The sequence below is a fragment of the Vulpes lagopus genome, chromosome 21, assembly GCF_018345385.1.
Source record: "Vulpes lagopus strain Blue_001 chromosome 21, ASM1834538v1, whole genome shotgun sequence".
Taxonomy (NCBI): Eukaryota; Metazoa; Chordata; class Mammalia; order Carnivora; family Canidae; genus Vulpes; species Vulpes lagopus.
In genome coordinates, this window is record NC_054844.1 from 40,748,547 (window position 1) to 40,862,380 (window position 113,834).

General features: G+C 47.4%; 3 protein-coding genes and 1 long non-coding RNA gene across 13 annotated transcripts; 2 read left to right on the forward strand and 2 right to left on the reverse strand.

Moving 5' to 3' along the window:
* The first annotated feature begins 770 nt into the window (after window positions 1-770).
* Window positions 771-23,227, forward strand: TMBIM6 (transmembrane BAX inhibitor motif containing 6). Of its 2 annotated transcripts, none has more exons than XM_041736193.1 (10): window positions 771-880; window positions 12,954-13,041; window positions 13,628-13,736; window positions 16,511-16,631; window positions 17,882-17,930; window positions 18,039-18,136; window positions 18,539-18,618; window positions 18,920-19,020; window positions 19,826-19,901; window positions 21,163-23,227. In XM_041736193.1, the coding sequence occupies exons 2-10, from the start codon at window positions 12,986-12,988 to the stop codon at window positions 21,184-21,186; spliced, it is 714 nt and encodes a 237-aa protein (XP_041592127.1). In that variant the 5' UTR covers window positions 771-880; window positions 12,954-12,985; the 3' UTR covers window positions 21,187-23,227. The 2 variants fall into 2 exon arrangements, with proteins under 2 accessions (XP_041592127.1, XP_041592128.1); XM_041736194.1 differs by having other exon boundaries at window positions 826-888.
* An 18,458-nt stretch (window positions 23,228-41,685) lies between these two features.
* Window positions 41,686-71,408, reverse strand: NCKAP5L (NCK associated protein 5 like). 8 transcript variants are annotated; one of them, XM_041735961.1, is made up of 14 exons: window positions 57,300-57,781; window positions 55,758-56,754; window positions 54,724-54,785; window positions 53,600-53,758; window positions 52,760-52,828; window positions 52,597-52,635; window positions 51,750-51,869; window positions 48,618-48,731; window positions 44,913-47,536; window positions 43,844-44,006; window positions 43,531-43,612; window positions 42,915-43,223; window positions 42,696-42,838; window positions 41,686-42,264 (listed from the first exon to the last, which is right to left on the reverse strand). In XM_041735961.1, the coding sequence occupies exons 4-14, from the start codon at window positions 53,720-53,722 to the stop codon at window positions 42,049-42,051; spliced, it is 4,002 nt and encodes a 1,333-aa protein (XP_041591895.1). In that variant the 5' UTR covers window positions 53,723-53,758; window positions 54,724-54,785; window positions 55,758-56,754; window positions 57,300-57,781; the 3' UTR covers window positions 41,686-42,048. The 8 variants fall into 8 exon arrangements, with proteins under 8 accessions (XP_041591895.1, XP_041591897.1, XP_041591900.1 ...); XM_041735963.1 differs by lacking the exons at window positions 55,758-56,754; window positions 57,300-57,781 and adding an exon at window positions 71,305-71,408 and having other exon boundaries at window positions 53,600-53,728; XM_041735966.1 differs by lacking the exons at window positions 55,758-56,754; window positions 57,300-57,781 and adding an exon at window positions 71,305-71,408 and having other exon boundaries at window positions 42,696-42,768.
* Window positions 71,409-71,536: 128 nt separating this feature from the next.
* On the forward strand, window positions 71,537-90,114 carry LOC121479919. Of its 2 annotated transcripts, none has more exons than XR_005984837.1 (3): window positions 71,537-71,645; window positions 88,798-89,016; window positions 89,739-90,114. It is a non-coding gene; the product is annotated as an uncharacterized LOC121479919 (long non-coding RNA). The 2 variants fall into 2 exon arrangements; XR_005984836.1 differs by lacking the exon at window positions 71,537-71,645 and adding an exon at window positions 74,773-74,830.
* On the reverse strand, window positions 88,086-94,150 carry BCDIN3D (BCDIN3 domain containing RNA methyltransferase). The gene is made up of 2 exons (XM_041735968.1): window positions 93,444-94,150; window positions 88,086-89,391 (listed from the first exon to the last, which is right to left on the reverse strand). Exons 1-2 carry the CDS (start codon window positions 93,672-93,674, stop codon window positions 88,747-88,749), a joined length of 876 nt encoding a protein of 291 aa, XP_041591902.1. The 5' UTR covers window positions 93,675-94,150; the 3' UTR covers window positions 88,086-88,746.
* Between the last annotated feature and the right edge of the window lie 19,684 nt (window positions 94,151-113,834).

Genomic DNA, 113,834 nt, shown 5'->3' on the forward strand with positions numbered 1-113,834 from the left:
TAAAAAAAAAAAAAAAAGAGGAATTTAAAACACGGAGAGTGCAGCAACATTTTTTATGGGCTTCACAACTCCGTACCGTAAGCTCCCCCAGGGGTGGTGCTTCTTGCCCCGGCAAACCCTCGAGGAGTTCCAGCCCCTGATCTCCCGGGTTCGGTTCCGCCCGCGGCTGCCCGGGCGGCCCGGCCAGGTCGCCGCCCCCGACCCCCTCCCGTTCACCCCGCTGCCCCGGGCCAAGTGACTGTGAAGCTGCCGCCCAGCTCCCGCGAGCCGGCAAGGTGGTCCTGGAAGCCCGGCGGCCCCGCACGCGGCCCCAGGGCCGCCCCCTGGGCTGCGGCTGGAGGCCTGCGGCCACGTCCCCCTGCCTTCCCGGGCGAGCCTCGGAGCCGTCAGGAGGGCCCTGGAGGTAGCTCGGCCCCTGTGGAGCCCCTTTCACGTGTTATCCGAATCTCCTTTCCCCTTTAACACTCCACGAGAAGCGTGAAACCAGAATCCCCGGACTGGGGGCTCGGGGACCAGCCGGGCGGCTGGGGCGTGGCGGCTCCTCGCCTCAGTCTCCACCAGGGGCGGCTTTACACCGCGGGCCTACGGAGCTACGCGGAAGAGGCGGGACTTTGTGCGACGCCGCCGCTGGGCGGCCGGAGTCTTGATGGACAAGGGCATTAGCGAATAGCTCTGAAGTAAGCAGCCGTTGTTTACGCACGTAAAGCCAATGGGAAGGCAGAGGTGCGGCCGGCAGCCAATGAGGACGGGCCGTAGGCGGAACGCGGGGGCGGGGCTACCCTTGAGGGGCTGACGCTCGGGTGAAGAGGCTGGAGCGGACCCTGGGAGAGTCAGAAGCGCATCCGGTGGTAGGAGGCCTGTGTGGGTTCCTGAGAGGCGGGTAAGAACGTACGTCTGAAGCGGGGACCGCGTAAGCTGGGAATGAGAAGCGGAGGCGGGGTGGGCAATTCTTGTCTGAGCAAGAGTGGGAATGGTTTCGGGGTTCGGACGGACTGCGGCTTCCGGGAATGGGGCCCTGTTCCGCGACGGGACTCGGGAAAGCTGCGCGGGGGGTGGGGAGGGGTGGAGAAGCCCCGGAATTAGTCCTGCGCATGCGCGGCCGTGCCGTAGCGGGGGAGGGGCTGGGTCGCGTCGGCTGGGTTGCGGGGGGCGTCCAGGCTCCGGTTCTGAGCGCGGGTGCTCGCGAGGGGTCCTTGTTAGTCTTCCTTCCTTCCTTCCTTCCACTCTGCGTGCCTTCTCCCCACCGCCCCATCCCCCCGCCGACAGCAGGCGCAGGGGCCCTTCGGCCCACTCGAGTAGGTGAATTCAGGCCGCATCCCCCACCCTTTCCTTCCGAGGCTAATGAAAGCGAAACCTCACGGGGTTGCGGTCACCCTTCCTTCACCCGCCTGCTCGCTCGCGGCCCTGCTGTGGGCCCTCTGGCTGGGCCCCTTCTGGGTGAGCAGCCAGGGCCAGGACTCAGCCAGGCTGCCCTGTCACGGCCAGGCGGGTGATGTCACAGTCCTCTGTGACACCCGCGAGGCTCCTTAGTTACTTGGAAGCCGCAAGCAGAGGCGAGAAGTGAGAAGATCCTTACTGGCTTTCCAGCTGCACAGAACAGCCCCGTTCTGGTCTGATTGGTTACCTTTGGACAGGTGAGATGGCCTTGACTTTGCTTGGGCCCGAGCCTTGTGGGCGTCTTTCTCAAAGTCCGCTCAGGAAAGGCGTCGTTAGGTGGTTTTTGTTTTTGTTTTGTTTTTGACCTTGTACCTACTTGCTGGAGCTGTGGTAGTAAGTAGGCTTTGGTATTTTTGCAAGTTTATTAAGCGTGGAATTAATTCTCCGTGCCAGTCCAGACTGCATTGCCTACCCCCAATCAGCCTTTCGGTGACCAAACAATAGCAAAGATCTCTCTGAACTTGAGACTGTTCTAGCAATGGTTAATTTGTGAATGTGTAACTTAGAAGAGCAGAGCTGACTGTGCCTGAAACAAAGATTTTAAAGTTAAAAGTTAATGGCGAATAGGTTTTTCTGGTTATTTATTGATACTTAGTTTTAGTTTATCTTTTAGCTGAACGTGTAATTTAAGAATTCAGTTCGAGAAAGACTATTCACATTGCATAACCAAATTCTTAAGGCTTCTTCAAATACGTTTATTTCTGTGATTATTAGGCTTACTGTCATTGGTGGTTTCTCTTTGTTTACTTAGTTTTAGTTTATCTTTTGGTTGAACGTGTAATTTAAGAATTTCAGTTCGAGAAAGATTATTCACATTGCATAACCAAATTCTTAAGGCTTCTGCAAATACACTTATTTCTGTAATTATTAGGTTTACTGTCTTTGGTGGTTTCTCTTTGTCTGATATTTTTTGTTGTGGCTTCAAGAATGTGTTGATACCTAGGGCAGCCCGGGTGGCTCAGCGGTTTAGCGCCGCCTTCAGCCCAGGGCATGATCCTGGAGACCCAGGATGGAGTCCCACATCGGGTTCCCTGCATGGAGCCTGCTTCTCCCTCTGCCTGTGTCTCTGCTTCTCTCTCTCTCTGCCTCTCATGAATAAGTAAATAAAATCTTAAAAAAAAAAAAGTTGATACCTAGATTCTCTACCTTTCCAACAATAGGGACAAAGTGGTTAAATCCTTGAGAAACACTCTGATTTGTATTCAGAATTTCCTTTTGTTATTCATCTTGTTATGGAACCTGGCTTAGTAAACCTTATTTCATCCCTTCCCCACTATTGCTATGACTGAAGTCTTACTCTCCTAAGAATGGAAAAGATAAAATTAATCCAGATATTTAATCAGTATTTCTTTTTTTTTCTGGTTATGCATATAGTTCATGCTTATGGTAGAAGTGCTGAAAAATCCAGAAAAGCGTAGTAGGAATCAGCATGTGTTAATATTTTTAATTTTTTTCTTGACCTATGACTGGAGCTGTCTTAGAGAAAACTTACTTTTCTCCTGTGGGAAGAGCCCCAGGCATTAGAGGTCATAATGACTCTACTATTTAACTTTGTGGTGTTGGTCAAGTCAGTACTAGTGTTCATTTAGTACTTACACAGAGCCTTTCTACCTTTTTTTTTTTTTTTTGAAGTATAGTTGGCACACAATGTTTCATTACTTTTCAGATGTACAAGATAACTATTTAAAAGTCTATATGGAGGATTCCTGGGTGGCTCAGCGGTTTAGCGCCTGCCTTTGGTTCAGGGCGTGATCCTGGAGTCCTGGAATCAAGTTCCACATCAGGCTCCCTGCATGGAGCCTGCTTCTCCCTCTGCCTGTGTCTCTGCCTCTCATGAATAAATAAATAAAATCTTTTAAAAAATAAAAGTCTATATGTACATTATGCTGTGCTCACTGAAAACATAGATACCATCTCACCATATAGCACTATTACTCTATCACTGACTACGTTCCCTTGTGCTGTACTTTTTAATCTGTCACAAGGATTTTTTTTTACTGGCATTCAATAAACATGGTAGAGCAGGTGTTATTTAATTATCCTTATCTTACAGATAAGGAAGCCTAGATGACCTTAGGTAAAATGATTTTCCAAAGTTATGTAGTAGAATATGGCAGGATTCGTGACTCCAAAGCCAGTGTTAATGTCACTATTAGGCTGCCTTTAAAAAAAAAAGTTTGCCTTTTTAAAAGTTGTAAAATTAAAAAAAAATAAAAATAAAAGTTGTAAAATTTTATATAAATGTAGTCAGTGGTATTATAGAAGGTACTTCTGCTGGCCTGAAGTTTCACTTCATTTCATAAACTACCCAAGGGTATTAATGTCTTCTGGGAAAATACTGAATATTCTCTTGATGGTCTATCTGCTAGATTTTCCTTTGCTACTTTGACTTGACTGTAGAATCTGTTAGAAGTGTCTTCCACCTTACCCAGTTTTGTTCCTCCAGAGTTTTGTTTTTCTTTCTTTCTTTCTTTCTTTCTTTCTTTCTTTCTTTCTTTCTTTCTTTCTTTCTTTCTTTCTTTCTTTCTTTCTTTTTTCTAAGATTCTATTTATTAGAGCGAGAGAGCAAGGGAGCACAAGCAGGGGGAGCAGCAGAGAGAACGCTCCCCACTGACCAGGGAGCCTAATGTGAGGCTAGATCCCAGGACCCTGGGATTATGACCTGAACTGAAGGGGGATGCTTAACTGATTGAGCCACCCAATCCTCCCCCTCCCTTTTAAAAGATTATTTATTTATTTGAGAGAAAGGGAGAAGCAAACTCCCTGCTGAGCAGAGTCTCTAATGTTGGCTTGATCCCAGGACCTGAGCCACCCGGGCACCCCCCCCCCCCCCCCCCCCGCCAAGTTTCTAACCAAAGTTCATGGAGTAACACATTTTTGTTTTCTGAAGACAGTGTTCAAACCGAGGAGAAAAAGACTAGAGATTTGCTTTTAGGGCCACTCGAGTTACTCCTCGCAGTAGGTTCCCCTTTAAGTCAGCTGGGGAGCGTTGATTTGAGATTGAAAACACTCCTGTTGGGCAGCCCAGGTGGCTCAGCGGTTTAGCACCACCTTCAGCCCAGGGCGTGATCCTGGAGACCCGGGATGGTGTCCAGCGTTGGGCTCCCTGCGTGGAGCCTGCTTCTCCCTCTGCCTGTGTCTCTGCCTTTCTCGCTCTCTGTGTGTCTCTCATAAATAATAAAAAATAAAGTTAAAAAAAAAAAGAACTCCTGTTTAGACAATGGGGTCTGCATTCGCTCTCAGGTCTCTTGGTTGTGCTTAAATGTGGGGAATCGAAAGTCAAATCAGTTGCAAGCTCTGCTTACACCCGAGGTGCTCCCAGCCAAATGCATGAGAGCGTGAGAGTGGTTCTGTCACAATGAACTGGAATCCCAAACACTTCAAAAGAGCTTCCAGGATGAGAATTGAATGGGTGTGCTGTTTGTCCTTATCTGTGCCTGCTCTCATCTCATTTAGGCTAAAAATATGTTGTTTTGGGGGAGGGATTACTGATTTACACTGGAAGATGAGTATGTATTTAAGACATTGGGGCCTCCTTATGATTCAGTCTGTCAAAACACTTGTGGTTACAGAAAGAGGTTCAGTAGTGTCAAAGTTCAATACAAAAATTTTTTAGAAGGCAGTAGGCATTCCATCTCCAGTTCCTGGCTTGGTTCTCAGGCAGCACCCTAGAGAGATGGATCCAGTGTTAGCTAACGAGCTAGCCAGGAATTTGGGCCCAAGTTAAGGGAGGGGCTGGAACATCTAGGGCTAAAATCTAGGACCATCAGGGCCTAGCCCTGTCACAACAGTTCTTTGGATTTCCAGAAACCAAACTGACCTGTCTCCTAGGGTTAGTAAGGAAAGCATCAAGCTAATGACCATTTACTTCATCAAATTCTTTACCACATCGGATTATCACTTAATGGTTATTAGGCTGTCTCAAAACACCTTGTGGCCCTGTGGGACAGGAGTTCCAGTGTAAATGTGCCCAAGGAGAGGCATGCCATTTCAACAAAAGTAATTTTAGCCAGTAATAAGATTTATCATATTCCTTTAAATTCCAGTTTATAAATTTCTTAAACTCTTCCTTCTCCCCTCTATTTAATCTTATTCATTTGGGTAAATAGTAAGTCTTCAGGATACACAGTTAGCTATAAGTTAATGGTTGAATAATATTTTAAAAATTAATTTATAGGACACATGTAAATTAGATCTGTAATAAATGCTTTCTAAAACCAGGGGAAAATAATGGACTGAAGACATGAGAGTAATGAGTGTTTACACTGGTAACAACAATGATTAACATATGGAGTGGGTTCTATGAATGAAGCATATTCTTTTCTTTTTCTTTTTTTTTTTTAATTTTATTTATTTATTTATTTATGATAGTCACAGAGAGAGAGAGAGAGAGAGAGAGAGAGAGAGAGACATAGACATAGATGGAGGGAAAAGCAGGCTCCATGCACTGGGAGCCCGATGTGGGATTCGATCCCGGGTCTCCAGGATCACGCCCCCGGCCAAAGGCAGGCGCTAAACCGCTGCGCCACCCAGGGATCCCCTTTTCTTTTTTTAAAAAGCATGTATAGGAGAGCGTAGGTGGGAGGAAGAGGGGCAGAGGGAAAGGGAGAAAATCTTTTTTTTTTTTTTTTTTTAAGATTTTATTTATTCATAGAGAGGGGTGGGGGGCAGAGACACAGGCAGAGGGAGAAGCAGGCTCCATACAGGAAGCCGGACGTAGGACTCGATCCTGGGTCTCCAGAATCACATCCCAGGCTGCAGGTGGCGCTAAACCGCTGCGCCACTGGGGCTGCCCAGAAAGAGAATCTTAAGCAGGCTTCACACCTGGCGCAGAGCATGATACAGGGCTCAATCGCACGGCACTGAGATCATGACTCTAGCCGAAATCAAGAGTCAGATGCTTAACTGGCTGAGCCACCCAGGCACCCCTGTATGAAGCACTATTCTCAGCACTTTACTTGTATTATCTCATATAATCCTCAACCCTGTGAAATAGAGAATATTATATATTACTATAGACAAATCAAACTAAAGCACAATGAGGTTCAAATGCCAGAAACTTGCTGCGTATCACATAGCTAAGGAAATATCAGCTAGGATTCAAGTGCAGCAAGCCAAACTGTTAACCACTGTTCTAGATTGGTTTTACAGAATATGAAAGCTATTCAGTAAGAAGAACTGCTGGAAAAAAAAAATACAATTCTGCTGCCCATCTCCTCAGCTTTTTAACCACGTGGGGTTTTTCTTAATTATCAATTGATCCGGAAACCCTGGGTGGCTCAGCGGTTTAGCGCCTGCCTTTGGCCCAGGGCATGATCCTGGGGTCCTGGGATCAAGTCCCACGTAGAGCTCCTGGGATGGCACCTGCTTCTCCCTCTGCCTATGTCTATGTCTCTCTCTCTCTCTCTCTCTCCCCCCATGTCTATCATGAGTAAATAAATCTTAAAAAAAAAAAAAAAAGTATCAATTGATCCCTTCTGGATATGTGGGAAAGAGACTCAAAATGGTCCAATTAACAACAGGAATGGGGAACTATGTAATTCACAAACTAAATGTTTAAATGTGAAGAATGTTTCTTTGACTTACTATATTAAAATATACATATATATTTTTTTAAGTAGGCTTCACACTCAGTGTGGGCTTGAACTCAGGACCCTCAGATGAAGAGTTGGTTGCTGTACTGACTGAACCACCCAGGCACCCCTGACTTTCTGGTTTTATGTTGTTGAATTGTATACATCAGAGTGAAATGAGTCATATGGAGAAAAATTATCATATGGTTTTACTCATGTGGAATATAAGAAATAGTGAAAGGGACCATAAGGGAAAGGAGCGAAGCTGAGTGGGAAAACCTTAGAGAGGAAGACAAACCATGAGAGACTCCTAACTCTGGGAAAGAAACAAAGGGTTGTAGAAGGGGAGGTGGGTAGGGGGATGGTGTAACTGGGTGACAGGCATTAAGGAGGGCCTATGACGAAATGAGCACTGGATATTATACTATATATTGGCAAAATGAATTTAAATAAAATATTTTTAAAAATTACATATATCAAGGCAGCCTTCAAGGCAGGCTTCTGCCCAGTAGTCAGCAGGCTTTTATCTCTCAAAGACAAGGATTTAAAAATTTTTTTAATTATTATTATTATTTTTAAAATTTGGTTTCTTTTTTTTTTCTTCTGTTTTGCATAGTTTTTGGTCACTTGGCTGTGTTTCATATAGACCACTTAATAGGTATTGAAGTAAGATTGTAGATAATTTTACTTTTTTATTTTCAAGACTTGGCCTTTGATGATAATTATTCATTTTATTTTTTAAAGAGTTTATTTATTGGGATCCCTGGGTGGCGCAGCGGTTTGGTGCCTGCCTTTGGCCCACGGCGCGATCCTGGAGACCTGGGATCGAATCCCACGTCGGGCTCCCGGTGCATGGAGCCTGCTTCTCCCTCTGCCTATGTCTCTGCCTCTCTCTCTCTCTCTCTCTCTCTCTCTCTGTGACTATCATAAATAAAAAAAAATAAAGAGTTTATTTATTTATTTATTCATGAGAGACACAGAGAGGCAGAGAGGGAGAAGCAGGCTCCGTGGCTGAGAGCCCAATGTAGGACTCAATCCCAGGACCCTGGGATCACGACCTGAGCTGCAGACGCTCAACCACTGAATCACCCAGGTGCCCCGATAATAATTCATTTTAGGACAAGGGTAAGGAAGATACCTAGTATAAGAGATTTAACAAAACGGGGGGTTCCTGGGTTGCTCAGTGGTTTAGCGCCTGCCTTCGACCCAGGGTGTGATCCCAGAGTCTTGGGATCGAGTCTCATATCGGGCTCCCTGCATGGAGCCTGCTTCTCCCTCTTCTGTGTGTCTCTGCCTCTCTCAGTGCCTCTCATGAATAAATAAATAAAATCTTTAAAAAGAGAGAGAGATTTAAAACGACATAAGACATAGTTGTTAGTTGATGAGAATATCTGTCTTCTGCCTCCCCCAGTACCCTTCCCTCCCCAAGCAAAAACAGGGCTCAGGAATACTAACTCAAAACCGTGTGTTTACTGAATTTTTTTATTTCTTAGTAAAGCAGTGCAGTAAGTTTTGTTTTGGGGTGGCCGTGGCAAAGGAGGCTGACCACAGAATGCTGATACTTCCAACAAAACTTTAGCAGTATCTGTGTGACAGACACTGGCAAATTCTTTTTTTTTTTTTTTTTGACACTGGCAAATTCTAACAAGTTTGATATTCCTGCTCTCCTAAGGATGAAGGCATTAAATGAAGCTCTGAACAAAATTAAAGGAATTTGATTATAATTAACAACTGAACATGTACTTCTCAAATGTGACGTACACAAATTTCTCATGAGTCTAGGAGGCACTGTCCGCATTGTGTCTTTTTTTTTTTAAAGATTTATTTATTTATTCATGATAGACATAGAGAGAGAGAGGCAGAGACACAGGCAGAGGGAGAAGCAGGCTCCATGCCGGAAGCCCAACGCGGGACTTGATCCTGGGACTCCAGGATCGCGCCCTGGGCCAAAGGCAGGTGCCAAACTGCTGAGCCACCCAGGGATCCTCCACATTGTATTTTGAATAAATCATCCCACTTCCCTGTTTTACATTTGAGTATAGAACTAGGGGATGGGGAAGAGGATGCAATTTCTAGATTTTTGTGTGAGTTGATGTCCAGGGTGAGACAGACCAGTGCTGGGTATGGATTTCATGATGGGCTGATGGCTATTAGAGGAACTACTGTATTGAATAATTTTTGAGTAATTTGTAATATACTTTTTCCCTTTATTTTGGTAAAATATACATAGCATTAAACTTATTTTAATGTTTTTTTGAAAGCAAAGACTTATTTCACTGTGGGGCCCCTTTGAAATGTTAGCTGAGGTACTTGGTTAAGTTTTTGAATACTTTAAGCTCTGTTAGGTGCTGTTACCTGGGACCAAAAATACTTCTGGTGCAGAGCTGCTATTTTTTAAAGATGTATTTATATATAAGAGAGGGGGTATGGGGGGGAGGGGCAGAGGAGTAGAATCTCAAGCAGATTCCCTGCTGAGTTCAGGCCTGGCCCTGGATCTCATGACCCTGAGATCAGGACCTGAGCCAAAATTATGATTGGAATACTCAACTGACTGAGCCACCCAAGTGCCCTGGGAGCTGCTATTTTTGAGTTATGAATGCAACTGAATCTTGTTCAGCTGACTTTTGCACATTGACCATCGAAATGTAGATACGGTTTCTCTGCAGCTTCTGAGTAAAAGTCATTGAAGAAGCTAAGATAGAAATTTGGTTGGTTTAATCCATCTGACAAAACTTGTAAGAACCGTTTTTACTCTACTTGTCTGGACATGACTTCTTTCTATTTGTTATGCTAATAAGGTGATTGTTTTAATTTAAATTCAATTAATTAACCTATAATGTATTACCTGTTTCAGAGGTAGAGGTCCGTGATTCATCAGTCTTATAATACGCAGGGCTCATTACATCACGTGCCTTCCTTACTGTCCCACCACCCACTTACCCCATTCCCCCCACTCCCAGGTCTGTCTGTTCCAAACAGACAACAGCAAACTTCGTATTTCCTTGATTCCAAGATCTGACTTTTCCCACCTCATGTTTTTCCCCCCTCATGTTTTAACAGTTCTGAAATAAATTATGTCATATATACATCATGTCTTTTTTTTTTTTTTTTTAAGATTTTATTTATTCATGAGAGACAGAGAGAGAGAGACAGAGACAGAGACACAGGCAGAGAGAGAAGCAAGTTCCATGCAGGGAGCCCGACGTGGGACTCCATCCCGGGACTCCGGGATCACGCCCTGGACTGAAGGCGGCACTAAACCGCTGAGCTCCCCAGGCTGCCCCATCATGTCATTTATTAAATGTATACTGTATTTGTGTTTTTTCCCTACAACGCTATTCTAAAATTGCTGTGTACCTTGGGGAGCCTGAGAGGCTCAGTTAAGCATCTGACTCTTGATTTCATCTCAGGTCATGATCTCAGGGTTGTGGGATCGAGCCCTGCATCAGGCTCTGCTCTGAGCGTGGAGCCTGCTTAAGATTCTTTCTCTCCATCTGGCCCCCTCTCCCTATCCCCACTTCCACCTGTGTGTATGCTGTCATTCTCTCAAAATAAAATTGTCGTGTGCCTTTGCATCTAGAAAATTTGGGAATTACATATCTCACTTAAATTTAGAATAAGTAGTGGTGTTTAAAAACTGGTTTTATTTGACTTATTTTAAAATTATTTTAAACCACAAGGCACTTGTAAATCATGGAGAAATTCCTGCTTGTTACTTCCTGTCCTCAGCAACCTTTGCTAGTTTTGGTTTTTCCATCAGCAGTTGTAAGAGGCAGTCAGTACCCCCTGGGAAATGTCAAAGAGCAAACTGGAAAAGAGGAGTTTCTACCACCATTCGCTCCCACTGTTGCTACTCAGTGGGGTCTGGTTACAGGGAGTTGCCCCTTTCTGACTAATAATCCCCTGGGTATTTAAGGATTTACACTGGGAGGCCCACTTACCACCCCGTCTTCCTTTTTTTAACTCTTGAAATTGGAAGCAAGAGGTACTTTAGCGTTGTTGTTGTGAATACTGAGAAACTTGGCTCTGAAGGTTGCTTCAGAACTGTTGCAAGTTCTATCTAGGGATGTCATTAAGGGTGTTAATGGAAGCCTTAAACAAAGACACTTTCCAGGTGCTGGATTCTGGCATCCTGTAAGTGTGCTCTCTGGAGGCTGTGTTCATCATGGTTGTGAATGGCTGTCGTTGGCCCTGCAACAGCCTGCAATAATTGCACCATCTAGATCAAGAGGGCCCAGAGCCCCGTGACTTACAAGTGTGGGCAGCAGCTTTAGTAGGTTCTGCAGCTTCTCACAGTATCCATCCTTAAGAACAGAACTGACAGAAAGATTGAGGTGAGTAGGGATGTGGGTGAGAAGTGACGAGAGAGTTGAACAAGCTAGCCATTATAATTGTTTCATTAGTGAGAGAGCAAGCCTCACAAATGGTAGTGATGTGTGTGAACTAGAAGAATGGCATCTTTCCACTGGCCCAGGATTTCTCAGGAGTCAGGTTGTAACTTTTATTGCCCAGATTAATTTTGCTGAGTATTGTGCTAGGTGCTGACTAGAATAGGTGTGACTAGTTGGCTTGTCTTTCAAACTACTTACCTGTGTATTTTAATACAGCCCCCTCCTCCCTGGTTTTTGGTCAGTTTGAAATGAATAGGCATTATGGCTCTAATAAGAATCTAGATGATTGTGGAAGATTGATATTTAGGAAGATGAAAATTCTTGATTAGATTTTTTTTTTTTTTTTTTAGCTCTACAGATTGAATGTGTGTATTTAGGATTGCATGTGAGATAGGAGGGAACAAAATTTAAGAGCCTTACTTGATGGTGTTAATGGCATGTAGCTTGGGTACAGTTCATTAAAAATGTCCTTTCTGTGACATATTGGGACAGTTAGCAAGATCTGAATATCTAGATCAAATAATAGTATTGTGTCATTGTTAATTTCCTGGTTTTGGTCATTGTTTTCAGGATGTATACACAAGTATTTAGGGATAAAGAGGCATTGCGCTTGCATGGTTGGGAAAGAAATATTTTAAAGTTTCTCTATACTGCTAAATAGAGAGGGGATAAAGCAAATTCAGGCCCCAGTACCAGGCCCAGCTCCTCCTTTCCTTCCTCCCTCCCTCTTTGAGGTTCTTTGCCTTTGCTGAGAGAATTCTCTTGCATCTTGTAACCGTGACATAAAACTGTTTTATGTTCCAGGGGTGCCTAGGTGACTCAGTTGGTTAAGTGTTTGAGTCTTGATTTTGGCCCAGGTCATGATCTCAGGGTGGAGGCCAAACATGGAGCCTGCTTAAGATTCTCTCTCTCCTCCTTCTCCTCTGCCCCTGCCACCCTCAAAAATATAAAATAAAAGTAAAATTGCTTTATGCTCCAATGATTGGGTCCCTTGAGCTAGATTGCTGTTAATTTCTCAAAGAGAGAAACTAACTATTAAAGGGGCAGATTACCTTCTGAAAGAATAGAAATCGAATGTAGTAACAAAATAGTTTAGGGAAGAGAAGATGGCTTCATTTCCTGTCTCCTTTAAAATGGTTGAATATGGGGATCCCCGGGTGGCGCAGCGGTTTGGCGCCTGCCTTTGGCCCAGGGCGCAATCCTGGAGACCCGGGATTGAGTCCCACGTCAGGCTCCCAGTGCATGGAGCCTGCTTCTCCCTCTGCCTATGTCTCTGCCTCTCTCTCTCTCTCTCTCTCTCTGTGACTATCATAAATAAATAAAAAAAATATTAAAATAAAATAAAATAAAATAGTTGAATATGATTGCAAATGTATCCTAGAAGGAAATATGTAAAAATGAAAATGACTGTACTAAGACGGTGGGATTTTAGATAACTTTAATTTTTCCAAACTTGTATGTTGCTATTTTTCATGAGAAAGTGATTTATGTTATTATGTATGTCCTTGTATCTGTAAAATAACCTTTCTTCTTTTTGTCCTTGATTCTACAGAGTGGAGGCTGTGTCCCACAAACTCTGGCATCATGAACATATTTGATCGGAAGATCAACTTTGATGCACTCTTAAAATTTTCCCACATGTAAGTGTTTCAATATTGACTGTAGTTTCTTACTGCATTTCCTTTCATATCTTGTTTCTTTTCCTAGCTTATTAACTCTTGTATGTATAAATTAGCATATTAACTTTGCTAGAATCCAGAGGATATGGTAAAAACACCCAGATTCTAAAGGCTGCTGTGTTGTCACTGAAAAACCACTTAGTTATTTTAGTTTGAGTACTGTTTGTTCATAATTTGGGACCTTTGGCTCCTCCTCAGCATTTAAGATTCTGAGTTAATCTTATTTTATTTTATTTTACTTATTTTATTTTATTCACGAGAGACAGAGAGAGAGGCAGAGACACAGGAACACAGGCAGAGGGAAAAGCACACTCCATGCAGGGAGCCCGATGTGGGACTCAATCCCGAGACCCGGGATCATGCCCTGAGCCGAAGGCAGACACTCAGCCTTTGAGCCACCCAGGCGTCCCCAGTTAATCTATTTACAAAACATTATTATTATTATTTTAAATATACATATTCCCTGGGAAGAAGAGTGGGAAATGATTGTTAGCTTAGAAATGAAATTGGTCCTAGAATAATGGCTGTTACTAACCTTCTTTCCCAGAACCCCCTCTACACAGCAGCACCTGAAGAAGGTCTATGCCAGTTTTGCTCTCTGTATGTTCGTGGCAGCTGCAGGGGCCTATGTCCATGTGGTTACTCATTTCCTTCAGGTAAGAGCATTTCTCCTAGTTGCTATGGCACAGATTGCTGTAGGTCGAAAGCAACTCAGCAGGGTGGTATTAGCCTGTACCCCTCCTTAATCCTTTTCTATAGTTTGTGATCTGAACTCAGCCAGAAACAGCTTAGTTAGTTACCCAACTAAGGACAGGCAGAGCCATTTAAATTTTCTGGCAGCTTTGCCCTCTCAAGGTACTGAAAACTGTGTCTAAGCCTGGACACTGAATTCAGCTATACACTGAATGGTGTATAGCTGCCATGTAAGACCCCAACCTGCTGAATTGCGGCATGGCATGTTTGCTGGGGTTTGTGCAGTAACCTTTTTATCTTTTCCTCCATTCTTCCCCTGTTTTGCTTGTGACTATAGGGTTCTTACATACAAAACACTGATGGTATGATTGTCAGGAAAGGCAGGGTGAGACCTTCAAGGATTTGATCTGTTTTATTCTCTGATGTACTTATATCTGCATGGTTGAATGAAAATACTGAACTCACTTTCCTGTGTTGAAAGAGACCTTGGATTTGGTCAGTAGGAATTAAAGTTCTCACTAACCAAGACTTGTCCTTTCCAAGTGTCCTTTTTAGTATAAGTACAGGGTTGGAGGGGGGTTGGGGTGTTGTGTGTATCTGTGTTGACACTGGCAACTACTGAGAACTGTCCCTATGCTCAGGCATCTCCTGACAGAGGTTACATGAAAAATTACTCCAGGGATCCCTGGGTGGCGCAGTGGTTTGGCGCTTGCCTTTGGCCCAGGGCGCGATCCTGGAGACCCGGGATCGAATCCCACATCAGGCTCCCGGTGCATGGATCCTGCTTCTCCCTCTGCCTGTGTCTCTGCCTCTCTTTCTCTCTCTCTGTGACTATCATAAATAAATAAAAATTAAAAAAAAAAAAATTACTCCAGGGCAGTCCCGGTGGCTCAGCGGTTTAGCGCTGCCTGCAGCCCAGGGTGTGATCCTGGAGACCCGGGATCAAGTCCCACATCGGGCTCCCTACATGGAGCCTGCTTCTCCCTCTGCCTGTGTCTCTGCTTTTCTCTCTCTTCTTTGTGTATTCTTATGAATAAATAAATAAAATCTTTAAAAAAGAAAAATTACTCCGGATACTCAGAGGATAAGTAAGACTTTGATCATTGCAGTTTAGACTACAACATACTCCACCCTCGAAGCAAGAGTGACCATTTTGGTTTTTGATTGTGGGTTTTTTTTTTTTAAAGTAATTATAATAAAGTAAAATACAGTTATCCTCATTATTCGTGGATTCTGTATTTATGAATTTACTTATTTGCTAAAATGTATTTGTAACCCTAAAATCAGTATTCATGGTGCTTTTGCAGATATTTGCAGTCTGAAGCAGAATGAAAAAATTTGAGTTGTGCACAGCAGTACGTTTCACCTGGGGTCAAACAGAGCACCATGCTGCCCTACTTCAAGCTCTTATACTATATACTATAAGCAAGGGTCCTTTTCATGGTCTGTGTAATGCCACATTTTTTGCATTTTTGTGATTTTGGTGATGATGTCTGGTGTTTAAAATGGACCCCAAGCATAGTGCTAGAGTGCTGTTTAGTGTTCCTAAGTGCAAAAAAAAAAAAAAAGGTACACTAAGACTGTGATGTGTCTTATGGAGAAAATACGTCTGTTAGGTAAACTTTGTTCAGGCATGAGTTACAGTGCTGGCTATGAGTTCAACGTTAATGAGTCAACAATATATATCGAATAAAGTGTCCTTAAACATAAACATGCATAAAACATGTATTGTTCAGTTGAAGAAAATGTAGCCAGAGGTACGTGAGAATCTAACCCTCTATTTTTCTCAGGAGCAGTTATTCAGTATTCCTTAATTCATTATTCACAGTGAATAGTTACAGAGCATAACTAGAATCAGCTATACCTTTAAAGGAAGGAAGGAAGGAACTTCAGTGTCTGTATATATCCTTAATGATTTTCTTCCCTAATTGCATTAGCTTTACCCTTTTTTTTTAAGAATTTTTTTCTTATAAAAATAATGCGTGTTCATCGTAGAGAATTTGGAAAACAGACTGGTGATAAGGACGAAATAAAAACACCCACACGTAACTTAACATTTTGGTTCTTACTCTCTGTCTCCATCCATTCCAGCTGCTCTAACAGAATGCCATAGAGTAGCTCAAATAATAACCGTTTCTCACAGTTTGAGAGGCCGGAAGTCCAGGATCATGGCACCAGCAGATAATGTTGTGTGGTGAGGGCCTGCTTCCTGTGTAAATAAATGACCATTTTCTTGCTGTGTCTTCACATGACAGAAGGGGCAAAGGAGCACTCTGGAATCTCTGTTATAAGGGCACTAATGAAGGCTCCACCCTCATGACCTAATTTAAACATGAATTTGGGGGAGGATGTAAACATTCAGTCTGTAGCACCCTTTTAGTCTTTTTTCGCTATTTGGAGATAAATATTTGCGTGTGCATGTTTTAAAGGGATCATTTATATTTGTCCTGCAGATTGGAATGTGCTTCAAGCACTTGTCATTTTGATTCATCTTTTTCTTGGGCAAGACTCCTAGTTTGACTGGGGTAGCTGTGGCTGATGGACTACCTGGTCAGAAGAGCCTCTAGGATCCTCCACGGTCCTAGCCCTGTCCTGCAGGTCCCCTCTGCCTTCTCCACTGCCTCCAGGCTAGAAGGAAATATTAGGAAGTTCATATGAATATTTGATCCCAGTAAGATGTCCTGCAGAATAAATTTGATACTTTGAAGTATTTCATTATTCACTCTGGATCTGACAGGCTGGCCTGCTCTCTGCCTTGGGCTCCCTGGGGTTGATGATTTGGCTGATGGCAACACCTCATAGCCATGAAACTGAGCAAAAAAGACTGGGACTTCTTGCTGGATTTGCTTTCCTTACAGGTATGTTAGGAATTGGGCTACTTGGGGTGGGAGGGGGGTCCTATATCTAGTATCTCTTTAGACTAAGGCCTCAGATTTGTATGTATTCTGATTCACTCCAACTGATGCACTGTACCATTCAATCTTGTATTTGAGTGTATTTTTCCTTGTATTGCATTATTTCGTAGAAGTACATCTTGCTTTCCCATCCAGAGGATAAGCTCTTTATGATTAGTGACTGTGACTTCTACCTTTTTTTTTTTTTTGTGACTTCTACTTTTGTATCTAAAAGTAAGCATTTGTGTGTTTGAATGAATGAGCTTAGGTAGCATAACTTGTTAATGGTCGAAGTGGGACTACACTAGGCCTGAAACTTTAACTTGACTCACACTGGCAACAATCATTCCTACGACTGTTTATTCTGAACTTTGCAGACAGTTAATTAAAGCCATACATTGAGATCCATCCAACAGAGCACTTTGCTGATTCTCAAGAAAAGAATTAAAAACATAACTCTTGTAGAATTATCATTAAGGGAAAGAGGACTCGAGCTACATAGTAAAAATACTTGCAGAGAAGCATTTGACTTAGTACAACTTGTTTTGAGTCTATCTAATCTTAAGTAGTGTTGAAGTAGAAAGGAAGGGATTTAGAGATTTAAGATTTTTAACATAGAGAAGGCTTGCTTTTGAAGGCATTAAGGTGTGGAATTACCATAAGGAGGGAGAGTAGCAAGAGTGAGGAAATGTTGGGGCTGCAGCAGGTGGCCCCGGCACTCTCCTGTTGGCAGGTGTCCACCTGCAGAACCAGTCTGGCCTTTTCTACAAAGGGAGTCAGTCCTACAGGACTACAGGCTGCTGGCCGCAAGGCCCTGCTTTGCTCTTGGACCTTCTATCCTAATTTCCTTATCTGGCCCCTGTTATGTCTCACATCACTCCTCCTCAGAGTATTGCAGCCTTAGAACTTCGCTCAAAAATGTTTGACATGCTCATTTCCTTTTTCCTAATGTGTATTCATCTGGGGTCATCTGTGATTTTCTGCTAAGAGAACTGTTTTGTAGCTCTATGAGTAAATAAATAATTCAGTCAAGTATATGTTCTCTAGAAAACAAGGAGTATAGAGGAGAGAGAGAGTTAATTATTTTTAGTACACATGTTTTAGTTTTTTTAGGAACACGTGGGCATGCCTGTGCTTTTGATGGTCAGATTTTGGACAAGGGTCCTCTTCAGGAATTGATGGTAATACCATGTTTTGGGGCCTTTGTTTTCTAGGAGTTGGCCTGGGCCCTGCTCTGGAGCTGTGCATTGCCATCAACCCCAGGTAAGTATTTTAGTAGCATCTTAGGTGTTTTTATTATTGAGAATATGCCTCCTAAACAGAGGTTTGCAGACCTGTAGCCCTCAGTCTAATGATCTTTTCCTCTTACAGCATTCTTCCCACCGCCTTCATGGGCACAGCAATGATCTTTACCTGCTTCACCCTGAGTGCCCTCTATGCCAGGCGCCGGAGCTACCTCTTTCTGGGAGGTAAGTGTGGATTGGAAAACAGCCTCCGCTTTAGCCAGAATTCTCACTGGAACTCTTTTCCTATCTTCCAGCATCTTGTGCTTGTTGGGTTGAAATTGAAAGACTTAGGGCAGCCAGGGTGGCTCAGCGATTTAGCGCCACCTTCAGCCCAGGGTGTGATCCTGAAGACCCGGGATCGAGTCGCACGTCGGGCTCCCTGTGTGGAGCCTGCTTCTCCCTCTGCCTGTGTCTCTGCCTCTCTCTCTCCCTCTCTCTCTCTCTCTCTTTCTCTCTCTCTCATGAAGAAATAAAATCTTAAGAAAATCGAAGGCTTAATTTGGGAGGGAAAGTAAGGAAAGGCTTTATCGGGTTGCCTTACTTTGCTTTGGCTTTTCTTAGGATGGCTTTTTGTCATTCTTACAGGTGTCTTGATGTCAGCCATGAGTCTGATGCTCTTATCTTCCCTGGGGAACCTTTTCTTTGGATCCATTTGGCTTTTCCAGGTGAGACTTTGCATATAACTTTTCAGCAGCCATCTCCTTGCACTTCTTGTTCTTGCTTCACCTTAAAGCAAGGTAGACCAAAAATCCTTCAGAATGCTCACTTTTGTTGGGCAGTGCAGAATTGTACAAGGGAAGTAATGTGGTCTTTATTGTAGCTTCCGTGCCCAAGAATGTTAATGTCAGTAGGGTTAGCATTTTTTGTACTTTCAGATGGCCAAGAGCCAAAAAGAGGCACAGCTGGTTTTTCCCTCTGTGGCATCTGCTGCCTGGTGACCTCCTTCTTTCATTCTTCTTTTCTTAGGCAAACCTGTATGTGGGGCTGGTGGTCATGTGTGGCTTTGTCCTTTTTGATACTCAACTCATTATTGAAAAGGCTGAAAATGGAGATAAGGATTATATCTGGTGAGTGAAAACTGGTCTTTAATGTCTCCCTTTCAGTCGCCGTCAGTAGGGTAGAGTAGACCAGGTGGCACTGGCCAACTTAAGTGACCCACCTTCAGGAGCGTACATGGTAGGGTAGGGTACCTATGGTTTGGGAAAGGGCAGGGTCTCCCTCAATTCCCGAAAGACACCAGCTCTTTTAAAAATTCAACTAATAGGGCAGCCCGGGTGGCTCAGCAGTTTAGCGCCACCTTCAGCCCAAGGCATGATCCTGGAGACCCAGGATTGAATCCCACATCGGGCTCCCTGCATGGAGCCTGCTTCTCCCTCTGCCTGTATCTCTGCCTCTCTCCCCCCCGCCCCCCTCTGTCTCTCATGAATAAATAAATCTTTAAAAAAAATTGAACTAATATGCATTTAATTATCCTTTTAATAGGGGTTATTTCTAGGCATAGGAGAAAGGTCTCCCTTTCTTTTTACTCTATATTTTTATATTTTTTAAACCTTGAATGATGAGAAGATACAGTTTTTGTAACATACAACTTTAAAAAGATGTATAATTCTTAGAGTCTCTTAACTAATTGATGGTGGTCCGAGGTTCAGATGCAGGCCCCTGCGGTCTAAAGCCCAGTTTTCTTTTCCCTCTGCTGCATGGCTTTGTTGCTTTGAGAAGGCTCTCAGGCACTAGAGTTTTACTTAGTTGGTGGTACGGTGTTGGCGAAGCTCACTTATGAGTGGGCATGGGGTTTTTATGCTCTTGCCTCTGTAGGCTGTAGATAAAGGAAGGTGGGAAATGCCAACTGGTAATCTAGTTCTTCTGTTTCAGGCACTGCGTTGACCTCTTCTTAGATTTCGTTACCCTCTTCAGAAAACTCATGATGATCCTGGCTATGAATGAGAAGGTTAGTCCATCCACTCCTTGAAGATGAGAGAATGGCACCTGAACTCAACATCTGTGTAAACTTCAAATTTGAAAACTGACACACTGTATAGGTCCAGGCTAACTGTAAGGCCGCTGAGTAAGAGGTAAACCAGAAGTCTTTAGGCCAAGGAACAAGGGAAAAAAATCCTTAATAACAAACCAAAAAAAAAAAAAAAAAAAAAATTACACACACAATCCAAGAGGGGGTGCCTTGGCTGGCTCAGTTGGTGGACCGTGTGAGTTTTGACCTCAGGGTTGTGAGTTTAAGCCCCACATTGGGTGTAGAAATTACTTAAAAGTAAAAATATCTTAAAAAAAAAAAAAACAAATCCCTGAGATTAGTATCAAAAGAGAAAGAGATTTAAGTGGCAGCAAGAAACAGCCTACTATATGAATTTAAAGGCTGTAAAAATAGTTATGACTCAGAGAAAGATATTCTATGGGATTTAATATTAGCTTTTATAAACACGTGTCAGAAGTAGACCGGTTTTATTCGTTTGTTAGTCTTGTTTCTAGAGAAGCATTCTGTATGTGGTTAGTGTAAACAGTCTACTCCAGCAGGAGGGGAACAAATGAAACCATGAGATTTTTCTTACCTTAGTAGGGCACAAGGGGGGGCGGGGGCGGTGGTGGTGGTGGTGGTGGTGGTGGTGGAGGAGGAAGCAGGTGAGTAGGTGGGATTGGTGGCTCTCTGTCTTATCTGTGCCAGGACTAGACTGAGCTCCAAGCAGGTTTCAGCCAAAGCAACTCAACTTGCTCCTGTTTAATATACTGGGCTTCCACCTAGGATTGAATGAAGACTTCATTGGGGCTAGATTATTTCTGGGTGTTGGTTTGTGCTCAGGATTTATGCTTCTCGGACTAATGGAAAGTTGGTCTTGGCCTCTTGTGTAGTTATTTTAGGGTGGATACAGCCTTCAGTGGTTGGGATTTGAGCTGTGGTGGTAATGAGTGAGCCAAGAGTGGTCGGTCAGGCGGCCCAGCTGGGTACTCTTGGGGTGGAAGTAGGAACTGCTGCTTAACCTTTATTCTCGTCAGGTCTGTCAACAACTCAAGGGAACACCAGTGGAACAGGGTCAACATTCAGTTCATACCCTGCTGAGGGAGTATTTCTCCTTCCTTTTTATCATCCTCATCTCTTCCAGTCCCTAAACAAAGGCAGCCACTGTTGGCTGACTCAAAAGTTTTAGCTTGAATGTCAGATGCCAAAAATTAATTAGGCAATTTTTCTCCATTTCTAGGACAAGAAGAAAGAGAAGAAGTGAAATTGACCATCCAGCCTTTTTCCCATTTTGACCTCTCCTTCCACCCCTCATTTCCTCTTCGCACACATTGCAGGTGGTGTGTTCTGTGATAATGAAAAGCATCAGAAAAGCTTTTGTACTTTGTGGTTTTCTCTATTTTGAATTTTTTGATCAAAAAACTGATTAGCAGAATATAGTTTGGAGTTTGGCTTCGTATTCCTGGGGTTCTTCCCCACTCCCTTTTCTGAGCACCCCATCCCTAGCCTCTTCCTCTGCTCAGGCAGCCAGTCACCGTGACGAGGAGTGGGACCCACAGCAGAGCAAACTCCAGGAGTCCACTTTCCACCCGAGCCTCACCAGGTGCACATGAACTGTTTGGTCGAGCCACTTCGGCTCTTCTTCCCTCAGCGTCGTTTGGTTTGTGCACAGTTCCTGTGGGACTAGACAGTGAGTTTTCCATCGGAGAGGAGATTGATGGTCCTGTTGTCACTCAGGCTCATTACATCTGAGCTTCTGTCAACCCCTACAAAGAAAATGAAGAGCCTCTTCTGGTGGATGCTTTGCTTCCTCTGAGCTGCCCAAGCCGCTGCTGGTCTGGCAAACACAGCTTTCTGTCTTGCTATCCCAAAAGGAATGTAGATTTACATGTTCCCATTCCCTGTTCCTGGTCTGACCCTCAGGGAACCTGCTGGTTTTCCATCTGTGGGGAGGGAGGATTTCAGCATGAAGGAAAGACTGATTCTTGTCAGGACTTTATGAAAAGGCTGGTTATGTGTGGCCAGATAGAGTGTAGAATTCCCAAACTTCCCATCTTTAGTTGTTTTTTTGTTTTTTTTTTTTTTTATATATCACCTTAGTTGTTGAGTGGCCTCCCCCACGTGGCTTTGAATGAAGATCCCAGGAGAGGAAGGTTAGAGAAGGGGATTGAGTGAGCCTGGGGGTAATTGTAAACTAATCCTGCCTGACAGACCTATCTAGATAAGGACCTGTTGGGGCAGTGGGGCAGAAAATCGCTGCTAACTGAATGGTTCTTTGTTCAGATCAGCAGACCTGGGTTGTGGTGACTTGGGAGGCAGCATTCATAACAGTTTGGTGCATTCCTGCCTTCTCCCTTCTCCAGCCTGGATGCTGGTAGTGTCAGGCCAGAGATTTGGGGTGGTAGATTAATCTTCATTTTACAGGTGCACTTTAGTTTTTTGGTCTGTTCACCTGTTCCAGAAATCTGTAGCCTTCCAGCCAGGGACCAGGTGACCAAACCTGCAAGACCTGTGATTCCCCGCAGCTTTGTAGCTGTGAGTGCCGGGAGGCCCATACTAACGGGGATCAGCGTTCTCTGATCCACAGTCCTCTGGCACAGAAGGGCAGGCAGCCTCGAGAGCAACTGCAGCTCCGGCTATTCAAGGCTTCAGTGTAAGGGGCACTGAGCCCTCAAAAGCTCATCGCCAGTAGGCTACCATTTTCGGCTCTCCCTGTTCACAGGCAGCACCCAGTTTGACCCAGTGTCTACTGGTTTGCAGCACACCGTATCACTGTGCTGGCCCGTGAAGCAATTTGTTCCCGGGGTGTGTGTATTCCTGGAGTGGCGTGCTGCCCCGATGGCTTTCTTCTGCAGAGGATGCTGCCCTCTGACCTAGCTGCCGCCTCTAGCCTCTGGCTTGAGAACTTAATAAAGGGACTTCTTCCCATTAAACGCCCAATAGCACTCTCCATAAATTTGCTGATTCTCTGCAAGGCCTGAGAATCTGAGTTACATCTCTTGAAGCCAAACTCCACCTCTTGTGCTTTTTTGCTTGGGATAAAGGAGTTTTTCTTTAGAAACAGTGCCAAGAATGATAAGATTTAAAAAAAAAAAAAAAAAAAAAACGACTTTTAAAGAAAATGCCTAACAGGTTTTTAATACAGTAATCACTGTAATTATCACTTTCTTTTCTAGTTCCTTGGTTTTCAGCTCAGGCTGCATTCTCTAACTCATACTGTGAAGACAAAGGTGTTTTTGATTCAGAAATATATGAAATCTACATAGTCTTAATTTGTAAAAAATAAAGAAAATACCTTAACCTTTCCTGGTGTAACTGTGTGTTAAATTTGAGGCCACAAAAAAATAAAAATGAAAATAAAAAATAATTTGAGGCCGCAGCTGAACATGGGCTTGGGTACTATGTGAGTTGCTAGGTGGGACCTGGGAGTAGAACAAGATTGAGTTTGTTTGTTTTTTAATTTTATTTATTCGTGAGACAGAGAAAGGCAGAGACATAGGCAGAGGGAGAAGCAGGCTCCATGCAGAGAGCCTGATGTAGGTCTCAATCCCAGGACCCCAGGATCACAACCTGAGCTGAAGGCTCAAGCCCTGAACCACCCAGGTGTCCCAGGACTGAATTTCTGATCTAGACCTAGACCGGTGAACAGAAAGAAACCAGGACTCCCACCCTGAAGCCAGTTTGCCACGAATTGGGGATTTCTTCGTTGTGATATAGAGCCCAGGCCTCTTCCTGTCTTCCCCTGCCCCGGCCTTCAGGCCCTTGGTAGCAGCCTGCACCATTGGTTCCAGTGGATAGCCCAGCTTTGAAATTTGGGGATGTGTAATGAGAAAGGCCTCATAATCTACTCATTCTGCAAGTGGTTTTGGTCACCCACTGTGGCCAGGCTCTATTCTAGGTGATAAAAGTCATCTGTGAAAAATCAAAACTGCTTGTTCAGACTTTATGAGATTGAAACCAGTTTGCATTACAATGCAGTTACTCCATTTGGGCAGCCCTCTGGCTGCCGTGTTCACTGTGGACGCAGCGCTCCCTCTTAGGATTTGACTGTTAGCCTGACTGGTCCGGGTTACTCCCAGTAGAACTCTTGGATTCCACATAGCTCCTTCCCGGCTAACATTAGCCACTTTCCCCCCGACCTGGGAAGTGTGCCTTAAACTCTTAACCTTTTCTCTCGTGGTGGCTTTGAAAAAGTCCAGTCTTAGAGACTAAAGCCCTTCTGTTGGGGGGGTGTGGTCTTCATCTACCAGGCACAGCATAGCGCTTACAACAAATCAGGCACTGCAAGGTGCTTTCCGTGTTTTGTTTCATACTCCCTGTAGCCTGAGAGGGTGATGTAATCACTACATCCGATCTGTAACTTCTGAGGTCATGCCAGCAGGCGGTGGCAAATCTGTGTCCAGAAAACCCTAGCACACCGTCTCCGGAGCTCCTGTTCAGGGTTGCTCTGCGTAGGCTCCGTAATGTTGTGTTAGCACCTCCTGGCCGGTGACATCCTCGTCCTCCTGGTCAGGGCTCCAGCCGGCTGAGTGGGGAAGGAAAGGTGTGGTGGTCTGAGCAAAACCTCCCACACCCCAGATCTTAGTAACAGGGACAGTGGGCTCCCTTTTAGCCCTCCCTCAGCGAGCCTGCCAAATAGAAATTAAACAAGAGACTAACGCACAGCAGCTCAGTCTGTACCTAGCAGACATGCAGGCCTGAAGTAGGGTGAAGAAAGCCCTGGTAGGGACAGAAGTGGAAGGATCTTCTGCAATGGGAAGAGCTAGTCTGTCCTGCCTAACCAGGTGACCAGATGGGGGCATCCACTAGGCACCAGGCCATGCGCTCCGTACTGGGGGGAAAGACTGATAAGGCAATGACTGCCTTTTAGTCCTTCCTGGCGGAGCAGCGCAGGAGAGCTGCATGGAGACATTAAGGTGCTCACATGGGTGTAGGCACAGTGGCCATAGACGATAGTGGGAGACAGCCCTGCCTGGTGGTTTAGGACAAAGTGTTGTGGAGAGGACACCCAAGAGAGCTGAAGCTCCAAGATCAAGTTAAAGTGAGACACACGATGAGGTTAAGATAGGTGTGGGAGCATCAAAACATAGGTTTTGCTGGGTTTTAAAGTTTAAGGAGAGGGATCCCTGGGTGGCGCAGCGGTTTAGCACCTGCCTTTGGCCCAGGGCGCGATCCTGGAGACCCGGGATCGAATCCCACATCAGGCTCCCGGTGCATGGAGCCTGCTTCTCCCTCTGCCTGTGTCTCTGCCTCTCTCTCTCTCTGTGACTATCATAAATAAATAAAAAATTTAAAAAAAAATAAAAAATAAAGTTTAAGGAGAGCGGCAGGAAGTAGGAGGGAGTGGGAAATAGGGAAAAAGTAACAGGACCAGGCTTGTCCGTGCTTAGTAACTGGCTTTGTCCTGAGGGCAACCGAGCCCGGGGCAGGACTTTGAGTGAGGGAATGGTCATATTTGCATTTTTACATCTCAGATGACTGGAGGATGGACCAGGAAGGATGCCCCTGAAAGGCAGAGACACTCTAACATCCAGATTGTGGCCTTTCTCATTTGCCGCTAAAAAGAACCAGAGCTCCATTGGGAAATGGTGCCGAGAGGTGTGTGTAGATATGCTAGATGAACCTGGAACATGATGTTATTTATGGCAGAAAGTCAACAAGCTGTCAAGAATGGTGTAACTCATAAGGACGCAGGCTCCTGGCTGAAGATGGGATCATTTGAGCATCAACAGGAATTACAAGTATGATGCAATGAAAAATGTTTTAAATCTGTAAGGTCAGTATTTTATTGGTCACTTTGAAGGGTGCTAGTACTTGTTAACAAAGGGAAGGAAACAAGCATTTATCTTTCCTGTATTAACAGTACTTCAGGGTAATCAAAAAGTAAGTGGAAGTTTGTAGGAATATTCTAGCTGGTGGGTGGGAGGGGTGGGGTAACTGGGTGACGGGCACTGAGGAGGGCACTTGATGGGAGGAGCACTGGGTGTTACACTATATGTTGGCAAATTAAACTTCAATAAAAACAAAAAAAAATTCCAGCTAATAGATGATGGAATTATAGGGTTAATTTGTTCCTATTTTGTAAACCTCTAATGAAATAATGAAGCAAGGTAATGACAACAGTCACAATATCCTAAGAGACAACCTGACGTCATGTGCCCCCTGCTGGAAGTCAACAATACTTTCTTGCAAAAGAAAAAAAAAGTCCAAATCATATTAAGTTCTAGATCTAAGTACCAGTTTACAGGAAAGACATGAATCTGAGGACTGTGTTCAAATGACATCATGAGGATGCAAGCAGCAAAAACCAGTAAATGTAAAACTAAAGACAATCTGGATTCTTAAAAAAAAAAAAAAAAGACAAATGACAAAATGAAAAAACAAAAGAAAGGAACCTAGATATTAAGAGCCATATCAACAAAATGCAAGCATGGATCCTGATTCAAATAAGCCAGCTATCAAAAACAAACAAACAAACAAACAAAAAAAACAAATAAGCCAGCTATCAATGGAGACAACTGGGATAATTTGAACCTGTGGTTAACCATTCTCTAGGACGACCCTCTAAAATCCTAGCCTCCTGGTATTTACACCCTCTCACAATAAGGCGGGCTGGCATGTGTGTGACCCACACATGGGTCATGAAAGGTCTTGGAGCTTCCTCCTTGGATCCCTGGTTCGCTTGCCCTGGGGGAAGCCAGGCAAGGTTCTAGGGCCATTCAAGCTGCCGTGTGGAGAACCCTTGTGGAGAGGACTGGAGCCCCTTGCCAACAGCCAGCACCCACTTGCCAGCCAGTGTCGATGAGCCGCATGGAAAGCAGATCCTCCAGTACCTGTCGGACTTGCAGGTGACTGGCATCTCATGAGACTCCGATCCAGAACCAGCTAGATCATCTGCTCTCAGGTTTCCAACCCATAGAAAGTATGAGCAACAGGAGATGCCTGAGTGGCTCAGTGGTTGAGCAGCTGCCTTCAGCTCAGGCTGTGATCCCGGGATCTTGGGATCTTGGGATGGAGTCCCACATCGGGTTCCTCGTAGGGAGCTTGCTTCTTCCTCTGCCTATGTCTCTGCCTCTCTCTCTCTCTCTCTCTCGCTGTCTCTCATGAATAAATAAATAAAATCTTAAAAAACTATGAGCAACAATAAGTGTTTATTATTGTTTTAAACCACTAAATTACACAGCAGTGGATAACATACAAATAGTGATTAGTTGATGATTTAAAGAATATTTAGGGGATCCCTGAGTGGCTCAGCAGTTTAGCGCCTCCCTTTGGCCCAGGGCGCGATCCTGGAGTCCTGGGATCGAGTCCCGCATTGGGCTCCCGGCATGGAGCCTGCTTCTCCCTCCTGTGTCTCTGCCTCTCTCTCTCTCTATGTCTATCATAAATAATAAATAAATAAACAAACAAACAAATAAATCTTTAAAAAATAAAGAATATTTAATGCATAAGTGAAGAATGTTATTGTGATTGTTATTTGAGTGTTGTTTCAGAGCATACTGAAGTATTTACAGATGCATTAAGATGCTGAGATTTGCTTCAAAATAATGCAGTTAGGTGGCAGCAGGCAGGGGGCGGTATAGATGAAGTGAATGGTCATGAGTTTATACTGGTTGTAGCAATGGACATACTCATAGTCCTCTTGTCTACTTTTTGTATTGTTGAAATTTGCTATAATAAAACATTATTAAAAATAAAACATTATGAAAAAAAGGTACTTACGGTAGTCTTCACAAGAGAAAAGATGGCTGCAATAGAGCAGTAGTTATAAGGGTTGTAGAAAAGATGATGGAAGCAAAATATTCAGAAAGCAAATGTTTAGGCCTTAATGATTGAACAGACCTGGGGAGGTGAGAAAGGAGAATCAAGGGTGACTCTGGGATCTGGATAGACCTACTGGACGCTTGCCAGCTGTGCAAGCTTGGACGAGTTACTCAGCATCTCTATGCTCATTTTCCCTCTCCCTCTGCTTCTCCCCAACCCCTCAAATAAATAAAAAGTCAACAACAACAACAACAACCCAGTACTACCTAAAGGATTAAGTTAATTAAAATACATGAAGCACTTAGAACAGTATTGAGCACATAGTAAACCCTCTAAGTGTTAGCGCTTCCACTGGGGCGGCCCAGGACTCCCGTGGGATGGTGGTTTTGGCTTTGGACATATTGAGAGTACAGTGGTGAGGGACTTTCATGAAGCTGTCAACAGGCATTTGCATCCCAATCTGAAGTTCAGGAGGGAAGCTGGAGATAGAGATGTGGATGATTTGATACATCTTATTTTATCTTATTTTTTATTTTTTAAATTTTTATTTCAACTCAGTTAAAATATAATGTATTACTGGTTTCAGAGGTAGAGTTCAGTGATTCATCAGTCTTACATAACACCCAGTGCTCATTATATCACGTGCCCTCCATAACGTTCATCACCCTGTGTCACTCTGTCCCCCCGCCCCCCTCCCCTCCAGCAACCTTCAGTTTGTTTACTATGATTAAGAGTCTCTTATGATTTCTCTCCCTCTCTGATTTTATCTTATTTGTTTTCCCCTCCCTTCCCCCATGATCTTCTGTTTTGTTTTTTAAATTCCACATGAGTGAGGTCATATGATAACTGTCTTTCTCTGATTGACTTATTTTGCTTAGCATAATACCCTCTAGATCATCCAGGTCGTTGCAAATGGTAAGATTTCACTTTTTTTGATGGCTGAGTAGTAGTCCATGGTGTGTGTGTGTGTGTGTGTGTGTGTGTGTGTGTGTACATACATATACACCACATCTTCTTTATCCATTCATCTGTCAATGGACATCTGGGCTCTCTCCATGGTTTGACTATTGTGGACATTGCTGCTATAATAATCATTGGGGTGCAGGTGCCCCTTTGGATCACTACATTTGTATCTTTGGGGTAAATCCCTAGTAGTGCAATTGCTGGGTCATGGGGTAGCTCTATTTTCAACTTTTTGAGGAATCTCCATACTGCAACCTCCAGAGTGGCTGCACCAGCTTGCATTCCCACCAGCAGAGTAAGAGGGTTCCCCTTTCTCTGCATCCTCGCCAACATCTGTCATTTCCTGACTTGTTCATTTTATCCATTCTGGTTGTGGTGTGAAGTAGCATCTCATTGTGGTTTTGATTTGTATTTCCCTGATGATTTGGCACATTTTAAAACCTTAAGAGTGAGTCAGCCCTTTGGACAGACACTTCACCAAAGAAGATATACAAATGGCAATAAACACATGAAACAATGTTAAATATAATTAGATATTAGGCAAATAAGAACTAAAGCAACAATGAAATATACCTACTAGAATTGACTAAATTTTTTTTAAAAAATCGTGATAATACCAACTACTGGTAAAAATGTGGAGCAACTAGAGCCCTCATACTTTGCCAGTGGTAAAGTAAAATGGTACAACTCCTGGAAAACAATTTGGCAGTTTCATATAAAATTAAGTACCATCCAACCCAGCAATTGCACAGTTTATCCTAGAAAAGTAAAAATGTGTGTTCAAACAAAATCTTGTACATGAATGTTTGGAGAAGCATTATTGGTAATAACCAAAATCTGGAACAATCCAAATATTCTTCAACAGGCAAATGGATAAACTAACTGTGGTCCATCCAGACAATGGAATGCTCCTCTGCAGTAAAATGGACTAAGCCATAGCTATATACAGCCACCTGGATGGATCTCAAGGCATTATTTTATGAAGAATGATTGAGCCCAACAGAACCCCAGGAAACTCGTATTTTTTTTAAAGATTTTTATTTATTTATTCATGAGAGACACAGAGAGAGGCAGAGACACAGGCAGAGGGAGAAGCAGGCTCCATGCAGGGAGCCTGACGTGGGACTTGTTCCCGGGACTCCAGGATCATGCCCTGGGCCAAAGGCAGACGTTAAACCGCTGAGCCACCCAGGGATCCCCAGGAACCTCATATTTAAGGAGCATATGGAAACCTAGTCCCTTGCTCTCTAACACAACACGTGCTGCCTAGGTTTGGGCCCTACTGAATCTTGCCTGGGCTAGTGCTCCAGCCTCCTTACTGGCCTCAGCCCCTCGCCTTGGGTCTCTCCAGTCCACATTGCACACTATTTCTAGATGGATCTTCCTTTTATTTTTTTTTTAAAACATTTTTTAAAAATCTTTATTTATTTATGATAGTCACAGAGAGAGAGAGAGAGAGAGAGGCAGAGACACAGGCAGAGGGAGAAGCAGGCTCCATGCACCGGGAGCCCGACGTGGGATTCGATCCCGGGTCTCCAGGATCGCGCCCTGGGCCAAAGGCAGGCGCCAAACCGCTGCACCACCCAGGGATCCCTAGATGGATCTTCCTGATAGTAAACACTGAACTTCTGGTTGTTTTTTTTTTTAAGATTTTATTCATTTATTCATGAGAGACTCACAGAAAGAGGCAGAGACACAGGCAGAGGGAGAAGCAGGCTCCCTGTGGGGAGCTGATGCGGGTCTCAATCCCAGGACCCCCGGATCACGCCCTGAGCCGAAGGCAGATGTTCAACCTCTGAGCCACCCAGGTGTCCAACTCTGAATTTTTCAATAGCACATTTTTGCTATCAGGCTAGAATCCAAACTCCCCCTTTATACAGCTTACCTCTGTCCTCTCATTTTTCAATGCTCCAGCCATTATGAACTCATCTTTATGCTATAGAATGTTCCATTTGGTCCCTCACTGCGAGGCTTTGGAATTTAAATTTCTTTCTTTCTTTCTTTCTTTCTTTCTTTCTTTCTTTCTTTCTTTCTTTCTTTCGATTGTATTGATCTATTTGACAGAGAGTGAGAGCACAAGCAGGGGGAGAGGGAGAAGCAGGCTCCCCACTGAGCAGGGAACCTCATGCAGGGTTCGATCCCAAGACCCCCCGGAATCATGATCTGAGTTCAAGGCAGACGCTTCACCGACTGAGCCACCCAGGCACCCCGGCATTTCAATTTTTCGGCCTAGAGCTCTTACCCAACCCTCTGGGTGTGACTCAGTCACCGCCACCCTGCTGGTCTAGGTCTTGCTAGCACCTCATCTAGGAAGACTGGCCTAGAGCCCCTTCGGTGGCCTCGGGAGCGCAGGGGTGCCCCCCATCACAGCACTAGCCACGTTCCCCTGGGATCAGCCACGGACTGTTTGGCACCAACCACTAGCACTGAGTCCCGAGGGAAGGGACCTGTCATCACATTCGCCTCTGGGCCCCCGGAGTCTAGCTGGGTGCTTCACACCCACCGAGTGTCCAACAAATGTTTGTTGTCTAAACAACGGCGTGGGTGGATGAGGAAGGAGTGAGCGGGGAGGTCCAAGTGCCCACATTCATAATCTCTAGTCGGGTAACCCTGGGAGGGCACCCTGCATTCCCCCTTCTCTCCACTGGGTGACAGTTGAGGCCCGCAAACCTCTCAGATGGGTGCTGCTGCCGTTGCACCCCCTGGTGGCCACACATTTTCCAGCTGTTCTATTGGAAATGATTTTTTTTGTATCAAGAATCGCAAAGAAAAGATGTGGTAAATTTAAATTAGGGAAAAATGACTCCTTGGATGCTCCTAGCCTGTGGGCTTCTACATGAGTGGGTGACGGAAGCTAGATTTCCTGCTGGCTTTTGCCACCTTGGGTCCCCCTGGGTGGCCCTACTGCCCAGACTCTTCCCTGCCCTTCACTCTACCGCGAGGCCCTCCCTGCCTTCATCAGAGCTCTGTCTCCAGTTGTCCCTCCCTGCACACCCATGTCACCTCGGGTACTTCACTGTCCTGTGGATGACCCTTCACCCTCCAGCTCCCCGGTTCCCTGCAGTGACTTCCCTTCTGCCTCATTTCGGCCAGTGGCCCCGGATGTGAAAGTCCACCCTTCCGCTCTCAGGCCGCAGCCACACATGGATCCGGCCCCCACTTCCCCTGCTTCTCCCCTCCGCTGTGCTGGCACCCACCCGCAGCCCTGCCCCTTCACCCCTGCTCCTCCCAGCAGCCCCTGCCTCCCTGACCTGCTCTCAAATGCGCACCCTGGAGGCTTCGGCCTTGGCCTAGTTACTTGAGCGCTCTGAGCCTCACGCCCTCACACTGAAGTGGGGATGACCACACGCAGGCCTGAAAGAGTGTGGGGTGGAAACCGAGTCCCTACGGGTGAGCACTTAGAACAGGCCTGGCACAGCCTACCTGGTGTCTGCTCCCAGGGGTTATCAGCATCGTTCAAGCGGGAGCCCCTGGTGGTTGGCCACACCGGCCACCTCGGACTCCCTCATCAGCAAACCGGCCCTTGCACTAATCCCATCATCTTCCTTCTCCAGACTTAGCGCCAGGCCTCTTGTCTCACCCGGTAAGACAAGAAACAGCAACCAGAGAGCTCCACGGCCCCTGGAGTGCTGCCACTTCAGCCTCTGCCGGCTCCAGGCCCATTCGGAAAGCCTTGACTTGTCCTCAGCTCGGTCCCTCCGCTCTGTCGGCAGTGGCCGTTCCACACCTTCACCACGCTCCCCATCCACGTGCTGTGGAAGTCTAAAGGCCCAAAGGGGTCCCACTGATTGGGGTGAGTGGATAAACACGACCACAATATTGTGTAGTTTCCCACCGACGTGTGATGGCCCCTCACCCCCCATCACCCCCCTCTGATCCTCACAGCCCTGCATGTTCCCTACTCTGCTCCCATCTCCTGAAACGCCTCCAGCGGACCCTCCGGAGTCGCTGCTCCTCATCTGCAAGCTCCCTCTGGACACAGTCTCTGTGAAGAGCACCCCTCCCTTCCTGCCTCTTCCTGAGGACGCTGCTTCTTTCCCTCAGCTCGTGTGTCACCAGCCCAGAAGGTGTGCAGCCGCCACCCTTCAGCTCTACTTTCAGGCCCTTCTTCTTCCCTAAAGTCCCTCAGCTTTAAATCTCCTGTTGACATACGGTACTGCTCACTCTACCTCCCCTTTCCGCTCACCTACCAATCCCTGGGTTACTTCTCATTTCTGGAAGGCTTTAGCTCCTGCCCCATGCATTCCTTCTGATGCTAATCCTGTCCACATTCTCAGAGATTCCAACATCCACACGGACAGTTCCATGATCTCTTCTCTTCCAGTGACCTTGCCCTTTACCCTGTCTGAACCACTCACTCCCATGGTCATTCCTGGTCCTTGTCATCACCGACAACTGCAATCCCTCTCTATTAGTGTCCCAGAGCTGCTGTAACAAAGCACCACCCACTGGGCAGTTTGAACAACAGAATGTTATTGCCTCACGTTTCTGGAGGCTGCAAGTCCGAGATCAAGGTGTTGGCTGGGTTGGTTCCTTCTTGGAGACCATGAGGGAGCATCTGTTCCCTTCAGACCTCTTCCCTAACTTCTGGTGGTTTGCTGACAATCGTCATTTGGCATTCCTTGGCCTGTAGACACATCACCATAATCTCTGCCTGCATCTTCACATGGTCTCTCCCTGTGTCCCTATCTGTCCTTATGCCTTATTTTCTGCTTTTTGACACTGGTCATACTGGATTAGGGCCCATCCACATGACTTGTTTGAACTGGATTACCTCTGTAAGGCCTCCATTTCCAAATAAGGTCATGTTCTGAGGTACAGGATGGCACAATTTAACCCATAATACCTCCTATAAATTCAATCCCATGCATCCCACCCACCAATCACCACCTCATTTCTTCCCAACTCATTCCCTCTAGTACCCTATTTCCAATGTTCCTTTGATCCCACCATGACCTACAGGTCACTGATCATCCCCCTCTACCCCACCATGCCTCTCTCCTTTATCATTCTCTCTTCCCTCTTTAACCAATGGAAAGCCCACAGCTTCTCTCTCCTCTATGGTAGTCATTTCATAAATTGTCAGCCCTGGCTAGCCTATTCTGTACTTAACATGGCAGGAGAAAAACCCCAACACGTTTGTGTTAATAAGTCTCACTTTAGGGACGCCTGGGTGGCACAGTGGTTGAGCATCTGCCTTTGGCTCAGGTCATGATCCTAGTCTTGGGATCGAGTCCCGCATTGGGCTCCTCACAGGGAGCCTGCTTCTCCCTCTGCCTGGGTCTCTGCCTCTCTCAGTGTGTCTCTCATGAATAAATAAATAAAATGTTTTTTTAAAAAGTCTCACTCTAAGGGGTACCTGGGAGGCACAGTCAGTTGAGTGTTTGACTCTTGGTTTCTGCTTGGGTGGTGATCTTGGGGTGGTGGGATCCGGCCTGGGTTGGACTCTGCACTCAGCATGGAGTCTGCTTGGGACACTCTTCCTCTCTCTCTCTGTGCCCCTCCCCACTGTGTTCACACTCTCTCTAAAATAAATAAATAAAACTTTAAAAAAATAAGTCTCACTTTAAACTCCTAATCACCTCAAGTGGATGCTTCATGCTACTTGGGAGCTCAATACATTCCCTAGTGTATGTACACTCTTGATCTTCTAGATGACTACTCATATTATCTCCCCTCTTCTCAAATCTCCAACACCTTGTTTTCCCATCCTTCCTCTTAGCTAATGACTTTGATTATTTCCTTGAAATAAAGCAATCACAAGAGTACTTCTATAAGCAGACACTCAATTGCCTTGTGCCTGCCTCACTCCTGTACCTGTAGATTCTGCTTAGGGCCACACATGCCCTGGAGCCCAACAGTTCCCTTTTCTCTCTCCTGGAATCATCAAATTTTCTCTATTTTACCTTTCCCCCCCATAAGTATGAGAAAATGCCTTAATTTCTTAAGAAATTAGATTAGGGGATCCCTGGGTGGCTCAGCGGTTCAGCGCCTGCCTTTGGCCCGGGGCGTGATCCTGGAGTTCTGGGATCGAGTCCCATATCAGGCTCCCTGCATGGAGCCTGCTTCTCCCTCTGCCTGTATCTCTGCTTCTCACTCACTCTCTCTCTCTCTCTCTTTCTATCATGAATAAATAAATAAATATCTTTAAAAAAGAAATTAGATTAGGATGTCCTAAGAAATCCTCTCTTAGGTGGACACCTGGATGGCTCAGTGGTTGAGCATCTGCCTTTGGCTCAGGGCGTGATCCCACGGTCCTGAGATCTAGTCCCACATTGGGCTCCCTGCAGGAAGCCTGCTTCTCCCTCTGCCTATGTCTCTGCCTCTGTTTCTCCATCTCTCAGGAATAAATAAATAAAATCTTAAAAAAAAAAAAGAAAAAAGAAATCCTCTCTTAGGGCCTAGGAGGAGCAACTCTCCAATAGCAATGAGCATACCCAGCCTCCAGATCTTGGTTTCTAAATATCAAACCCCAGTAAAGGGCTCTTTGGAGAAATGGCTGATTCCAGGGTTGGGTTTAAGGAAAGTCCAAGATGAACTTTGAGCATGTCATGCCAGAAAGTACATCCTCAAAGAATGATGGAGGTTTGTCAAAGAGATGGAAGCCAACTTGAAGGGCCTCCTACTGGCCAAATCATGGACAATTTGAGCACCAAAGTAAATCATGATAGTAATAGATTACAAACCATTGAATAAAATGGGAAGTCATATAAGCAAATGAGTAAGTAGAAAGTTTGATGAAAATGAAACATTAAAAAAAAAGAAAATGAAACATTTACACAGTTTCAAAGTACCCCCCATGTTCTTATTAATTATAAAGGGAAAATTATAATTTTGCAATTATAATGCATAATGAAGTCCAGTAAACATCAACTTAAGTAATGAAAATGAACATCCTTAGTAATGAGGTAAATGGCAATTATGGCCTGTAAAGTTAAAAAATGTCAAGGTCTCAAAAGTCAAGGACAGTTTGGGGGCACCTGGGTAGCTCAGTCGATTAAGCATCCAAATCTTGATGTCTGCTCAGGTCATGATTTCAGGGTTGTGAGATTGAACCCCATGTCAGGCTCCCTGCTGGGAGTGGAGCCTGCTTGGGATTCCCTCTCTCCTCTGCCCTCTGCCCCTCCCTCACCTCCCTTTCTTAAAAAAAAGAAAAAAAGAAAAAAAAGAAAAAGTCAAGGACAGATTGAAGAATTGCTCCAGTTTGAAGGACACTAAAGAAATGTCTAAAAGCAAGGTGCGACTTTTTTTTTAAATTTTATTTATTTATTCATTTAGAGAGAGCGAGAGAGAGGCAGAGACACAGGCAGAGGGAGGAGCAGGCCCCATGCAGGAGCCCAATGCAGGACTCGATCTCGGGTCTCCAGGATCACGCTCTGGGCTGCAGGCGGCACTAAACCGCTGCACCACCGGGGCTGCCCAAGGTGTGACTTTTGAACTGGCTATAAATGACATTATTTGGACAACTGGTAAAACTTGGATGTGGTTCCAGGGACTGGATTGTCATTATATGTTATTCCTGATTTTGGTGATGGTATGGGGCTTTATAAGAGAATGCTCTTATTTGTAGAAAATCTATAGTCAGGTATTGGGTGATGGAACATCAAGTTGGCAGCTTTCAGCAGGCTAGGAGAAGAAAGGTTTTGTACTGTTCATGAAACAGTTATGTAAGTTTGAAATAGTTTCAAAATAAGACTTAAAAAAATAGTAAAGATTGCATTTCTTGACCCCACTCTCCCCTCCTGTTCTCTACTCCACTACTTCTTAGAAGAGTCATCTACACTCCAATCCTTTCTTTCCCCTTTTTTCTTAAACCACTTCAAACAGCTTTCGTTACCACTGATGTTCTCGCTAAGGTCACCAGTGACTACTGTATTGCTAAGTTGAAGAAACAATTTTCAATCCTTATCTTGACAGACACATCAGCAGAATTTGACACTGATTAATCTTTCTTGAAACATTTTCTGTATTTATATTCCAGGCCCCCACATCCTGTTGGTATTTTTTTTTTTTTTTTCAGTCTCCTCTGTGATCTCTCCTCATTTCCTCTGACCTCTGAAGAAATGAGGGATCCCTTGATTCTGGACTCAGACCTTTCCTCTTCTTACTGCTTTGTTGAGTTTATTCAGTCCCCTGGCTTTAAATAACATCCATATGTTGATGACTTACTAATTTATATCTCTAGCTTAGGCTTCTTTTCTAAACTGTGGACTTCTATAACCAATTGCTTACTCCACATTTTCCATTGGATGTTGTCCAATAGCCATCTCAAATTTAACATGGCCAACACTTAACTCCTGATCTTCCCTCCCCCAAGTCTGCTCTATTTACTCTCCCCCTTATCGGTTAATGGCAACTTCTCCCTACCAATTGCTCCAAAACCCCTGGAGTTACCCTTGGCTCTTCATTTTCTTCACATCAATTACATTAGCAAATTTTATTGTCTACTGTACCCCTACCCTGGAACAGGTCACCACCATCTGTCATTGGAGTTACCCAAGAGGCCCCCTTACTGGTCCGCTTCCATACTCTCCAGTTTATTCTTTATCACTCTCTGTTGACTCCCCATTTCACTCTGAGTAAAAGTCAAAGTCCCTAGCATTGGGCCACAAGACTCTACATGGTCACTTACTGACCAAGTTGGCTGAGAATAAAAGTTTAATAATACTGAATGATGTAGGGGCACCTGGGTGGCTCAGTCGGTCAAGCATCTGCCTTTGGCTCAGGTTATGATCTCAGAGGGGAGTCTGCTTCTCCTTCTCCCCCCTGCCCCTCCCCCCACTCATGCTGTCTCTCTCAAATAAATATATAAAATCTTAAAAAAATACCAAATGATGTAGAAGATAGTCCCACTTATACAGTGTTAGTGAAATGCAATTTGTTAATATCTATAAAATATTTAAATTAAGCATATGCTGTGACCTAGCAATTCCATTGGTAAAAATTTATCTTGTGAAAATACACAAGTGGCCAGACACACATATGCTATGTTCACTGCAGCATTATTTGTCATGGCAACACAAATTAACATGGCACATCCATACAATGGAAGACCACATATGGTAATGGAAATTCATAGGCTTTGGAAAGATCTCCAAGATATATTGTTAAATGCTAAAAGAGGGGCACCTGGGTGGCTCAGCAGTTGAGCATCTGCCTTTGGCTCAGGGTGTGATCCCAGGGTCCTGGCATCAAGTCCCACATCGGGCTCCCCACAGGGAGCCTGCTTCTCCCTCTGCCTGTGTCTCTGCCTCTCTCTGTGTCTCTCATGAATAAATAAAATCTTTTTAAAAAATGTTACAAGAAGTAGATTGGTTGGGAACTGTGGAATAATCTCATAGTTTAGTAAAAGGTCAACATAAACATGCTCTGTGCGTGCATTTAAAACATGATTTGCAAAGGTTACCGATCAACTTGGGCTATGTCTGCAGAGTGAGGGTGGGAGCTGGAGTACAAAAAAGATGCGTCTTCCTATTCATTTTCAATTACTTTTTTTAAAAAAGAGAAAATACGTGTTTTTTTGAAGATTTTATTTTATTTATTTATTTTTTTTAATTTATTTATTCTTGAGAGATAGAAGGAGAGACAGAGCTAGAGACACAGGCAGAGACACAGGCAGAGGGAGAAGCAGGCTCCATGCACCGGGAGCCCGACGTGGGATTCGATCCCGGGTCCCCAGGATCGCGCCCTGGGCCAAAGGCAGGCGCCAAACCGCTGCGCCACCCAGGGATCCCTTTTTGAAGATTTTAAAGAAAAAAATGCACTTTTATAATTTGTATGTCTTTAATAATTATAAAGATTTTATTTTTTTAATTTAAAAAATATTTTATTTATTTACTCATGAGAGACACACAGAGAGAGGCAGAGACACAGGCAGAGGGAGAAGCAGGCTTCGTGCAAGAAGCCTGATGTGGGACTCGATCCCGGATCCCGAGATCACACCCTGAACCGAAGTCTGAGGCTTAGCCGCTGAGCCACCCAGATGTCCCGATTATAAAGATTTTTAAATGTTCATTCCCGTCCCAAGATCAGAGAAATGCTCACCTGTATTTACTTCAAATTCATGTGTCTTTAAAAAATATATATGTTTGAATTAACTCACACACAGGATTAAAGAATGGGTGTGTATATCTAGAGTTAGCTGCAGAGCATGACTGTTTCTTTCTTAAAACCTTTTTTTGATAAAGAAAACAAAACATACTATTTGTAGAAAATCTAGCAATAAAAACTCTTGGCAACCCAGAGAAAACCCGTTAATATTTTAGGACATTTCCTGTAAAAGGCAGGGTGTCCAGTGATGTGGAACCTGAAACCTTCTCAGTCTTTTGCTGATGCCTTGATGCCATTTAGAGGGGTTAAGGGGGGGCGGGGGCTGGCAGTTTTGCCTTGCTTTGTTTGGAAAGTTCAGCAGAAGGGGTCGTACACGATGGTGAGGCAAACGTCACCCATTGTTCATGGGAAAATAGTGAGGTCACCTTAATGCTGCAAGCAGATGTTGCAAACTTGAGATGTGAAGCATTCTGGCATAGGGAAGATCAAATAGTCTCTTAGTCAAACCCTTCCTTCAAGTACAAGGAGAAACTAGCTCCCCAGGAGTGTCTTGAACTCACTGGCATGTCCCCCCTTCACAGAATTACTTCAGATGGAGGGTGCACACAGTTCTGTGGGCTGTGAGAGGGCTCATCTGGGCCCACGACCCCTTAGCAGGACACAGGCGGGGGTGGGGGAGCGGATTTAGGAATGAGAGCCGCCTACCTGCTCCAGCAGTCCGTAGGGCAGGGCAAGCCCCAAGGAACCAGGTGTGGCTGATGCTGCTGGCCCACATTGCCCCAGGGCCCAAGGTGACACTGCATTTTTTAAAAAAATATTTTATTTATGAGAGAGAGAGAGAGAGAGAGGCAGAGACACAGGCAGAGGGAGAAGCAGACTCCATGCCGGGAGCCCAATGTGGGACTCGATCCCAGGACCCAGGGATCACGACCTGAGCCAAAGGCTGATGCTTAACCGCCAAGCAATCCAGGCACCCCGACACTTTGCATTTGCAAACCCTGCAGAACAGAACCGGACCCTGGTGACAGAAACACGATGGACCATTCAGTCTCAGCTTGCCAGAGGTGGAGTCCAGAGTCAAAGCGACCTCGCCAAACTCTTTTCCCGGAAAGGACATAGGGTAAATATCCTGCAGGCGAACAATTCTGTGCTAGCAAGGAAATGAGGTAATACATCAAGGTTCCAGCAGAGAAAGGCTCTTGAAACCCCAGAAATAAAAAGTGAGGAGGACTTAGCCTTGGGAATCGCCCTTGTGGCAGGAGGCAGGTTAGCAGTTTGGCAATATCATATCATACTTGAGCCCATGAGAGCGGAAGGGACAGTGGGATAGCACCTGGGAGGGGAAGACGGAGGTGCGAAAATGGGATTCGGACATTTAAAGGAAACCAAGATATCTGGTGTGACCCTTCTCTAAGTCTTTTCAATTTCTTCCACGACATGCAACCAAGGGAAATTGGTGGGAGAGAGAGAGCCAGCCTGAAGGAAGAAGAGAGCTAAGGACAAAAGTGGTCCGGTGCAACCTCCCAATCTTCCCTCCATTGATAAGGAAAACCAAGGCCCAGAGAAAGGATGCACCTTTCCCGCAAAACCAGACTCAATGGCTAAGACTCTTGACTTCCAGTCTAGTGCTCTCAAGCCCTGCCCATCAGGAGTGATCCGCAGGCCAAAAAGGAGGGAGGCGATTAATGTCCTTCCAGAACAAAACAAAGCTACACACTCGAAAAGGAATCACTCTCGTCAGGCTCCGTCACTTCTCGGCCTTAGGAAACCATTGAATGTTTCCAAGCCTTGACGTCCTCATCCCTGAGAGGAGGCTCTGGTGGGCATTAGGGATCGGGAGGCTGGGGGCGCAGTAGAGATTTATTTTAAGGGGGCAGTTCTTCTATGGCTCTCTGGAGCATTCCAGCTGGAGACCCCACTGCAAGGCGCTAGTATAAAGGGAAGCCCTGACCCCCTCCTGACCCCCACCTTCCTTAGGCTGCCCAGAGCAAGGAAGGCGGCCAGTGGTATCACCGACGTGTGAATGGGCCCAGCTCTACTCCCTGCCAGGCACCCCGACCTCAGCTCTGCAAGCCTGTGGTGCCAACGCAGACCATGCTCACCATAGGGCCTCCCATCCCCGTGATGAACTGTCCAGAATCCCATCCCCAAGGCCAGGGGTGTCGAGTACATGCTGCCCAGGGGGCCTTCAGATTATACGTCGTGGGGAGAGGCTAAGTGCTAGGTCAGGTGGGCATTCTAGACAAGTCACCCCACATCTGGCAACCTGGGCAGGAAGGAAGCCTTCCCAGACCCAACCTGGCCCGCCAGCGTATGATGGTCTGGCTGCACCCTGGTTTACCTTCAGGTAATGCACAGCTCCACGCCCAATGGGAAATCCGAGGGCTTAGGCCACAGCCACCCCATGGCCTTTTTGTGCCGTGTGGGGAGGACAAAATAACTCCTAGAAGCCTAGACCCTTCCGCACAGCCTCATTCTTGGCCTCTCTTTCCTGAATTAAGAATTTCAGAGCACGGGAGGAACTTCTGGTTGAGATCTGAGGTAGAAATAGGGGCAAAAAGATCTGGGGGGAAAGCCCAATGTCTGAGGAGGGCTAAGAAGGTGGCAACAGGAGGCTACTTTATCTACATGTCAGCCCCCAAAGCTTGCTTTGCACATCCTACTGGCCCCCTCCCCGCCCAGTGTGTACAGGAGTTGGAGTGCACGCCCAGGGCCACCTTCCCCCCAGGCTGCCGGCCTTCCGCCCTACCCAAGGGGCATCCCCAACCCCGGGTGCCATTCCAGGCCTGAGCAGCCCCACCTCCCCGACCCCCACCCAGTTACCTTTTAAGGTGGGGCTGCCTCACAAGGGCACCTAAGGCAAAGTCTAAGGTCCTGGGGTCCCTGGCCCTGGTGCCCATGCAGCCTCCACCCACCTGTCCATCCCCGAGTCCTCCCCCCAGAAAACAAAAAAAAAACAAAAAAAAAAACGGGAGTCCAGGCCAGGGAGGGGCCTCCACATTTTATTAGGAAGAGGGCAGAAGCAGAGGCTGGAAGCAGAGCAGCCGAGTTCTTAAGGACAGATAAATTAACCGCAGTGCGGGGATGGGGGTGGGTGGGGACTCGTCCAGGCGCTTTAATATAAAAAAACAACAAAAAGACAGACAGACGGACCCCAAAGACGCGGGGCGGGGGAGGGCAGCACCATCCAGACGGCGGGGGGCCAGGGCAGACAGGGAGAGAAGGCAGCGCGGCCCTTCGCCCCCACTCCAGCGCCCCGGGGGGGCGGGCGGAGCTGGCACAGCTGGCACAGCTGGAGGGCGGAGCCCAGCACCTCGGACGGCACAGCCGGGCGGGTCCCTGCCCAGCCTCAGCCCTGACTCCCGCAGGACGACAGCGAGTCGTAGAGGGAGTCGCTCAGAGACTCGGAGGTCTCCAGGCCCGGGGGACCCCCGCTGGCCCCTCGCCCGTCCTCGCCCACGTCCGAAGTGCTGGGCGTGCGGCTGCCCCCGAAGGCGGGGCCCTGGGGCGGCGGGGCCGGGCGGCTGGTGGGCTCCAGGCTCCGCTTGCGATCCACGGGCAGGGCCTGGGCGGGGAAGGGGGAGCTCAGGAGGCTGCAGGGCCTGGGGGGGAGGGGGGAGCTCAGGAGGCCCCAGGGCCTGGGGGGGAAGGGGGAGCTCGGGAGGCCACAGGGCCTGGGGGGGGAGGGGGGAGCTCAGGAGGCCGCAGGGCCTGGGGGGAGGGGGGAGGGGGAGCTCAGGAGGCCCCAGGGCCTGGGGGGGGAGGGGGGAGCTCAGGAGGCTGCAGGGCCTGGGGGGAGGGGGGAGGGGGAGCTCAGGAGGCCCCAGGGCCTTGGGGGGGAAGGGGGAGCTCAGGAGGCTGCAGGGCCTGGGGGGGAAGGGGGGGAGCTCAGGAGGCCGCTGCTCCCTGGCGGGGGGTGGGGGTGGAGGGGGAGCCCCAGTCCTCCCTCCTGCCCTCCGGGCCCGCCCCCCCCACCCGGGCAGTGGCCGTCCTCACCATGGGGGTCCTGGGCAGCCCCTCCAGCTGTCGCGCCGGGCAGAGGAAAGGGTCGGCGGAGCTGCCGGCTGCCCTGGCGTTGGGGAAGGTCCAGTTCTTAGCCAGCTGGACGGGGGCGGGAGGGCCCGGGTCTTCACAGGGATCTGCGTGGGGACAAGGGAAGGCGGGAGGTGGCGCGTGGGGCTCCCGGGCCGCCCGCCCCCCTGCGCAGACACTCACCGTCGGGGCAGGCCTGATGGCCCCGGTGGCCCGGGGGCGCGGCGAGCAGCGCGGGGAAGGCCGGCAAGCTGGGGTGCCGCCCGCCCACCAGCAGCTCCTCCAGGCCCGGCACCTCCCGCTCCAGCGTGTGGGCGCGCCGGGGGACTTTGGTAAGGGGCGGGGGCCGAGCTGGGGGCACTCCGGGGCCGGGGTCCAGCCGGGGGGGCTTGGTCTTGGGAAGATTCTTGCTGGGGGTCCCATTGCTGCCGTGGTCTGGGGGCGGAAAGGTCCCAATGCCACTGTCCAGGGTGCGAGTCAAGGAGCCACAGGCTGGGGGAGGGGATGGTAAGTCAAGGACTGGGAGGCTGCAGGTTCAGCCCCTCTGCCTCCCTAGAGCTTCCTGCCCCTCCTGGCCCAGCAGGCTGTCATCCCCCCCCACTCCTCCCCCAACTCCCCCAGACTCGGGCCAGGTGCCCAAGGGCAGGGAGGGATTTAGTTCTGTGCAGCCCCAGTGCCCACCTGGTGCTTGGCACCAAGAGGGCACTCAGGGCCTGGTACCTGCTTCGGTGATGGGAAAAGGGTAAAGTGGGCAGGGGGCAAGGGGCAGGTTCCATCCTGGGTCCCTGACCCTGCTGACCTGTGAAGTGTGAGGTGGGCACTGGCTCAGCCAGGCTGTCCTCTGAGGGCATCTCTTCCCGCCTTCCCGGCTCGCTGTTGGGCTGCGTGGGGGTACAGGAGACCTCAGAACCCATTCCTTTCGCCCCCCACCTGTACCCCTCCCCAAGCTCTGCCATGAGGACATTATGGGTCTGAGAGCCTGCAGCCCACCGGGCCCCAGAGACCGTGGTGCACCTGGCAGCTTCCACAACCCAGGGCAGGGGAACCCTTCAGGGGTGCAAGACCTGGCCGGGCCCCAGAGCTGGGCCCAATACCTAGCAGCCAATACCTACCTTTCCAGGAGGTTTTCCACAGCCCTGAAGAGGCCCCACCAGGCCGTTTCGAGGCCCACAGGCTGGCCAGGGGTTCTTGGGGTCGGAGGACACTGGCTGGAAATCGCCATACTCGGGTTTGGGCTCCCGCCAGTTCTTGGGCGGCAGCTCCTTGCCATCCACCCTACAGGCAGCAGTGCACACGAAGGTGAGGGGAGGCCTGGGTCCACCCAGACTTTCTGACCTCACTCCCTCCAATGCTGCTGGGCCTAGTACAATACCCACTGCCCCCCGGGGTAGGGGACCTATCCCTGGTGGCTGCCCCCCCATCAAGTCCTCCTGATGCTGGGAAAAGGCAGAGACCTAGGGAAAACCTCAGAGAAATGGCAGGGGCAGGGAGATGGGACAAGTTCCTCAAAGCTACACAGGGTCAAGCCTAGAGACTTCTCGACACCATCTGCTAGCAGACGGCAGATGCATCACCTCCTGGTCCACACGTGACACACCCCACCTGCCCCAGCTGAACTCGAGCGCCCTTGCTGTCCAAGCCACACCCCACCCAGTACCCAACCCCTAGGGACATTGTGCTTCATCTGGCTCAGACGGAGCAACCCCAAGATGGGATGGCCCCTTCTCTGAACCCCATTTCCACTGCTGAGTCTGTGGCAGGCAGCAATGGGCACCTCCTTGCTCTATAGATAGGAAATCCCAGAGTAAGACCTTTATCAGCCCACGGTTAGGAACTAGTGTTCCCTGAACTACGGCCTCATCTGATGCTGGAGACAATTTAGGAAAATGTGGCCTGTTAATTCTCCTTAAATGAGAAACTGGGTGTCAGCACATGCAATGTCAGACGGCCAGAGAGGAGGCGAGCTGGCGCCCAGACCCCCGGCTTCCTATTCAAAGCCCCATCTTTCCTTGGGGCCCGGCCACGAAACTCCAGATGCTTTGGTGGCACTTTCCTTGACCTCCTAGCCTCTTGGCTCTCGGGATAAGCAGGCCCAGACCCGGGTGTGCCCATGGAGGGAAAGGGCCCCCCGACTCCCGAGCACCCGCTGACCTGGCTGGCTGACTGGTCCCGGGCCCTCACCTGTTGAGCAGCTGCTGCATGAAGGTGTCCGCGCCCTGGTACATGCCAGCCAGCTGGCCCTGCACCTGCCCCAGCCCTGCACTTGGCCCCGGTGCCGGTCCTCCGGGCCGTGGCCGGGCCCGGCTGCTCAGATAGGCCTTCTCCTCCTCCAGTGCCCGGCGGAGGTCTTCTGCTTTGGCCATCAACTTGGAGATGTTGAGGCTCTCAGCCTCCAGCTTCCGGGCTTCCATCTTGACCTCCTTCCGGAGTGGGGAGCCCCCGCTGGCCCCTTCCTTGCTCTTGGTGGTCTCTGTGCGGCGGTTGAGCGCGGGCAGCTTGCTCTTCTTAAGGCCGAACCAGCTGGCGATGCTGCTGGTGTTGCGGTGCTTGACCTCGGTGCCTGGCGCCCGCTCCTGGCCCTGCAGCCGCAGCACGTTCTCCTCGATGCCCTTCATCACCTTCTCCTCGATGGCTGAGTGTGGGGCCCGCCCCTCGGGGCCTTGGCTTGGGTCGGCAGGGCCAGGTGCGGGGGACGGAGGCTGGGCCGCAGGGCCGCCACAGTCTGCCCATGGGGGGCCCTTCCCCTTGTCAGGCTTCGGGGGCTCCTTAGTGGTCGGTGGGGCCACAGGCCGGGGCACCACCTTGGTGGGTGACTTGGACGGTAGCTTTGTAGGGCTGCCATGGGGGCTCTTATTGGGCTTGCCGAGGCTGGGGGCTGAGGTTGGCACTTTGGCAGGGGTGCGGGGTACCTGGGGGCACAGGGCCCCTGCCAGCCGGCTCTTGGCCAGCTCCACTTTGGTGAGGCAGCTCCTCGGGGAGACAGGCTCCAGGTCCACCCGGGCCCCCATGGAGTGAGAGGAGTAGACGCGGGCCCCGGGGTCTCCCAGGAGCCCAGGTTCTTGCTGCTTCAGGCTGCTTGTGCCTAAGGCCACTGCCCCCCGTGGGGTCCCCTTGGCTTCTGGCCCTTCGGGAGGCCTGGGGGCGGGGGGTGCCACTTCTCCAGTGCTCTCCCCCGACCTCCCTGCTCCCCGGGCCTTCTCGGTGCCAGGCCTGGCTGGCACTCCATTTTTCTCTGGCCCCTCGGGGCCGGTCTTCAGTTTCCCCAGGGCTGCCAGTCTGTCCCGCAGAGGGGTAGAGCCAGGATCCCCAGGTCGCCGCCCTGCCCCCTGGCTGGGCTTCTTGGATGAACTGCTGGGGGTCCTGCGGCCAGGATGGGGAGACTCCGGGCCTGCTTTGTCCAAACTCTTCTCCTGGGCACTCACATAGGAGCAGGATTCCGGGAGGCAGGGGCTGGGGGGAGCTCCGGGACTTCTGAGGACCTCAGGGGCCCGTGGCACCTCCAGAGTTAATTGTGGGTAGGTGGGTACCTGCAGTGGGGATGGAGGTGGCTCTGGGGAAGGCCCCCTATAGGTGCTCCGGGAAAGGTCCAGGATGTTCTCGTAGCAGGGAGATGCCACGGGTCCCGGGGACAGCGTGGCGGACAAGGCTGGCTGGGGAGGTCTGAGTTGCGCGGAGTCCAGGGCTGTGGAGCAGGGTGAGGGGCTGGTGGGTAGGCCCTGTGCTCCGTCCGGGGACAGCTCTCCTCCACCCAGACCCCTGCGAGCCAGCAGTGGGGACGGGCTGCCATCAGAACCACTGTTTCGACAGGGAATTCGGGAGTTCCGGGGAAGCTGGGGGCTGAGCTGGGGGCCTCCTGGGCTGGGGACCTTCTCCGAAGCTGGAGGCAGCTTTAGAAACTTGAGACCTCTGGCTGGAGAGGGCAGTAGGGGTCCCTGGCCTTCCCCAGGAGAAGGGGGGCCAATTTGGAGCTTGCTTTTCACCTGAGATGAGGAGTAGGGGTGGCCAGGCCGCGAGCCCAGGGGGGCATCACCCGCACCCACGAACATGCTGAGGAAGGGGAGGGGCCCCTGGCCCTCTGAGGTAGCACCAAAGCCCGGCCTCTGGGCCTCTGGGATACCCCCGCCCCAAGCTGACTTGGGGAGGCCTTTGGACTTGGACAGCTGCGGGGGCCCCTGGTCTGGGGAAGATGGCTGCCCGGGACCCGCTTGGTCCCCGCTGAGTGGGCCTGCTGCAGCCCCGGCCAAGAAGGCCTGTAAGTAAGACTCTGTGTCCTCAAGGAGCTGGCCCAGGTTCAACTGTTTGCGGGCCAGGGCCCCAAGCAGGGTGTCAGGGCTGGGTGCCTCATTGGGGTCACCTGCCTCATCGGAGGAGGAGGAGGAGCTGCTGCCTGGGGCACAGGGTGGCCCAGAGCCAGTGCCTTGGGTCTGGGAGGAGCCCCTACTAGGGCCCCAGGGCCGCCCAGCACCCTCTTCCTCCCCTGGGCCCCCCAAAAGGCGTTCCCAGTGTAGCAGGCCTCCCAGGCCCCCAGGGCCTAGTAGTAGGTAGGGGGCCCAGGATGACGGTTCCGGCTGAGGTGGGCCACACAGCTCGCCGTTGATGGGCTCTGGGGAGCCGGGCCCCTCGCCTGGAGGCCGCCAGGGGGTGGCAGGCGAGCAAAGAAGCAAGGGGTCGGTCTCTTCCAGGGCTCTTAGCACCTCCAGGATCTGGGCCTTCTTTCGAAGGAACGGGGATAGGGCATCCAGTGCTGGGGGTGGGGCGGCCGGGGGTCCTGGGCCTCCTGGCCGCAGCTGCTGCTCCCAACACACCTTGGGGGAGAAACGACATGAGGGGGAGCCCACGTGCAGGCCTAGGACTCGAGCTGGGCCAAACCGAGTGTGTCAGAACACAGCTGGCCTGCTTTTGTCTGAGTCCCCAAAAGGAATTAACAGCCTCTCGGATACGACGCTTAGCTTCCAAGTCACCGAGCCCTGGTTCCCCCACTCTTCCTCCTGGTGGGCCTGGGGTTGGGCGGGCGCCCTACCTCCCTTCCTGGTTATCCCAACACCCCCCACCACCACTTCCCACTACCCTTTGGGTCAGCAGGGCCAACACCACTGACATGGTATCTATGTTTGCCCTGGGGGAGGGAGGCCTGTCCGTTTTCTAGGCTCCAGAAAGAACACAGAGATTCAAGAAGGGGACGTGATGCGGCCAAGAGCTAAGTCAGTCGCTGCCAGCAAGCCCAGGCCTTCTGGGGTCAGACAGCTGTCCTGCTGCCCTACTCCCCATGGTGGAGGGAACTGGGACCACTCTCCCTGTTTCTGCCCTGCTCCTCCTGGGGCCAGCTCCTCTAGCACGGTGGTTAGCGACACGGGCTCTGCAGCCAGACTGCGCAGGTTCCAGTCCTAGGTCTACTGCTCAGTTAGCTAGGTGGACTTCGGCAAGTTATTTAACCTCTAAGCTTCACGGCATCGCCTACAAAAAGGGATGGCTAATCATGCTTAACCTCACAAAATAAATGAAATCAGGGAAGCAAAAGAATAAACGGATACTAGTTCTAGACTTGAAGAAATAAGTATATAGACAATTGGAAGTAGACGCCAAAAATTATTTGAAAAAATATATAAACGAGATCCAGGTGTTCAGCACAGTGTCTGGCACGGAGTGAGAGCTCAGGAAATGTTGAGGACGCATCTTCTAAAGCTCCCTCACCCTGCTTGCAAGGCTAGCTAGTGACTGGCAGGGGGACTCTGTTTCTCTGGGTGTGAGGCTGCCAGCTGAGGGCTCACGCCCAGCCCGGACAAGGATCTGCCCCTCCCCTGGGAGTCCTTAGGATACAGCAACGGGGTATGGACTCGAGACTCCGTAGCCAGAGAAGCCACGGGCCACTGTGCCCAGCCCTCCTACCTCTCTCTGCCCAGCACAGTGCCCCAGAGGCAGCGAAGTGGTCGGTCCCTCGGCAGAGCTCAGGGACGGAGAAGCTGGTGGCTCGGACGGAGGCTGGAGTGGCGTAAGTGGGATCTGCAGGCGAGAGGCAGAGTTAGCATAGGGGCCGTCTGTCCCAGATCTTTACCCCCTCCCGATGGGAAGGGCCGTCTTCCAAGTCTGCTCCTTCAGGGACGTGTCTTGGCCTACAGTGCAGCCTTCACCGCGCTGTCCCCCGACTCGGTCAGAGGAGGAGCCTTGGGAGAGGGCGCATAGGAAGGATGAAGAAGTGTGAGCCTGGGGACAGGGAGATAGGACCAGTCTGGGGCTTTAGAGAAAGAAGGCTGCACCTGGGGGGCCGAGGGCAGCGGCAAGCCTAATTTGGGTGCCCCTGGCAGCTCTAGGACCACTTTTCTTCCCGATTACGGAGAGGCCCCGCCTTGAATGGCCCCTTCCTGTTCTCACTGCCTGTGACCCCAGCATCACAGGGGTGGCTGAGACTAGTGGAAAGGCATTTGTTACCGGGTCCAAAAAAAGAGATGGCAGGAATTATCATCTCAGTCCCCCCCAACTGGTCTCTGAGGATGACAAAGGTACTGCTGTTTAACCACAGGTCAACTTCGCTCTCAGTCCCTGAGAATGTCATTTCCATCTCCGAGGCATCTCGACTAGCCATGAGTCAGCTTTACACTCCTGCCTCTGTGGATTCCTCTCTGGCTGGCCAGCGGCGGCCCAGATCCTCACTCCTCCTCCGGCCTGTATGCTGCTCAGCATTCGTCTCCCTGACCTCGTTTGGTGGCTTCACAAACGTCTTATCTAACAAAGCAGCTGAAAGTATTCTTTTTTTCTTTTTCATCTAAAGCGTCTTTGTGCTCAAAGCCTCCTATCCCTGCCCACTGCCTAAGGAGACAAGTCTGGACTCCTCTGCTGGCAGTCTGGGCCCGGCCTGCTGGTCCTTCCCCGACGCCACCTCTGGTCCTCACTCACTGCTCCTTCACGCAGCCGTTGTGCCGGCCCAGCTGAGTGGCTTGCTTCTGCAGAGGCTTCCCCGTAGTTCCTTCCGCAGGGCATCCCTTTTCCCCACCCTCAACTCTACTTCTTATTTATTTTTTTAAGATTTTATTTATTTATTCATGAGAGACACACAGAGAGAGAGAGAGGCAGAGACATAGGCAGGGGGAGAAGCAGGCTCCCTGTGGGATCCCAGGACCTGGGATCATGACCTGAGCCAAAGGCAGATGCTCAACCACTGAGCCACCCAGGTGCCCCTCAACTCTCCTTTTTAAATCTCCCATCCAGCGAGGGCCAGGTCACCTCCTTAAGGCCACTCCGCTGGCCTCTCTGCACTCCTGGACAGCGCTGTCACTCTGCCCCAACCTCTGGCTGTCTAGGGACCTGCCTGAAGCCCCAAGCAGTCCAGCCCTCAGGGTTTATGTGCTCTGCACAGACCACAGCCCTGTCCAATTCCATATACATGTTGGCAAAGGCGCCGCTCTCAGTAAGAGCTTAATTAGCATTTGCTCAATGGAGCTTTCATCCTAGCAAAGCACAACTTGAATGTAACATTAATAATGATAAATAGCTGCTAATTATTGATTACTACCATGGGCCAAACGCTATATATTGTTTCATTTCATCCTCACGACAACCTGCAACGTAGGTACCTTAATCCTCACTTATAAGAGAAAAACCCTGGGGTTCATAAGGTTAAATAATTTGCCCCAGGTCACACAGCTAAGAATTAGCTAAGTTAGGGACCCAATCCAAGTGCATCTGAGGCCAAGGTTCACGCTCTTTCCATCATGTCGTGTTACCTCTGGGGAAGATAATCTATTGCCCCAAACCCCAAAATGTCCCAGATTTCATTTCAGTGATTTAAGGATGATCTACATCTCTGTTATCACTGGTCACCAAGAAAGGTATGGACAGGGTGAGCCTGGCTAGTGCGGTTAGGCCCCTGGGGGTTCCAGGGTGACCTCTGTGGCAGGGACAGGCCTGGGGCGGGAAGAGCCATAAAGTTACTGCCACTGATTCAGACCCAGTTCTGCACTGGCCTTGGGGACAGAGCCTCCAAAAAAATCATGGTGGTGAGACGCCTCTGCCAGAGGCCAGGCTTCCCAGTGAGCCCTGGGGCATCCTCCTTACAGTCTAGGGGCCAAGAGCTGCCTGGTTGGCATCAGACAGGCACGGAAGGTGCTTCTCTTCTTGTCGAGGCTGGGGGTAGGATAGGGATGTGCTGGCTGACCCCACAACCCAATCTTCACCTCAGGGCCTGGAGCTGGTCCTGGTCCTCCCACCCCCGTATCTCACCCCAGCCGGGGAGCTCCTGATAGAGTGACCACATGCGACGTCTTTTTTGTTATTGTTGTTTTAAGTAGGCTCCACGCCCAGTGTGGAGCCCAGCACAGGGCTTGAATTCACAACCCTGAGATTAAGACTTGGGCCGAGGTCAAGAGCCGGCTCTTTAACCGACTGAGCCACCCAGGCGCCACCCCAGCCCAAGTGACATCTTAACTGAGTTCAGAATTCACTCCTCGTAGCGCTCTGCTTTTCCTGGGTGAGGCAGGTGTCAGGGGTAGAATCAAAGACTAGCACCTGAGGACATGGCCTGTGCGTCACCGGGCAGGCAAATGCAACTCTGTGTGCACACACACACAGAATGACCCAGGGGGACGTGCCTTTCCTGACCTCTCTGTGACACCCAGCACTGGGCGCCTTACACCCAGCCCCGCCCCTGGCCAAGAAGCTGCAGCGCAGTGGCCAGAGGGGCCCCTTGGGAGCTTGAAATCACTGCATTTTCAGCCTCCACCCATCGCCCCACACAGGGCAGGAGCAAGCAAGAACCTTCTCTGTCAACAAGAAGGGATGCCATCCAGTGGGGCAAGGAGCAAGGGGGAGGAGGGGGAGAGCGGAGCTTGAGAGCACTCCGGGAATCTCCCCCCACCCCATCTAGGCTCACATCTATCAGTTGAGATGAGCCTTTCTCAGATGGCCACAGCGCCCAGAGGGGGGATGGAGGGGGACGGCTGCCGCCTGCTTCTTCAGGTGTCAGGAGAAAAGGAGGTGACGATGCTGATGGGGCATGAAGAGGGAGGGACAATGGCCTGTGCCTACCTGAGGGAGGGAGCCTGTCGTCAGCTGGAGTTTCTGCTGAAACAGGGCGCTCAGCATCTGGTTCTGTCGCTCCAGGTCAAACACCCTCTTCTTCAGCTTGATGCACTCCTCCCGCAGGTCCTGCCACCCAGGGAGGCGGAGGGAGACAAGGAGAGGATGGCGGGGAGGGGGCGAGCGGTATGAGCACAGTCTCCTTCATCGGAGCAGTGGGCACTTGTGCTGGGTGTGCCCTTCTGTAGCCTCCTTCCAGGGGGAGCTGAGCCTGCCTCTGTTTGTAGCTGTCACATTTTTCTGGGGATGGTAAGTTCTCTAAAGTTTACCCCTGGTGGGAGGTAAATCCTATTCCCTTTGGCATCTTTCCCATCCCTGGAGCCAACCCCCTGCCTCTTAGAAACCACATATCAAAGAAGGGCCCATATAAGGCAGAGGAAGACCTGGGGGTCAGAGTGGCTCATAAGTCAAGGAGTTCCCACAGCACTTGAGTAAATATTTAGATGCCACCTTATGCTCACAACATTAACATTGCTACCAGGGCCATCACAATCTGGAGAAACCAGCTGGGGCCAGGATGAGGGAAGGATTCAAGCCCAAATCAAAGTTACCACAGCTCAGAGACCTGGCCTTACCTAGCCCACCTCTGCCTCCGGGTAGAACAGTATGGACCTGTCCGAGGTGGGGAGAAGGAGCCTTGTTGGAGGGTCCGTAGGCCATTTCCACCAAGCTCCCTCCTCTAGCCCCTAAGTGAGTAGGCTCAGGGGTCCCCAGGAAGGACATCCCCTGCTGTATTCAGGGCCTCTCCCCAGGGCATCTGGGTTCAGGGGTGAGACTGTCCCCCGTGGTTGCTTACCTTCTGGTTTAGCAGTGCCTGCACCACGTGGTTGGCAACCTGGGGACAGAGGGCCCGAGGCAGAGCTATCAGCCCATCAGCCCCTGCCTGGAGCACTGACCACCCGTGCTCCTCCCCACTTCCTCGTAACCCCTACACCAGTCCCCCCAGGGACCCCACAGACCTCATCTAGACAGCGCTCGTAAGTCTCCCGCTGGTTTTCATTGGCCTGGGCAAGTGCCGAGTTCTCTGCCTGCAGGAGGGAGAAAGAGGGCGATAAAGGAGGCTGTGGGATCATTCTTCCACCAGGGCAATTCCTTTTGGGGAATGGGAGGTAGGGAGTCTCCTAGCTATACCCCTAACCCAGCTCTTGGCTCTGGCTGGATTCCCCACGGGGGTGGGGTGGGGTGGGGTGGGTGGTAGCTACAGAGACAGATGGAAGGCATCAGAAAGGCAGAGCGGAGATGGCTGGTTTTCTGTAAACCCCAACCTCAGTCAGGGAGGATGGAGGGCCTGGGGAGACACAGTGGCCAGGATACGCTGGAGGATGCCAGGAGTAATCCTTATTTCCCCGCAGGGAGGGCAGAGGAGGCTGGGGGAGGAGGGAAGGGTTTTAAGACTATGGCGAAGAGCCTAGTTTGGGGATCTATGTTTGTCCCCCGACTCCTAAGCCCTGGGTCATCTAAACCCTTCTTCCTGTGGCCTCTGTGACCACGCCTTTCCTAGACCAGCAAGGGCATGAAAGTGGGGGAGAAAAGGGGGGAAGAAGGGAGACCTTTGGGGATTAGGACAGCCCGACCCCTGTGCAAGATTCTTGCCCCGAGTCACCCCCGACCCCTCCACCCGGATCAGAGAGCTCGGAGCAAAGAGAGGGCTTCTCAGAGGTGCTCTGTCAGAGAATGTTCCGCTCTGTTCCAGCCCAGCAGAGGTGGGCTGAGAGGAAGGCCCCCCCACGTCAGAAGAGCCCATCCAAGCTCCTGGGGCCTCTGGCGGGCCCCGCCACCCACACCCTGGGGTGTCCCACCTCTAGCTCCCGGAGGCGGCGCAGGAGCTCCTGGCAGGTGCCCGGCTCCGTGGCGCCGTCACCACCCTCTCCCGGCCTTGGCTTTGCGGGACTCCCGGCGGGCTGGTCCATGGCCTCTGACATCAGGCCCTGGGAACAAGCGAGAGAAGCCCTGGCAGGCTGCTCCAGGGCCGGGGGGGAGATGAGCAGAGGAGGAGGACAGACAGGACACTTGTCAGTGTTCCTGAAGTCCAGTGTGACCAACGTGCCACGGATACTGTAACAATCTAGGGCCTGACTCAGGCTCTTCTGGTCACAGGACAGACCCACAGACACACTCTTCCCATTTGAAGAACGGAGGCTATTGTTTCATAAATCTCAGCAACCGCGCTCACCCTAGTGCAGGTGACACAGATGCTGGCCAGGTGTGGGGGTAGGCTGCCCCCCAGCTCCCTGCTCCCCTGAGACCCGGGGGCCCGGTCTCTTTGTGCATCCCGTTCCCTCTGCAGAGGTCCCCTAACACCTCCCCGCCTGCCACTTGGCCGCTCCTTCCTACGCATTCTTTGGGGTTCCCAGTTCCGGTGGCATGGCTCTGTGTCCGCCTGTCGGGGAGGGTTGACCCCGTGAAGGCAGGGACTCTGCGTTCACGTCCCTGCCCAGACTCCCGCTCCTCGGTGGGGAACCCGGCCTGGAGGAGACGGATTGATGACAAAACCGACTAGTGTGTCATTGCCCGAGAACGACACAGCCAGGGTTGTGGCCTGTACTGTGCGCTGTGATGTCCCCCTCTGCTGGACCACTGTCACAGCTACTGGCTGTACCCGACCAGGCTTCGGCAGCTATCTGAGGTTCAACTTCTCTGCTAGAGGAAAGCATTCATTTCCTTCTTTCACACAGATATTGTAGAAATTTCCAGAAGATGGAAAACCCTAACATAAAAGGGTGGAGGCCCCTAGTTCACTGCGGACTACTTGCCTCTCTGATCCGCTGCAGCTCCCACAAAAGGAGCTTAGAGCTTTCAGGCCAAGGAAGAGAGGAGCCCTCTGAAAGACCCCCCTCACCCTCCGCTCACCCACCCACCCCTCTCCCACCTACCCCTGCCCGCCGGGGCCCCCACCAGCATGCACAGGCTCAGAGCCCCTCACCTCTCTCTGCCTCCTCACCCAGGCTGGCGCACTCACTCTAGCAGCCGGAAAGGTCACCTCGCCTGTGGAGAGAGAGGGAGATGATGGCAGCTGTGCTTTCCACAGCATTCATGTGGCTCCTGCCATGTGCCAGGCCCCGGGCCTTGGGGATGAACAAGCCGGAGAGAGCCCTGCCTTTATGAAGCTTCCATTCCACTGGGGGAGGCAGATAACACTCAGGTGAACCAACGAACAAGCATCAGGTCCCCAGAAGGCACCGAGAGGTGACAAGGAAGCAGAGATCTCAGGGAAGTCCAGATGAAATTCTGGAATGAGGGAGGAGCACTACATGCGTTGCAAGGAGCCAGTGCAAAGGTCCCTAGCTCTCAGCCAGAAATCACCCAGACACCAAAGAGGAATGAGTGGCACCACATGATGCTTTATGGCTCTTATACAACATATGCTGTCTTCTTCCTCTTCTTCTTTTTTTTTTTTTTAATATTTACTTATTTGAGAGAGAGAGAAAAAAAACTGTGCACACATAGAGGGAGAGGGAGAGGGAGAAGTAGACTCCCTGCCAAGCAGAGTCCGACTTGGGGCTCGATCCCAGGACCCCAGGATCATGACCTGAGCTGAAGGCAGCCGCTGTCTTTAATCCTCATAACCACAACGGGAACTAAACGCTATGATCAACAACACCTATATTTGAGACGAGGAAACGGAAGGGCAGGAAATTAAGCTTCCAACACGGAGTGTATCCTGTGTGCCAAGCAGTGTGGCGGCACTTTCTCAGGCACCACTGCACCTGATCCTCCTAACAACCTTATGGGGGGCACCAGCCAGGATGAGGTGCAGTGGAGGCATATGGCTGGTTCACAACAGCGGACAGGCCTCCATTTCCCCCTTCCTACGCGGCCTCTCTGCACACACACGGCCTTACAGAGAACTGTAAGCTCCTTATACTCTGTAAGCTCCTTAGAGTCCCAGGGCCCCTGGAGCTCTGCAAACGGGACAGATCTGGGTTGGAATCCCGACTCTACAAACTGTTTCCTCACCTGTAGAACGTGCATGAGAATACTTGGCCCAAATGGTTGTTGGAGGATGAAATGAGATAATGCGTGTAGAGGGTCTTGCAGGAACTCAGTAAACGGACGTTTTCATGATTACAACCCCAAAGAGGTACAATGCGAAGTCCCGTCTGTTCCCTGCTGCTGTCGTCTGCTCACCTATAAGGGACCTCGCATCCCGGGCTCCTCACTGTGGGGTCTGGGCAGTGGGGGCACCCGCGGACCTGACAGGGCTGCTCTACCCACCTTGTGCTGGGGTCGGGGGTAGCTCCTCCTCCCAACCCCTCCCCACCAGCTGCCAGCCCAGCCTTCACTCCAGAGGGAGAAAGAGGCAACTACAAAGGCAGAGAAACTTCTTTCCCAGTGTACGTGCCCTTGTGTGTATGACAGCGGGATGGGGCTTCTGAAAAGTGCGGGAAAAGGAAAAACTTGTAATACTTTATTTTTAAACACTCCACAACAATCTAAAGTCCTTTGTTATTTCAACAACATTAAAACATGTATTGGGTATAGCTTCATTTGCTCATGACATTATCGTGTTTGATATTTTTAGAAATGAACAGGCTTGGAAAAAAATGAAAAAAATTCAGGACATATCCTCCTTCCCACATACATAAATAGGGGTTAAAACCAAAAAAAGGCCTCGGGTTACCTCCACCACTCGGGTTCCATCCCACCCCAGCATGCCATCTCCTGCTAGTCAGGGGCTCCCCATTATGCACGCCCTCCCCCGGTTCCCTGGCTCTCCCCTCAATCCCCTCGCCATCTCTCCCCCGTGGACACCTCCAGGGAATAGCGGGGGTGGGGGGGTGGGGTGGGGGGGCACACAGTAGGGAGGGTGAGGAGAGCAGTGGGGTGCACGGGCAGTGTCCAGGGGCCAGAAAGGGAGAAAGATAAAGCTGGGGAAGGCCCAAGTCTTTGTGTCCTCAACCACGACAGCAAAAAGCAAACTGAGCGTGAAGATGGTTTAGGAGGCTATCTTTTCCTAAAAAAACAAAAAACAAAAAACAAAAATGAAAATGCACCCAGGAGGCCAGGTCGTGGGGACTGGCTGCGGGTTATGTAGGCGTTTTCTGTGTGGGGAGGAGGGTGGGGACCCCCTGGGCCCTGAGAGCCCGCTGCTGAGCTGCTGAGCTGCTGAGCTGAGCTCCTGGTCCCGGGCGGGCCGCGGGGACCCTCGGAGCCACAGGCCGCCCCAGGCAACAGCTCTGGGGCGGGGGCCAGGGTCTGCGCCCCGGCTGCGCCCCGGAAGTGAAGGCAGACTGCGACTCAACCTCACTCTGGGGACAGGGTTTCTGCCCTGGGTCGAGGCGGCCTGGCCTTCTCTCCGACGGCAGGGCCAGGGCCGCCAGGGGCAGGGCAGGAGCTCCGCGGGGCCAGGACACCTCCTACGCCCCCGCCGCGGTCTGCGCTTTCCGCCTAGATCTCGGGGACCAGCAGCCCGCCTGCGCCCGGGCCTCCTCGGGGGTCGCGGGGCTCCCCTCTGGCCGGGGCTGCACCCCGCCGCCCCCCGCCCCCGCCCCTACTCACAGCCTCCGAGCGCGGCCCCGCCCGGGCCACCCCCGGCCCGGGTCCTCGGGGTGGCCCCGGCTCCCGGCCTTCCCCCCACGCCGCGCCGATGCCACGCGGGGGACGCCACGCGGGTCGGGGCGCAGCCGGGGCGCACCCCCGCCCCCTGCAACCGAGGCTTCTCCCGCCAGAAGTGCCGCCGGGCAGCCCCGCCCCCCACAAAGGCCTGATTCAGAGGGAGGTGACCTCAGTGCCGAGGGGCGGGCGGGGGAGGGGACGGAGGGGACCCGGGCCTCCCGGGCCTCCCGGGCCCTCCCTCGGCCTGACCCGGGAGGGGGAGCAGTTGCTGGGGGGCTCGGGGGACCCGGGGACACCATGCACGGGCCCCGTCCAGGCCCTTCCGTCGGCCGGAGCAAAGGAGCAAAGGAGCAAAGGAGCAAAGGAGCAAAGGAGCAAGGCCCTGGCGCCTGGCCAGCCGGGGCGCAGGCAAGACGCCTCCCCCGCCCCAAGCCCCGGCCTGGGAGTCAGGACTCGAGGGGTGGCAGCAAGCCCAGCTCCCAGGCGCCCCCATCCGGCCCTGAGGAGCCCCTCACTCACCAGCTGTTCCCCCCAGAGTCCTCTAGGGAAAGAGGCCAGGGACCAGGAGGGGGAGGGGGTGGGCAGCTGTGGGAAGGCAGAGATGGGGAAGCTCACTTTAATAAGAGAATCATCCGTAACAACAACCGGTTCCCCCCTGCTCCCCCCCCATCCCCCAGCTGCTTTCTGGAATCCCCGTCACACCCAAGAGTCCACTTGTAAACAGCAACTTCTGCACCCCACAGCCAACACTCCTGCCAGACAGTATCAGTCCCGGGCTGTTGGGAGTGAGGGGATAAAGGGACTGAGGCCCCAGGGCATTCCTGGCCTCAAAGTAGCCACCTTAATCCCAGCCCAAAGCATCTTTTAGCCCTAAGAATTCCAACCAGCCCCCCCACAACCCCCCCACCCCCCCACCCCCCGCGGGGAAAGAGGACAGACAAGAATTTCCTTCCCTCCTCCTGACAACTGGCCCCAAGACACAATAGGCCTACAGAGAGGCATGTGTCCATGGGGAAGGGGCCCCCAGCATCCCCTTCCAACTTCCTCTTCGAGACACTGCAAGAACCTCCAGCCCTCGGTGCAGCATCAGCCCCCTGCCCCCTGCCCTTCCGAGGCAGGCAGGAGGAAGGGCAGTCACGCTGAGCCCCAAAGTCTTACAGACTTCGACACCCCTTACCTCCCCTCTCCCGGCTCCTTCATGCCCCCTGTCCAGGCAACCCAACAACAAGAACAACAAAGCAGCTGCTGGAAGTGGGGAGCTGAAGGGGCTCAGACACAGACACAATAGGTTTACTTATAGGGCCACATGGCCAGGGGTTCCACTCCCCAAAGCCTAGCTGGGCCCATTCTCGCCAAAAGGCAGATTTAGAGTCTAGTCCCAACACTACAATTTATGTGCTGTGAGGCTTTAGGGAAATCACTCAATCTCAGGGACAAGTTGCTTTATGCCAAAAGGAGGCTGTTCTACAACAGTGGTTCTCAAAAGATGGTCCAGGGAACCTAATGTTCTTCTAAGGAATTCACAGAGTTGAAACTATTTTCATACTACTACTAAGACATCATTTGCTTTTTTAAGTTTCACTCTCTTAGGAGCATATAGTGGCATTTTCCAGAGACTACATGATACGTGATATCACAACAGACTGAATATAGAAGCAGATATGAGAATCCAGCTGCCTTTTATTAAGTCAGACGTGACATATACAAGAACATATATGCCATTCTTTTCTCTGCTTTTTTTGTTTTGGAAAATATATAGTTACTTTTCATAAATATGTTAACATATGCTAACATACATGTGGGTTTATTATTTTAAATCAATGAAATGTTTAAAACCCTCAGTTCTAATTTATAGGACAGTAAGTGGTCAATAGGTAGAACCTATAGAAACCAAAGCTCTTTTGGGGTACTCAACTTTTAAGCGGTAGGAGAGGTCCTCAGGCCAAAATAGTTTGAGAATCACTTTTCTAGACCAGCGTTGTCCCCTGGGGGGACAGAAAGTTCTTTCTGTGATGATGAAATGTTTATTCTGTGCTCTCCAACATGGTAGCCACCAGCTACATGTAGCTCTCGAGCCCGTGAGTTCACCTGAGGAAATGAATTTTAAATTTAAGTAACCACATGCAGCCAGGGCCTACTGCACTGGACGATCCCTGGGATTCCTTGACTTGGGCCTTCGAGATCAATGCTCTTTTCCAGAGTCTAGAGGTTGGGGATAGGGCAGGACTTGTGTCCTCAGGCTTTTGCTCACACTGTTGCTTATTCTCTCCTCACCAAAGGGAAGCCATCCCAGCCAGCTCATCAGTTCTCCTGGCACTCCCACCAAGGTTTAGTGAGAGTTGCACTCTTATCTTCTAAGGCTACTTCACACCCACTCCACTCTCCTCAATTGTCTGCCCTCATTTCCCCAGAGGATTAAAACCAGCAAAAGGAAAACCCTTCAAATCTCCTATTACTGTCAGTCCTCCCAGCCCCATCGAACACTTGTACCTCCCCACCTCCTCCCATCACAGCAAAGGGGCTGCCATCTTCTCAAGGCAAGGCCAGTCCTTCCTGCCCCAGCCCACTCCCACTCAGGCCTTCACTATTTACCTCCTGAAGGGACATTTCCCACCTGCCCTTTTTCTTTTTTTTAAAGATTTTATTTATTTATTCATGAGAGACACACAGAGAGGCAGAGACACAGGCAGAGGGAGAAGCAGGCTCCATGCAGGGAGCCAGATGTGGGACTCGATCCCAGGACCCCGGGGATCAGGACCTGAGCCAAAGGCAGACACTCATCTGCTGAGCCACCTGGGTGCCCCTCCCATCTGCCTTTAAAACTTCTCAGGTGTCTTTCTTCTAAAAAATAATTTTCCCCTGACATTTCCCTAGACAGTCCCCCTCCTGCCCTCCCACAGCCAAACTTCTCAAACACACACACACACACACACACACACACACACACCCTACAAACAACTACAAAACCCATCCTCACGTCTCACTCCTTCCTCAACCTGATCCAACATCAGCAGTAACGGCTACCATGCTAAATACAAACAAGATTTTTCCATCCCCGTTGCCTTCTCAGGCACAAGTGCCTCTGGTGACCACTTCCTCCTGGACTTTTTTAAGCTTCTAGACATAGTTCACATCCCACATGACTCACCCATTTAAAGTATGCAATTCGGTGGTTCGTAGTGCAGGCACAGATCTATGCCATTGTGGCAATCTTAGAACATTTTCATTACCCTTTAATTAGCACCCCCCACCCCCACCCCCACCCCCAGGGGACCTATTTTCTGCCTATAGATTTCCCTATTCTTAACATTTCATGTGCATGGACTCATGTACTAGGTGGTCTCCAAGATTGGCTTCCTTCCCTTGCGCCACGTTTGCAAGGTTCATCCATGCTCAAGCGTGGGTCAGTACTACTTTCCTTTTTATGGCCAAATAATATGCCATTGTATGGACGCCACCAGCTCTTTATCTAGTCATCTGTTGATGGACATCTGGGCTGTCTCCACTTTTTGGCTCTCGTGAATAACACTGCTGTGAGCATCCGTGTGCAGGTGTTTGTATGGATGTAGGTGTTCACTCCTCTCGGGTGCACACCTAGAAGTGGTCTAGCTGGATCCCATGGTGACTTCAGGTGTACATTTTGGATGAACTGCCAAACTGTCTTCCAACTAGTCACCCTAGTAAGTGTGAAGTGATCCCTCATTATGGTTTTGATTTATATTTCCCTAATTAAGGATGTTGAACGTCTTTTCATGTGCTTATTGGCCATTTATATATCTTCCCTGGAGAAATGTCTATTTGGATCTTTTGCTCTTTTTAATCAGATTCTGTGGGGGTTTTTAAATTGAGCTGTAAGGGTTTTATTTTATTTTTTAAAGATTTTATCTATTTATTTGACAGAGAGAGAGAGAGCACAAGCAGGGGGAACAGCAGAGGGAGAAGCAGGCTCCCCACTGAGCAGGGAGCCTGATGCGGGGCTCGATCCCAGGACCCCAAGATCATGACCCAAGCCAAAGGCAGACACTCAACCGACTGAGCCACCCAGGTACCCCAGTAAGGGTTTTAAAATATATTTTGCATACAAGTCTCTTATAAGATGTATTACTTGCAAGTATTTTCTCCTATTCTGTAGGTTGTCTTTTCACTTTCTTAATGACCACCTTCTCCTGGATGACTCTCCCCTGGTCTATGATGCTCCTCTTCTCTCCCCAGCCATCCTGCACCTCTACTTCTAGGTGTGTGTGTGTATTTTAAAACTTTATGTGGTTTTGTATGATTGTGTATATACACACACATACTTTAAAAAAAAACCAACAGATACAGCATGTTCTCACTGTTCTCCACCTTTCTTTAGAAGAACAATTAAAAAAAAAATGAAACCACAGACTTTATTTGGATCTTACAGTTTTTCTACTGATCTTCTATTCCAATATCTAATCCAGGATCCCACATTGTAGTTAATCACCAAATCTCCTTCTTCTCCCATGATTCATGATAGTTCCTCAGTCTTTGTCTTTCATGACTTTGACATTTTGGAAGGGAACTGACTGGGTCAGTATTTTGGAGAGTGTTCCCTTATTGGGGTTTGTTCGATGTTTTTTCCAGTTAGACTGAGGTTATGAATTTTTGGAAAGAACACCACAGCGATGATGTGCCCCTCTCAGCGCATTATACCAGGAGGTATAATGCTGAGATGTCTTATGACTGGTGAGGTTAACCTTGACCACCTGGTTAGGTGGTCTCTACCAGTGGGTTTATCCACTGTAAAATTACTAGTTTTCCTTTTGTAATTAGTAACCAGTCGGGGGGCAAAACTTTGTGGCCATGCAAATATCCTGTTTCTGCTTAAATTTTCACCCACTAATTTTAGGATTCATCGGTGGATCTTGCTTACAGCAATTACTGTAGTGTTCTAATGATAATTTTTTGTTTCCCTCATTCCTTTTACGTTTATTAATTAAAGTTTTCGGTAAGGAAGAGCTGTCCCTTCACTGCCACCGATTTACTTAATTACATATTTATATTAGCATGAACTCACAGATATTTTATTCTTTGGATTATAATCCAATATTATCATCACTCGTCTCATCGCTTAAATTCCAGCTTTGATCATTGAGAGCTCTTTCAGGTTGGCTCTTCCTCTTTCAACATTCCTCCATTTAAAAGTTTATTTACATTTTAACATCTGCTTACTTCCTGGCACCATAAGATGTTCCAGACTCATATTTTCCCTGCCACCATCACTTTTCCAGGGAGCTCTACAAGAGCAATCATCTTTCTAAAACTGCAAATCTGATTTGTCTCCCTACTGCCTCAAATCTTCCCATGACCTCTGACTACTCTGAGGACAGACCCAAGCCCCTCAGCACAGCCCTGAAGCCCTGCCCCGGCCCCAGAGCAATTCTCCTGCAAAACTGTCCTGAACTGATGCAGCCCACACTGATCTGTCTTCTTGAAGTGCTTCCTGCAGTATTTCCAACTGAAATGCGTCCAGTTGTCTGGTCCTCCCCTGGAGGAAGAGGGGACTTCCTGTGCTGTTAGAAGGGGAGCTCCCTGCGGAGGAGCCTGCCTGCACTTCTGTACTCCCCCCACCCCAAACTTTCTGCTAGTACTTTGCTTCTGCCAGTGAAGCCCTGAACCTGATGATCTCTTTTCATTCCAGAAAGAACCAAGACCAGAAAAAAGGGACAGTGGGCTCATCAGGTTCTCTCTCTCTTTTTTTTTTTTTTTAAAGATTTTATTTATTTATTCATGAGAGACACACAGAGAGAGAGGCAGAGACACAGGCAGAGGGAGAAGCAGGCTCCATGCAGGGAACCGGACGTGGGACTCCATCCCAGGTCTTCAGGATCAGGCCCTGGGCTGAAGGCGGCGCTAAACCACTGAGCCACCCGGGCTGCCCCTCATCAGGTTCTCTTAAAGAACCCCAACAGGCCCCCACCCACAAGGCTCTGAGGGCCCATATGAAAACCATGCTGAGAGGTGTGCAAGAGACATTTTCAGCTTTGGACCCAATGCTGATATGACCTTATCCAAGCCCTCAATCCCCTCCCAGGCGTTGGGGACTCCCTCTGGCAAATGGGACTAATCTGTTCATTCTGTAGGTATTTCCAAACCGATCACTCAATAGGAGGCACAATGCTGGGTACTGGAGGACAATTCAGAGATGGATCAGCTCCTCTGTCGTCCTGGGGCTTTCAGTCTAGCAGGGGACATAATTACATGCAGGTAACAGCTGTATTGTGAAGGAAGTTCCACGAGGGAAGTCTTTTGGAGAACTTTAAAAATCAGAGGAGAAATATTAAGCTGCAGCTGGAACAGTTTTTCAGAATTTAAGGCATCGGGTGAACTTAGGCTTTAGAGAGCAGTGGGGTTTAGGTACATAGGAACGGCAAGGGGGTCATTCTAGGCAAAAGGCTGGCATAAACAGAAGGAGGCAGAAATCTGGGGGTGTGCACGGAAATGCATGACTCAGTGCAGCTGGACTGAAGGGCATTTGAAGGTGAGTGTTTCCTGGGCCCCCGGCCCATGGCAGCTACTAACTCCTCTCCTATCTCCCGGCCCAATAGCAGAGTCAGCATATTTGCAGCACCCGGGGTGTAACCAGAGACACGTGCTGGGTCCCACAGGAAGAGCTGAGGCACAGAGGCTTCTGGAGGCAGTCGGGGAGGCGACTGCTGAGTTGACTACTGGAACATCAGCTCTCTGCTCTCAGACCCAAGAGGAAGACGGCCTGGAAGGCCACACAGCCTGTTGGCTCTCAGGCTGCACCTGTAGGCTACACCACTGGGCCCCCAGGTTCCCATCCTGGCCTCTTCCTTCAAAGGGGAACAGGCTTTGGCCGGCCAAGTGCCGTCCACGTCCAGGCAGCTTCAGTGTTGACTCAGTGGGTGCCATGTGGCCAGAGTGTGGAGGTGACCTCCTAAGCTGCCAGCTCTAGCAGGAAGCAAGTAGCCTTCTGTGGGAACGCAAAGTAGCTCTGGCTCACCCACAAACCCTCACTGGACTCTGCTCTTGTGCCCACAAATGGGAGGGAGGCTCCCTGGATTCCGGTTCTGGCTTAGCCATACTGAGTGACGCTGAGTGAAGCCTAGATCCCTTCTGGGACTCAGTTTTCCTACCCGTAAAGTGGGGTGAGCGCTCTCTGACTTCTCTCTTCTGCAGGGCATAGAAGGATGAGATCATTTCTGGACAGGGATTGCAGCCAGGAAGACAGGTCCCCTCATGTGGGGTAGGGGGTTGAAGGCAAGGCACTGGGCAGGGCTTTTAGGGAGAAGCTCTTGATTTCCATTCTGCCTTCCTCCTACAGGGCCCAAAGGCTTCCCAGGAAGGCGGGGGGTGGGGAGTAGGGAGAGGAAGGGTCAGCCAAGCCAAGAGCTTTAGCCTTCTTCTAGCCCCAGGGACAGGAAGTGAGGTGCCGTCTAGAGAGGAAGTGAGGAGCAAACACCCCCCAACTTCCCTTTGGCGGACAGGGGAAGGAAGGCTCTAGCTGCAGCAGCCTGCAGGCCCGGAGCTGGGGATAGACGCCGGGCAGTGGGGGTGGGGAGGAGGCACTATCAGCACCATCTGGCAGAGAAGGGGTTTCTTGTTTTGGACACCATAAACCTCAAGCGGCCCAGGACATCCCACAGACAGGCAGAAAGCGGAGAAGAGAAGCCACAGAAGTCAAGTTAAAAACCCAGCTTTCCAGATCACATGTACTATATTCACAGTCCTGGCCCCAGACTCCCCCAGCTTCACGCCGGGCCGTGCCACGTGCCTCCCTCACCCCACACACGCGCACGCTCACCCATGCTACGGCGGATCGGGCCTTCTGATTGCTTGCTCTTACAGTCTACGCCCTTTCTTTGTAGCCTTCGTCATGGCTGTAATTCTATAGTTGTTGAATTATTTGATTAAGGTAGACTTTTTGGATCATCACCACACTCCCAGAGTCTAGCACGACACCCAGCAACATAGTAACTGTTGGCCGTAGCTCGAGAAGTCCTCAGAGGCTGGGTTAAACCTTGGCATCTGAATGAAGTTTAGTATATGATGGTGAACAAATCCTGCTCACGGCCTGGGATCAACTGGTGACCCTGGGGTGGGCAGTAACAATCGGAAACCAGAGATGTAACAGAAGGTGGCAGGAGAAAGCCATGCACACCCAGATATGGCCAACAGGTAACAGAGGAAGACCATATGTGCTATCTGCTATCTTTTGGATGAGGGGGAAAAATAAGAATATATATTTATATTTATATTGTTTTGTGTAAGGACATTCTTGAGGGATATGTAGGAAACTAATAAGTGAGTATCGTGGAGGGAAAAAGGGGTGGAGGTGGGAGCACAGTTTCTCAACATATACCTTTTTGTACCATTTTGATTTGGGGCTCTATTTTTTAAAAGTCTAGTGCAAAACTAAAATATAAAACTTAAAAAAAAATGTTAGAAGGAACAACTACCTGCGCAAGTGATTTCTAAAGCCACTCCCACCTGGGGCTATCTAGTCTCTTCCCATATTAGGAAGTAGGGACTAGGCCCTCGGGACAAGGGAGAGAGAGGTGAGGACGGCTGGCTAGATCAGTGTGGGGACGCTGTCCAAAGGACGCCAGTCTTCAGTCCTTTCCTTCCCATAAAGCTCCCCTTGGCCTAGGAGAGAGGCCCTTCCACCCCTAGGCTGTGGTATGGGATGGTTACACCAAACTGTTCAGAAGTTGGTCAGGGCCACTTCCTCTTGGGTAAGAGCTGGGCTCATTCTAGACCCCAAAGGGCAGGGGCAGAGGTGGGCAAGGGGAGAGTTTGGGACAGTGGGAGTAAGTTGGGGTAAATGATACCTGAAAGTTCCTTCAGCTGCTGCAGGCAGGTTCTGGGGGTGTCTCAACAGATCCTCACACAGACGGACCAATTACAGCCCCCACATCAAGCCAGCCGGGGGTGAAATGAATCAGCCCATAGAACAGTGCCTGCCGAGAACCCCAGGGCCACACCCCAGGAGCTCTGGGGCCCCTCAGCGTCCCAGCTAGGAACAACCTCATCATTCTTCTACCCAGAGGGTCACGGGGACGGTCAATTTCAAGCCCTGGAGAGAGAGAGAGTGAGAGCTGGAGCCGCTGCCCCAAGCAGCACCCCTCAAGCCTTGCAGGCATCAGCACGAGAAGCAGAATGGAGTCATCTCTCTTTAAAATATCTATATCCATATAGATCTATAGACCCATATAGACATTTTAGAAAGCTTGGTGAGGGACGCCTGGGTGGCTTAGCAGTTGAATGTCTGCCTTTGGCTCAGGGCATGATCCCAGGGTACCGGGATCGAGTCCCACATCGGGCTCCCTGCATGGAGCCTGCTTCTCCCTCTGCCTGTGTCTCTGCCTCTCTCTCTCTCTCTCTCTGTGTCTCTCATGAATAAATAAATAAAATATTTTAATAAATAAATAAGAAGCTTGGGTAGTACTGGAGAAATCAGGGCTCAAGGTCTGCCATCAGGTCCCGGGAGCCGTGCCTGACTGGGCTCTTCTCAGTGGCTGCTGGACTTTTAGAAATCAGTAATAATAGCAGCGCTAATTCCCCTTAATAACAGCCTGGCCTCCTCGGGCCTCTTTCATCCGTGTAACTCCCAGGGCTGGGAAAATGGCAATTACTGAGCAGGTGCCACACCCAGTGATGATGTGTTATTCATCCATCAGCCCCGGCTGGGAAACTGAGGCGCAGGGAGGCTATCCCCTCACACAGAACTAAGGACGGAGGAGCCGAGGGTGCTGCTCCATACCTGCTGTGTTTGGGGAAGGTGTTGAAGATGGGGGCTCTCCTTTCAGAGTCAGCCGGGCCTGGGTTTGGGATGAAGGGGAGGAAGATCCCAGATGCATCCCAAGCCCCCTCCCCAGGCCCCAGCAGGGCCTGGTGGTGGTCTCGGCTGGGAGTCCGGGCCTCTGATCTCGAGCCCATACACTCACTCTGCCAAAGTACCGCAGAGCGGGCCAACAGCTGCTCTGAGCATCTCTGCCATCTCCACGAGGCGTGCAGGCACTACGGGGTAAGTGAGGGCTCAGCCCTCCAAACAGCCCCACGCCACAGGCACGGTCCGCGAAGTGGGAACCCAGGGCACCTTGAAGCTGGGGGGGTGGTGGATCAGATCAAAAACGTGTCGAGAAGTGGGGAGGCTAGTTCTTAGCAACCCAAGCTCACCTTTGCACCCAATCTCAAACTCTGGCACCAATCCCAAAATAATGATATCCTTCTTATAGCAAGGGCAGGGGAAGGTAGCAACGAGTCCCAGAAGACTAAAGATCTTTTCCCACCCTGGCCAGAGAGGGAAGCAGCAGCGACGCAAATGAGGATGGGAGGGTAAAGATGGAAGCATTGTCTGTGCAGAGCCAGCCAAAATCTATTATGTGCTTGGTACTGGGAGGGAAGCTGGAGCAGATGCAACCTCAGTTCTGGGGAAGAAGCCACAAGGGCCAAGCCAGGCAGCCACCAGTGACCCTGTACTCCAACCTTCCAGGGCAGGGCCTGGGGAAAAACAAGGGAGTTGTTCTAAGGGATAGGAAGTTATTTTTCTTTAGCATGTTAGATGTGACCAGAGCCCCTGGGAGGCCCTGAGCGGACACTCTGACCCTCCAAGGGTCGCACTCTTCACGGTCTCAGGTTCAGGAACTGCCCTTTCTGCTGTCAACTGGGCCAGGCCCTTCATGCATGAGAAATCAAGGCAGAGTGGGACCCTGTAGAACACCAGACCAGAGTCAGGAGCCCTGCCACTGACACTCATCATCGTATGAATCACTTCCCCCTCTGGACTTCAGTTTCCCCATTTTTAACACGAGGGCGTTGGACTAGATGTCTCTAGGATCCCTTCCAGCCTATGACTCTATGTTGTTTTGATGTGGCGGCAGATCCCAGATTGATTTACATAAATTTGCATGTTCAATCAGAAATCCCAAACTCCAAGTATAGAAAATCCAATCAGTCCATTAGTGCAGCCAGACTGGGGCTGGAAGAGCCTGCCAGGTTCGGGCGAGGATTGTGGAGCAGACTGGTAGTGGCGGGGAAGTGGGGGAGGCGCAGGGGAGGCAGGGCCAGAAGTGGCATTTGTTCCAAGAGAAGCAGTTGTGGTGACCCAGAGCTGATGGGGCCGGGGGTCCCCTCTTCAGCTCTCAGGCAAGGGTCCTTCTCCTCCTGTTTCTAACGGGGCCTCTGGCTGGCCAGCCTCGGAGCCACACCCCAAGAGGAAACAGCAGCCTCTGCCTAGCAACAGCCGCATCCTTCACTCTGACAGGGACTCCACCATTAACCACTTTCTGGGAAACTGACCTCCCCGGGAGCTTCCATTCTCCATTCCAGGGGCTCCTCCAAGTGAGGAAGGTTTCCCTGGGGCTCTAGCCTAAACACCTCCCGCTGCAGCTCCAGTCCAGGGGCACCGGGGCCCAGCGGAGAGGGCCCCCCAGGCCCAGCAGAGCTAGCAAAGGGAAAAGCAATGCAGAGAACGTGTCCCACCTCCAACCAATCCCACAGTCTCCCTAACCACCACCTCCTCTAACATCCCCCCCCCCCTGGCACCTGGGAGATCAAGGATGAAAACAAACAAGGGAAACGTGAAGGCCTTTGGCTCTTGGGCTAGAGAGCAAGTCCCAACCTGGAGAGCCTGACTCCTGAGAAACCATACCCCCAGGAGGGAAGGAGGCCGGGAAAGGTGGGGCCAGGGCAGTTTCTCCCTGCTGCCTGGCTTCCATGGAAGGACCTGGGAGGCTGGCTGGGCTGGCTCACAGCAGGGAGAACTTCTTAAGCCCACTGCCTGGGGCCTGAGGGGTGTGAGTGCACAGGTGAGGTGAGCAGGGCCAGGGAGTGAGATGGGCAACAGCAAAGGGGCTCTTGTCCTCTCCCCATAAGAGGGTGGATGAGTGTACTGTGTGTGCTCCCTGGCTCAGATCCTAAAACAAGTCCCAACAGCTGAGATGCAAACTGTCTCCTGGGAATCTGCTTACCCGGCTGGCCCTTGGCTGCCTACCCTTCCCTCAACTCCTCCCCAAAGACCCAACTCAAAGACTGGCCTGCCAGGATGTCTCAGCAGAGGCCTTGATGGGTGGGCCAAACCCCAGCCAGCAAGAGTTCATCCCCCAAACCACCAGGGGTGAGAAAGACAATGACTATTCTTAGGCAGAATAAGTGAGTCTGTACCCCCCCCTCCATCCAAGGTTCTAGTCCTAAGTAACTGTGATTTAGAACCTCATCACCCAACACCTCCCTCCTCAAACTCCTCAAGTCACCTGCCAGAGGACCTTTCTCCCTTTCAGATTCACTGATCAGGGGAATCATGCAATGTCAAAAAGTGGAAGGGAATGTTAGAGCTTTCCAGTCCAAGTGCTGAATTTTACAGAGGAGGGAAAAGAGCCCCAGAGAGGCCAAAGTCACACAGCAAGCTGGGAAAAGCAGGGGCCAGTGCTTCCGACTCCTTGTGTACAGTGATAGTGGCCTGCTCCTCATATACATTGGTTTCTGCCCACTGTGGAACAGCCTTCTTCCCTGCGACCCAGGCCATCTGCCTCTCCAGGTTCCCAATCTGTTCCAAAGACCTAAGCTGAAGAAAGATGCTGGAAGGCCTGAGCCACCTCTTGCACAGACCACAGACTTTGAAAACAAAGTTGAACTATGTGGGACTATAGACAGGAATACACATGTTTCTCTCAAGTAGGACACCCACTAACCCTAGGCTGTTCCTAGAAAGACAGGGAACCAATACGAGAAGTGAATTTTGTGTCTCCCTTCTGGAAAGACAAGGGGTCTTGCACGACAGGGTCAGGCTGGGTTCATTTTTTCCCATTGAGTACTGACCATGGAATGGTTAGACACTGACTCCCTCTCTACCGTCTCCCAGTACCACCCCTGTCCCAGGCATCTGCCTCCAGCCACTACCTCTGGCGGACAACTGTGCTTAGGCAGGAGGACCCAAGGGGAGGGAGAGAGAGGCTGGGAGGGAATAAGAGAGATTTGCCTTAACACCCAGGAACCCATCAGGCTAAGACCCCCGGTTCCTCAGGCGAGCATTTAAGTAGCAGCTGGCAGGCGGGGTGGAGAGCGCTGAGAACCTGGAATATCAGGCCCGCGGGAGGTGCGGGCCCTCTGTGCCCTTGGGGCAGTGCCAGGGCTGGAGACCCAGGGCCTTGAGCCCAGAATAAGGAGAAGGGGGCTGGGGTTTGGTGAGCCGCTCGGCCTAGGCCAGGGGAGTGTCGGGCACAGATACATTCTCTGCATTCTTCTGGCACCGCAGCCAGGACCCGGAGAGCCTTTCCTGCAGGCGCTGCCCTGGCCCCACACCCGGTCCAGCCCTTCTCCCTCCCTCAGCCTCTCTTTAGTGTTCAGCCTGCCGCCCCCCCCTTCTTTCCCGCAGCCCCTCAAAGCCACCAAAGGATTGTTCCCAGAGACCCGGGTCTCCCCGCCTCTCCCCATCCTCCCCACGCCCTACCGCCCCAGGCCACGGGGACTGCAAGGAGGGCGAAGAGGAGCCCAGGGCTCGGCTCCGCGCCTGCGCTTTGGGGCGAGCCCCCCCCCCCCCCGCGCGCAACAACCAGGCACCGCTAAGCGGCACCCGGACGGGGGGCTGCGGGTGGGGTGGGGTGGGGTGCGCAGCTGGGGCAAGGTCAGTGCTTTCAAAGAGGGAGGGAGACCGGCCCCCGGAACATCCCCCTGTCCCGAAAGTTTCCCTTCCGGGGCCATGGAGTGTGCGCGAGGAGGGCGCGGGGGGCGGGAGGGGGTGGGGTGGGGGTGGACAGAGTCGCAGCCGGACCCCCCCCCGGGGACAGTGCGGCGGGAGGGAGGGAGGGAGGGGCGGGCGGCGAGGACCGGGCAGGAAGGCGCGCCGCCCCCTCCGACCCGAGGCTGCCACGAGAGCCGTACCCTTCAGACCGCCCACCCCCAGCCCGCGGCTCCCGGGGCTCCGCTCGCCGCCCTTTCAATCCCACGTCGGCCCGGCACTCACCGAAATCAGGTGTCGGGCTGGGCCAGGGCAGGCCGGATCCGCCGGGTCCATGGCCGCGGCTCGGGGGCGGGGGGCAGAAGAAGGGGGTGCTGGGGCCGCCTCTTGATGTCAAGGCTTTAAAGGGGCCAGTGGGCCCCGCCCCTCGCCCAGACCCCGCCCCCTCCCTCGGCGCAGCCAATCCGCGTCCGCCCTGGATGCGCGCCCCTCCCAGCCTCGCCAGATGTTCCCAGGACGGGAGCCCAGGCCGCCCGGCCGGAGAGCGCCGCTTCCGCCCCGCTGGGGAGGGCCTCCCCTCCCCCTCCGGAGCGGCGCCGTCCTCGGGCCCGCTCGGGTCCCGCTGGGTGAGCCTCCCGGGCTCCGGGGCGGGAGGGGCCGCGCGGGGCCGAGACGGGGTGGAAAGGGGGCATCTAGAGCGGAGAAAACTAAGTAGGTGCGCGCGGCGCCACGGGCATGCGCGTCTGCGTCTGTGGGGCTGGGCGTGCACGTGTGTCTGTGGTTGTGAGCCTTGGTGTTTGTAATTTGCCTTCCTGCTTACGTGTTGGGTGTAAATCTGTGGGAAGACGCTTGAGTGCCTCCTTGGCCTTAAATGCTCCCTCCTCACTTTTCCTCCTCGGGATCGGGATCGGGATCGGGATGGGGATGGGGATCGGGATCCGGTCCTCCCCGTAATAATGGAGAACGGGGCGCCTGGAAGAGGCTCCGCTCCTTTCAGAGTAGTGCTGGCCGTTTCCTCACTGGAGGGAAGGCCGAGCACAAAGAGGATGGGACCTCGTTCTCAGCCACTTGCTGTCTTGGTGGGGACGAGCACCTGCCCTGCTGAACCTCCCGCGTGCTTAGAAGAAGAAAAGCCCCAGCCCACCTAGGCCCCTGCAGGGCCTCAGCTCCCCTGCAGTACCATTCCCCTTGGTCCTTCGTTCAGTATCTATTTGCCCTTGTCTGGATACGGTGTGATCTTCACAGTCTGCATGGTAGTGAGTGGCCGGTTAATGCAGGTTCTAAATGGGGTTCTGCAGAGAAATACAGAGGGATCCCTAGCCACCGTCTCTGCCCATGTTATTAAAATTGCTTCTGTTGTGGGAGTACATGGAATGTATTAACGCATCGTAGCAGTCCGATAAAGGAACATAAAAGCAGAGGGATCTTGGGGTGCGCAAATTGGCTAGGATTAATCAAGAGCTCCTCTCTGAAGGAGGCTCCCTAATTTAGAATGGCACTTGAAGGGCAGAGAGAACTCGAGTAGATCCAGGCAGGGTAAGGACACAAGGAGACTCGGGTAGGAGAGCGTATTAGCTGCCCGGGACAGCGAGCCCATCACCTGGGCTGGGTGCGAAGTAGAAGTTAGTGGAGGAGGTTCAGTACGGAGAAGAGCAGAATGAGGGTATGTATGGATTTGACAGGGTAAGTGACACAGAAGTCATTTTGGGTTCTTGAGCATAGAAATGAGTGCTTGAGATCAGTTATTAGTGAAGCCTAAATGACAGATGGTTATTCCCACCAGCTCTCTCACCTTTGGTTTAAAACAAATTTTATTGGTTGAATTATCCTTAACATACAATAAAAAGCACAGATCTTAGGTGTTCTATTTGGTGAATTTCAACAACATACACCTATATAATAATCCAGAACAAGATAATGAACATCACCCCAGAAAATTCCTTCATGCCCCTTTATATTTATAGTTAACTACCCTGCACCTACCCACCCCCTGCAACCTCCTTAATTCTAGCCCCATAGTTTTGTCTGTTCTTGGATTTCACATAAGTGTCACCAACTAGTATGCACTTTTTTGTGTCTATATTCTTTAGCCATGTTTTTGACTAATGTGAACCTATTCATTTTTATCGCTGAGTAATATTCCATTGTATGAATATATCACAATTTCTTTATCCATTCTCCAGTTGATGTATGGGTGTTTCCAGTTTTGGGCTATTATGAATAAGCCCTATAAATATAAATAGCCATAAATAGTCTTGTGCAAACCTCTTTGTGAACATGTTTTCATTTCTGAGAAAGCTCACATTTTTTTTTTTAGCTCACATTTTTTTAAATTAAAGTATTATTGTTGAACTACAATATCATATTAGTTTTAGGTGTACAACATAGTGATTCAACATTTATATACATTGCAAAATGACCACAAGCCTAGTCCCCATCTTCACCAAATTTAATACAATATTATTGACCACATTCCCCATGTTGTACAGTACATCCCCATGACTTGTTTATTTTTTAACTGGGAGTTTAAACCTCTTGATGCCCTTTACCCATATAGCCCATCCCCCTACCATCCTCTTTTCTGGCAACCATCGGTCTGTTCTCTGTTATCTATATGTCTGGTTTTGTTTTTCAGATTCCATATGTAAGTAAAATCATAGGGTATTTTTCTTTTTCTGACTTACTTCACTTAGCATAATACCCTCAAGGTCCATCCATATTGTTACAGATGGCAAGATTTCATTGTTTTATGGCTGAGTAATAGTCCATTCTATGTATGTGTGTATATATATTTGCATATATATGTATATATTGTATTTAATATATATGTAAGCATGTATACGTGTGTGTATAATATATATACATATACATATATACATGTGCACACACACACATCTTATTTATCCATTTATCAATGGACACTTAGGTTGTCCTATATCTTGGCTATTGTAAATAATGCTGCAGTGAACAGGGGCGTGTTTTTGTTTTCTTGGAATAAAAACCCAGAGTGGAATTGCTGGATCATATGGTGGTTATTTTAATTTTTTGAGCAACTTCCATACTGTTCTCCATAATGGCTGCACCAATTTACATTCTCACCACCAGTGCTCAAGTGTTTGCTTTTCTCCACATCATTGTCAACACGTTTTTTTTTTTTTTTTTTGATAATAGCCATTCTGTGGGGTGATATCTCATTGTGGTTGTGATGTACATTTCTGTGATACTGAGCAGCTTTTCATGTGCTTGTTGGTCATTAGTATGTCTTTGGAAAAATGTCCACTCAAACCATCTGTGCATTTAATTTTTAATTTTTTTCCCATCTCTCCTTCTTCTGTTCATTTTAAATCAGATTTTTTGTTTTAGCTATTGTTCTTTATATATTTTAGAAATTAGCCCCTTATCACATATATGATTTGCAAATATTTTCTTCCATTCAGTAAGTTGCTTTTTTTTTTTTTTTTTAAGATTTTATTTATTCATGAGAGACACCAAGAGAGAGGCAGAGACACAGGCAGAGGGAGAAGCAGGCTCCATGTAGGGAGCCCGACGTGGGACTCGATCCCGGGACTCCAGGCTCATGCCCTGGGCCGAAGGCAGGCACTAAACCGCTGAGCCACCCAGGGATCCCCTGGGATGGAGTTTTTAATAATGCTTTTCTTCTTCTTTTTTAAAGATTTTATTTATTTATTCATAGAGATGCAGAGAGAGGCAGAGACACAGGCAGAGGGAGAAGCAGGCTCCATGCGGGGAGCCCGACATAGGACTCGATCCCGGGTCTCCAGGATCACGCCCTGAGCCCAAGGCAGATGCAGTAAGTTGCCCTTTTGATTTCTTGAGTGCTTGCTCTGCAAAAACGTTTTTAGTTTGATATAGTCCCATTTGTTTATTTTTGCTTTTGTTGCCCTTGCCTGTGGAGTCAAATACAAAAATTGTTGCTAAGACTGATGTCAGGGAACTCACTGCTTATGTTATCTTTAAGGACTTTTATGGTTTCAGGTCTTATATTCAAGTCTTTAATCCATTTGAGTTGATTTTTGGGTATGATGTTAAGATAGGGATTCAGTTTCATTCTTTTCCATATAATTGCACAACCTCCCCACACCATTTATTTTATTTTTTTTTCTACTCACTACTTTTATTCTCAGCCCTGAGAGCCAATGACAAGCTTGGCTGCGGAGAGGGAACTGGGGGTTGGCAGAAAGTGAGGCATCGCTGTGGGAGAGGCTGGTTCTTCCTGGGTGAGTGTTGCTGGAGAGAGGGAAGGGGTGGCTCCTCCCCAGCTGAAGAGGCTAGAAAGGCAAGGCCCGGAAGGGGCAGGAACAGCTAACGCCCAACACCATTTATTGAAGAGATGGTCTTTTTCCTATTGTATATTCTTGCCTCATTTGAGGTAGATTAATTGATCATGTATGTGTGGATTTATTTCTTGGTTCTCAGTTCTGTTCCATTGGCTTTTCTGTTTTGACCCAGTACCATTCCGTTTTTTTTTTTTAGAACTCTTAAATAATCACTATGCTAGTATCTTAGAATAGAGATTATTTAAGAGTTCTGAGAATCTTTTTTTTTTAGATTTTATTTATTCATGAGAGACACAGAGAGAGAGAGAGAGAGGCAGAGACACAGGCAGAGGGAGAAGCAGGCTCCATGCAGGGAGCCCGACGCCGGACTCGATCCCGATCCCAGGGCTCCAGGATCACACCCTGGGCTGCAGGCGGCGCTAAACCACTGCGCCACCGGGGCTGCCCACCATTCCGTTTTGATTACTATAGCTTTGTAGTGTAGTTTGAAGTCAGGGAGCAGGGACTGTGGTACCTCCACCTTTGTTCTTCTTTCTCAAGATTGCATACAAATTTTAGGATTATTTGTTCTATTTCTGTGAAAAATGTCATTGGTGTTTTGATAGGGATCGCACTGATCTGTAGATTGCTTTTGGTGGTATGGACATTTTAACAGTATTAATTCTTGCAATCCACGAGCAGGATATATCTTTCCATTTGTTTGTGTCTTCTTCAATTTCATCAATGTCATATCATTTTCAGAGTATAGACCTTTCACCTTCTTAGTTAAATTTATTTCTAGGAATTTTTTTTTAAAAAAGATTTTATTTATTTATTCATGATAAACAGAGAGAGAGAGGCAGAGACATAATGGGAGAAGTGGGATCATGCCCTGAACTGAAGGCAGACGCTCAACCGCTGAGCCACCCAGGTGTCCCTACCTTTTTAAGAAAAGATTTTTATTTGAGAGAGACAGAGAGAGCACAAGTGGGGGAGGGACAGAGGGAGAAGGACAAGCAGATTCCTAGCTGAGTGCAAAGCCAGGCACAGGGTTCAATCCTAAGACCCTAAGACCATAACCCAAGCCAGTCAGAGGCTTACCCAACTGAGCCATCCAAGTGTCCCTATTAGCCATTGATTCTAGTAGTTTTTTGTGGAGTCTTTAGGGAGCTTGATGATAGTGGCATTTTTGGAATTTTGCAGCACTGACTAATTCTTATTCATTCAATCATCAATATTTATTGAATAAGGATCAGTGGGCTAGTCCTGGGTTTACAACAAAGATTAGACATGATCCTTTCCTCACAGGGCTTAAAAATCCAGTGAGAGGGGATCCCTGGGTGGCGCAGCAGTTTGGCGCCTGCCTTTGGCCCAGGGCACGATCCTGGAGACCTGGGATCGAATCCCACATCAGGCTCCCAGTGCATGGAGCCTGTTTCTCCCTCTGCCTATGTCTCTGCCTCTCTATCTCTCTCTCTCTATGTGACTATCATAAATAAATAAAAATTAAAAAAATATATAAAAAAAAATCCAGTGAGACTCCATGTATCTACTGCATTCCAAAACCAAGGGTAGAAAAACCTTACTTAATAGTATGCCAAGCATTTCTAACTATTTTGGGATGTTTCCAAATAACTAAATTTTTGGAAATAAACAGACCATCTGGATTTTTTACTTTTCATTTAGATATTTACTTTAAAAAAAAAAAAACACAGCCAGAACATCTGCACTTGTCAGAGCAAGTATCTGCCCTCCTACTTAAAGGCTTTTGCACACTTGAAAGCTTAGGCATTCAGATTTTGGCAGATTCTCTATACTTTATAAACCTTCATCTTCACTGACAAGAGGTTAAAGAAGTATAACTACTATTACCCATGATCACTTTGTATCTTAACTCCCTGGTGGTACTATTCACTTAAATTATTTAAGAAAAATTGTTAAAGATTTTTATTTATTTATTTATTTATTTATTTATTTATTTATTTATTTATTTATTTAAGAGAGAGAAAGAGTACAACTGGGGCAGGGAGGGTCAGAGGGAGAGGGAGATGTAGGCTCCTCACTGAGGAGGGAGTCTGATGCCAGATTTGATCCTAGGACTTTTGGGACCATGACCAGAGCCGAAGGCAGACACTTAACTGACTGAGCCACTCAAGTGCCCTAAATTATTAAAAACTATACAGAAGTCTATATAGTCGAAAAACTATACAGAAGTTGGTTTTCCATACTTGTTATATACCATTCATCACATATTTTTAAAAAGATTTATTTATTTATTTTAGAGATAGGGTGAGAGGAGGGGCAGAGAGAGAGGGAGGGAAAGAACCTAAAGCAGAATCCCTACTGAGCTTGGAGCCTGATGTAGGGCTGGATTTCACAACCTTGAGATCATGATCTGACCTGAAACCAAGAATTGGACACTCATCTGACTGAGCAAGCCAGGCGCCCCATCACATATTGTTCTTTACTTATCTGTGTTAAAAAACAGGCTGGGTCTCTTAGACCTCTTGTTGCCACAAGCTGCTTGTAATAAAACAGTTTACTAGCAATGGTGCATATGGTGCTGATGACTGACCGGTAGATCACTGCTCACATTGGTACTTTGAATGGTTTTAAGCAGGGGGTTGGCATAATCAGAATTGCATTTTAGAAAGATAACTGGTTGCAATGTGGAGAACAGTTTAGAGAAAGCAAGATTCAAGTCAGAGAACAGAGTTTTTGTGGTAATTGAAGGGAAAAATGAGAAATGATGTACTCTGGACTAGGAAAGTGATAGTGGTGATGGAGAGGAGATCACTTTAAGAAATGAAGAGCAGCAGAGTCAGCAGGGATTGGAAGGTGAGGGAAGCAGAGAGCTAAGCCAAGACTTCCGGACTGGGTAGCTTCCAGATGGCAGGGCCACTCACGAAAGTGGAAAAACACAAGGAGAGCATTTTGGGAGATGATATGTTCACTTCCAAATATGTTAACATTGAAATGCCTGGGGAATGTCCCAGTGAAAATGTCCATCCAAGAGGTAAGAGCTTCCCAACTGTTGTGCTTCAGGAAGAGGTTACAGATGTGCTGCATATTTTCCCAACTCAAAGCAGCACAAACTTCCTATGAAAGACTGTAGTCTTGTTAAGGTGTGTTGCCATGAAAATGCCATCCTTCTTTATGTGTGCCATGATATGGAAAAGGTTGGAAAGTATTCATGTAAAATGCTATTGGATAATGCTGTATAATGTTGTATAATATATAATGCAGAGAGCAATCTGGACTAGAGATAAGAGATTTGTGAGGCATGAGAACATCAGAACATAGGTTGTAACTGCAGCTATGGAGTGGAGCTCATGCAAGGAGAGAAGAGGGACTGGAACAGAACCCTATGGAACAGCAACATTAGCGAGGGGTCTCTTCAGGAGGAAGACAACTTGCAGTGCTGTCACCAGAGCCCAACAGGCTTCCAAAACAACTAGTTCCTGATATTACCAAAGTCAATTTGGATCAGGACTAAGACTTACCTGCTGACTTTAGCGACGTCATTGGTGACTTTGGCCAAACCAAATTTTGAGGGGTTGAGAAAGGTACAAAGTAAGGAATGGAGACTAAGAAGCACTTAAAACTTTTTCAAGAATTTTTCAAAATTAAAAAAAAAAAAACTTTTTCAAGAATTTTGACTATGCTGTGAAGGAAAAGCTAGGCAGGTGATTGGGGGAACAAGGGAATGAGAATTCTTTTAAAAGGCTATTTTTGGGGATGCCTGGGTGGCTCAGCAGTTGAGCGCCTGCCTTTGGCCCAGGGCATGATCCTGGAGTCCCAGTCCCGCATCAGGCTCCCTGCATGGAGCCTGCTTCTCTCTCTGCCTATGTCTCTGCCTCTCTCTCTCTCTCTCTCTCTCTCTCTCTCTCTCTCTGTGTCTCATGAATAAATAAGTAAAATCTTAAGGAAAAAAAAAAGAAAGCTATTTTTAGAAAGATACTGCTTAATTTAAGACATTTAAAATTCATTATTTTCTTTAAAATATTTTTTAAAATTAATTTTTTTAAAAGACATCTGAACACGTTACAAATCATTTGTTGTGGTTTTTTTCTTTTTTTTTTTCTTTTTTAAGATTTCACTTATTTATTTGACACAGAGAGAGAGAGAGAGGGGAGAGAGAGAGCATAGGCAGGTGGAACAGGAGAGGGAGAAGCAGGCTCCTCGCTGAGCAGGAAGCCCAATGTAGGGCTCAATCCCAGGATGCCAGGATCATGACCTGAGCCGAAGACAGACGCTTGACCGACTGAGCCAACCAGGTACCCCAAAATTCATTATTTTAAAAAATTCATTATGTAAAAAAAAAATGCATTATGTACATCTGGTTAACAAATCAAGTTAACACAAGAGTAATTATGTACTGCACTTCCTACCCCCAATAATGAGCCATTTTAACTTTCTGGCTGATTCTTTAATGACTATGCTTATACTGCAATTCTTTGATTTTTCACTTTTATTATTTCATTGTATTTTACTTTTTTAAAGATTTTATGTATTTATTCATGAGAGACACACAGAGAAGCAGAGACATAGGCAGAGGGAGAAGCAGGCTCCTTGCAGGAAGCTTGATTCAGGACTCGATCCCAGGATCCCGGGATCACGACCTGAGCCAAAGGCAGATGCTCCACTGCTGAGCCACCCAGGTGCCCCTGATTTTTCACTTTTAGATGTTTTATTAGCTATGTATATGTTCTATTTAAAAGGTACAGAATTGGAATCTTACAATTCATACTGTTCTGCATCTTGCACTTAAAATATCTTGGGAGACCTTTCTATTTTAACATAAATCTTGTTCTTTTTAACAATTGCATAGTAACTCGTTTGTGGCTGTACCATACTACGAGTTTCCTACTGATGGGCATTTAGATTGTTGCCAGCTTCTCACTTTTATTGGACAATTGTAATGGATAACATTGTATATACATCCTTGCATATTTATGTGAGTATATCCATGGGATAAATTCCTAACAATGGAATTCCTGAGTATGTGTAGTGTACATTTTGACAAATAATGACAAATTGCCTTCCATATGGTCATGCTAATTTACCATTCCCACTAACAGGGTGTAAGAATGCCTATCTTCCCACATTCTCACCATCACTGTTTAAGAAATTTGTGAATATTGTCCTAAGTGCTGAAATATTTTCATTATTTTTATTTGCATCAGTAAGATTTAACAAAATTTCAGGTGTTTATCTGCCATTATCATTTTTTGTGAATTTCTTTTTCTAATAGATGTGTAAGAGTTGTTTGTATTATAATGAAATTCACCCTTTGTCTGTCACGTGTATTGTAAATTGTTTTCTTAGTTGGTAGTGTGTCTTCTGACTTTATTAGATTTTTTTTCCTTGCCTTGTAATCAATCTTTTTCTTTTTTTTCCTTGATGGCTTTTAGGCTTTTTATGTTTAGAAAGTACTTTTTTTTTTTTTTTTTAAAGATTTTATTTGTTTATTCATGAGAGACACAGAGAGAGAGAGGCAGAGACACAGGCAGAGGGAGAAGCAGGCTCCATGCAGGGAGCCCGACGTGGGACTTGATCCCGGACCCCAGGATCATGCCCTGGACTGAAGGTGGAGCTAAACCACTGAGCCACCTGGGCTGCCTGAAAGTACCTTTTTTAAAACCTTTTTTTTTTCTCTACTATGTTTATGGGTTTTCTTTTTACTTAAATATTTCATCCAAAATCTAGTTAAATGGCAAAGACCACTATTATTTCTCACGACTGCTCAGAATGACATCCCCATCATACATCAGCTTGTCCTATCTGTTCTCAACATACACAACACCCTTTCCTTTGTACCTTTGCTGAAAGGTTCCTTTCTCCAGGCTCGCAGACATGCTCCTTTCCCTCTTGTCCATCATTGTAAAAGTTATATTCCTTTCAGGAACAGCTCAAATCCCATATCCTTTAGGAAGTCTTCCATGCCCATTGTAGCCCACAAAGATTTTTCCTTTGCTGAAGCTCACATTATCACATGCTGCCTTGTTTGTGCCTCTCTTTTTCTCAACTTTAACATACTTGCTGAATGAATCAAATCCTTTTTTTTTTTTTTAAAGATTTTATTTATTCATGAGAGACATAGAGAGAGCAAGGCAGAGACACAGGCAGAGGGAGAAGCAGGCTCCCTGCAAGGAGCCTGATGTGAGACTCGATTCTCCATCCCGGAATCACGCCCTGGGCCAAAGGTAGACGCTCAACCGCTGAGCCACCCGGGCATCCCTGAATGAATCAAATCTAACTTTTGGAAGTCCAGGGTTGTTTAATCTACTTTTTCCTACCCCCAAAGCAGCTAAAGCACACCGGGTATATGGAAGGAATTTGATAAAATACTTCTTGATTTGCCACAAAAGTGTATGCAGTGGCCACATGTAACTAATGAGCATCTGAAATGTGGCTGGTCCAAACTGAGACAAGATGCAAGTTAAAACACATCAGATTTTGAAGAACAGTATAAAAAAAACAATGTAACGTATCTCATTAATAATTTGTATACTGACTGCATGTTGAAATGCTATTTTTGGAAATACTGGGTTATATATACATGTAATATATATATTTTTTAAGTTAAAGTAGATCCAGGACCATTTTCTATTCTTGTCCCTCAAGAAGGCTTATTATGCCTAGTGCAGCTCCTAAGTTAGGTTGGTTTGAGGATAAATAAGATGATCTCTTGGAACCAAAGATATTCTCACTGTCCCCAAAGGCTTTCATAAGCCAGTATGCAATCATTACCTTTATGGTATCGGGGCCTCATCTTTATGAACACTATACAGCTTCTTTGAAACTAACTGCTACAGACTTGAAATACAGCGATTCCTTTCAACAGGTCAGATAACTGCTCAGCCAGTAGAAGTCAGGTTCAGATGCTGAAGCATCTCTTAAAGGTTTTAATGATTGAGGATTCCTCAGTTAACCATGCAGATGGAGCCCCTGCCTATCCCTTTGGTCACTGGGGCCATTTTCTACCATCAGAGTTATTTGGGACAGGTACCACTTGGCTTGTAGCCTAGCCTTATTGTAGTCAGAGCCCCTGTATTAGTTTCCTGTTCCTATTGTAACAAATCATCACAAACTTACTGTTTTAAAACAACACAAATTTATATTCTTACAGTCAGAAGTCTAAAATTAAGGTGTTGGCAGGGATGTATTCCTTCTGGAAGCTTCAGGGGAGAATCCATTTCCTTGTCTTTTCTAACTGCATTTCTTGGCTCACAACCCTTGGTTACATCACTCCAACCTCTTGCTTCTATCATTCTCCTGCTGTGGTCAAATGTCCCTGTCTCCCTCTTATAAGGACTATGATTACATTTAGGGTCCATCCTGATAATCCAGATTAATCTTTAAATTTCAAAATCTGTTACCCTTTTTTAAAAAAAACATTTTACTTATTTATTCACAAGAGACACACAGAGAGGCAGAGACACAGGCAGAGAGAAGCAGGCTCCTTGCAGGGAGCCCGAAGTGGGACTCAATCCCAGGACCCCAGGATCATGACCTGAGCCAAAGTCAGACACTCAACCGCTGAGCCACTCAGGCATCCCTGTCATCCTTTTTTAAAAAAGATTTTATTTGTTTATTTGAGAGACAGCATACATACACAAGCAGGGGGAGGGGCAGAGGGAGAAGCAGACTCCCTGCTGAGCAGGGAGCCCAATGTGGGGCTTGTGAGGCTCTATCCCAGAACTCTGGGATCATGACCTGAGCTGAAGATAGACACTTAACCGACTGAGCCACCATGGTGCTCCTAAAATCTGTAATTCTTAACCAAGATCCTTAATCTATATATCTTACACATTTGTATACATCTACAAAGTTCCTTTTGCTATCTAAGGTAGTATTCACAAGTTCTAGGGATTGGGATGTGAACATCTTGGGGGACCATTATTCAGCCTGCCACAGCCTTATATACATTTCTTTGCACTAATCTGGTGAAGGGAGAGTCACAAAGTTTCAAAGTATCCTTAAGCTTTACAGAGAAGTAGGTAAATTCACATCTGTAACCACTGTGATCATAAACTGGCTTCATTTCCATTAGCAATATCATTCCCTCCCAGCATTGCTTCTTTTAAAATGCTCTGTAGTGCTGAAGCTGAACTCATTACTTCCTTATCCTAAAAAACAAATTATTAGAGATAGTAAGATGCAAGTTTTCTAGAGATGAGATGTTTTTTCTCATAAGCCTTTAATCTAACAAGCATAGTTGTGGTCTGTGGCATGCTTACCAAGTGTAAGAGCGCTTAAGAGTGCTTAACACTCTATCTTCCGCAAAATACGTGTAACCCTCCAGTTCATTTGGGCATAGGAAAAGGAAGGTCTTGTTATTTCAGTTGTACCGATGAGTAAACAGGTTCAAAGAGGTGAAGTGACTTGAACAGGGTGGTCATGCAATGAGTTACTGACAGATCTCAATTCTAAACCCTGATGTTCTTTCCACTGCATTCTTCCTGGATCAAACTTGATCTCATGGTGCTGAGAAGGATCTGATTGATCTCAGGATCTTAATACATCCTGGAGTTGAGCTTGGAATCCCTGACTCCTAAGCATGAAACAGAGACTGAAACCCACTTTTAGGAGGTCCTAGTCAGGGATCAAAATTAGGGGCAGATTGGGCATTTCAGGAATTCAGGGGAAGGTTAGGATAGCTGGTAAAGGTACAGGTAGTCAAAGGTACAGTGAGAAGGAAATTAGGACTGAGGGAGACTTAAGAGCGTCTGTGTGCTTTGTGTAACCGCCAACTTTTTCCAAAACACTCAGGAGGGCTAAGCCTGTTTAAATGGTAGGCAGCAGCAGGGGTGCTACTTAGGTACTCAACCTAGAATGAGGCCTGACTTCTGTGAGGGGATTTCTAAGAATATCCGCAATAGCCAAGAGTGGCCTGGCTGGGTCTCCTCTTCTCAGGTTTGAACATATAACTTGAGGAAGCACAGTAACTCCAAAGCTCAGGCTCTTTTACACTGGTTTTCTGGAGTTTCTTCCCAGTCTTGGATTTCTATGACATCTCAAGGCATGGTAGCCAAGGCTCAGACTCTGCCACCACACTGTCTAGGTTCAAAGCCCAGCTCTGCTTTAGCTTTTATGCTGTCTGGCACATGGTGCTATATTATTAATCTCTTTTTTCCTGTTTCTAACCAGACCTCTCTGGTTTCTCCTTTCTCCCTCACTCAACAACTATTGGCAGCCCTCAGACCTAGGACCTGGTCCTTTCATCATATCCATGTATTTTTGGAATTTACTACTCCTTAAACCTCAATCACTGTATATGAATGACTTCCATATTTTTATATCTACTCTTACTGTCCTGAAGCAAACAATTAATAGCCTAAGCCTTGAAATGGACATTAGAGAGAGCACAAGCAGGAGGGAGAGGTAGAGGGAGAAGCAGCTGGCTCCCCCGCACTGTGCAGGAAAGCTAAGCGCAGGGGCTCAAACCCAGGACCCTGGGATCATGACCTGAGCGGAAGTCAGATGCTTAACCAAGCCACCCAGGTGCCCTCAAATGGGCACTTTATTGCAAAGATGTGTTTGAGAAAAAACATATCTCAAACTTCTATGCCAAAACTAAGCTTATCTCTCTAATTTTTAAATTTCTCCCCATTTCAATTTCCTGGGCAATCTTCTGCCCAATCATAGATCTCCCTTTTCTTAATACTTTAAAAAAATATTTTATTTATTTATTCATGAAAGACACAGAGAAAGACAGAGAGAGAGGCAGAGACACAGGCAGAGGGAGAAGCAGGCTCCATGCAGGAAGCCCAATGTGGGACTCGATCCCAGGACTCCAGGATCAGGCCCTTCCTAGGCCAAAGGCAGACGCCAAACCGCTGAGTCACCCAGGGATTCCCCTCTTCTTAATACTTGAATTCAGGCACATTCCTCTTTTGTTCATTCATATATTAATTCAACAAGTACTTCTCAGCTGCCTGCCCCATGTCAGCCATTGTTCTAGGGCTCAACGTACAAAGTAAGTTGGGCTTGAGGAGATATGTCTTATGGTGGTGGGACGGAGCCATGTAAGTAATTATAATATGATGAGGTAAATACTATAATAGAAGCTTCCACACAAAGTCCCCACTAGAATGTGGTAAGAAATGCAAAGTGCTACAGGAGTTGGGGGAAGATTTCTGACAAAGTATTAATATCTGAGCCATCTTTAAGGACAAATAGTTCAATTACATTGCAAGTTAGAGTGGAGGAGCAAGAATGGAAATAGAGGGAGTATGTGCTAAGTCTCAGAGGTATGAAAGGACATGGCAAGTCTGACAGGGTGGTAGGTGACTTTAGTGTGACCGGTGTGTGGAGGAAAAGTATGAAGACCACCACAGTTGAACTTTTTGCGGTGATTGAAATGGTCTACATCTGTGCTGTCTGACCAGATAGCCACTAGTCACATATGCCTATTGAACACCTGCAATGTGGCTAGTATGACCGAGGAGCTGAACTTTAAATTTTATTTATTTCGTTACTTAGTTTAAATAGCAAGTGGCTACTACAGACCAACACTGGCTTAGGCACTGGATAAATGACAGGACATTAGACACTAGGAAACCACTGAACGCTTTAAAGCATAGTACTTGCATAACTAGTTATTTGAGGAAGGGAACAGTGGCAGTAGGGATTGGAGGGTAGATGACTTAACAGAGAAATGCATGGTAGGCACCAGCCACATGGTTGGAATAAATGGGACTTACATGATTTGTAGAATTTACTGGACTTTGTCAATATGGTGAATATAAGTGAGGAGACTCAACTGAAGTTTGTAGCTTGAGCAATGGGTGGATGGCAACAACATATTGGATTAGGTGTGAAATGAGTGTAATGAGTTTGCTTTTGGGATATGTTGACTCTGAGGTGACTAAGAACTTCTAGGATGATATGACTACAAAAGAGGAACAATATTAATCTATGGACTGTGGAGGTGGGGCTACCAATATATTTGGGGGTTATTAGGATATAGGTGGTTGTTAAAGGCATGGGAGTGGAGGAACTCACTCGAGGGGAAATAGGTAGAAGAGGACTGTATAACACCAAGGAATCCTAAGCAATCCAAAGTGTGGTCTATTTTGGTTTGCATCAGTTACCTGTGTTTTTTTTTTTTTGTTGTTGTTGTTGTTTTGTTTTTTATCAAAAAACAATTCTTCATTGTCAATGTATTCAATGCCATGGAATTGTACACTTAAAAACAGTTTAAATGGTAAGTTTTATGTTATATACATTTTACCACAATAAAAAATTGCAAAAAACCCCCAAATCTGATTAAACCAAACTAAACTGATTCCCAGGCCCCACTCCTAACCCAAATCACTGTTTCTGGAGATGAATCCAGGACTCCAGGTTAACTTAAGTTCAATTACAATTTGAACTAACTGCTTCAAGAATGGAGAAAAACTAAGAGATGGGAAGAGAATAAAGGGAGAAGGGTATGGCGAAGAAACCTAGGGAGAGTAGTTTAAAGGAGGAGTCAATAGTGCTGAATAGTGGCCATGACCTAGGAGGAAGACTGAACAAGAGGCCTCAGGATTTGGCATTCGGGGGATCACTGATGGATGGGAAATGAGAAAGCAAAGGCTGTGGGGTCTAGTTTTCAAGGGCTTTGCTCATGTTTGGTGGTAAAGAGATGGAGGGAGAAATTAAATAAACTTGAAGGGCTAGTGGACACAGGAAAAGTTGTGGAGGTTTTGGAAGACGAGAGAGAGTGCTCGCTTCGGCAGCACATATACTAAAATTGGAAGACGAGAGAGAATTGAGCATGTTGGCAGGTGAACAAGAAGATGTTAACGAGGCCAAGGAGACACCAAGGAGAGACTCAATAAAGCAATTTGGGAGAGGTAGTAGAGGTTGGGATCAGGAATTCAGGCAGAAGTTATTTGTGTAAAAGCTCACTGGGTAAGTTCAGAAGTGAAAAGGAGGGAAAATGAAGGAGTCTAAGACTTAGGGCAAGAAAACACCTCCTGACACAGCAAACAAGAATGGTGCTGGTGCTGGTTAGGTCATCTGCTTAGATTAATGGAGTAGAGGTATAGAGTCAAGAACCTGCAAAAGGGTAAAAGTCTAGAAGAGTCACTAGGATGAAAGTGATCAGAAGCAGGAATATAAAAAGACTGAAAAGTAGTACTGGAGTCTGAGATTGGAAATGTCACCAACCACATAATTATCCTGCACAAAATAGAAAAATTGGTTTTCCTAAATGAAGGTTTGGGTTCTGTTTTTCTATCGTTTAGAGACTGTACTAGTTTTTGCTCTCTCATGCATAAAGTTCAAATTCCCTAGCAGGAACTTTTACTAACTTCTCCATCAAGAGGTCCAATGTCTAATTGGTGGTTCACTCTCTTATTCCCTACTCTTCCTTCTAAAACTTCAGAAAATAGGTTCTTAAAGATTTTGAAGCTTATCAATCCAGTCTCCCCTCTTAGCTAGGTATATTTTGTTTTTTTTCATCTTCTCTCCACCAAACAAATCTTCCTCCATCTCCCTTGGACTCAACTCACAGGTGTCAAAACCTGACAGACATTAGTGACACCTATCCCATAGCATTTGTGCTATAGCCCTCACTGTAGACTGCATTTTATGCCTGCTTCCCTGCATATTATTCCCACTCCCATACTGGTTGGTTTGGCAGAGGACAAAAGTCCTGAATTAACTTACTCTTTGAAATGATTTCTGTTCTGAGCTTGGGTGAGGTTCTTTTTCTTGAGCTGAAACCTCCTCGTATAGAGTGGTTAAAAGCAGAAGTTTCCTACCTATGCCAGAATCACAGAGCATTCTCAATCATACTCAAGTCACTTTTATTATATATAATTATACAATCCCACTTCATTTATTTCATTTGTACCATTTGGATATTGGGTTCATAATTTAAATCTTTAAACATTTTATAAATGCTAGTCAGTGCAATTTGGCTAGTATCTGTTACCTGCTGTGCTGAGCCTGGGCATGTTGGAGACTTGACCTGCTCTGGAAAGATAAGATATTTTTCTTACTAACCCTCTCCTTTAGCCAGGCCACTGACTCTTCATTCCAGATTGTATTTTGAGGTTTTGCCTGAAGGCAGGATGAGTAAATCCAGAAAAAGCCTGAAGAAGCCAGATTAGATTCAGGTTGCCCGTGGCACTGATACATTCTAAGGCTAGCCTGGTCTGAGTCTAATCACTAAAAGCAGCCCCTTCCATATCCTAGAACCAGGATCACTTTCTCTAGGCTATCTCAATCTGGATAGCCCAGCCCACCGCCCATATATATTTTCTTCTAGGATCAACTCAAACAGTAGGGTATAGATTATATTGATTCTTTCAACTGCATGTCTTGGACATTTTGCCAAAAGTTTCTGCCAGGTTTTGAGGCTGCCTTATAATCATGAATTAAAGAGAGTGAACTTAATTCTTAGTGTAACACCCTTTCAATATCTCTTTCTTGGTCTTCCCATCCTCCCATTTCACTGTCTCCAGAATCTTAATCTGTTCCTTTCTTTCCCTTCCTCTGTCAGTAATTCAGGAATCGGATGAGTCTCCGTAGTTTGTTTTGCCCTGAAGAGCAGAAGGCTTCGGTCCCAGCTGGTGTTGCCAAAGCAGCATACTAATTCCATGCCATGGTCCTGGGTCAAGATCTGCACAATCTGATTGGCCATATCACCTCGGATGGCAAGGGAACGGAAGTGGTCAAAATCATGAAGACCCAGCTTCCGGAGACGCCTTGCAGCTGCCCGGTAACACTTCCAGGGCTGTGGCTCCACAAGGAGGTAGCGGCAAAGGGAGGAAAGGTGGGCCAGGAACTCCCATAGGCCATGGTCCCCGTGGTTCAGATGAATCCACATGGTTACTGACATACAGAAGCCAATATCAAAAACTGAACGTCCAAACTGGCTTAGGAAAGAGTTCAAGAGAACTTTCCGGGTCCTTTGATTCATAAAGTCCAGGGTGATAAAGGTCAGGGCATCAGGAAAAGGGCATTCTTTTTCAGCTCGCTCCACCAGGACTGGATCTATGTCGCAGCAGAGTAGATGGAGTTCTCTTGAGGCATCTGAGCAGGTCTCCCCATCACGTAGGGAAAGGAAGTGTTTGTATAGAGCCACACTCAGATCCTAGAGAAATCCAAAAGAGCTTTGTCATTGCAGCTCTCAACCAATGAATGGAAGAAAAACCTGTATCTCTTATCATCCCACTGGACTGTCACTTACTCTTGGCTTTTAGAATGTGAAGCTCCTAGACTAAGTTTGCCCAAAAAGTTTTCTACAGAGCAGGTTCTCAGCGCCCTCCAGGGGTCTTAGGCTATAATGTGTCCTCTCTCTACTTTCCTGACATTGATGGTACATTGGATTGTATGGCTGAAAGTTACAGCCAAATGGATGCAGCAACGGAGCCAAGAGCAGTCTTTCCCAGCTTAGGTAATATGCTGGTAAACTCACTTTTTTCTCTTTTCTTTTTTTAGGTATCATAGACCCCAGGGAGGAAGAAAGAGTTCCAAGGGCATAACCAGTGTTCCTTATAAGAAAGGTGAGGAACAGAGCAAGCACCATCTTATAAAAATCTGTTTTTCAGACTTGTATGTACCTAGGTAAGTCTCAATTCCAAAAATTCCTCATTTAGTCTTCACTCTATAGCCTTAATTTTACTACCTGGCTTATGCTTCACTACCCCCTTCTGAGATTTATTCTGCTTCTGCACCCATTACTCCCAAAAGTCACTGCTAATCTTTCTAGCCAAGTCTAATGGCCTGTGATTTTCACCATTTCAGCACTTTTTTGACTCTTAAACAAGTTACCATCTCCTTTCTCTCACTTTGACTTCTATAACCATTATAACCACTCCAAATTTGTGTTGTTCTAAGCCATTTTTTCAAGGAATTTTTATGTATCACCTCATTTTGCTCTGTGCAACAGTCTTTTTTTTTCTTTTTTTTTTGTGCAACAGTCTTGTAAGGAAAATACTTATGCCCTTTGTGCAGGTGAGGAAAGTGTGGCTGGAAACCACCTCATGTCCAATAATAATAGCATGGATAAATGTGGTATAGTCATTAAGATGGAATACTAAATAGCAGTTAAAAATGAAATGAAGGAATTCAGTTCAGTGCATCAACATGGATGACTCTCACAAATATACAATGGTGGGGTGCCTGGGTGGCTCAGTTGGTTAGGCATCTGCCTTCAGCCCAGATTGTGATCCTGGGATCAAGTCCAGCATCAGGCTCCTTGCTCAGCAGGGAATATGTTCCTCCCTTTCCCTCTGTCCCTACCTCTTGCTCATGCTCTCTCATGCTTTCTTTTTTTTTTTTTTTTTTAAAAGATTGTATTTAAAAAAATACACAATGCTGAGTAAAAGAGAAGACACAAAACAAAATACATGGCAAGCTTCCATTTATATGAAGTTCAAAAATTCCAATAAGATTAAATTACAATATTTAGGGATACAAAAATAGTGAGCTATAAAGAAAAGCAAGTAAATAATAATAAAATGAGGCTAGTTGTTACCTCTGGGTGGAGGGGGGCGGTTTATGAACAGAGGAAGTGAGAGAAGGGACTTCTGGAGTACTGACAATGTTTTATACTTGATCTGGACAATAAAGGTGTCTACTTTTTAATAATTCATAAAGTATAAATACATGTTTTATGCACTTTTATGTGTGACATAGTTCACAAAAAATTCCATATTTTAAAAATTATGGCTCAGAGGCTGACTTGTCCAATGTCACATGGTTAGTACATAGAAAGATTTTTTTTTTTAAGATTTTATTTATTTATTCATGAGAGACACACACACAGAGAGAAAGAGGCAGAGACACAGGCAGAGGGAGAAGCAGGCTCTCTACAGGGAACCCGATGTGGGACTCGATCCCGGGCCTCCAGGATCAAAGGCAGGTGCTAAACTGAGGAGCCACCCAGGTGTCCCAGTACATAGAAAGATTTAGGCTACATTAGGTTCTTCCCTCTACACCAGGCTTCTCATACTTTAATAGCTATATTAACAATAATATGCATATCACCTATGGATCTTATTAAAAATAAAAATGCTGATTTAGTAGATTGTGGGGTAGGGGAGACTGAGATTCTGTATTTCTAGTTTTTTTTTTTTTTTATTAAGATTTTATTCATTTATTCATGAGAGAGAAGGAGAGACATAGAGAAGCAGGTTCCTTGCAGAGAGCCTGATGCGGGACTTGATTCCTGGATCGGGATCACACCCTGAGCAGAAGGCAATGCTCAACCACTGAGCCACCCAGGCATCCCTCTAGTTTTTTTTTTTTTTTTACACATAGGCTCCATGCCCAGTGTGCAGCCCAAAGCAGAGCCTGAACTCACAACTCTGAGATCAAGACCTGAGCTGAGATCATGAGTCGGACTCTTAAGAGTCATCTAGGAGCCCCCTGAGATTCTTCTGTATTTCTTTTTTTTTTTTTAATTTTTTTTCTTATTTATTTATGATAGTCACACACACACAGAGAGAGAGAGAGAGAGAGGCAGAGACATAGGCAGAGGGAGAAGCAGGCTCCATGTATCGGGAGCCCGACATGGGATTCGATCCTGGGTCTCCAGGATCGTGCCCTGGGCCAAAGGCAGGTGCTAAACCGCTGCGCCACCCAGGGATCCCTCTTCTGTATTTCTAATAGGCTTCCACGTCATGCTGATGCTGTAGATCAAGGACCACATTTTGAGTAGGAAGGTCCTATACTATGCTCCTTAATTTTCTCCCCATTTCTCTATTTCTTTCTTTGCTGACTCCCTCTTCCTATCTGATCTTGGGTATGCCAGTTTCAGTAGTCATTTTGTTACATCAGTCCCTCCTCCACATCTCTCCACCCTCTCCATCCTCAATTCCCCAATCCCAGAATACCCTAGAAGACTGAAAAAGAAAATGCAGACTCAAGGGCTCAATCACCCAAGATCCTGAATCAGTAGGTCTGGAGAGGGACCTGAGAGTTTCAGAAATGTAAAGAAAGCACCCTACATGGGATCCCTGGGTGGCTCAGTGGTTTAGTGCCTGCCTTCGGCCCAGGGCGTGATCCTGGTGTCCCGGGATCAAGTCCCATATCGGGCTCCCTGCATGGAGCCTGCTTCTCCCTCTGCCTCTCTCTCATGAATAAATAAATTAAGTTAAAAAGAAAGAAAGAAAGAAAGCACCCTACAAATTATGGTACATCCATACAATTTTGAAGCTGCTAAAAAAAGAATGTAGTGACGGGACTGCTCTCCAAATTAAGTGAAAAGCAAGGTGGAAAATAGTGTGCTATTTATATAAGGTAGGATATTTATCCACATAGAAATGATTGTGTACACACAGGATGCATATCCAAGGAATGATAAACAGCGGTTGCCACTGTGTTAGGGGGAAAGGAGAATTTAGGGTCAGGAGTGGAGACTTGCTTTTTATTATATGCATAGGATTTGGAAGCATAGGGTCAGAATGTCTGCGTCTCTAGGACATGCTAGTAGTTAACAGATAGGTGTCGGAGAGACATTGTGATATTCTGGATGTGATTTCACTATAATCTCTCTATGCCTAAGAATACTTTGCGGTAAGAAGACGTGGCAATGCCTTCCTCCGCCAGGAAGCTGTATTCTCCCTCTCGATCCTCTCCTCGGTACTCAGTCAACTCATTGCTTTTTAAATAAACATCCACTTGGCTCCATCCTACACTGCATGGCAGGCACGTGACTCTTAATTCCAGACATGATTCCGTCACCCCGGCTCACCTCGCCCAGCAGAGCGATCCCAACCCTACGTTCCCAAAGGTGGTGTCCAGAAGCCCCCTCTCTGCAGCCTGGGGGTCCCCCAGCTGCGCTGGACAGGAGGCTAGTGCCGGAAGCCCAAATACGGCGGCCCTTCCCACAAGAGGTCTGGCCGTCAGGCAGCGAACGCACCGAACCGGACGGGACGGGACGCAGGAATTTGGAACCGAGTTAAAAATCATTCCTCCCCAGGATTCCTGAGCGAGATGGCGGTGGGTCCCCGATGGTCCCCGATCGTGGAAGGTCCGGCAGCAAGGGGGTCGGCCCAAGCGACGCCTTTAGAATCTTTTCTGGGGAAGTCCTGGGGGTGGGGGGGTGGGGTGATGTCACGCCCAAACCCAAGCCCCAGCGAACGCGGAGGAAGCCAGCAGTCGGGCTCCCCGACCTCCGACCCCGCCCCTGTCACTCACCCCAGAGTTACACCCCACGTCGAGCCCCAGGATCGGCCTCGTTTCGGAACTACTCGGAGGAAAGAGCCGGCGAAGCAGCTCCGGGGGCAGGAGGCGGAGCCGCTGTTCTGGAGGATGGAAGCGGGAATAATGTGGGAAATTTCCAAATGGGGCTGCCCCCGGTTCCAGAATTCGCGGATCCTCTGCGGCCTCCTCAACGCCCCCGGCGGCCTGTCTCCCGGACGCCGCCATTAGGGAGTCGGGCCTCTGGGTTCCGGCGGAACCGGAAGTCGGGAACCGGCTCGCCCGCGGCCGGGGCGCCAGCGCGCATGCGTCGAGTGGCGGAGGCGGATGGGCCCGAAGGCTGAGGTGCCCGGCAGAGCGCTGACAGCCTCGCTACAACCGCACTACGACCTCGGAGGTGGTTAGTAACATAGATTTTTAAGATTTTTTATTTATTTATTCATTCATGAGAGACACAGAGAGAGGCAGAGACATAGGCAGAGGGAGAAGCAGGCTCCACACAGGGAGCCGGACGCCGGACTCGATCCGGGGTCTCCAGGGTCACGCCCTGGGCTGAAGGCGGCGCTAAACCGCGGAGCCCCCCGGGCTGCCCCGTGGTTGGTAATATTATCCCGTTTTACATGGTGGGGAAACCAACGCAGAGAGCTGAAGTGACTTGCCCAAAGCTGACATAGTTTCAACTGGAGCTGCCCAGAACAAGGAGGTTGTTGGGATGTTGGAAATCCATTTTGGGCCAGCTTCCTTCCTTTACAGGTGCATTAAGTGAGATCCAGAGGGGAGAAACTACTTACCTAGAGTCACACAAGGAATCGGTGGTGTAGGCACTTGCACCCGATTCATCCCATGGTTCCAGGAAAGGGTAGCCAGGAGCTAGGGGTCCCTTGAAGGGTCGGAAGACCAAGATGGCCCTGACGGCCAGGCGGGTCAGGTGGATGGGGCAGCTGTAATTTGTGAGCTCCTTGAGAGGCAAGGACCATGCCTTAAGAGCCAGCACTTAACGAGTGATTATCGGGTGCCAGATGCCTGTCCAGGACCTCTACACATATTCATTCTTTCAGTCCTCACATCAGTCCTGTGATGAAAAGACCGTAGTTATCCCTTTCTTTCTTTCTTTCTTTTTTTTTTTTATCCCTTTCTTATATATGAGGACGTTGGGGTGTAAGGAATTTGTAACCTGCTCAAGGTCAAGCAGTTAGAAATGATGGTACCAGGATTTGAACCCAGGCAGTTTGGCCCCAGTGGGTGTGCTTGTCACCATTATGTTATTCTTAGCCTTTATCTCTTATACCTACCGTAATGCCTGGCCCAAAGATGCTCGATAAATATTCGTTGAGGAATCCCTGGGTGGGTCAGCGGTTTAGTGCCCGCCTTGGGCCCAGGGTGTGATCCTGGAGACCTGGGATCGAGTCCCACATTGGGCTCCCTGCATGGAGCCTGCTTCTCCCTCTGCCTGTGTCTCTGCCTCTCTCTCTCTCTGTGTCTCATGAATAAATAAATAAAATATTTAAAAAATAAAAATTCGTTGAATGAAAACTATGTGGCCCCTGGGTAGCTCATGGGTTTAGCCTCTGCCTTTGGCTCAGGTCATGAACCTGGGGTCCTGAGATGGAGCCTTCCATCTGGCTCCCTGCTCAGGTGGCAGTGCGCTTCCCCCTCTCCTCTGCCCCTCCCACTTTGTTCCTGCTCTCTCACTTTGTCTCTCAAATAAATAAATAAAATCTTTTTAAAAAAGAAAACTCAGTATCAATAAATGGTGCTAGGAAAATTGGATATTCATATGCAAAATAATGAAAGTGGATCGTGATCTTACACAAACATCAGCTTGAAATGGATTAAGAACTTAAATGTAAGACCTGAAACTGTATGATAGCTAGAAAAAAAAAATAGAGGAAAACTGATCTTGGCAATGATTTCATGGATATGACACCAAAAGCACAGACAACAGAAGCAGAAGTAGACAAGTGAAACTACATCAAACTAAGAAACTTACTTACACATAGCAATGAAATCTATTGATGGAGTGAAACGGCAACTTACAAAATGGGAGAAAATATTTGCAGACTATAGATCTGATAATGAATCAATTTCTAAAGTGTTAAAGGAACTCCTATAACTCAATAGCAAGAGAACTAATAACTGAAAAATGGGCAAAGGATTTAAGAAGACCTATCTCCAAAGGAAAGCATGCAGATGGCCAACAGGTATATAAAAAGATGCTCAGTGTTACGAATCATCAAGGAAATGCCAACCAAAACTACAAAATGCAGGCAACCTGGGTGGCTCAGTAGTTTAGCGCCTGCCTTTGGCTCAGGGCATGATCCTGGAGACCTGGGATCAAGTCCCACGTCGGGCTCCCTGCATGGAGCCTGCTTCTCCCTCTGCCTGTGTCTCTGCCTCTCTCTTTCACGAATAAATAAATAAAATCTTTTTTAAAAACCCTACAAAATATCACCTCATGTTAGGATAGCTATTATAGAAGAGCAAAAACAAAGACAAGTGTTGGCAAGGATATGGAGAAAGTGGAACCCTTGTACACTGTTGGTGGGTATATTAAATGGTGCAGACTCTACAGAGATTCTTCAAAAAATTAAATAGAACTACCATATGACCCAGCAATCCCATAGCTGGGTATTTATTCAAAAGAACTTTTTTTATTTATTTATGATAGTCGCACGCAAAGAGACAGAGAGAGAGGCAGAGACATAGGCAGAGGGAGAAGCAGGCTCCATGCACCGGGAGCCCAACACGGGATTCGATCCCAGGTCTCCAGGATTGCACCCTGGGCCAAAGGCAGGCACCAAACCGCTGCACCACCCAGGGATCCCTATTCAAAAGAACTTAAATCGGGGCAGCCCCAGTGGCGCAGCGGTTTAGCACTGCCTGCAGCCCAGGGTATGATCCTGGGGACCTAGGATCGAGTCCCACGTCGGGCTCCTTGCATGGAGCCTGTTTCTCCCTCTGCCTGTGTCTCTGCCTCAATCTCTCTCTCTGTGTGTCTCTCATGAATAAATAAAATCTTTAAAAAAAAAAAAAAAACAAAAGAACTTAAATCAAATTCTTGAAGAGAGAGAAGTAGCACTCTCGTATTCATTGTGACACTATTCACAAGATGTGGAAACAAATGTCCACTGGACAGATGAATCGATAAAAGAAATGTGGTATTATATACAATGGAGTATTATTCATCTTAAGAAGGAAGGAATCCTGTCATATGTGACAACATGGACAAACCTTGAGGACATTTTGCTAAGTGAAATAAGGTAGTCATGAAAGGCCAAACACTGCAGAATTCTACTGATGTAAGGTATCTAAAATAGTCAAACTCCTAGAAACAAAGAATATAATGGTAGTTGCTAGGGGCCAGGGGGAAAGGGATAGGAGTTGGTAATCAATGGCTGTAAAGTTTCAGTTATGCAAGATGAATAAGGTCTAGAGATCTGTTGTATAATATTATGCCTGTAGATAACAATATTGTGCTGTACACTTAAAAATCTGTTAAGAGGGTAGATCTCATATATATATTTTAAAGGTTTTATGTATTTATTCATGAGAGACACAGACAGAGGCAGACAGGCAGAGGAAAAAGCAGGCTCCCTGTTAAGAGCCCAACGTGGGACTTAATCCCAGGACCCTGAGATCTCGCCCTGAGCCAAAAGCAGACTCTCAACTACTGAGCCACCCAGGTGCCTCGAGGGTAGATCTCGTATTAAGTGTACTTACCAGATGAAGTAAAATTTAAGAAAACAAAAACTCAATAGAAGCTGCAAATAGATGACTAAAGCCAGGTTTGTTTTGGGAAAATTAGAATGGAAAGAAGAAAGGAACTGAAACAGACAAAGTGGAATGCAGGTGGGCAAAATCTGGGCTGAGCCAGGGGAAGGAAAAAAACAGCTGGTAAGGAGAGAAACCGAGGGGTTAGCCCAGGTGGCAGTTTCCAGTTAGAAGCCAGGATGGTTCAGAATAATCCAACAGGTTCAGCCAGGAGTCAACAGAGTTGTGTTGACCTCTCCCCACCTGGCCAGCCATCTTTTTTTTTTTTTTTTTTTTAAGATTTTATTTATTCATGAGAGAAACAGAGAGAGAGGCGGAGACACAGGCAGAGGGAGAAGCAGGCTCCATGCAGGGAGCCCGACGTGGGACTCGATCCTGGGTCTCCAGGATCATGCCCTAGGCTGAAGGTGGCACTAAACTGCTGAGCCACCTGGGCCCCTAGCCAGCCATCTTAAAGGGCCTCTTGCTACATGAGGCCAGTGGTTTGCTGAACTTCTAAGGGGCTAAAATGTGACCCCTGCAGAGTGCTATCAGAGGCTAAAATGGTCCCTGTTGCCCTCCCAGGTTGTACTTCATACTTCTATCTCTGCCTGGTCTATTTGGGGACATAAGTTAATGAGCAAAAGTCACAGTGAAACTGAGTAAACCACAGTAACCCTGAACAACTTCCAGAAAAGTAGGGGTGGGACAACAGCACTGGTAACATTTCTCTCCCCAATGTTTTTGAGATTTTGGTGAGCCGAATTTACCTCTTTTTGTCACTAGGTGGTGCTAGCACAAACCCTTGACAATCCTTAATATTCAAGGAGCTGCAATCACCTTGCTTTTGTAAACACCTTTTTGTTTGCTTTTTAGAACAAGTATCTATTATTGCCAGCAAAGTGTTTAATTTCATTAAGGACATGAGCGTGTTTTTCAGTTTTGAAACACTACTCGCCAGAAAAAAAAGTCACCAGCCTAGATGGTGAATGGCAGGCTCCACATTAATCCTGGGATCTTTGAGAAGCAAAGATAGGGGTGGGTCTGGTAACGTTACTAGGGACCTAACATATCTCAGAGCCGAGCGCATAAAGAGGCATTTTAGTTTGATTCTGGTGACTTTTTGAACCTGTGTCCATTTTTCATTTTTTTCATTTTTGATTGGCCCAGATGACCTGACAATACTCAGCTCCTGGGCTTGGGGCCTAAGTCACCAGCTCCAACACCTCAAGTAGCTATAGCAGCACCTAAGAGCATGCTCTACACTACAGCTGGCGAGGTTTTGGGGAGCGTGATGCTTATAAAATTGTGGCAGTTGGTGTTCTTGGCAGGTGGGGGATGGGCTGGATGGGTGATGGAGATTAAGGAGGGCACTTGTGATGAGCACTGGATATTAAGTGATGAGTCACTGAATTCTACTCCAGAGTTCTAGTATGTTAACTAACTAGAATTTAAATTAAAATGTTTTTTAAAGATTACAAATATAAAGACATGTAAAGTGAGTATTTGCAATGAGAAAATAAATCACAAAAAAAAAAAAAAAAAGAAAGAAAGAAAATAAATCACAAATTACAGGGGGATCCCTGGGTGGCTCAGTGGTTTAGTGCCTGCCTTTGGCCCAGGACATGATCCTGGAGTCCTGGGATCGATTCCCACGTCGGGCTCCCTGCATGGAGCCTGCTTCTCCCTCTGTCTGTGTCTCTGCCTCTCTCTCTCTCTCATGAATAAATAAATAAAATCTTTAGAAAAAAAAATCACAAATTACACATTTTTTAAAGCTCTGGAATTTTAGCTCAGACAAAAGAAACTTGATCAATATCTTTCCCCAATTTGATAACAAACTTAAATTTACATGACATTGTCAATAACAAATTGTGAACGTGAAAGAGACTTTTCTAAATGATCAAATAATAAAAGGCAAATTTGGGGGCACCTGGGTGGCACAGCCAGTTAAGCATCCAACTGTTGGTTTCAGCTTGGGTCATGATCTCAGGGTCATGAGATTGAGCCCCGTATTGGGCTCCGCACTCTGTGCAGTCTGCTTGGGTTTCTCTGTCTTTCTCCCTCTGCCCCTGCCCCCCTCAAATAAATAAATCTTTTGAAACTTAAAATAAAGGACAAATTTAATCTGCTATGCTAAGAAAAGACTGAATTATCTTTTTTGTCCTCTCTTAGAAAATGGTACTATTAAATCATTGTCAAATGAAGAAGCAGTCGAAGAGTATGTAGCCAAAAATGTAAGAAAAAAGTAATATTCAAGTGTGACTAGCATTTAATTCATCAAACTATTTTTTTTTAATTCATCAAACTATTATGGGAGTTTTTCATGATGTTTGTGGTATTTGTCAGCTTTTAAAATTTTTCCTATGCAAGGACTAATCTTAGATATACTCTTCAAATTGACTACATTTACTAGCCAATTTGCCTTTGAGAACCTCATTATAATTGGTGTATTATGAGCTGTTTATTATTTGCCTCGGTACTGGTGATTTGTGTCATCAAAAAATATAAAGATGAGAATTCTGAGAAACTGTATTTTGACAGTTCCCATCAAGGAAGAAAATAATGTATGATACATTTATAATGATATACTGTGTTATTGAGTATATTGCCAACAGAACAAAACTTATTTTGACCAGATGTCAATATGGACAGAATCTTCTGCTTATATTTTTGCACAGCTGACAATTGGAAGAATTTTCCTCAGACTGTTTTCTGGCTTCATACATCTTCTAAGCTTTGTTTTCTTCCACTCCTGCACAGTTCTGGTACCAGGTTCTAAATGTAGGACACATTTAGATCTTGATTTGAACTCTGGCCATACACCTATAGGTCATAACATGAGGTGAGTCAGCACATGAGTGGATAAGAGACTTCTAGAGTTATTCCTTCAGTGGGTAAAAGTTCAACTATGCATGGAAGTAATTTTAAACCATGTGAATAGATCCTAAATGGAGTGTATCTCCAACTAAACTTCTCTTTAGCTGGATTCCAAAAAAATGCCTGTAGCCATTCCAGTGCCATCTAACACAAGGGCAAATGTGAAGAAAGGAAATTCAAAGCAGAAATAGAAGTTTTGACCTCCTGCAGTTAAAATATCTTATTTTTTCAAATTTTGCAAAAACAAATGACCTTGCAGACATCTTTCTAGGGCCTTAGAAGTGTTCTATGTGTGAATGAGGACTCTGAAGCTTAAGCTTCATTAGCTCTATGGAAAATTAATCTCTTTCCTGCACAGAACATGCACCTAAGAACAGTTAAAATGGAAAGTTGTGTATATATAGAATTAGAAGTATCCAAGTCAGGAACGATTAACATGTATAATGGTTTCTATGGCTTCCTAAGGAACCTTGTGCAGCTGACATCCTGGCCGGTGGTCTAGACCATCCTACCCTCCCTTCTTTCCCTTTCAAATCATGCCCTAGAACCTCTGCTCAGTCCCTGCTCTCCCACCTCACTCTCTGCCTCCATCTGGGGATCAGAGGGCCTCAGAACTGAGGTTTAAGCTGGAATCTGTGTATATTTTAAAATATTGAATCTATTTTCTCACAGAAACAATGTTCCAACAAGGAACTTCTGCCTGGACTTTTGGAACACAACCCATCTGTAAATGGAGAACTTACTCCTTATTATAGTTGAGAAATTCTATAATTAGTCCTTGCAGAGTTTTAAACCACTTGGAAATAATAACACAAGATTTATAAATGGAGTGTGCTAGCTGACACACAACCAAGAGAATCCCTATTTTGAACCCCTCATTTTCAGAAGAAGAAACTGAGATCCAGGAGGTAAAGGCAGTTTCTCCAAAGATGGAGCCAAATTAGTCAGGACAGACTAAATGCTGTAACAAATAACCCCCAAATCTCAGTGCCTTACCATAGTAAAGGTTTATTTCTCCCTCGTTGTCACAGTCCATTGTGGGTCAGTGGGGTCTCGAGAGAGGAAGGGCTCTAAATATACTAAAATATATTACATCATACACTTTAAATAGGTGAAGTCAATGTAATGCAAATTATATCTTACTAAGTCTATTAAAAAAAAAAAAAAAAAAGGCAGCCCTGGTGGCTCAATAGTTTAGTGCTGCCTTCAGCCCAGGACATGATCCTGGAGACCCGGGATTGAGTCCCACATCAGGCTCCCTGCATGAAGCCTGCTTCTCCCTCTGCCTGTGTCTCTGCCTCTCTCTCTCTCTGTCTCTCGTGAATAAATAAATAAAATCCTTAAAAAAATAAAAATAGTAAGAAAAAATTGAACATTACTTCATACATACATGCATACATTACATGAATGTTCACAGGGCTTTATTTGTAATAGCCAACAACAGGAAACAACAAAAATGTCCTTCAGTAGGTGAAGGGTTAAATGAACTGTGGCAAAGTCATAGTTTGGACTAGTACTCAGCAATAAAAAAGAACAAACCACTGATATATTAAGCAGGTCAAATGGATGTCAAAGGCATTATGCTGGGGCAGCCCCAATTGCTCAACGGTTTGGCACCACCTTCAGCCCGGGTGTGATCCTGGAGACCTAGGATCGAGTCCCACATCAGGCTCCCTGCATGGAGCCTGCTTCTCCCTCTGCCTGTGTCTCTGCCTCTGTTTTGCTCTGTGTCATGAATGAATGAATAATAATAAATAAATAAATAAATAAATAAATAAATAATCTTAAAAAAAAAAAAGGCATTATACTGTGTAAAAAAAAAAAATCCCCCCCAAATAGAAACTATATGATTCCATTGTATAACATTTTCAAAATGAAACGAAATTATAGAAGATGGAAAGCAGATTAGTGGCTGCCAGGGTTAGGGATGGTAGGGGTGGATGTAGTATAAAGGGATAGCTCAGGGAAGGTGTTTGTGACGATGCAGTGGTTCTGTGATGATTGCAGTGACAGTTACATGAATCTACATGTGTGATAAAATGCCACAGAGCTATACAACACACATTCCAATGTTAATGTCCCAGTTTGGGTAGGGCACTATAATGATAAAAGATGTAATCATTGAGGGAGACTGGGCAAGGAGTGTATGGGACCTCGCGGCACATATATTTCAAAATAAAAAGTTTTAAAAAATAAGAGGAATTGCTAGAGAATCATTATAAAAAGAAGTTATACCCCACTCCCTTTACTCCCTTTACCACCCAGTGCAGGTGTCTGGGTGTGCTCCTCACCAATCCCAGCAGAAAAGTGAAAAAGGTAAAATAGAGGTCTGGTCGGGGGATCACAAGTCCATTGGTGGGAAGATAACCTGCTGTGAACTTAAGTAAGTTTATACATTGAAGGTTGAAAACCTCAGATTTCTTGACCTACAACTTTCGAGATAACTGACAGCCAGGATTATGCCCCTTTTTAAAAAGATTTATTTATTTGCTTGAGAGAGAAAGAGGGGGCGTGAGGAGGAGGGGGCAGAGGGAGAGGGAGACAAAATCTCTAGCAGACTCCCCACTGAGCACAGAGCCCCACACAGGGCTCAATCTCACAACCCGGAGATCAGGACCTGAGCCGAAACCAAGGGTTGGGTGGGTGCTTACCTGATTGCACCACCCAGGTACCCTCAGGATTATACCTTTTGGGTGAGAGGTTTGGAGAACTTTGTTGGGGACCTGGGCGATACTACCAATATCAGAGGTTTTCTAGGGAAATGGTCCAGCTAGTGAAGCCCACAAAGACAAGCCTCACCACCAGCTCAGAGCTTCAAATCAGCAGCTGAGTTCTCATTTATTTTTTTTTTAAGTGGAAAATTTCAAACATATGTGAAAGTAGGGGATGCCTGGGTGGCTCAGCAGTTGAGCGCCTGCCTTCGGCTCAGGGTGTGATCCTGGAGTCCTGGGATCGAGTCCCATATCCGGCTCCCTGCATGGAGCCTGCTTCTCTCTCTGCCTGTGTCTCTGCCCCCCCACCTCTCTCTCTGTCTCTCTGTCTCTCATGAATAAGTAAAATCTTTAATAAAAAAACATATGTGAAAGTAGAGAAAATGGTATAATCTCCATGTACCTCCTATCCAGCCCCAACAATTATTAACCTACAGCCAATTTTCTTTCTTCCATACCTCTACCCACTGTACCTTCACCCCAATTATCTTGAGGCAAATCCTAGACCTTGTATTTTATCTGTAAATACTTTCATAGATCTTTCTAAAGATAAATACTCTTCTAGCCACAGTACTATCATCACCTATGTATGACACTTTAACAATAATTTCTTAATATCTAATATATCAAGTAAGTGATAAAATTTCCCTGATTGTCTCATAAATATATATATTTTTACAGTTAGTTTGTTCAAATGCAAGAACTACACATGGCTTTTGGTTGATGAGTCTTTCAGTCTATAGTGACTTCCCCCCCTTTGTTTTAACTTAACAGTGTATTTGTTGAACAAATTAGAAATATTGTCCTATAGTGTTTCCCATATTGTGGACTGTGGAAATCATTTAATATATTTCTTGAACTTTGTATTCTATATAAACTGTTGGTTAGCTCTAGAGTCTTAATCAGATTCAGATGTGGTTTTTGGCAGGAAAATTATTTAGATGGGAATGTACTTCCCATTGCATCCCATGGGGAGGCTACTCTTAAAGTAGGACAGATGACCCTGGATCATCAGACATTTGAAGAAAGTCTCTAATATGAAAGACAGAATCCAAGCAGCCTAGAAACAGAGGAGCAAAGACTGCAGGGAGAGGAAATAATACAAAATCATAAAATATTAACATCAATATATCTCAAGAAATAAGAGAGGTATTGCATCCATGAAACAAGCTATAAAAAGAATCCAGGTGATGGTTATATGGCTATTTACCACAAAATTCTTTCAGCTTTTCTATATGTTGGGGAACTTTCATAATAAAATATTGGAGAAAAAGAACATTTAAAGAACAAAAAGTCTTGGAAATAAAAAATATAATAGCAGGTATGAAACACTCTATAGAACAGTTGGAAGATAAAACTGAGTCAGTCTTCCACAAAGTAAAACAAAAAAGGCAGAGATAGAAAATGGAAGTCAAAAAATGGAGTCCAGCCCAGAAGATCTGATATCCAAACATTAGGAGTTCCAGAAAGAGAAAGCAGAGGAAACTATCAATCTGTCAAAGAACTATCAAAGAAATAATTCAAGAACATTTCCTAGAGCTGAAGGGCTGACCAGGTGTCAAATATAATGGATAAAGATAGTTCCATATCAGAATACAGCATGGTCAATTTTCAGAACACTGAGGATAAAAGAAGAAATCCCTACATGTTTTTACAAAGGTTAAAAAAAAAGAAAGAAAGAAAATCAAAGGAGGGAATCAAGAATCATAACAGCAGTGGATTTCTCAACAGCAACACTAGCAGCTAGAAGGCAGTGAAACAATGTCTTGAAAATTCTGAAGGAAAGTTCTTTCCAATCTTTCATTTGACACACAACCAAATGATTAATTAAGTGTGGACACAAAATGAAGACCCTTCTAGACATGCAAGAAGCCAAAAGTATTATTTCCCATCTTTTTCAGGAAGTTTTTGGAAAAGACTTTCCACCAGAATCAGTAGGAAACCGAGAGGGGAGAGGTTCGTGGAATCCAGAATGCAGGTTTCCAACAGGGGAGTGTGGTGGGGGGATTGATTCCCCAGGATGGAGCCAAGGGGAGATTCCTGCATAACAGCTGCACCACAGAGCTTTGGAGCAACCAGTGCAGGTTAGAGATGTCAGAAGATTTGGAAAGAGAATATGGTGTCAACAAGATAAAATTGATAGAACATCTAATGTATTTGAACATATTGAGAGGATATTTACCCACTTAAGGTAGTGAAGAAAAGTTATTAATAAAGACATAGGAAAGTACATGAACAAACAACTAACAATGTAATAACTGGTTAACTTCCAGAAAGGCAAAATGTTGTGCAAGAAAGGAAAAGTAATCACCATATACCACATAGTCCAATGGTTGACAGGGGTTACAGTCTTAATATGTAAGCATTGGAGATTGATCAGTTCATAATTACTGATATAACCAAATCAGAAGGACCCAGGAAGTGGGTGGAAGAGGAAGAGAGAGAGAGAGAGAATGTGTGTGTCTGTGTTTGCATACACTTGATTTCCAACTCTGTTTGTTTTGAATACTTTCAAATACAAATACTTTGTATTTTCCTCTGACTGCCCTTTTATTTTCTTCAAACTAATATATTTTGCATGCTTTCAATAATGCACATGTATTAGTTTTATAGTCAGAAAAAAAGAACCCAACACAGCTTATTACAAATAAAGGTCAGGAGTGATGTCTCCAAGCATCCTCAGCTCCCCTTTTTAATTCACTATGGACTTAGCATCTGTAAATTTTTCTAAATGTTATTCGAACCTACTTGTGTTTTCAGCGTGTATCGCTGCTTGGGCATAATGAGTTTCATAAGGTCACCCTGCAAAGTATTCTTTCATAGAATCATAGAATCCTATCTTTTCAGTTATTATCTTTCAAATCCAAAGTGTTCCCTACAGTCAATCAAGGGTTTTGTAAGGTGTATTTAGGACAATGGGGCTGAGGCAAGGTCTGTGAAGGGAACAGAAGCCTGGGGTGCTTTGGGGTTAGTGGAGGCAGAGGAGCTGGTGAAGAAGCCAAAAAGAGGAGATGAAGAACCACCCTCTCTCCCACACACAGAGGAAGACAGATCTAACTCGCTGGCTCCCTGGTGCCTACAGAATGAAGTCCAAAGTCCTTAAATAAAGGCTTTTGAAACATGAATATGCAAATGAGTCACTTGAACCTCTGGTTAAAATGCAGATTCTGATTCAGGAGGTCTGGGGTCTGCATTTCTTTAAGAGAGAAGGAGAGTGTGTGTGCTTGAGAATGAGGGGGTGAGGGGCAGAAGGAAAGAGAATCTCAAGCAGGCTCCATGGTCAGCATGGAGCCTGACCTGGGCCTCCATCTCTCTATCCCGAGATCATGACCTGAGCTGAAATCAAGAGTCAGATGCTTAACCCACTAAGCTACCCAAGCGTCCTCAGGGTCTGCTTTTCTGACCAGCTCCCAGATGATGCCAAGGCAGTTATCCATGGACTGTTCCTAGTGCCTAATGATCCACAAGGTCCTCTAAAAACTGACCTCCTGCCTGTTTCTTCAGCTTCATCTCCAGTACCCACTCCCCACCCCATGCTAAGGTCTCTATTGCAGTCATGCTGAACTACTCACGGTACCTAATGTGCTGGGTGGGAGCTCCATGTCCTTGCACAGGCTGTTCCCTGTGCCTGGAATCTACCCTCCCCCCAATCCCGCTCCCCCCACAATTCCTACTTTCCTGAGACGCAGCTTATGTGTGTCCTCTTTTGTGAGACATCACCACCTACTCTTCTTCAGAAAGAGTATTTCCCTCCCTCGACCTAGATATGTGCCTATTACTGCCGTTAGCATACAAGATTGCAAGTTTTGATTTACTCTGAACTTACTGAAGAAAGTGACCGTGTCCTGTCTTTTGTATCCCCACAGTGCTGGCACTAAATAAATGCCACCTAACCAAATAATGCTTGTTTTATAAAGGCAATGTACAGTTTTACAAAGAGGACAAAGAAAATAAGGCTAGGAAAGGATACTCAATGCACCAAGTAGGTGTATTACCAGTTTCCTTTTGCATCTGCCTTTTCTTTTTTCTCTCCTTCTTTCCAATCATCCTTCCCTCTTTTTTCTCTATTTGTTTATTATTTGAATTTTTTTAAAGATTTATTTATGTATGGGGGTGAGGGGCAGAGGCAGAGAAAGAGAGAAGAACCTCAATCAGACTCCCTGTTGAGGGCAGAGCCCACCAAAGGACTTGATCCTACGACCCTGAGATCACGACCTGAGCCAAAATCAAGAGTCAGCTGCCTAACCCACTGAGCCACCCAGGCACCCCTATTTGAATTTTTCATTTTAGTTTATTTCATTATACAAATTATATACTTTTTCAGTATAGAAAAATTAGCAAATCTAGATAAGCCAGAAGAAAAGACTTGATGTCTTATTCACCACCTGGAGATAATCACAATTAACTTTTTTTTTTTTTTTTTTTTTGTAATGTGAGAGAGAGATCACAGAGGGAGAGGGAGAAGCAGACTCACTGCCAAGCAGAGAGCCCCATGCGGGGCTCCATCCCAGGACTCCAAGATCATGACCTGAGCTGAAGGCAGTCAAACACTTAACCCACTGAGCCACCCAGGTGCTCCACAATTAATATTTTTTAAAGATTTTATTTATTTATTTATTTGAGAGAGAGAGAGAGAGAGGGAGAATGAGCCAGTGGGGAGGGGCAGAGGGAGAGGGAGAAGTAGGCTCCCCGCTGAGCAGGGAGCCCAGCTCAGGGCTCAATCCCAAGACCCTGGGATCATGACCTGAGCCAAGGGCAGACACTTAACCCACTGAGCCACCTAGGCGCCCCACAAGTAACATTTTAATGTATATCCATCCAGATTTTTTTTCTTATTCATAAGTACACATAAAATGCACGTATGTATCTATGTATTTAATCAACATTAAACAAATTAATTTTTAAAATATTACTCACTGCAATATGCAACTGTGGGTATAGCCTCCTTTGGAGATAACACCAAAAGCCTACATTTCAGAACATTAAAAAAATTTTTAGGGGATCCCTGGGTGGCTCAGCGGTTGACCACCTGCCTTCGGCCCAGGGTGTGATCCTGGAGTCCTGGGATCGAGTCCCACATCAGGCTCCCTGCATGGAGCCTGCTTCTCCTTCTGCCTGTGTCTCTGCCTCTCTCTGTCTCTCATGAATAAATAAATAAAATCTAAAAAAAATTTTTTTAGGTCTTTTTTGTATTGTTTTTAATTTTAATTCTAATATAGTTAACATAGGGTGTTACATTAGTTTCAGGTGTACAATATAGTGATTCAACAACTCTATATGTTACTCTGGGCTCATCAGGATAAGTGTACTCTTTAATCCCCATCACCTATTCATTTCAGAACATTTTTTAAGAAATATAAGCCAGTTACCTTGTGGAATATCCCTCAGTTTGGCTTTGTCTAGCATTTTCTCATTATAAGACTCAGGCTTTGGGTTTTTTGGTAGAAATTACATGAGTAGAATGTGTCCTTGTTAGTACATCACATTAGAAGAGGCATATAATGTCAATTGTCGGGCTCCTCTGAACCCTTCCACCAGCACACACACATCAGGCCTTTGTTCAAGCTGTTCCCTTTGTCTTTCCCTCTTCTCTCTTGCCTGCTTGACTAAAATTTGCTCAACCTTTAAGATCCAGCTCAAAGTTCTCAGGGACTTTTCTAACTCTTCATCTAACTATCCTCGCGTGGCACTTAACCACATTACAGTCACTTCCCTGTCATCTCCATACCACTATGTTGAGTTCCCTGAGGACAGGCCCTCTGTCTTTTTTTTCTTTTTTTTCTTTTTTAGGCCCTCTGTCTTGAGATGGCAGATATGTGCTGGTTTTGCCTGCTTGGCATCTAACATCCTCCTGGGAGCCGTACTCTGATTTTCCTTTGGGGAAATATCCTTCATTTTCCCTATCCCCATCATTGAGTGCAGCTCAGGGGTGAAAACATGACCTGGATCCAGTCACTCAGTGCATTCCACCCCAGTGCCATGGGGATCGATCCAGTGAAGAGCTAGCTTCTGAATCAAGGAGGTCCCATCAGGGTCAACCAGGACTTCTGCCAGAATTCTGGGCCAGAGCTCTCCTGGAACTCACACAATAGCACTTCCGTCACATTCCATTAGTCAAAGAACTGTGGTCATTGTTTAAACAGCTCCATTCTACCCTCTGGCCTCATGCCCCTCCCAAGATCCCCCCAAATTTTATCCCACTACAACATTGGGCTTAGGCTTGGGGTCCAGAATCACGTCTAAATCAAGACTATATACATGTGAGGCTCCTCAGGATTTGTTCCTTAGGTAGGGCTGTTCTCAATCTGAACTAAAGACAAGCTGTTTACACGCACCCACCTACATGCACGTACACACACACACACACACACACACACACACACACACGACATACAATAGCAGGACAGGCATAGGACAACTACAATAGATCCTCTGGTTCAAACAGGAGGAAGCCAGAGGTCCACACCAAACACTGATTATGGCAATTCTGAACTCTAGCTGGGTGTATGTTCCCAGTTCTTTGACTAAGGCCCAGTATTGAACCCTGGCAATGATTGGCTGTGGCTCTTAACTCTATCCTCTGGCCTCCTGGTTTTGCCTTTGGAGTCACCTTTTCCATAGGAAATAGCCTATATTGAAGCTGAGTGATTTTCTCAGCCTGCTTCCTGCCCTTCTTTAGAAGTTCAGGAGTCCAGAGGTGCCTGGGTGGCCCCATCAGTTAAGCATCTGACGCTTGTTTTGGCTCAGGTCATGATCTTATGGTCATAAGATGGAGCCCCTTGTTGGTCTCTGTGCTCAGCACAGAGTCTGCTTGGGATTGTCTCTCTCCCTCTCTCCCTCTGGCCCTTCCTCCACTTGTGCATGTGCTCTCTCTCTCTCAAATAAGTAAATAAATCTTAAAAAAAAAAAAAAGAGGTTCGAGAGTCTAAAGGCCTCTTTTCATTTTGTATTATATATTTCCCTTTCACATTGAGCTAGTGGTGCTTCAATGAATACAAGTCTTTTTTTTTCTTTTTTTTTTTCTTTTTTTAATTTTTTTTTTTTTTTTTTTTTTTTTTTTTATTTATGATAGTCACAGAGAGAGAGAGAGAGGCAGAGACACAGGCAGAGGGAGAAGCAGGCTCCATGCACCGGGAACCTGATGTGGGATTCGATCCCGGGTCTCCAGGATCGCGCCCTGGGCCAAAGGCCGGCGCCAAACCGCTGCGCCACCCAGGGATCCCCTTTTTTATTTTTTTAAAGATTTATTTGTTTATTTGAGAGAGAGAGGGAAAAAAAAAAGGGTGGGAGAGGAGCAGAGGGAGAAGAGAATCTTAAGCAGACTCTGTGCTGAGCACACAGCCAGACTCAAGGTTCCATCTCCTGACCCTGAGATCATGGCCTGAGCCAAAACCAAGAGCCACCCAGGCACCCCCCATGCCCACCCAATATGGGTCTTAAAAACTCTTTGGTTTTTCTATGAATCTTACTGGGGGTCACTTCATTAGACAAGTCGCACTCATCAACCTAAGACAAGGCCTCCTCTCTCTTGTGCCCCAGTGAGGCTGCTGAGGGATAGTATCTTTAAGATCTTGAGAAGCCCTATTGTTTAGCAGAGTGGCTGTGCAATAAACACCTTTAAGACTCTTAGGCATACTTCTGTCTGTTTGAAAGATTCTATGAGGCACCACCTTAGAGCTTTCTGAGGTCTTAACAAAGGGCTTTATAATCACCCTTTTGGCCTCATGTTTACCAGCAGACGTGTTTTCCTGACAGTGTCCTGGATTTGATTTGTACCATGGGGCCCTTTATTGCTTTGAGAATTATTTGCTGACTTGAAAGACTGTCATGGGCTTTTTATATCTCCTCCAAATTCTGCTTAAAAACAGAATAATTCCTTCTTTAGCTTTTCCCCTCACTTTCTGCGTCTTATGAGACAAAGCCAAGAGAAGCCAATTGACATGTGCAACAGTCTGCCTGGAGATCTTCTTAGCCAGATCTATCAGTTCACTGGGTACTTTTCCTATTGTTTATATTAGTGCAGAGACAAGTTTTGCTAAACTTTCTACCATGACACTACTAGGGTCTTTGTTCCTACAGGTTCCAAGTACAGTTTCCTCCACTTTCCTTTGGACTTTTACTTGTAGTCTCCTTAAAGCCCTTCCAGCCTTCCCTAGCAGACTCACTGAGGCCTGTCAAGCGTCTCCTATCACTTGGAATGCCAAAGTAATGCCATGTGTTTGAAGTTTTGTCATAGCAGCGTCTCACTTCTGGGTACCAAATTTTGTTTCCGTTGTCTGCTGCTGCAAAGCAAACTACTTCAAACTTAAGCATAAAAGAACAACTATTTTATTATACTGATGGGTTACATGGATTAGGAATGTGGAAAAAGAGGGTTTGTCTATGTTCCATGATGTCTTGGGCCTCAACTGGGAAAACTCACATGGCTGGGGGCTGGAATAGCTAACGTTAGAGAATTTACTTCCAAAATGGTTTCTTCCCTAACATGGTTGCCTCTTGATGGGCATGGCTGGAAGACTGGACTCAGCTGGGTCTCTCGGCTAGAGCACATGGCCGCCTTAGCATGGAGAAAAAGGAGCTAACAAGGGGGCATAGAGGTATTGAGGGACAGGATGAGGCTCATTTCTTTTGGCAAGGTTTTCCCAGAAACGAAAGAGATTTTGCAGAGGGTTTAGGGATAGTAGGCTGGGAAGAAAGGATCTTGGGTCTCTCTCTGTGTATGTGTGTGTGTGTGTGTGTGTGTGTGTGTGTGTGTGTTTGTGTCCAGCAAGAGGACAAACACAAGTCTGCTGGGAGTAGCCAGACTTGAGTGAAAGCAGATGACATATATGATGAGCTGGATTAGGTCAGCTGAGCTCTGTAATTCCTCCAACCTGACTTGAGCACATGGCTTGGGAATGTGAATGAAGAGGCTTGAGTGAGGAGCATCCAGGAGTAGGGGTAGGGGGATGTGCTTTGGAGGCCTCCACTTAGGAGAGTAGCTACCAGAAGGGAATGGACGGTATGGTGGGTTGTATAGTGATATCCAAAAAGACATGTACAAGTCCTAACACCCCAGTACCAGTGAATGTGATCTTTTGCAGAAATAGGGTCTTTGTAGGTATAATTAAAGACCTTGGGGTGCCTGGGTGGCTCAGTGGTTCAGCATCTGCTTTTGGCTCAGGCCGCAATCCCAGGGTCCTGGGATAGAGTCCTGCATTGAGCTCCCCACAGGGAGCCTGCTTCTCCCTCTGCCTGTGTCTCTGCCTCTCTCTGTGTCTCTCATGAATAAATAAATACAATCTTAAAAAAAAAAAAAAAAGACCTTGAGAAGAGATCATCCTGGATTTAGGAGGGCCCTAAATCCTTGACAGGTAGCCTTATGAAAGAAAGGAGAGGGAGATTCAAGACATAGAGACACGGAGGGAGAAGGCCATATGAAGACAGAGGCAGAGATTGGAGGGCAGCCACGAGCCAAGGAACAGTGAGGTTTGCCAACAGTCTCCAGAAGCTAGAAGAGAGGCATCGAATGGATTCTCCCTGAGGACCTCCAGAAGGAGCCAACCTTCCTGATCCCTTGATTTCAGGCTTCTAGCCTCCACAACTGCGTGAGAAGAACTGATTTTTGGTGTTTTAAGCTACCAGTTGGTGGTAATTCGTTACCGCACCCCTAGGAAACCAATGAAGAATGACCCGGCCGAAGGCAGATCCAGTGCGGCTGAAGGGCTGGCTGGGAGTGGGAGGAGGTGAGGCAGCCCAGTGTTGCCAACCCCACTCCTACCTCCTGCGTAGACGCCTTCCCTCCCCTTCCACCAGCGCTGGTGCTGTTTTCCACTTTTTTTTTTTAAAGATTTTATTTATTTGTTCATGAGAGACACGGAGAGAGAGGCAGAGACACAGGCAGAGGGAGAAGCAGGTTCCCTATGGGGAGCCCGATGCACGACTCGATCCCAGGACCCCGGGATTGCAACCTGAGCCAAAGGCAGGTGCTCAATCACTGAGCCACCCAGGTGCCCCCAGCCTTTCACTTTTGACCCTGACTCAGAAGGACCCTGCACCACATCCATTCCCCCCACCCCCTCACCCCTCCCAACCCCACCACTCCGCATCTCCTCAGCACTTGCTTCCCTGCCAGGGATGCTTTAAAGAGCATTTACTTGGGACTGTCAGCTAAGTGGTCCGGAGCTGTCCTGTATGTTTTCTCTCCTGCGACACTGCTGTCTTCTCCCTCTCCCGTCTTTGTTGTTTATGGCAGTGCTTTGTACACAGTGGGTGCTTAATAAATGTTATTTATTCACTCTCCAGAGTCCCCTAAATATTACCCTGCTCCTTCCCCTGCTGCAGCTGAATTTATATCAAAACCTTGTCACAGGCGAGGATAATGTCTCCCACTCCATCAGGGAGGCGGTCCCCCTCCCACACGGCACCCTCGGCCCCAAGTTCCCTGAAACACTTGGCCATGTAATCATCACCCCCCATGTGTCTTCTAATCCCGCTCTCGTTACTAACTTGTATATAAACTCGGCCAGGTCACTGCATCTCTGCCCCTGGGTTTCCTCTTAAGGCAAACAGAAAGATTAGAGCAGGTGCATTCATTCCTCCATGTATCCCAAAACCACTTGCTGAGACTATTTGCCATAGTCCTGTGAATTCAAGGGTGAACAAGACACACAGTCCATGCCTTCAAGGAGCTCAAGTGTCGTAGGAGACAGGAGGAGACGTTAAAATGCAGCGAGGGTGGTACCAGGTGGGGGGCTCCGAGGAGGGGGTGACCAGGGCACATGGGGGGAAGGATTGAGAAAGGCTTCATGGGAGAGGTGACCCTCAAAGCTGCTGTTCTTGGGGATCCCTCCAGCTACAACATAGGCTTTCCTTCTAGGGATACAGATTTTGGGTCAAAATAAGGAAAACTTCTTTCCTTCTTTCTTTTCATTTATTTGAGAGTGAGAGGAGAGAGAGAGAGAGAGAGAGAGAGAGAGAGAGCAAGTGCATGAGTGGTGGGAGGAGCAGAGGCAGAGGGAGAAGCAGACTCCCCACTGAGCAGGGAGCCCAATGCGGGCCTGGATCC

What these genes read in the sequence shown, in the direction of transcription:
- NCKAP5L (XM_041735963.1), bottom strand. Translation starts at nt 53,722, where the DNA reads ATGTCAGAGGCCATGGACCAGCCCGCCGGGAGTCCCGCAAAGCCAAGG. An exon ending in ACTGTGCTGGGCAGAGAGAG is followed by an intron (nt 47,537 to 48,617) that starts GTAGGAGGGCTG and finishes TTCTCCCCCAAG; the next exon opens with GTGTGTTGGGAGCAGCAGCT. An exon ending in GTGGAAAACCTCCTGGAAAG is followed by an intron (nt 43,613 to 43,843) that starts GTAGGTATTGGC and finishes ACCCCCACGCAG; the next exon opens with CCCAACAGCGAGCCGGGAAG.
- BCDIN3D (XM_041735968.1), bottom strand. Translation starts at nt 93,674, where the DNA reads ATGGCGGCGTCCGGGAGACAGGCCGCCGGGGGCGTTGAGGAGGCCGCA. An exon ending in ACGTGGGGTGTAACTCTGGG is followed by an intron (nt 89,392 to 93,443) that starts GTGAGTGACAGG and finishes GGATTTCTCTAG; the next exon opens with GATCTGAGTGTGGCTCTATA.
- TMBIM6 (XM_041736193.1), top strand. Translation starts at nt 12,986, where the DNA reads ATGAACATATTTGATCGGAAGATCAACTTTGATGCACTCTTAAAATTT. An exon ending in TGCATTGCCATCAACCCCAG is followed by an intron (nt 17,931 to 18,038) that starts GTAAGTATTTTA and finishes TTCCTCTTACAG; the next exon opens with CATTCTTCCCACCGCCTTCA. An exon ending in GGAGATAAGGATTATATCTG is followed by an intron (nt 19,021 to 19,825) that starts GTGAGTGAAAAC and finishes CTTCTGTTTCAG; the next exon opens with GCACTGCGTTGACCTCTTCT.